Raw genomic sequence first — 144,179 nt, 5'->3', positions numbered from 1 at the left:
ACAGGCCTGTGTCCATATGCCAGCACCCTTTGCTTAGGCCCACAAACCCATGGCAGCAAAAACTCAGAGATAGTTGGTGAATCTCATCATATTTATCCATTCAACATCTACTTACTAAGAAGGCAGAGAAGTGGTCTTTGCCTGCAATAAAATCAGTCTTGTGGGAAGGCCAGTGAGCAGCAAACAGTTACAAAGCTCTCAATGCCTGTAACACCACACAGCATGCTCTTGACCCATCATGTTTTACCTTCAAAGATGGGAAGATCTTTGTCCCAATTTTTCATCTGATTCCATAGCATCTCGTGCAGCAGTGGGGCTTTAAAGCACACTGAATAGATGAAGGGAGTAGCTGGGAATGTGGCTCAGTGGTAGAGCACTTGACTTGTGTGTGTGTGAAGTCCCGGGTTCAGTTTCTAGCGTCACAATGAAAAATCAAAGCATTGCCGTGAAATAATAGAAGCTCGCCAAATAGATGGGTGAATATGAACAAGGCTAAAGCACAGTGTCTTCCTTAGGGTTTCTATCGCGTGATAAAAGCAATCTGGGGAGAAAAGAGTTTTCTTCAGCTTACAGCTTGTACTCCATCATCCAGGGAAGTCAGAGCAAGACTCAAGGCAAGAACTGGAGGCAGGAACTGATGCAGAGGCCGTGGTAGAGTGCTGCTTACTGGCTGGCTTGCTCTTCCTGGCTTTCTCAGTTTGCTTTCAGATACACTTCCAGGACCATTTGCCCAGGGACAGCACCTCCCACAGTGGGCTGGGCCCTTCCACAGCAATCATCGACCAAGAAAATGCCCCACAGCTTTGCCTATGTGCCTTTGTTTGTTTGTTTGTTTTGTGTTTAGAGACAGAGTTTCTCTGTATAGCTCTGGCTTTCCTGCAACTCACTCTGTAGCCCAGGCTGGCCTCAAACTCAGAGATCCCCCTGCCTCTGCCTCCCAAATGCCGGGATTAAAGGCCTGCGCCACCACTGTCAAACAGCTACCCTCCAATCTTATGAAGCCTTTTCTTAATTGACCCGAGATTGTATCAAGTTGAAAACAACTAGAGCAAACCAACAGAGCAGGACAGAATATACTCGTGTAGGCTTACTTGTAGACGGCTCCCTACTTTGCCGGCTTAGGGGTGGAACTTCATTCAGGCCGGCAGGAAACAATCTTGGGGATGATGACGCCTGAACTTGGCCTCACTGAGAAGCACACAGAAGTGGAGAGCGAGCATTCACCAAGAGACATGGTAGCCATCCCATCCCACCCCATCCCAGCAACTAGAAGCTGCAAGTTGCCGTGTTGCTATGGTGCTTGCTGAGAACACGAGAGTGATGTGGATGGACATGACCCAGACTATCCTGAAAGATTGTCGCTCCTCCCGGAGAAGGGTTTGGTCTGTTTTCTCGACACTTTACCCCTCACACTTCAATCCCAGCTTCTTCCCCTCAGTCACTTCAGCTTGCCTATGGTTTCAGACGGCACAGCCCACCTGTCAGCTCCACAGTGTACACCCTTGGACTGCTCTCTCTGTCCACATTTCCTGCCTCAAATGTCCAGGAGCTCAGATCCGGCAAAGGCTGTGTTGGTAGATGGATAATTGGCCTGAGGTTTGCTTGGGGCGGTTAGTGAGATGGGCACACTGGAGTGATGCCCTCAGTCAGACCTGCAGAGGGAACAGAGAAGCGAGACCTGCGCATTCCTGCCTGCAGCTCCATGCTCCTGCCATACGGCCTAAGCTTTCACTTCATGGAGAGACAAACAAATGAACAAGGGAGATGATGTGTGGAATTACTAACGCAGAAGCAAGCACCCTCAGAAGACAGCAGCTCTAATGCAAAACTAGAGGGTTCCAGACCCAACTTAGTGCCTCTCTGAGCCATAGCTGTGCCTGGCACACTGTTGTGTTCCTGTACCCCAGACCTGACGTTTCAAGGGAGGAACTGTCAAAACCCACATGAGGAAAATCTGAGAGTCAGCATTCCACTCAGAATCTCCTCACAGGGAGAATGTCCCATGCCAGCAACAGAAGCTTGATCCAGGAGGCTGCTGGAACAGGAGAGGTCCTCACTCCACTCACTAATTCATCTCGGGGTTGGCGAGAGTGGCTGGAATGTCAAACTTTGGTCAAACAGATGCTTCTCCTCCCATCGTCAATTATGCCAAACAATAAAAGTTCATAATAATATTGACTCCATTGCTTTTGCTTAAAAACATGCGGAGAAAAGACTCTGGACTTAGACCTGAGAGCCTGAGCTCCAGCTTGAGTTTGACCTTAGACAAGTTTTTTGGCTTCTAGGGCCTTCACTTAAAAAAAAAGATGAGCGTGTCCACACACGCCTTGCTTCATTTGGGTGTGAAGAAGACACAGTGAGCAAAACTTATGTGAGTGAGACTCCGAGGAAGCATGACAGCCACCAAGGCGTCAGCAAGTGAATGATGGTACAGGAAAAGTCACCGTTTGTAAGGGTGAAGTGTTGGAACTTCCTTATCCCACCACTGAAACTGGCCTGGGTGGAGAATTCTGCTGTTACTTCTCAAACACTGATTTCTGCCTGGAGTCCGATCAGAGGCTTGTCGTGGGCTCAGGACAGGAGCTTTAACATCATGGGCTCGGTTTTGATTTTTAGCCCAACCTGCTGAAGCTCACTACTTCAGTCCAACTCTTCATTAAAAGAGGAAGTCAGATGCAAACTTCTCAACAAAGTCAAGTAATCACTCAGCAGAGGAAACCCGAGGCATCCCACAAGGTGTTTTGCTGTCTCGGGACAGGTATGACCTGGGAGAGAAGAAAGGGCCAGGATCTCACGCCTGTTCAGGAGGTGGCCAGCAGAGATGTCCAGTGGGAAGGGGCAGTCTAGGACATCTGGCTGTATAAACATGTCTGTCCCTTTATCACAATAAACAAAGCCAAACGGCGATATCTGCTTGTTTTGTCCCGTATCATCAAATTATCTGGCCTTCGTGGTCTAGTTAAGGCACTCACAAGCATTCACGGTGTGCTTGGAAACACCATTAACCATGGCTGCATTAGGGCTAAAGAGATGGCCCAGCAGGTAAGAGTGCTTTCCGCAGTTGCAGAGAAGCCAGGCTTAACTCCTAGCACCCGCACAGGCAGCTCACAATGGCCAGTAACTCCAGCACCAGGGGATCCAACGCCCTCTTCTGGACCCCATGGGCACTGCATTCATGTGCACATACCCATCCACAGACACACATACACATACTTTTTTAGATGATAGAAAATGTAATTTAAATTAACAACAACCACAAAAAGGGCTACACCAAATGTCACTGTGCAAACCAGTGACAATGTTCTCATACAAAAGATTTTAGGGTACATAACAAAAACTCAAAGAGTATAGAAAGGTACCTAATAGTAAGAGATGTTTCCTTCCTTGTAGACCCATCCCATTCTTCCCTGGAGGGAGCCACGGCTCACGGTTTCTTAGCTGTCTTTCAGAAGTGTGCCTGTGCTTACATGCGCACATGGAGTCTATGTCATTTTTCACAAAACATCTGTATGTACCATGGATGTTCTTTTCAAGTTCCTGTTATAAATCGGTGAACACTTTTGAATGAAATTAATTATAAATGAATAAATAAATGATATACACAGCACATACTGTTAGACCCTAAAATGTATGTTCTATTATATATTACCCAGACACTCTTTCTAATCAGCCCCACATTCTGGCTTTTTGAACCCCACATGATTTTTGAATGACCTTCCTTCACCATGCAAGTAAGAGTGTTGGTGACCATGACTCCCACCTGTTGATGTAACCAACCGTCTTATTAAATAAGAAACACAGAAACAATGTAAAAGAGAAAGCCGAGAGGTCAGAGCTCAGAGCTAAAATCTCACCCTTCCTCCTGCTGTCCCAGCTTCGTGAAAGAGAGCTACTTCCTGTCTGTAAGTCGATTTTCCAGTCATTCTGCCTTTTCATTGGTTGTAAACCCAAACACGTGACTGCCTCGTCACTGTCTGAATGTACAGCCCCCTAGGTCTTAAAGGCATATGTCTCCAATGCTGGCTGTATCCCTGAACACACAGAGATCTATGGGATTAAAGGCGTGTGACACCACTGCCACACTCTTGCTATGGCTCTAATAGCTCTGACCCCCGGACAACTTTATTTATTAACATACAATCAAAATCACATTTCAGTACAATTAGATTACCACCACACCCACCCTCTTCTTCATGCAGAGATTTTGAGTAGAGAGAGAACAAAGTCAAATATTCTGTGACCATCTGTCCATACAGCCTCCAAAATCTCACAAGTTCATTTTGAATAAGCCTGAGTTACAGGATTACATATTGTCTCAGAGTCCATAGAGTTTTTTTTGTTTTGTTTTGTTTTTCAAATAAAGTTCAGGCCAAACATGCCTTAATTAAGCAGACAATAAGATCCCTACATCCAGTTCCTCACATGTCAATGGTGAATCTTCTCAACTTAGAAGAGTCTTCTAAACTTTCAAATCTAAAGTTTTTTGGCAATTGAACTGTCTTAACAAACGCCTTCCGAGTAGCCACAGCCGAGGCCGGTTTGAGCTCTGGCTCCGGCTGAGGAATAGCAGATCCTAAGCCGGCCAGTGTAAAAGTATAAAGTGAGGTTCCCAGTGAAGCAGGAGCTCATGGGGCCTTGAACCTTCAGATTGTAGCTCCCACAGGGCTCACTGAGGCAGAGGCCTCAAATCTGACAAGAGTACAACATGCCTTGGAAGTCTCCCAAGAGCCTCAGCCTTCCTCAGGGCCCTGCAGAGGCAAGCCCCACTGAGACTGACGTCACAGAGATCGTCATCTCTGTACTACCAGTGAGTGCCTCCCCACTGGATGGTTCCCTGTACTGTCCCGACATGACATCTCCCTGACCAAGCAGCTAGCATGTAGATTTGTTAGGAGTTAGGAGTAGGCTTTCACCACCCATTCCAAGGAATCCCCTAAACTGCCCCTCTTCACTACCTCATGTTACACAAACACCCTCGGGGTGAAGGGAACTGGTATCTGAAACATCCTTTCCTCGCCCAGCTGACACCTGTGGAAATGCTCACTATGAACATTGTCACCTTTTCATAGCAGGACAGCATGATGGGGGGAACCCCATGAAGGGATCAGACACAAAGCAATTTCTATCTCAGCTTAGATCCCAGCTTCCATCAAGAATCACCTTCTCCATCCAAGGTACACACCGTAGCATACACCGAGCACTCAAGACACTAAGGCAGAGGCTCCCAAGCCCAAAGCCAGCCTGAGCTACATAGTCAGACCCTTTCTCAACAGCAACAACAACAAGACCTTGGCTTCTCTGAACCTCACTTTCATAATCTGTAAACATGGATGACATCTAATGTACAGGACAGTTCTAAGGATTAAGCATAGTATGATACCATCCAAACAATGGAACACACGTCAGATTAGTTCCTGTATATCTGCTTTTTCTTTAAATTTATTTTTATTTTATGTACATTGGTGTTTTGCCATGGGTGTCGGGTCCCCTGGAACTAGAGTTATAGACAGTTGTGAGCTGCTGTGTGGGTGCTGGGACTTGAACTCGGGTCCTCTGGAAGACCGAAGTTAACAACCTCTCTCATCACTCTTACAATGTATGTACATTGAGTAGAGAGAGGACGTGTTGTCCGCACTATAATAGAGAGCAGGTATAAGACACAGCAGCAGTTATCATGGTTTTAGGGATTTTCTGTCTGTGCAGTGGAGCCGGCTAAAACTGCAAGGACAGGGTAAGCACACATTAAATGGGGTGACAGCTGTTATGTCATGTCTTGAACTTTTAAGTCATAAGGAGCCCTAAAGTGACCACTAAAAACCCCTGCCTTTGCCTGACCATCAATCAGCAGGCATTTTCTGAGGTATGAGGTCAAAGGTGAGACTCGCCCTGGCTTCCCTGTAACTAGAGACATGTACTTACCTACAAGGATAGTTGAGCACCCGAGGAGGTCTGAGATTCCTGACAAGAAATGGCCCAGGCCTTTCTCTGATAGCAAAGAATGTATTACGGAATGTGACTTTGTTAGTCTGAGCTGAGTTGGACACCAAGGTTGGGTTATTTATGGCTTTGCTCCTGTCCCTTTCCAAAGAGGGAAAAACACTATTCAGGGACCTCCCAAAGGCACCTAACACAGGAGCATAAGAGATGCAAGCAAATGATAAGGCTATCAGGTGTCTGATATTTTAGATCAGATATGCGCGTGAGGTAGGCGTAGCCGGTGCCCGCTCTCGGCACCTCGTGTGCTATTGTTAATTGTTGCATTTGATGTTGCTTCATGGCATCAATTCAAGTTCAGAACACTATATTAATGCCTTAGACTGATGACTGTGGGAACAGGAAGTCTTCAAGAAGGAGGTGAGAAGTCTGATTCTTCAGAGCTTCAAAGAAGAGAGAGGAGCGAGAGGGAAAGCAGAGAGGTGAGATCTGATCCAACTACCAACAGATGTTCCACCGTGGCTCCTGGCTGCCAGAGAGCCGACAGGGCTGAGGTTCTGAAGTGGCTACAGACCTACCTAAATGTGACAGAGGAGATATTTGTTATAGCCCCAAACCATTGCCAGAGGCCCGCTCCAAGGCCCCAGACTGGGTCTACCCCACTGAGCCCGCCACCTCTTCAGGCCTGGAAGATGACTCTAACGGTCACATCCATCTGGCAGAAATGAAAAGGCAGTGAGCTGTCGGGCCAGCTGCTATTAGAGGCCGTTTGTGATCTCTTGGCACCTGCAGCACCGGCTGAAAGTGCCTGGCACTCGGGCCTGGCACTTCAGAGAAGCTCTGTCAGCAGAGCCCAGGAAATGGCACCTCAGAAAACAATGTGGAGAAAGCTAATGTCACGTTGGCGAAGCTCACCTGAGGCCACCTCCATCTGTCACTACCACTCTTTATGGCTTTCCATTTTCTCTCTCTCTTTAGAAGTCAGTCTTTGGTAGCCTTTCTATGCCCGCACTGGGAAAGTACTGTGGATGACATTCTCCACTTCCAGTCTGACAGTGGGCAAGGCATCTGCGCCAAGTCCTGTAAGAATCTTCAGCTAAGGCTGGGATAGAGGATGGTGGCTTGACATTAAGGAAGTCGTGTAAGAATTCTCAGCTAAGGCTGGATAGAGAATGGCGGCTTGACATTAAGGAAGTCGTGTAAGAATTCCCCTCTAAGGCTAGCATAGAGGATGGTGATTTGACATTAAGAAAGTCCTGTAAGAATCCTCAGCTAAGGCTAGGTAGAGGACGGAGGCTTGGCATTAAGGAGATAGAACCTACTTGGTTGTCTCAAATGAGCACTGAGCTCTGCACAGATCGTGTGGTGTCCATCATGGGGCAGAAGGAGTCATCTTACATCTACTCCTGAAGCCCAGGGAAAGCCAAAGATATCTGTGTGATACTGGGGCTTTCCCGCCACCATCTTGGGCCTTAGCTAAGATACCTTAGTTGCAAGCAATAGGAAGCAAGTACATTAAGGAAAAAATATGTACTGAAAGCATACAGGCTAGCTCAAAATATCAAAAGAAAGACTTAATACTTTAGCCTGAGGAAGAGTTGAAATAGGTTTTGTAACAGATGTCTAGCACAATTGATGCCATGTTAGAGACACAGAGGCAACATTCTGACCTAAGAGCCTAACATGTAGACCCTAACACACCTGCCAAGATGAAACACAAAGACATAGTCCATCACAGTCCATGGTTCTGAAAACATCCCTAAATGTACTGACCTTGCCTTGACTTCTGTAGCTTCCCATATTGCTAACTGTTAATGCTAATTAAAGTATGTCAGCCAGGGTATGGTTTTTGTACATAGAAAGCCAAAGTAAGTAAGGCTCACAGCTACATGGTTTGGGTATGTTCCCCGTGTAACCCACTGACTGGTGAATAAAGAGTCTGAGTGTTCTCTGAAGGAGTTACCTAGCAACAGTGTGGGGTCAAGAAGACCCCAAGTCAACAAGTAGAGACTAATTTCTTTAAATTCTAGATAATTTTCCATCCCAATATCAAGCCACTCAGGATTCCTGGAGACTCTAACTGCCTGTATTTACATCAAGTGAGTTAAGAAAAGTTGATTGGGTTGGCTTCGTTTGATTGGCAGGCACATACTGAATTTACAGAGAATGGGGTGGGGAAGACATTTGCAAAAGAGCAATCAAAAGGGCTGGACAATTCAGTGGTTAAAAAATGGCAAATGTTCACCACTCCAAGCAAGAGAATCCTTTCTCATCTGGCCGTGTTTGCTCTGACTTGCCAACAACCAGATTTTACCATGAACAAAATGATGTATTTCAAAAAATGTCAAAGACAGGTGAGGAGCCCGCCATCTGCAGGTAGCGTGAACTCTGAGAGGGAGTCCTGGAGCTGTTTTCTGTTTCCCTGAAAACTTAATAAAGGAACGACAGCATTCACCCAAGTCAAAAGCTTGGAAGTCACCCCCAAACCTCCACTGCTGTCCTTCTTCCCTCTCCCCAATCAAGTCGGGAACAGGTTTTCTTCAGTATTACCTCTCGGGCAGCTTTCGATGACTATCAAGGCCCCAGCTTTTCACCTGCCTGGACCACAGCTGCCCAGCAAGTCTCCCCACTTACAGGGTTCTCCTTCTGGGGCTTCCCACCCTGCTGCCAAAGGATCTGTTAGGAACCTAAGTCTGATCCTTTGCAAGGGCTTTTTTCCTGTAATGTAGGAAACCCTTGCACACAGGCAGGGGCCCTGGGATCTGTCTGAGGCTCGCTGTTCTAGCCTTCTTCCAAGTCTGTCCATCCTTCACAGTCTTCACCTGCAGTTTCCTAACCACACAGATGCGGTGAAAACGCAGAAGTAACCCTTCCCACTGCTTAGTCAGTGCTGGCTAATGATTCAGTTCTCCTCCGTACCTCTTCCCCAAACGTCAGACATTAACAGTCCAACCTCCCTTCTACACGTTGATATCCAGTTACGCCAGCACCATTTCTTGAAGATGCTTTCTTTTTTTCCATTGTACACTTTTGGCTTCTTTGTCAAAAATTATATGGTCATAGGTGTGCGGATTAATGTCAGGGTCTTTAATTCGATTCAATGGTCCACATGTTGGTTTTTATGCCAATGCCAAGCTGTTTTTATTACTGTAGCTCTACAGTAGAGCTTGAAGTCAGGGATCGTGATGCCTCCAGAGTTTGTTTCATTGTACAGGATTCTTTTGGCTATCCTGGGTTTTTTGTTTTTCCATATGAAGTTGAGTATTATTCTTTCCAGGTCTGTGAAGAATTGTGTTTGTATTTTGATGGGAATTGCATTGAATCTGTAGATTGATTGCTTTTGGTATATGGAGATAATAAAGATAGAATGAGGTCATTCCAGTGAGGCTCGATATATACTATACAGCTAGTGTCCTGTATGAAGACACCAGAACTTACCACCTGCCGTACAAAGTCACAGAGAGGTGACTATCTACCAACCAGGAAGACTGCCCTTCCTAATACTGTCCTTTTGGGGCTGCAGATATAGTTCAGTTGGTAGTGAATGATTCATGCATGTGAGGCCATGGGTTCAATCCACAGCAGTCCAAAACCAAAACAAATAACGAAAACCTGCCTTTTTATTTTCTACTCTGCTGGCACTTGGAAGTCAGTGGATACAGACAAGCAGCGGGGAGCTGGTGAGCTACAAGCACCCTGTAAGGCCTTCCTGGACCTCGTGGCTACACTCTCCACGTCCCTCACTGTCACTCTGGCTGGTCCCCGGCAGCTGAAGCACTCACGGTCACCCTCCAGTTTAGGATAATGTCCTATTCCAAGGAACCAGCCGCAGGATAAGGAACTTGAATTGCACAAGACAGACATTTTCCTTGCAGCCCGATAGATGGTCAGGTCCCTTTCTTTTTCTTGACTTGTTCAGAGTAGAAACTGCATATATGCTACACATCATGCTCTGGGTGTGAAATATCCTACTTCCTACAATGAAGGACAGAACTTCACAGCAGAGAAGAAAAGGAAAAAACCAGGGGATCTCCAAGGACTCAAGTTGGCCTCTCGGACACTATTAAACACGTATGAGCATAAAGGCAGGGAGCCCACAGTTTGCACTGCCAACAGAACAGGACCACAATTTTCAGTAACGCTGTGCCCAGAAAGTGATGCTAGCAGAATCAGACAGAGCCTGTGCAGTATACACAGGTTGGGAGTCTTCTAGCAGACTTTGCCATCTTTCATGGTCTGCAGCCCTTCTTGTAGCAGTCTGCTGAAAAGAGAGGAGACAATTGGTGTCCAGACATCAGTGTTCTCTTGTGTCGAACATGGCAGCCAAGTAGTTCCTACTCTGCAATTGAATCAAAGAATTTAAGGGGAAAAAAAATGTTCTTAAATGTCAAGACCCACAATGCTCTAGGGCCACATCTAATTAAGTTACAGCCTCTGATGTCAACAGCTTCCAGGCTGGTACAGGACTTTCACAAACACATTCCAGAACAGTCAGCATGATCTGGTGTTGACACAGGCTCATAACTGTCGGAGGCAGTAGTTCTCAATTTATGGATGTCATAAAGCTTTGGCAACGTGATCTCCACAACGCACTGTGTTTCTGACAGTAAGCAGGAGGTGAGAGGCTGGGGAACACTGGCCACGGGTGTGATCTCATGAGGGAAATCTCGTAATGGTTTCTATGATTGTGAAGCCAAGATGGAGCAAAAGAGCGCCTGTTCTGTGTGTACATGCGTGAGTGTGTATGTGGAGCAAGTGCCTTGGTACTGGTGTGAGTCTCTCCAGATGAGTTTCTCACAGCTTCCAAAGCAGGGGCATCCAGGTCACTGATATCCATGAAACCAGTAAACATTTACTCCCTACCGACAGGAAACCAAACACAGTGCTATAACCAAGAGACTAGGGGACTGCAGAGTTATAGTCCAGCTGCTGACGATGGAGGAGGAGCTGGGGAAATGGCTCTGTAAGTAAAGTGTTTGCTGGGCAAGCACAAAGACATGAGTTTGAATCCTTAGCACCCACATAAAAAGCCAGGTACAGTGGCATGGACCCGTCATCCCAGCACTGTGACCATAGAGCTGGGTGGATCCCTAGGGTCTCGGCCAGCTCGTCTAGACAAATCAGTGAACTCTAGGTTCAGTGAGAGACCTTACCTCAAAAACTGAGGGAGAGCATGACTAAAGAAGGAGCCAGACTTTGACCTCTGTCTTACACACACATCCATGTGCACTCACATATGTGTGCACACACCGCACGTACACAACCCTCCAAAAGAGGATGATGAGGGAGTAATATTAATGTACTTAGAGTCACATCCACATATTCTTTATTAGGTAATGCCTACCCTTAAAAAAAATATAGTTACCTAAATACTGTAGCTGAATCGGAATGGCTGAAACCTGTAACAGCGACAACGTCGGAACAACAGGGACTGCCACCTGACATGGCTGGGAACGCACAGTGGGGCGGACACTTCCGAAGGCACGTTGACCGTTTCTTACCTACTTATGAAACTAAAACTAAAAATAAGGACCGATGACTACATGCTGGAACAGCAGAACGTTTCAGTCGTATCCGAAGAAGTTGGAAACATGTCCACACACAGGCCTGTCCTCGGATGTCTGTAGACGCTTTATTCATAATTGCTAAAACATGGAAACAATAAACATGACCTTCACTGGGTGAGTGGATGAGCTCTGCCACATCCAGGCAACAGGCATCCATGGAACTGACACGAAAAGACATTAAAGAACTTTAAATTATATTGCTAAGTTAAAAAAAAAAAAGCTAACCAAAAGGGACCATATCCCCTATGCTTTTAGTTATATGGAATTCTGGGGAAAAGAAAAAGATCTGAAGCAGAAAAAAAAAAAAAAAAGCAAAAGTTGCCAGGGGCTTAGGGAAAGGGAAGTGGTTCTTTTTCTGGGTTTTTTTTTTCTCTCTCTCTCTCTTTTCAGTGCTAGGGACTCAAAACAGCACCACCAAAGAGAACCAAACTTTCAACTCATGAGCCTAGGGGGACATTTAATTGCTGTCTTGTTCTTCACAACAGGTGAGAACACAATGATTCATTTACCCTCCATTCTTGATGGGCATTTATACGGCTTCCTGTTCTTTTTTTTTTTTTTTTTTCTTTTTCTTTTTTTTTTTTGGTTTTTCGAGACAGGGTTTCTCTGTGTAGCTTTGTGCCTTTTCCTGGAACTCACTTGGTAGCCCAGGCTGGCCTCGAACTCACAGAGATCCGCCTGGCTCTGCCTCCCGAGTGCTGGGATTAAAGGCATGCGCCACCACCGCCCGGCGGCTTCCTGTTCTTTGCTACCTTAACCACGCTGCTGTGCACATCCTTGGAAGGATGGATTTCCCGAATTTTCTAATGAGCATGGAATGTCCAGTAAAGGAAAGGTAACTTTTCCAGACTCCAGGAAATAAAGCAGGCTTCCCAGTGTATTTGAAATGGGCTGGATATGAGACGAGAGAGGGAAGGCAGTCAGGACATCTGACCTAAGTAGAGAAAAGGCATGAGGTGGGAAAGGGAGAGAAAGTGTGGAGTGGATGAAACAGAGAGGCTGGCCATATGATTCACATGCTGATTTGGGCAGGATTGAGGAGAGCTTTGACTGTCCGGCAAGGGGATGTAGCTCAGCCTCTGGGTAGGCTGACTCGTTTATCTTGAAGGCCATCCGTCCAGGCCTCTGCACTCAATGGGTAACTGGAACCCAACTCTCCTGCTAATATTCTGATGAGGAAAGAATGCATTTGATGTCAAAGTGGGAGATCCACAAAGAAAATTCACAGGCTAAGAGTAAGTCAGCAAGAGTACATAGGGAAGAGTACGGTGTGGACTTGGATACATATGAACAGTCAAAACAAAGGAACATCAAAATTCTGTGGTTCTGTGCTAAGAAATGGGTTTCTAAACACTTTAGAGTGCTCCCTTGGATTTACCTGCATTCCTGTCTGTAGTTTCCAACAACTGATTTCCTACAAAGGCCAGCTTCTTCAAGGGGAGGAAAACACCACCTGACCAGGAGGCTCATAGGATTCCTTCTCAGACAGCTTTACCTCTTCAGCATTCAGGACCATATCGTCTGACCATTCACTTGGTCTAGACTAAGTGAATGGTCAGTTGTAGTTTATATTAAGAGTTTGGATTTACTGTGTTTGCGGACCATTTTTAGCTTTGAATGGAAATGGTAGGGTCAAAAGACACCCAGCTGTCCAGTAGTTCTCAACCTTCCTAATGCTGAGGCCCTTTAATATAGTTCCTCCCCTAAAGGGGTCACGACCCACATGTTGAGAACTACTACAATTGTCCAAAGTGTCATTTTGTTTTTCGAGAAAGGGTTTCTCTGTGTAGCTTTGGCTCCTTTCCTGGAACTCACTCGGTAGCCCAGGCTGGCCTGGAACTCACAGAGATCTGCCTGCTTCTGCCTCCCATGTGCTGGGATTAAAGGCATGTGCCATCACTGCCTGACCTAATGTGTCATTTTAAACACCATGGAGGAGCCGAGGGTGGCAGCTTTGTTTATCACCGTGCACTCTCTCTCTCTCTCTCTGGTAGGCTGGCAAATGGGATCACTTGCTCCAGCAAGCACAAGGGGGCAAGTCCAGCACTGAGCTTGGTCTTTCGTGGTAGTTGAGGAGACAAGACGAGGTTAGGAATGAGGAAGTCTCTGTTGTTTGTCTTCCCTCTTTGTGATAATTTGAGGGTGAGGAATATCTGGAATGAAAGCAGTTTGAAGAAAAAAAAAAGTCCATCAAATGATGCTCATTGATTCAACTCCTCTGGCTGTTGGCCAAGTCCAAAGTCATGCGGTAAGTGTCTTCTTCCTCTGGAGTGAGATATTCATTAGTGTTAGACCCCAAGACCTACCATGACATGGGAGCAGCTGCATTTAATACCAACCCTGAGGGTCAGTGTCCTGTTTCTGTGATGCTGGAATTAACTGTCAACTTGATGCCTCGCCGACCTACATGTATGTCTGTACACCACACTCATGCCTAGTGCCAAGAAGGCGTCAGATCCCCTGGAACTGGAGTTTCAGACAGTTGTGAGCCACCACATGGGTGCTTGGGAACTGAACCCAGGTTCTCTGACAACCATTGCTCTTAACTGCTAAGTCATCTCTTCTGCCCCAGGAAGACCCATCTTAATTGTGAGTGTGACCATTCCCTTTCAGGGGATCCTGAACTGTATGACTAGAGAATGAACACACAGTACTGGGAGGCATGCATTAGGTTCTCGCTCTCTGCTCTCGACCGTGGGTGTTATGTGGCCAGTCCTCTCCAACCCCTGTTGTGACTTCCCTGCCATGATGAACTGGAACCTGGAATTTCAGCCCGATAAGCCCTTTCTCCTTTAAGTTGCCTTAGTCACAGTATTTATCACAGCATCAGAAAAGGAATCGAGACAGTTCACGGGAATTAAGGAGCTGAAATTCATATCTGCCTAATAGCATTGCCAGGAGGGGACTCTGTTTTTTCAGAGATGCTCATCTTTCCTCAGCAGCAAGCTCATAGCATTTGGTATCTTCACAATACATTTCTAGACCAGTCCCTCCTTTCTGCCTGCCTAACCTTTAGCATGTGCCCACAGGTCCAGGAGGATAATTTCATCATTCTTAAGTGCCCACTATAAGGTTTGTGTACGGCAGAAGACATCTTTCTGGGAACCTTAATCAAAGACCTCATTGTAATGTGAGCTCTCCATCAGATCCAACATCAGCTTACCTTCCTATCCTCGGCTGCAGCCATGGAGCTTGTCTTGCTCTCTTAGGTCGGGAGTTTTTCAAATGAGAATCTCTTGGATGGAAACATCCACTCATCTTAGTTTAGGCTGCTGCAACAAAATACCACAGACTGGGCGCCTAAAACAATGAAATCTGTCATAGTCTGGAAGCTAGAAGTCCTGGATTAGGATGCTAGAACAATTTCTAGGGGAGGATTCTCTTCCTAGCTTACCTGTCACTCCGGTGTCCTTGTGTGTCTCAGAGAGAGGGATAGAGATCATTAGGGTTCCCAGTTTTATCATGAGGGTCTCATCCTCATCACCCCACTTTGTCCTAATCACCTTCCAAAGCTGCCATGCTGCCGAATGCTAGCACCATCACCCTGGAGGTAAGGTCTTCAACAGGAATTAGAGAGACGCATGTTCAGTCCATGCTCCCACAAGCTGGACTTAAAAGCTACCTGTACTGAGGGTCTTCCTAAAAACCATGGGCATGCTCTCTCACAGCATCCCACGTTAACATGTGGTATAACCACTGTGTACACCTGTGTGTCTTGCTGTGCCGGGATGGGACTCCTTAAACAAGAACCGCACAGTATTCACAGACAGATCCCTACCTTATGATGTAGCAAAAACAGCACACACATAGTAAACATTAAATGCCCTCTGTCTAACTGGTCGAGATAGCGCTAGATATCTTAACAACGGTAATGACAAAGTTAACAGAGGAGTTGATTTGTAGCGTACACCTCACAGCCCAGTGCACTTCCTCATCCAACAACCTTCCACGGGGTGACTCAGCACTGAGGTCCCTTCAGCCCACACTGTTCCTGAGCATCTTTGAATCCTTCTGTTCTAGTCACAGGATGGCATTGCTTCTACCTGGAAAATGACAGCCTTCTCTTCCAACCACATGTAATTGGTTAGAACTGTCCCCCGGTAAGTGAGAGGACAGAGGGAGCACACTGACATCCATGGCAGCTGATTCCGGGCAACTGCTCCGCCCTCACTAGGGAAGGCATGCAAATCTAAGACATGGTCCAGTGGAAAGAAGAGAGGCATGTTGAGGCCAGAGGGGAGCCATATTAAATGACCCCAAACCAGCCAGCCAGTTAACCAACCCTCCTTTCTTCCTTTCTCCCCAGCCCGGGACTTCGGGGAGCTAGAGTAAAGAAATAACTGGTCTCAAATCTCAGTTCTTTAGTGAGGCCTTGGGGTCGGAATTTGGGGGGCTTTGGATCTTGCTTTGGTTTGTTGAATGTGGAAGTCACTCCTTTCTCTCTAGACTTCAGTCTGTCGTCTGATGTGACCTCTGATGCAGCCCAGCAGCATTTGGGGCTGAAGATGCCACCAGAGAGTGTGGAGGTTGTTCTAAGAGTGGCACAGTTCAGGTTTCTGAGATAGACTCAACAAGCAGCCGAGAAGTGAGTCGGAATCCATCAGCTGGGTGTCTTAACCACACCTGCTGTCTGTCAGAAAGCATCCTTCAGTGACAGCTCAGTCACTGTATGAGATCAGACTGTTGATTCAGTTCTGTTCTTTCTCTGTAAACTGTTCCTAGCATGTCTCTCATGCCACTTATGGTGTCCTAAATCTCAAATTTTGAAGCAACCAAGTAGAAAATGGAATTGAATAGCATGCTGACTTCATTAGGATCCCTTCGGGAAATACACAAATCTGAATGATAGACATTTACTAGCCTCTCTTCCAAAGTGACTGAGGAACTGAAAATGTGTATTGACTTAGAGACTGTTCAAAAATTATAATGGCTTTCCAAAAATTACATGGCTAAATGTCCCTACGTCCCCAAAGCACAGATAAGCAAGAATGTGTCATGAAACTCTTAGAAGTGTTTATTCTCAATTAGAATATGGCCTTTTATGACAAATTAGTTCAGTATATGAAAATGTTATATAGAGAGGCTTCTAAAGGAACAAAAGCTACTATTCCTACCTGTCAGATCCAAAAGGAACTCAGGACAAACGACTGACCGTGGTGTCCATTAGCATACCAAGATGCAGGCTGGTCTCCAGGCTCACTCAGTACCCATGGCTCCTCTTAGCTTGTCTCACCCTGCCCAACTACCCTAACCTTCTCCAGCTCATGGCTCCCCTCCCCCAGCTTCTCATTCCTACATAATCCTGCCATTTCTCTGGCTCGCTCGCTGCTCGCTCACTGGCTTACTCCACCTTCTTGATCCCCTTTCTCAGTCTTCATTCGCCCCCTCCCCCTCTCTCTCCTCTCTCTCATCTTCCTTTCTTGGTACTCCTCTGTCACTCCCCCCTCCCCACTCCTCTCATGGCCTAGTTCAGAATACTGATCATGTTCAGTCTACTTCTTTCTCTCTCTGCTCTGGACTCTTCCAGATGCCTCTGGCTGTTCTCTCCCTCATATCTATATTAAAAACCTTCTCCTCAACCATACCTTGGAACGGTCATGCCCTCACTTTATACACTATCCAGGATAAGATGCAAACTTTTTATGGCTTTTCTTTAGCATGACTATTCTCATATACAGCTCCCCTACCAACATTATTCCTCCTTGGCACCAGGGGATATTGGTATTTAGGAGAAAGTAAAGAAAGGTGCCTTCTGTACACTTTAGGTACAAGACCTAAAGAGTGGTTGTGTCCTGAGTACTGAGATGTGAGAGAGATCAAGAACTCAGAATCTGATTGTGAAACACTGGGGTAACGTAAGGCTGCCACATGAAGTATAAGAGGCCTGGTTAAATTTGAGTTCTGGATAGACAATGAATGATGTTTCATATAAACATGTCTCAAATACACAAATTCTGCTAATACTGGATCTGCTGTTTGATTTGTAAAATTTTACACCTTTAGGATGGAGGAGAGCTAGAATATCTTAGCAGTGAAAACATTTAAGTTCAGTTGGGTGGTGGTGGCCCACGCCTTTAATCCTGGCACCCAGGAGGCAGGTGGATCTCTATGAGTTTGAGGCTAGTCTGGTCTACAGAGTGAATTCCAGGACATCCAGGGCTACACAGTGAAACCCTGTCTTTAAAAAAAACCCACAGATTTAAATATCATAAAGAGTATTACTTGGATATAGTAAAATTATAGGTTTAATAAGACTAAGTTTTCTGAGGTGCCGTATTTAGAATCAGGCTCAAAGATTGCTACAATTCAAGCCAATGACATGGCAGTTTGCCCTATGAGCCAATCTGAACATTCCCCTCCAACATAAAAGCTAGCTACAAGACCTTCAGAGAGTTCCCAACACCAAATTCTCATTGTCTAAAAACCTAGCTGTTCCTGGGATTGGAATGACGGTGGCTAAGCGGTTAGGAGCACTTTCTGCTCTTTCAGAGGACCTGGGTTCAATTCTCAGTACCCACACAGCAGCTCACAGCCATCTGTTACTTGAGTTCCAGGGCACCAGCTACATACTTGGTGCAGGCAAGACTTGAAAACATGCAGACAAAACATCCACACATATTTAATAAAATAAAAAAAATTAGATTAGAAAAAAAACTAGCTATTTTACTGCGTTGCTAAAGGAATTTGCCAGCCAGATCTCTAAGCTTTCAGAACAATCCATCACTAGGCAGGTATGTGAGTAGCTCCCTGTCCTCACTCTCCACCAGCAGAGTCAGAAGACTAAAACACAGTTTAGGGACACTTACCCAAAAGGGCCACAGTTCTCAACTAAACCAGCCAAATTAACCAAGTTGAAGCCTTTACCTAGCTGTCTACGGCGTGGCATTCACAACCACGCTTTTCAACTGTTTTTAAGAGGGATCTAAGTCCTCCACAGCGGCAGGGTGAAACAATAGGAAATGCATGTCAATTCAAAAAGAAGTTATTACAAATGTGCTTAATAAAATACATGTAATATAAGTCTGCTTAATAAAGCTCTAGCTTAAAGTGAGACATGGGGAACCTGCTTCGTTTTTATTAAAGCTGAATTTATTGCTTTGGCTTATTGGCTTATGTTCTCAGAACTTAATTCAGTCTCCAGACAATTTACCCCCAAAAAAGCAGGTGGGTCCACTGTGTGTTGCACTGTACCAGTTTAATGAGTTGTGAGGCAGGTATCTGCTAACCTTGGCTTGAATCAGCACCCTTCTTCAAAACCAAACAAAAATTGCAACTAAAAAAAAAAATTCAAATGACTCCTAACTTCATCAGCATTAGTTTTCCATAAATATAAACTGATTTTTTTTTTTACTCTAACCCTGAAATGAACCTCATTTTCAGATTGCCCACCCCACTTTCTCCTGATAGGCCACCCTTTCTGTGGTATCTCTTCATCTGTTTGTGATGGAGGCTTGTCTTAATTGCTTTTCCCATTACTGTGGCAAAATACTCCAACAAAGGCAACATGGGGAGGGATTTCTTTTGTGTCATAATTCAAGGGTACAGTCCAACGTGGTGGGAGAGGCAAGGCATCAGGAACTGGAAACAACCGGCCACTCACTATGCTCAGCTAGCTTCCTCTTTGGTATGTGAGTCCAAGGAGTGGCGATACGTTTAGGGTGAGTCTTCCTGGTCAATGAACTCAATATAAGTCCCTCATAGGCAATGAATGACCTTAGGCGCACCTAATCTCTAAGGCTTGTCTCTTAGGTTACAGATCCTGTCAAATCGGCCACAAACACCACCACAGGGCTGCATTGCTCCTTGGGGGGCATTTTACTTCCCTGCTTGGAGAACTGGAGGTGTAACATTAAGGAAAAGTCAGACCCAGCATCATTGGTGGGATGCTCAGGGTAAAAGTCAACCAGGATTCCAGAGAAAGCAAGGACAAATTTGCCATCCTGAAGAAAAGGAAGTCTGAAGTGAACAGGAGAAAGAAATAACAACTAGAAAATGTTTGCAAAAGATGCTCTTGTATCAGAGATGATGCTTCAGCACAGATATGGTTAAAATGCTAAAAACATTGTTCCCATTACTAAGTTACTGGTTTTACAAAACAAAGAAGCAACCATTTGCGAGCAGTTATAAAGGTGATTGCCAAATACAATGCACACAGGATTAACCGTGTGTTTTGGCAGTCAGAAACATTAATACTTCAAGAACTAAATATCATTCCCCCCTCTACCTACAGCCTGCCTGAAATTCTTCTACATGAAATTCAGCGAAATTCACCTTGAGCCCCAAGCCATTTCCTGGAAGCCTAATTCCTTTCAATAAGGTACTAAATCATTTTATTGCAAACACCACATGCTTTCTCATTGCTGGGAGTGCTATTACACACTCACCTTTTCAAAATTCCATTGTAAACAAAATGATCCTTTGTGATATTTCTTAATATCCCACCTAGTTTATTGCTTTCTAGAATTTCTGTCGTTACAGGACCTCCTTTCACCATCCCGGCTCCCTAGAAAAACTAATCTATTCCCCAGCTGCCTATCGGAGGCCAAAAAGAAGCGAGCCTGTCACAGCCGTGCTGACAGTCAAGCCAGCTTCATGGGACACTTGTGCACCCACAGCATTTTGAAAATGACCTGGCTCCCAATCTGTCTAAACCAAATGCCTGTCTCTTCTCAATCCTGGCCACTAGAGCATCTTCCCATCAAATAAGGAGGAGGACACAGAAGCCACCCACACACACACACATTTCAATTACCATGCTCACAGACAGGCACCAAGACAAAGATAACCTTCCTCATGCTGCAACCTTTAATACAGTTCCTCATGTTGGGCTGACCCCCAATCGTAAAACTATTTTTGTTTCTATTTCATAACAGTAATTTTGCTACTGCTATGAATCATAATGTAAATATTTGATATGCAGGATATCTGATATGCAACCCCAAAAGGTTGAAAGCCACTGCTCTAGATGGTTCCTGTAGGCAGCCAAGAAAACTAGAGGAGAGCAGAGAGTCTTTTCATTTCTTTTCTGTGTATTTTAAGAAGTCCTTTGATCGTGAATGTTTCCAGTGTAAACAAAGTTCGGCAAGCAGAAAAACTAAAGATGTGAAGGGCAATTTCTTGCCCCCATCCCTGTTCTTCTGTCTTACCTTTATTTAACAGCAGCTTAGCCTGAGTAATAGTTCAATGTGTAAGGATTTTAAAACCTGGAGTCTTCTGGATATTGTTCTCGGAGAGCAGGAGTCAACCACTCCAGCATGAGGGAGACCTCCTAGTCCCTGGCTGTATGATACAGCATCCCTCGGTCTCTCAGTCCGGCACTGAAGACTGTAAAGGGCTCCAGCTTGGGGCTGGGTTGGTAAAAGTCTTGGCTTAGTTATAATTGCTTTTCCCAGTAGCCTCCTCTGTTGGTCCAGAGCTACATTTAATCCTTCTGGTGTGAGGTATGGCCTCTCTCTTCCTCGGTACTCATGCAAAATTTTCTTGTCCAGTTCTATCAAGCAGAATATCTGAGAAATGGTCCTCTTTCTAGTGTAACATTTAAATGTCTACTGCAGTATTTAAATGTCTACTTTTTCTAGATGTAACAGGTGTCTGGAACCTATGTTACATCCCAGTAATTACTTCCTAAGCACCTTCTCATTGCTGTAACTCAAGCCAGAAAGTTCAGATTTCTACTACTCAAACCATACTGGGTTTTTTTAATCAGATACAATTTTAAAAAGCAATTTTGTTGTGGAATATTCCTTTACATTGTGTGAAGATGTGTTACTGTGATTTGTTTTATAAAGAACTGAATGGCCAATAGCTAGGCAGGAAGAGGTTAAGAGGTACTTCTAGGGACAGAGAGGTCTCAGGGAAGAAGAAAGGTGTAGTTGACAGCCAGACTCAAAGGAAGCAGGACCTGTAGAAGGAGAGGTAAAAGCCACAGGCCACATGGCAGCACATAGATTAATAAAAATATGGGTTAATTTAAGTTATAAGAGCTAGTGGGACAAGCCTAAGCTAAGTCCAAGCTTTCATAATTAATAATAAGTCTCCATGTCATTATTTGGGAGCTAGCTGGTGGGACAGAGAGAGGAGACGCATTACACAAGTTACTAACATTCCCTAAAATATGGGTCCATACATGATAAGTAGTTTAACTACTAGTCACCATTTCCCCCTGAGCTTAGCTTTTAAGATAACATGGCTCACCCCCTTTCTAATTATCTATATGGGTTTGGACAGGTGGGTTATTTATAACTGTTCTGAGCCACAGAATCTTCCTTCATCTGCAATACAGATTTCAGGGAAGTTATGATTAGTTTGTGAGAAGCCTAAGTGTCATGAAAAACGGTTGGTGTTGGCTGCAAAACATGACTACAGAAAAGATGAATGGGCAGCTATTCCACTAAAGAGATGAACAATACCCTTAATCACAAAACAAAGACATGCCTTCATTTGGTCTGTTTGTCTTGGGTGGTAGCCAGGCCAGTAGAGATCATGAAAGCCTGTAAGGAGTAACACCTTCCCAGGTGCCTAGCAGAGCTACTACAAATGACAACTGCCTATAAATTACGGCTTTATTATTGAAAAACCATACAAATTGTCACTACCTCATTTGGATAGAGCAGTTTTATATTCTTCTACCTTATTTACTTCTCTAATATTTAACTAAACTTTCTATTTATAGCTCCCACATATTAGGATTAGTCAAAGCTTTGGATATGGCTTTCAATAGTGGTTCAATATAATTTTATAAGTCCGTAGTCTTTCGCTGCCCTATTATACTAGTATAAAATTGAATTTATACAGAATAACCTCCCAAAAATGATAACACAGAACATAGAGACCCATTCAAAATAGATGGGAAAAGAAAAAGAAGAAGAAGAATTTCTGCCTGGAAATCTTCAAATTAAAAGTCTGGAAAGGAGTTGGCAATGCGTTCCTATTTTTTTTTTTTTTTAATACAAATTTTAACCAGCTCAATCATACCTGAAAACGCCACTACAAGCTTGAGAAGGAGAGACTGATTATGTCTCTGACAAACACACCATAGTGTTTGGTAGAGTTTAGACTCCAAATTCTAAACTTCAGAGGATTAGAAAAGTAAACCACAGGAGAGGGGAAAGGTTAGTTTTGTGGTTTTTCCTTGGAGAAGGAAAAGACCAAAGCCACGTTTCATCTATTCAAGCACCAATTTAGGTTCATAACAGTTGTCATCTAAGAAAAGGGGGTTGAGGAAATCCTAACTCCAAAGCAGAACCAGTTACAATTCAGACCCATGAACCACTGGAAACGAAGTAAACGCGGACCGCCGGCTCATGCTTGATGACGTTCTCAGAAAGAGGGCTTCGGAGCAGCTGGCGGGAATACACAAGAATTCCTGAACTCCAGTGATGACGCGACTTTCCCATCGCGTCCCTATCGCTAAGCAACTCGAAACGCAACAGCAAACTCTCGGCACCGCAAGGGCCCTTCACCCGCAAACTTTACTTCATTTCATCTCCAGAAGGAAGCAGACAATACAACAGAAACAGGCACAGGTGCCCTATCCTACAGAAAAGGCAGGGATGCCCAATCCCTGAAAGACATCAAACAGAAGAAACTACATCTCCCAGGATGCAGCGCGATCAAGGAACCGGTGCATGCTGGGGCGTGGAGTGGCCCTGTCTGAAACGCCTAGGGAGGTTTCCTGTCCAGGCCCAACTGACTCTCCACACTCTAGAGTGTTTCAAAACTAAGCAAAAAGTTGATAAAACCTCGCCGGTGCGTCACTATTATTCATAACCAGATATTTCCGTTGCAAAGTAGTTTCTGAACAGCTTCCGTTTCCGGTTGGCCCATTGCCTTGGAAACGAGGATGCACAACACTCTGGGTGACTATGGCGGGGCTGAGCAGCTCGCAGATCCCCGACGGTGAGTTCACGGCGGTGGTGTACCGGCTCATCCGCGACTCCCGCTACTCAGAGGCGGTGCAGCTGCTGGGTGCCGAGCTGCAGAAGAGTCCCCGCAGCCGCGCCGGGCTGTCGCTGCTGGCCTACTGCTACTACCGCCTGCAGGAGTTCGAGCTCGCTGCAGAGTGCTATGAGCAACTGAGCCAGATGCACCCGGAACTCGAGCAGTACCGCCTCTACCAGGCCCAGGCGCTGTACAAGGCCTGTATGTATCCAGAGGCCACGCGGGTCGCCTTCCTCCTGGACAACCCCACCTATCAGACGCGTGTCCTTCGTCTCCAGGCTGCTATCAAGTACAGCGAGGGCGACCTGCCAGGAGCCAGGAGCCTGGTGGAGCAGCTGCTGAGTGGAGAAGGTGTGGAGGATAGAGGAGGGGAGAATGATTATGATGGCCAGATCAACCTGGGTTGTCTGCTCTACAAAGAGGGACACTATGAAGCTGCCTGTTCCAAGTTCTTAGCGGCCCTGCAGGCGTCTGGCTACCAGCCTGACCTCTCCTACAACTTGGCTTTGGCGTATTACAGCAGTCGGCAGTATGCCCCAGCTCTGAAGCATATCGCTGACATCATTGAGAGAGGCATCCGTCAGCACCCAGAGCTAGGTGTGGGCATGACCACTGAAGGCATTGATGTTCGAAGTGTGGGCAACACCATAGTCCTTCATCAGACTGCTCTGGTTGAAGCCTTCAACCTCAAGGCAGCCATAGAGTACCAACTGAGAAACTATGAGGCAGCTCAGGAAGCCCTCACTGACATGCCACCCAGAGCAGAGGAAGAGTTGGACCCTGTGACTCTGCACAACCAGGCTCTGATGAACATGGATGCCAGGCCCACAGAGGGCTTTGAGAAGCTCCAGTTTCTGCTCCAGCAGAACCCCTTTCCCCCAGAGACCTTTGGCAACCTGCTGTTGCTCTACTGTAAATATGAGTATTTTGACCTGGCAGCTGATGTCCTGGCAGAAAATGCCCATTTGACTTACAAGTTCCTCACACCCTATCTCTATGACTTCTTGGATGCCATGATCACTTGCCAGACAGCTCCTGAAGAGGCTTTCATAAAGCTTGATGGGCTGGCTGGCATGCTGACTGAGCAGCTCAGGAGACTCACCATACAAGTACAGGATGCAAGGCATAACAGAGATGATGAATCTGCCAAAAAGGCTGTGAATGAATATGATGAAACTCTTGAGAAGTATATCCCGGTACTGATGGCCCAGGCAAAAATCTACTGGAACTTTGAAAATTATCCAATGGTGGAGAAGATCTTCCGCAAATCTGTGGAATTCTGTAATGACCATGATGTGTGGAAGCTGAATGTGGCCCATGTTCTCTTCATGCAGGAAAACAAATACAAAGAGGCCATTGGTTTCTATGAGCCCATTGTCAAGAAGAATTATGATAACATCCTGAATGTCAGCGCTATTGTGTTAGCCAACCTGTGTGTCTCCTACATTATGACAAGTCAAAATGAGGAAGCTGAGGAGCTGATGAGAAAGATTGAAAAGGAAGAAGAACAACTCTCCTATGATGACCCAGATAAGAAAATCTACCACCTTTGCATTGTGAATTTGGTGATAGGAACACTCTATTGTGCCAAGGGAAACTATGACTTTGGCATCTCTCGGGTTATCAAAAGCCTGGAGCCTTACCATAAAAAGCTGGGAACTGATACGTGGTATTATGCCAAAAGATGCTTCCTGTCCTTGCTAGAAAACATGTCAAAACATACCATCATGCTGAGGGACACTGTTATTCAAGAATGTGTCCAGTTTCTAGAGCACTGTGAACTTTATGGCAGAAATATCCCTGCTGTTATAGAACAGCCCTTGGAGGAAGAGAGAATGCACATTGGGAAGAATACAGTCACGTATGAGTCAAGAAAATTAAGGGCTCTGATTTATGAGATCATAGGATGGAATGTGTAATTATGATTGGCAATGACTTTTATCATGATGACTTTATATGTAAATTTTCAATTTCACCTGTATCTAGCTTTGGCTATTTGTATTTGCTATTTGTGAGACTTTGTGTATTGTGGTGTAATAAAAGCACTATTAGTTATAACCCAACATTTTAGATTACCCAGCAAATGAGATTTTATAAGAACTGAGAAAGATGTTGTGTCTATCATGTTTCCTCCATCTTTTTGATTTGATGTATCTTGGGCAGCATTTGTACTTACATTATCAGGGGACCAGACACTAAGTTCAAAACTTAGGAGTAGGTAATGTCTTTTGTGTAATCACTCCAGGGATTGTGTTTTCTCTGTACAATTCCCATGTTTCTTATAGAGATTTTAGCATATTTGTCAGAGTTTTCTAATACAGTATTTTGTCCAGATTAAATTCCTTAGGTAATAAATGGTTTCACTAGTGTGCAAAATTCATTAGATTCACTTAACAAACTACAACATTAATGAATACTACAAAATAAATATTATAAAAGAAAAATTCTTTGGTGTTTATTTCCATGAGTTAATGATTTGAATTTATGAACAGGTTATACTATTGATGTTTTTTTTCAAATACTTTATTTTCATTCATCTCTCACAATAACTAGGATCAGAGGTAACCAGCGAACTCAGTTAATTTTTTTACTTTCTCATATAATACATCAGTTTCCCCTCCCTCTCTTCCTCCCAGTTCCCAACTCCCACCTCCCCTCTCCCCCATATCCACTCCTCCATTTCCCTTCAGAAAAGAACAGGCCTCCCAGGGCTATCAACCGAACATGGCATAATAAGTTACAGTAAGACTAGGCACATTCCTTCATATCAAGGCTGGATGACCCAATAGGTGGAAAAGCATCCCAAGAGCAGGCCCGAAGAATCAGATAGTGCCTCCCCCCCCACACACACACCAGTCACAAAACACCATGGTAACAACTATAACATATGTGCAGAGGACCTAGCACAGACCCATGCAGGCTCCCTGATTGTCTCTTCGGTCTCTGTGAGCCCCTATGATGCCTGCTTAGTTGATTCTGTAGGCTGTGGAGAACTCCATTATTAATTACTGCCTTTGGCTGCACAATTTTGGGTATGCTGTGGTTTCCTTGTTTTAGTGACTGGGGTACAGAAAACTTTTCTTCATTATCATTACCCTGTCCAAAATAACCCCTCTGTTCCCACAACTGATGAAAAAGTCAGTTCTGGAATGGAAGCTCATAGGTTCCTTGTTTGCTTCAACTCATGACTCCTACTAGTTTTTCTGGCTTCCCACTGAGATCCCTGCTCATTCTAATCAACTTATTTTCTGAATCCTACAAAAAAAAAAATAATTGTCAGCCTTTCGTCCCTGTCTCTCCATAAATGTAGCCCCAATTTCATCTGGTTTAGAAAAAGCAACAGTGTCAGGCTGAACCATAGATAATTGCTGATTTTGAATTTAACTACAAATTCAGCAGTTTCTTAGGTTTAACCTAATCACTTTGTTGGCAGACAGCCCCTGCCATAATGTGAAGATAATTTTTCCCCTTTAGGGATATTTTAGCCATGTAGGTACAGCATGCAGATTCATCATGCCTCAGCGAACTCCTGGGTGCTCAAATTCCACTAGAAAAGACAAGCTGGTTTACTGTGCAGTCCATGGTTTGGGATTAAGGCAATTGCAGTAGTGAGCTGAGCTGCCATCATTTGGCAGTGTTAGCTCGATCCCACATTGGAGGAGAATCAGTGTTTAGTGGCCTCCAGAATGGCATCCCACAGCACATTCTGTGTCTCAGAAATGTTCTTTGATAACTTTTGTATTTAATGTTTTTTGATAACTTCTGCTGGTGGAACGGTAGCTCTGGGCACCTCTTAATGTCCATAGCCCCTTAAAAACTAGAAAGTATATGAACTGAAATTGTATTTTCCAAAATCAACATTAATTTTTTCCATATTTCCCCTTAAACACCTTTTCTTTAAAAAAAATGTATCAAATAAGTAATATTAACCACTAAAAAGTAAACATTTTCCAGATTCCCATTTGCCTTTATTTAACCACAGCTTGTTTACGCAGGTGCTGTTTGTGGTTTGTGTGTATGTGTGCCTTCATTTTTAGAACATAAAAAAGCTTTTCAGAGACGCTTTTAGCCTCTGGCAGCTGTGCAGTTAGGATTTCCTGGTAGTATGGCTGTCAGGAAATTCTTAGGAGCCAGGAGGCCTGGAAAAGCTTGGGGAGAGTGGCATTCTTAATATCTCTGGAGTATTTGCTATATTTTATTTTTAGCATATATATTTAAAGAATTTTTACAAGTGTGTATGTGTCATGGTGCTTATGTGGTGCTAAGAAACTTGCTGTTTCTTAATTCTAAAATGACTTTACAATGCCAGCCACTTCCCTCGAGTTTTGTTATTTGATTGACAATGCACAGAGCATTGTCCCATGATCCTTGGGCATACACAACAGAAATAAAAGCAGAACTTCATGGGACAGTACCTCAGCCTTCCAGGACCCTGCAATGATTCTTATTATAGCCCTGGATCTCCAAATACACATAAAGAGATTGAGCATGCTACCAGAATTTCAAGGCACAAGCTCCGACTATGGGTGCCACAACAATCTAGGCTCAGTCACATTATTATTTGCTAATAAACCCAAGAGTGGTGAAATGCAGAAAAAATGTAATTGGCATGGCCAAGCTAGAATACCAAGTAAAGGAATGTGTGACCCCAAGTTCATCCTCATGGCAATAACAAGATGAGATTTTAATGATGAGGCTTGGAGTGTTAACAGACAGAGCAGGTGATGTTTCAGGCCAGTGGGTCTTGCTCTCTGTTCTGATTCTACAAAGGGTTTGAAGAGGATTCTTGTAAGATGATTGCTCCTCCAAGGTGCAACTCCACCAGCATCGTGGTCAGTCTCATCAAAGGTGATGTGACCTTCGAAACTTGCTGTTGTTGCAAGCTGTTGATCAGGGATAGTTTCAGAACCTTGTCAAAAAGGTGTTTGTCTTGAAATCCAACATAACTTTAGATGAGTAACCAAGAAGAAAAAAGAGATTAAAAAAAAAAGAGAGATAGGGTCAGGGGTGGGGGTAAGCATGGTAGAACACACCTTTAACCCCAGCACTCGGAAAGCAGAGGCATGCGAATCTCTGTGAGTTTAAGGCCGCCCAGGCTAACATAGTTTCTCAGTCCTCCTCCTACCCCCAGCACACCCAGGGCTACACACCTGTCAAAGGATTTGGAGTCTTCAAGACCTCACTTTGAATGTGGTCTCTGCTAGAGCATGGATGGTGCACTAATACCATCTGGGAAGGCTGTGTGTACATGGGCAAACTCACACCCATTCCCGAGGCAGACCATGAGAAACCAGGAGCCCTGGTGAAAACAGAGTTGGTTCATCTGTAGTGACCCGGCTGCTGCACGGGAGAAGACATTCAGGGTGACACAGCTGGCTTAAAGACACCTTCACCGAACTGTCATGATAGGTGTGACCCCACCACAGGGGGCCTTGCTTATGAGGGGCGTGGGCTGGATGCTCTCTTAGGGTTACCACTGCTCTAATAAACACAACCGAAAAAGCAATTTGGGGAGGAAAGGGTTTAGTTTACAGTTCCACATCACAGTCCTTCACTGAGGGAGGTTAGGACAGGAACCTGGAAGCAGGAGCTGATGCAGAGGCCATCTATCACAGAGTGCTGCTTACTGGTTTGCTTCCTTCCCATGGCTCGCTCAGCCTGCTCTCTTATGGAATCCAGAACCATCAGCCTAGGGGTGGAAACATCCACAGTAAACGGAACCCTCCCACATCAGTCATCAACTTAATAAAAAAAAAAAAAAAATGTGCCATTTTGATTTGACCGCAGGCCAATCTGGTTGGGGGCACTTTCTCATTTAAGTTCCCTCTTCCCAGATAACTCTGGCTTCTGTCTGGACGGCCTGTGGCCATTGATGTTTTTAGTCTCAGGTGTTCAGGTCTAACTACAAGACCCACCCCCCAGAGTAGCAGCAATGTGCCTGATAGAGGTTGCTTTTTCTGAGTGAGTATTGTCCATGTCTCTCTAAGGATTTTTCTTTTTTAGCATGTGTATATAGATTGTGTACATGTTCATATGTCTAGGTATACTTGTGGGTGTGCAGGTTACATGCATGGAACTCCAAGACAGATGTTGGGTCTTCCTCAACTGCTTTCCACCGTATTTGTTCCCCTTTATGTGTAAAGGTATTTTATCTTCATGTATGTCTGTGTACCACATGCATGTAAGTGTCCATGGGGGCCAGAAGAAGGCATCAGGTTCCTGGAACTGGAGTTCAAGATAGTTGTGAGCCCCATGTACTGAGAATCAAACCTGGGTCCTTTGGAAGAGCAACCAGTGCTGGTAACCACTGAACTATTTCTGAGAGAGGAGGCTATTGGCATGTTTAAATGAGATCACGAGGAAATAAAGAAGCTCTGGAAACAATTATTGGTTTTAGAAATGTTTTATTTGTTCCCAGCACATCTTTTAAAAATTACACATGGGCATTTTTGTTCTAAAACAACACAGTCTACGAAAAACCAATAAAAGGAAATTTTGAACATCCACTAAAAGCATGGTATATGGACTATACAATGAGCCCTTGTGAAAATGAATGGCATGGCTCAGTTTGAACTTGACAAGCTCTACTAGAACCTCTGATATGTTACCTCCCACTACATCTCCTCTTTTAGATTATAAATGTAAAGGGAAGAATTGTTTCCTATGCATTAGTTACAGTGGTATAATGGCTTACATATACATTTTACCCACATGTAATTCCCAAAAGATTACTACAGTACTGGCAGAAACATGTCCTGCCATGGAGGAAGACTCAGATAAGATATTATTCAAGTCAAGTTGTATCAGACCAAAATATTTCACAGGCTTAGCAAAAAAAGGACAAAGCTGTATAGAACACACCTACTTCTCACAGGATTTCTTATTGCCCAGGAACCAAATAATCATTATTCCCAAGGCACCATCACACACAGGAAAGACAGACACTGCCTAAGGACTAGAAAGCCTGCCTCCAGGCTCTACTCCTCAGGGAGCTGTGCAAACAAAGCCGAAAGCATACAGTGGGAGTCTCAAGGCTTGCCAAGTGTTTGCACTTGCCAAGTCACATCTTAGGGCTACTAGGGCTGGGACAGTGGGAATGAAAAGCAGACACACATCCCACCGGCTGACTAAATGTTTGAGTCCAGGTTCAGCACATAACCAACTGATTGTATAGATAACCCAACCAACACTGCACAGGGTTTCTACATACAACCACCAAATTCTGATGTGTTCTTGGAGAGGAAGAACCTTGAATTGCTAAACCATTTCTGCCTTTAGAGACATGCCTGCTCTCATTTTAAATTGTTTCATGGAAGGAAAGAGAAAAATCCCAAGAAGGCACTGTGAGCTTTAAGGGGCCAGTGTTTAAGTCATCATTCAATAAATACCCATTTGGAGGAACTACAGTGACAGGCATTTCAGGACCTCTGTGAACAGTCAAGGGGATAAAACCATTTCACAGGATGTGTGCTGTGCTGCTGAGAAACAACACTAACGGTCAGCTGTCTTCCAAATGACATGTGTAGACAAGCAAGCTGTGTTCAAGATGTCTTTTTCCTGTTTCCCTGCTCTCAGGATGTAAATCCCTAGTATCTAGAAAAGAAAAATCCATCAAACAATGTATTACTTATTCCTTGTTTAAAAATAAAATATCCTTTGGGAACAACAAAAAACGTCTTTTCATGTTCACAGAACTAGATGTAATTCTGTGAAGGTTCTTTGGCTCGAGTGTGGTATCAGTGATCTTTACTCCCTCTATTAAGGAATTGATGGTACTTATTTACAGAGTGTGAGAATGTTCACTGTGACCTTCCAATTTTGAAAGGGAATTCTTCAGAATTACAACGACTCAATACCACCTAAAAATTTAATCTTGATTTTAAAATAACCGAAGACCGACGCAACCAAGTTATGATATAAAGCCAACAGGATTTAGTCATAGTCAGGTTGTCTTGATTATGCTACATTAGCAGACTTATAAAAATTATCTTCTATCTTCAAATCCATGGAAACACAAAGTGAAAAAGTGAAGTTGAAAACATATGCAAACAGAAGAAAAAACAGCTTCACACCTCCTTTTGATTTAAAAAAACCATAGGCCGTGTCCATTTTATTAATAATGTTTCTATAATCTCTTGACATTATACAAGCAGTTTTTACAGTTAAGCTTCACACTGAAGACGAACACTATTTGGTTTAAGGAACAGAAAGCTAGGTTACATCCTTCATGTCAGACACATACTTCAACAGTTGAAGAAAACCTGTAGACTGTCTGGATTTCCCTCTCGTTGTATAAGTGATTTTCTTTTTTCAGTGAAGAGAAAGAATGAAACGAATCTGCAGGCAGATGGCTCCCACTGGAACATAAAGCCCTGCGCCGAGCCGAGCCTCCACAGCGCACGAAGGCCAAGGCGGAACTCCGACTCTGCAGCCCTGGCCTGCTTCTGCTGTGCTCCCTGTCACAAGCGGAGCTCGGGGAAAATCAAAATCACTGAAGGTAAGTGAGGGGAACGCCCTCAAAATTACTAAAGCTATTCATCGCTGTGTCTCAGCACTCCCTGAACTGGAGACACACCTTCCACAGGCAGCATCTGTGGCTGCCCCGCATAGTGACATCACTGTGTTCTGACAGTGACACCAAACCCAGCTCCATCTGGAGCAACACACTTCCTACGTTAGGACTTGGGAGCTCTGATCGGCTACAGTTAGAAGAAGCTGCTGGTAGGAAAGAATACAACAAAGGAAAAATCTCTGGGATCAACATGCAGAAAAGCTTTTTCAAATATGCAAACTAGGACTCGGTTACAGTATTCTGGAGGGGGAAAAGGGAGGGTTCTTGCACATGTTTATATCTGATATACACACTGATGGAAGCTTGTCTTTTATTGAGCTTTTGTTTTCCCAAAATAAACTAAGAATACAAATATGAAAACTAAAAGGCTTCCAGATTCATAAATAATCTGTAATATGTAAGCATTTCGAGTACCAACCTCCCATTCCTAAAAAAAGCAGGGTTTAATCCTGTATTCTTTGATGAAATGCTGGACACAAGAAACATGTGGCCTTCACAATCCAGCTAAGAGGCTCAAGGAACATAGCATGAGATTCAATTCACTTATGCACCACTATACATCACATTAAGGCAACAGTTTCTCCAAGGACAATAAAGCCTGTCCACTTGAGTCCTTAGTATTTCAATCTCACTAGCAGCAAGTTCCCATTCCCACTAAAACCCCAGCCTACATGTGACGTCATCAGATTTAAGCAAAGTTTTACACATATGACCAACCTAAGAAGTATGAGTCAATGTTAGGTGCTTCTGAATATCAAACAAGTTACAGCTTTTAAAAAAACTAATCTATGAGTTAAGATGCTTCAGATAACAATATTCTCCAGGTTTAGCTTCATGAAGCCAAGTGCAGACACTTCTGAAAGAGGCAAGGTTTAAGTGCTTTGTGCATATTCATGACCTCATGTTCCTCCACAGACAGCCTACACTGAGGCTCCTCCCAGAAGTGGGTGGGGAGGCTTCCTGATTGACAGCCCTAGTGAAACAGTACTAATGAATGCTTTTGTGTTTCAAAATGATTTCTGTTGAAATTACTTCAAATACAAAGTGTAGTAACCATTATGGAAACAAGGTTGGTGAGGCCTTCATACAGAGGAGGAGAGAAACAAAGACACGAACTGCTAATCTCCATAAAGCTCCTATCGGATAGTGGGCTGACAACTTCAGGTGACAGCCACACTCACAGTACAGACTGTCCAGGCTGTGGAATCTGAACTCCTTGGGGAAAAGGTTTCAACAATCACATGCAAGGAATTGGATCTGCTAATAAAACCGTTTATTAAAAATAATTACTTGGAAACATGTATACACTTCCAGTGAGCTGTTGGAATCTTACTAAATGTTACATTTCAATCACCAACTAGAGAATCACCCTCATGACGAGATGCATTTTATAAAGAATCTTATAATTCAGAGGCGATTTCATCAAGTGTCCAGCTATTTCAAACCATCAAAATATTTAATCAAAGATATGGAAATTTTATAATGGAAAATAAATCATCAATAAAGAGGCAGCTTCCAAAAAATAAATATTGAGTTTTTGTTAAACTAATACTTAATATTGATTTTTTCCTACAGATTTAAATTTGTTAATTTGAGGCCAATTTTAATAGTTAAAAATTATCATTTTGAAGTTTTAAAAATATCATTTTGTCAATTTTAAATTTTCACTGTTCTGTTTAAGGCTACTTCAGATATAAAAGGTATCAAACTACCCCAACATATTTGGAGCCGTTGCTACATAGACAGACAGTGTGTCCTTTTAAAGGATCGTCTGCATTTTGACTTACATTATCTGATTAAATATTTAAAAAAATTATCAAAAGTTAGGTATTGCATTAAGAAAAGAACCCATCTCACAATGTGAATCAGGAACCTCAACAGTGATTTAAAGCAATTGTTCCACTTATTTCAATATCCAGTTTTGAATGTAAAAATGTCTGCTAAATGTGATTAATAGTTTCCTTTTTATTTAAGAAATAGGATATTTCAAACTTGTGATTATGGCATATGCAGTAATACATTTTTAAAATTTAGGTTAAACCAGTAATTCAAAAAGGCATTAAACCATTATTAAGAACTGAATTGAAACTATTTTTCCATGAAAATTTATCAGGCTATTTGTGGCTAATTAGAAAAAAAGATTGTTGTCATTGAAATTATAGAGACTTTCAAATCCAAGGGTCCACTGACGACCGTTCTTTAGCCAAATAACTCTTTCCCTGGAGACAGCAGGTCAGGAGCCTTCCTTTTGTTCACGCTGCAGCTGCTTGTGCAGCTGGGCAACAGGCTCTGACAGCAGAAACGTGAGGACTGGAGCGGGGACAATGGCCTTCGCTTCATGGAAAACCTGCCCGTCATGTGGAGTAAGGCAGCCGTTCTTACAAAGCATGTTATAGATGATGGAGGACACAACAACAGGTTACCCTCAGCGACACAAACACCACTCACACCCCACTAGAAACAGACACGGAGGACAAAACTGTGTCTGCTCACAAAGTAACGTGTATGTTGGCAACTGAAGTTTGTAACTGTGTATTCACTTCAAGCAAAGCTGAGGCTGAGCACCTTATACAGATGAAGGCATGCTAGTAACAGACTGCTGGCTGTCCTCAGTGTCCTCCCTCAACAGCCTACTCCCGGGAAAGGACGCCTTCACGACACACACAAATCTCTCTCCCCAGCAGAATTTGCTAGATATCTGCCTTAGAGAAATGTTGTTAAGAAAGGACACGACAGAGGAGAGGCTAGATGAGCAGCAGATGACACCACCTGCCTCAGCTCACCTAGAGGAGCATGGAAAACAGCTGGCAGCATCTTCTTCAGATAACGGGCAGCCTCGTGCCGCCTGACTGAAATCCGAAATGACAACCAGTTAGCTGGCTATAAGCTGGTATACCTACAACGAGAGAGACCTAGGAACACCATCTGTCAATCCACAGATGAACAAACAAAGCACAGAATGAAAACCAACTTATTTGAAACCAACAAACAAACGTAGCTGAAATACAGTCCATGACGTATTTGATTACTGGAATAACCATAGCTGATGACTTTTAAAAGGTACCATTTTCATAATGATATCCATGGAGTTACAAAAGGTTTCTGTTTCCAAAGATGTTACTGGGGTCCACATACTCCTTGACAGACTTCAGCATCCCAAAGCCGACGTCAGAGATGCTCTCTTTCAGCCACTGCTTTCGTAACTTGCCCACTGGAAAACAAAATCAAAAAGGCTTCAGTACACACCTTGAATGCTGGAAACCAATCAATCTTGTGACCATGAGTGAGCAAACACTGTGTGATAAATGCTTTTATTCACAAATGAGAAATGTTTTGCTTTAGTTGATTTATTGAGCCCACCAGACTATCAAGCTCATTAAGCCCAGTGCCTTCCCAGGGGAAGTCTGTGCTCCCCAGTGTCTCCTTTCTCTGTAAACTATGAAATGGAAATGGAAGGAGGAGGCGTGGACTGAGACCACAGCCTACTTTACAAATAACAGATGAAAAAGACCAAGCTTATCCAGAAGCCTACCCCTTGTCATAAGTCCCACAAGACAAAAGTTGGAAAATGAAGCTTGCTAAAGAAAAATATCATAGAAAAACGAATCTGTTGGGTAGACCTGACAAAAATGACAGACTATACAGTTCTTTAAAATATTTTAAGGAGTATAGTTAAGAGAAATGAGAAAATCTGACTCAAAGGATTCTGGGGGAAAGATCTAGTTATGAATCTTTCCAATCAAAAATTCTTTTCCAGGTGCTTTAAATAAATCCATGTACCCCAAATAACAGTTACATTCTTGTCATTGTTCTGCCAGATCCAAACTTTTTTTTGGGAGGGGGGGGGCACACGCAAAAGCAGGTACCTAATTTGTTTTAAATTTAATTTCCTCTTATGAACTGTCCATTTTATTTTTACCCTTATTTTAAGCCTTACAAATTTAAAGGAAAAAGGTATTACAATAGTTAGCAGAGGCACTAAATAAAACAAAAACAAAACAAAACAAAACAAAAAAATTGCTTTTCTACCTAAAACTTTTGTGAGGGACAGATAAAAAGAATTCTGACTCTCAACTTGCTTTGGCACTGAAAACAAATCAGTGTATTTTTACAAGACAAAATGGGTGTTTTAATTTACATTCGGGCTATTTGCAGTGAACACTTCTCAAACATGCATTATTGTACTAACTGAATTCAAATGGCCACTTCACACAAACGTTCACTAATGATGCCGTCATCTACAGAAATGAGAAGCCTTTCACTGAAGTGTTAGGCCCGTCACTCTAAAGCGCACTCCCATTTATCAGGCTGCAGCAGTCCATCACAGCATGTGCCCTGTGGAACCTTAAACACCACATCAGCTCAGCTCAGGGCAGCTTTCAGGTCCAGTTTTCTGGAAAGTGTCAAATCACCATCCAAATAACCAACAGCACAATACTTCAGAAAGCAAGGTATTCGTGGCTGGCGTAAGGAACAACAAAGCACTGTGGGGTTACAATACGAGAAGTGAAGTCTAGGGGAGCAAATCTGAAGTTCAAAAGTGGAAGGTTCTGTTCAGAGAGCTCGCTCTCCCTCCCCAGGCCTGGACTCCTGGAACAGCCTCCACCTGAAGCTCTCTAACAGGACCATTGTCACCTTGGCACAGTGCTGCAAACCTGAGCCTCTCATCTGCAAATGGATTCGCCATTCAATGATAACACCCGTAACAAGTTAAAAGTCCGTGTTTCCAGACTTGCTCCATGAGGCTGATAAACAAACAAACAAACAAGCAGGCAGGCAGGCAGGCAGCAGCAGCTCCTCTGAGTTGGGAAGGTGCTACTCATGCTGCTGCAGCAGCTCAGGGGAGGGATGAGGAGCAGTCAGCGGCAGTCTCCGCGGTTATCTGTAATATAGCGTCAGTGAATGTGTCCTGTGGTTATGGATGTAATTGTCCTGAAAAGACGGCAAACAACTGCTCCAACAAGATGGAGCACATTAGCAGCCCAGCAGGACGCCCAACAGCTAGCTTGTCGGCCTGGTTCTACACCTCCAGTAATAATGCAATTCCACAAGGAACTGAACCATTGTCTGAGAAGCCACCCAACAGCCACTGCATCCTTAATGAAGTCACTCACCAAGCACTGGAAAACAGAAGGTGCTTGGAGTGCATCATTAGTTCTGTCAGAAGGATAATTTACACATCTATCTTGTCAAATTTTCTATGGTTTATACTTTGACAATAATCAATCTAACATACATTTGATTAGTGAACTAGCAAGCAGCGGGGGAGAAGAAGGCATAGCTGTGGCCCCTCATAAACATGTCTGATGAGAGAGTTTAACCCGTTGGTGGCACTGGTCTGTGAACTGCTTCTGCTACTGAGAACAGAAATGACGAGGCAAGGGGTAGGAAATCATGGCTACCCAAGTAAGGGACCAGAGATCTTTGGTTTTGCTTAGCAAATTAAGCTGACTATACTGTAGAGTAAGTGTGCAAGGGGAAGCCCAGTTTAAAGATAAGCATCTCCTGAGACTAAGAATCAGATTGTAACTGGACACAGCTCTGAGACTCTGGGAATGCTGTAGGGCTGCCTGAGATGCATCAAGAAATTAAAACAGCACAGGCCTCCACCCAGAGAGGGAAGTGGTTTCCAAGTACAAGACCTTCTTTGCAGAGCTGGACCACAATGTCCTTCAGAAAATCCTTAACTTGCTATATATTCATCAATTAGAGGTCACACTCATCTGTACACATGGGACACATGTGCTAGACACTTATATGGTAGCACCTTAAACATTTACACAGCTCATTATCTGAAAAGAAAAAGTTCTCTTTATGTAGCATGTTGTATCGTATCACAAGGGAAGAAGGAATGAAGCTACCAATATTTGCTGCAATATTTGCTACTATGACAACGTCTACACACCTACTATGCAGCAGTCACTCCAGAGAAGCACAGGACATGATAAACTTGTGCTTTCATACCACGATCATTGCATGTGTGCTGCCAATGGCTGTTTGAGAATCCAAGGGCAAGGGGCATCTTTTTCTGCTTCAACTGAAAATGGATTTCACATTTTAAGTCTGATTTCCAATTGTGTCTGTGTGGGTATTTAGTGAATAAACAGGATTTTTAATGTGTTCTTCTAGGACAGAGAATAGGTTCCAGGGGTGGTTTTTGAAATCACTTACTTAACATAACTCTGGGATTCAGGGAATACTCTTTTGTAGTATGATATATAGTGTTAAAAAGGAACAGAGGTCAGAGAGATGGCTCAGTGGGTGGCTTGCTCTACAAAAGCACGAGGACCTGCATTTGGATCTTCAGGACCTGCACTGTCTGTAAGTGCAGTGCTGGGTGCAGGCGAAGACGGGCAGGTCCCTGGGGCTTGCTGGCTTCAAGTCGAGCATGGAAGGCAAGTCCTTGTTATGTGAGAGTCCCTGTCTCAAAAACTAAAGTATAGAGTGGGTGAGAATAGTCCTCAATGTGAACCTCTGGTCTACACACACACACACACACACACACACACACACACACACACACACACACACAGGTAAAGGCAAAGTTACTGGTGTCATATGTAAAAAAATGTGGACGTGATGGCTAGTCTGACCCACAAACATTATCTGGAACTACTCTATGTGGTTTAAGAAACTGAAGACTTAGCAGAAACTACTAAATAATTCTACCTTAAAGGACTAAATCTGGGCCAGCTGAACACAGAGGTATCTTTTATCTAGATGTATTTAACTTGTTAGTCACAGTTTGATTATAAGGGCAGAAAGACCTTAATAGACGTATAAGGAAGAACAAAATGGGAAGATTAGCACAGTGGTAAAGAGCTGGCCTAGCATGCTACAAAGGTCTAGGTTCAACCCAAACAAGTACTTGGTGGAAGGGAGGAAGAGACAGAGGATGAAGCTGACCAGAAAGAGGAGAAAAGAACCAACTATAAAACAGACCTTTTATTTAGGAGCTTACTGAAGAACAAAGTAGAATTAGCAAAAGCCTGAAGTAACAGTCATTATTACAACAACCACGTCTTGAGAACTAAGTTGTAGGACATGTCCAGCATGCACAGGCCTGACTTTTATCTCCATCATTACAAAACCAGCAACAACAAATAACTATCAAACACCACATTTAACACACCAAGTACCCATTCAGCTTGAACCTGTAAGTCAGATTTTAAAAAGAAAATTGGGCCGGGCGGTGGTGGCGCACGCCTTTAATCCCAGCACTCGGGAGGCAGAGCCAGGCGGATCTCTGTGAGTTCGAGGCTAGCCTGGGCTACCAAGTGAGTTCCAGGAAAGGCGCAAAGCTACACAGAGAAACCCTGTCTCGAAAAACCCAAAAAAAAAAAATTAAAAAAAAAAAAAGAAAAAGAAAAAAGAAAATTGGGCCGGGCGGTGGTGGCGCACGCCTTTAATCCCAGCACTCGGGAGGCAGAGCCAGGCGGATCTCTGTGAGTTCGAGGCTAGCCTGGGCTACCAAGTGAGTTCCAGGAAAGGTGCAAAGCTACACAGAGAAACCCTGTCTCGAAAAACAAAAACAAAAACAAAAAAATAAATAAATAAATAAATAAATAAATAAATAAAAAGAAACTCCTTTTTATAGGAGTGCTGCTTTAAATTTTTTGCTCCCTTCCTCTCTCCCTCCTACCTTCCTTCCTTGCATTAATGTATGCTATACGTGCTTCTGTGTGAATGTGGAGGCCAAAAGAGGATGCTGGGTATCTTCCTCTATTCCTTTGAATCTGATGCTCACATGTTCTCAGCTACAGTGGCAGCTAACAAGTCCTAGTGGTCCTGTCTCTATCCCACCCAGAACTTGGGTTATAGGAGTATACCAGACACCCAGTTTGTTATATCGGTGCTGGGATCTGAACTCTGGTCCTTGTGATGTGCAGAAAGCACTCTTGATCACTGAGCCATCTCTCTCTAGTCCCCATAAGCTTCTTATTTTTCCATTAATTAGCATGAGGAAACTACTACTAGATTATGTATAGAACTAATGCTGGATGGACATCCAATGTCTTGTCAGATCAAGTTTGGGCACTCTGGGATCTGCCAGGTACTAATGAGAACAGAGAACAATGGACTATCTGACTCTGAGTACTAAGTAGAGCTAACAAGGCTTCTTAAAGGGGGACTCAACTTAGAAAGGACTCTGACTTACATATCTGCTTGTGCCATAAAGCACATTGTGGTTGGTTGGTTCTGGCAAAACTGTATGCTCCATAAATGCCAGCCAACAGACCTCTACCATGTGGTAACGTTCAGCCTTCAAGAGAATCTGAGTTAGGACTATGACTCTTCATGACTTCGTAAGAGAAACTGAATGCTCAGAGGCCATAACACTATATATATATATATATATATATATATATCTGTGTCATCTGCTAATGAAACTTCTGACATTAAGACAAACTGATGAATACCACAGACTTTACAAAAGCAATTAAAATCCAGTGCTGTGTGGGTTTCCTCTTATTGCTGACATTTAGAATGCCTGTTTTCTTTCTGTCTTGTTGGTTTTCTGTGATGGGTCTTGACCTTGGGATTGTCCTGCCTCGGCTGCCTGAGTGCCGGTGTTACAATCATGTCCGCCATCCACCATGCTTGGCAGCAAGGCCAGTTTGGGATTTTTTTGTTTTGTTTTGTTTTGTTTTAAATGCTAAAGGTTTGTCTACACAGTTTATCTAATAGCTCTGAATGTTTAAATAGCTCATTTGAGACTAGAAACTGAAAAGAAATTTTAATAGAGTAAATAGTTCACAAGAACCAGATTCAATCTGTCTTCAGGGCCATCAATCAGTTTGATACACTTGAAATTTAAACCAGAGTAGAACTGAGTGTTTATACAACAGAAACCAAAGCAAGTGAAAAGGTTAAATAAAATGAGACAGATAAAAGTAGAATAGAAAATTTTATCTTTCTTGAAGACTAAGAGCAATATTTCATTGTTCTTTGTAATCCTGTTATATAACACACTATCTACCACATAGTAAGACAGTCAATAAATTTAGTTGAAGTAAAGAACTGAACTATAGCTATTTCTAAGACATTTTAAATATGGCATAGGGATTCAAAAATCTAGTAAAGCAATGTAGTTTCTTTATTTCCTCGATTGTATTCACCCTGTGTTCCCTTTATCTTGGCATTATATCTTGGAAATACCCAGAGCTATTCTGTAGTAGACAGAAGGCATGACACAGAACTCCAAGTTCTCATTTCTTCAAAATCTAAAGAACTCTCTAGACCTCACTGGTGATTCTCCACTACAGTGACTGGTATTTAGCAATGCCTACAGACATTTCTGGCTGTCCTAATGGGGCAATTGTCATTGGCATTGTGCTGGGTAGTTTTATGTCAACTTGACACAAGCTACAGTCATTTGAGAAGAGATAACCACAATTAAGAAAATGCCCCTATAAGATTGGGCTGCAGGCAAGCCTGTGGAGCATTTTCTTAATTAATTGATGGGGAAGGGCCTAGCCCATTTTGGGTGGTATCATCACTGGTTGAGCAAGCCAAGGGGAGCAAGTAAGCAAGCAGCACCCCTCTATGGCCTCTACATGAGTTCCTGGCTCCAGGCTCAAGCCCCATTTGAATTCCTGTCCTGACTTCCTTCAGTGATGGACTACAATGTGAAAGTGTAATCCAAAGAAAGCATAAGGTCCTTTCCTCTCCAATTGCTTTTGGTCATGGTGTTTCACCGCAGCAATAGCAATGCCTATCCATAAGACAGGCATCTACTGGGTGGGTGTAAGTCATGGATGCTGGTAAACATCCCAAAACTCATAGAGCAGCAACCCGCCAACAAAAAATTATCTGGCCAAAAATGTAAATAATGCCAAGACTAAGGGAACCATGGGTCTCTATGCTTCCGAGTGTTCACCACCCAGGAGTCCAAACAACCGACAGAAAGGTGTGATTTCACTGCCATAAGCAACAGAAGGTGTGTTCACTGCCATGACCGACAGACAGGTGTGCTTTCACTGCCATAACTGACAGGAGGTGTGATTTCACTGCCATAACTGACAGGAAGGTGTGATTTCACTGCCAGAACTACCAACTGAATCAGCAATAGCCAGGAGCACAGTCCTGCAGGAAATATTGTAAATATAGACTGTTCATCACAGTGGCCATTAGTTTATATGGAGACACCGAGCATTTGAAATGTGGTTAGTGTAACCAAGGAAGTTAATTTTTTTATTTTATTTAATTTTAATTACAGAAATTTAAATAGAATAACAGCAGAAATAAAGTGTACCTAACAGATTTTTTTTTTTTTTTGGTCTGTCTTTTCAAGATAAGGCTTCTCTGTGTAGCCCTGGCTGTCCTGGAACTCAGTCTGTAGACCAAACTTGGCCTCAACCTCACAGAGATCTACCTGCCTCTGCCTCCTAAGTGCTGGAATTAAAGGTGTGTGCCACCACTGCTCAGCTCTGATATTAAGTTTTTAACAGATACCATACTTGAAAATATCAATTAGAATTAATTTTGGTAACCACATGAAACATATTATAAACTGTTAGGTACCTATAAGAATATGATAATGTAATCTGAGAATCCTCACACTAACAACATCTTACTTTTATAAGGGTCTACATGAAAATTGCCAGGAAGGAAAAATTCTCTTTAATGTTCCCCCCATCCAAAAAACCCCCAAACCCGTGGCTGTTACTCAAGCCACCCTCCCTCAGGACGGAAGTTACTACAAGTCCAGCACATGGAGGACCTAACAGATACATGCTGTCACGGCCTTTTGAAGCTGAGCCTAGGTGAGGGGTGGTGAGCAGTGCATTCTCAATGGTTTTCCCTGTGAGCCAAAGTTTGCTGCACCTGCGATAGGAATGAAAAGCTGTAATGTTCTGATACATTATGAATTACATTGTTTTTAACTATCTGTTACTAGAATCTGTTTACATTGCTTCAGCAGAAAAATACTTTATGTAATGCACAAGTTCTGGGAGAAAAAGCCAGCCATAAAGAAACTGAAAATATTACTCAAAAAGGAAAACAAACTTTTTGCTCTCATGGTGGTCTGATGTAAAGTCACTGTTGGCCACACTACTTAGCTTCTGGCTATCAGAGGACATGGCTTTGACACTGGTACAGTCAAGATGCTGGGCAGCTTTGTCTCAGAAGCATCCATGTATTACCTGTCTCTAGCCTCTTCCCTAGCCCCGATTCCTAGAAACCACCAATCGTTTCTCAAGCGGTTTGTCACGTCAAAGCTGTTACAGAATCATAAAGGTAAGAGGCCATTGGAGACTGGCTTTGTTACACTCAGCACAGTCCCACAGAGATGAAGTCAAGTACAGTCAATAGTTTATTCCTTTTTGTTACCGAGTAGCATATTCCAGAACATGGATTAACAGGATTTATTTAGCCACACAGAGGCTAAAAGATATCCAGGCTGTTCCACCTTCATCTTTTTACAGTTGAGACCAGTTAACCAAGTTTTCTTTTTATGGACAATGCTTTTGGATCCAGTCCAAGAATTCTTTGCCTGGCTCTAGACCTGAAGACTTTCTCCTATGCTATTTTCTAATAGTTTTAGAGTTTATCATTATCTATTTAGGGTTAATTTCTGTATAAAGTAGATTTAAGTCAATGTTCTTTTGTATGTACAGTTGCATGCATGTGTGCTTACAGATGTACAGCTGTTCTAACATCATTTCCACTGAAGTGTTCCTGTCAAAATAATTTGGGCCCACGTATGTGGCCCAAGTTCTGTGTTCTCTATTCTCTTCCATAGATCTAACACTACAGTCTTGGTTATTGAAGCTATATAATAAGGCTGATAATCAGAAAATCTTTTTTTTTCTTTTTTTCAAAATTATTTATCTAGTTCTTTTGTTTTATCATATAAAAATTAGGATATCTTTCCTAGATCCGTAAAAAACTCTGCTAAAAGCTAGGCAGTGATGGTGCACACCTTTAATCCCAGTAGGCAGGAGGCAGAGGCAGGCAGATTTCTATGAATTTGAGAGCAGCATGGTCTACAAAGTGAGTTCCAGGAGAGCCAGGGCTACACAGAGAAACTCTGTCTCAAAAAACAAAAAACAAAACACAAACAAACAAAAAACCCTCACTAAAATTCTAATAGAAAATGTGTTAAAAAGACAGTTTGGGGGCTGCGTCTGGTAGCAGGAGAAGATGGCGGTTTCCACAGACAAACTATGAAAACAGAATATATAGCCTGAAAGTAGAATGTGGATCTAAATACCCAGAAGCTCCTCCATCAGTTAATTTGTAACAAAAATTAATATGAATGGAATCAATAATTCTAGTGGAATGGTGGATGCACGAAGCATACCAGTTTTAGCAAAATGGCAAAATTCCTATAGCATTAAAGTTGTACTCCAAGAGCTAAGACAGCTAATGATGTCCAAAGAAAATATGAAGCTTCCACAACCACTGGAAGGACAGACGTACAACAACTGATTTTAGTGGCTCTCAAACTTGTCTTAAATCAACAACCTTCTACTCATGTTAATGTCTTGATTAAATATCACCATGCAAAATACCCACACATTAAGTAAAAGAATTCCAGCTGGTAAACATGACCTGGACAGTTGTAAGAATATATTTAATATATGTACACTTATTATGTTTTCAGGTAACAAGAGAAGTGCAGCACAATTTTTCTTTCTCTTCTTAAAGCACTGTCATTTAAACATGAGCCTGAAGTATTCAAAGTGAATTCAGGTTTTCAAGACAAAAGCATGACAAAGGAGTGTCAGATGGCAGTGAAACCTTTGTCTCAAGAAGGAGAACAGAACTGGCATGCTTTATCATCGTCCTTAGACCACAGCGAACTGTTTAAAGTAGCAGGTATAATGAGTAGTCACAATTGTGCTCGCTCTTGAAGCGGTGCGGGTGTGGGTGCTGCCTGCTATAGCATCAAAAATAGCTTCAGGATTGTTTTGATACCTGTATTTATAATAAAAAGATGTTTGGGGGTTATTGATGAATCTCTGTTAAAAGCTGTTCCCGTTTGTTACATGTAACAGACATGATAAATATTTGTTTACAGTCTCTGTTTAATAAAACATGCTTAGAAGTTTTAAGTGAAGTCAACAAAAAAGAAAAAAAAAAGACAGTTTGGAGAGAACTGACATTTCTACCATGTAGTCGTTCCCATCAATACAGGAACAGGAATCTGACTTCCATTTACTTATATATGACTTCTTTGGTTTCTTCCGCTAGCATTCTTTAACTTTTAGAATAAAAACAAACAAAAAACCTATGTATATTTTCTTAGATTGAAGCCTATTTTACTAGATTCACATTTATTTCAATTTTTAGTAGTTGTGAATGTTGTTGTGTTAACATTTGTTGTTAATTTTTATATGGAATTTTGTATTCTGTGTTCTTGCCTACTCTGTCTTTGAATATTCTCTGGGATTTTCAAGACAGAGGATCATGTAATGGCCGAAAAGGAACAGTTTATTTTCCTTTCTTCCCTTTTTCCTTCCTCCCTCCCTCCCTCCCTTCTTACCTCCCTCTCTCCCTCCCTCCTACTTTCTTCTCTACCTTCTATTTCACACTACAGGTTCTGAACAGATGCTCTTCTCGACCACTTTTACTTCAAGCATTTCTGATAAGACCACTTTCTGCTCTGACCACGAGGGAGAAGAAATTTGGTAACAGCTTTGATTTGCTTAGACACCAATATTTCAACTAACATTGGTAAACTCACTCAGGGTATTTGCTTACTGCCAAAGGACTTGAAGAACAATTTCAGAAAATGGGTGACTTAAAATCCTAAGCCCAAGTTCAAGTTAAGTATGTGGCTGACACAAACTGTGCTGTTTAACCAGCACATCAGCTGCAGATGCAAGAACTATAGACGGTAAGCAGACTCCCTATTTCCTTCAGCCTCAAGTCCCAGACTACATCTGTCTTCTCTGATACACAAAACCAGAGTTAAAATAGCTCCATTTATCACAGCATGATTGTAGGCAGACAAACCAGCCTGTCTGTTTCCAGATAGTGAAAGCAACTGTTATTAATCACAATTACAGGCCAAACCCTCCAAGAGAAATTGCATCAATATTCTCTACTACTGGAACTAAAACAAAACAAAAACAACAAAAACCAAACAAACAACTAAACCAACTGTCATGACACTGCCTGAAAGTCAACAAAGAAATATGCTACTGAGGCCAGCTTCAATGTTCAGTTCAGGAGCAAATGAGGAAAACCCTTTATACATATTAAAAAATAGTGGTCTCTCAAAAGCTTTACTAGAAAGCCTAGCAGCACAATTAAACATGTTATTTAAATTTTGGATTAAAAACACCTCTGCTTTATAAAACTATAATAGCAATGGGCATTTGAAAATTTCAAATTAAATGATTGACTTCAGAGAAGCTACCACAAAAACAGACATTTTACTACAGCCAATTTAACTGCCAGTAATGTGAAAGAAACTTATTTTTCTTTGATGCATATTTTAAGAGACCTATAGAGTAAGACCTCTAAGCTATACATGAAAATTTTAGTCAGACCCCCTTAAATGTACACCTCTTTTCCAAATAAACTGCAACCCACTCTTCAGTGGTTGGTGCAAAAGATGAAGAAAATAAAGCAGAGTTCTACCTGGTACTCTCCTATTACTTGAAAAGTACACACTATAATGTTTCAGCATCTACATGCAAGGTGCGTTAGATGCTATACATGCATCACAGCTATATCCTATAAAGAACCTATGAGGTGGTGAACTCTTGGATTGCAGTTGAGGACAACTGCAGCTCAGAGAACCTGCTTCCCTATGATCAGTAAATTTGGAGTTAGAAGTTCAATATGTATTTGATTTCAAAGACTATATTCCTTTCCTATTTATAGCACCCTAAACTTGTGTGTGTGTGTGTGTGTGTGTGTATCACTCAATGCAGTCATAATTTTGACCACATATTAGAATATGTGCATGTGTCTACATGCACATGTGTGGTGCTTGGGAATGAACCTAGGACCTTCTGCATCTGAGGTAAATGCTCACCATCCAAATATATTCCAAACATCCTTCTAATCTTCATCTTGAGACAGGATCTCAATATAAATTGCCAAGAAAGACCTGAACTACCTCAACAACCCAAGAATGACATGTGCTTATGATCTTCCTTGAATATAGGATCATATTAATCATAAAAAAGACTCAGTTTATTTTACAATACTTCTGTGAAAATGTGTTAGCAGAGTCACTTACTCAGCAAAATGCAATAACATGCCTACTCTGCATATTACTGAGTGCTCCTCCTATGTGCAGTTCACATTTTGTCTTAAAGCAGACAGTGCCCTCCTGTAATCCTTGTCCTTCAGGAAGAACTCCGTGGAGCAGTCACTTGTGTTCTGGGGACTGGAGAACAGAATATGATCACAGAACTGTCACTGAACAAATGGGAAACAGTAAAAACTATACAAGTGAGCAGGGAACATCTCTAGGAAAGTGACATCTTTACTGGAGACCTAAATGACCAGGTAAAGGGAGCCATGCAAACAACTATGAGGGGATCAGCAGAAAACGAGGGAAGAGCATGAGCCATGAGGGAAAAGAGGTGAGGTCTAGGAAATGGCAGGAAAAATGGATCAGAGATAAGGACAGAGAGAGGGATGGATGGACACACCACTGCATCCTTGAAGGCCTGAGAAGGGGTCTGGGTTTTGTTCTGAATGTGAAGAGACAACCTGATTTAAAGAAATGACTCCCAGGCAGTAAGAAAAGGGAGGAGGGGATCTGGTGAGTGAAGAGGATGGTACAGTGCACCAGCAGGAGACAGACGGAACTAAGGGAGGACCAGGAGAGGTGACATCTTTTGGTAACTGGAGTTATCAGCATACATCTTCAGGATGGTTTTACCTTGAGGGGCCAAGGCTGTCACTAAGGAAGTGAGTGAATAGGGGCGTGAAAGGATGCACTCTCTACTCCCGCAGCTTACCAAGACCACACACTCACTTGAAAGTGTACATGAGGTGGACGGTGCACCTCTACAAGCCTAGGTTCCTTTTCTAAGCACTACAGGAAATCAGGTAGTTTGGAGTTTGTTTCCATGCAGTCATTGTTTCTGATCACATAAAAAATAAGTATGACAAATGGAACAGAAATTTGAAAATGTGTCTTTCAATGCAGCAGCCTCTAAATTTAGTATGGAATCAAACCTTGCCACATTCTACTTCAAGCCAATAAATGGAATTTTTCAATGTGTGAAGTCTTTAAACAAACAAAGATCTTTAATCCTAAAATATACACAAATTGTACAAGTGGTTTTACTATAAGTGATAATGTAATGAGAATGGCCCACACAGACTCAGACATTTGAACACTCGGTCCTCAGCTGGTGGAATGTTCAGGAAAGAGTAAGAGGCATGGCCTTGTCGGAGGAGGTGTGTTTCTGGTGGTGGGCGGTGAGGTTTCAAAGGTCCACGCCGTTCCCAACATCTCTGTCTCCTGGGTGTGTTTCAGAATGTAAGCTCTCGGCTGCTGCCAAGCCTGCCTGCTGCTGCCATGCTCCCTGCTCTGGTGGTCCGACCCTCTCACACTGTGAGCCCCAGGTAAACTCTCTCTTCTCTATGTTGCCCTGATCACGGTGCTATCAACAGTAATCGAAATAATAACTAAGACACTGTAACATGAACTGCCCTGTACTGTTTCAGTACCTGATACTGAAATGTTAGATGCCCACAATTAGGAAATGACTTACGGGGAAGATCTACTAAGAATAATACCTATAATGAAGAAATTAAAACTGTGATTCCCTTCTGGGGCACTTGTTTAAAGGTAATTATCTTAGATAATGTGGAAATTAAAGAAAAGGAGGATTTATATAGTCTTAAAAGAAGACTAATACACAGTGTTTCTTTTCAAAGGCAGTCAATTTCAATCTGCTTAGATTTGAAATCATTTCAAATAATTTAGGCTTCTTGGTGTAAGGCCAGGGACAGGGAGGAGCGAAGCCTTACACCAGTGACAGCAGCTTAGTCTTGGATTCCACTGGACACAAGGATAAAGCTGCTCAGCAGCAAGTTGAAGAGGACAAGGGAGATTAAGTCCCACAACCCCTGAAACTTAACACTTTCCTTCACCTTCTGCCCCTCTCAGAATCAGGCATTTGTTGTGTCTGTGGCTGTCTGGACAGGGCAGTCTGAAGTGCGGGAGACTACACTAACAGCAGTGAGCGTGGCACGACCGTACCAGTTTTGATCAGCAGTTTCTGAATGTAACACTGATTCTCCTGGGCCAACCATGTAACCGCCTTGAGGAGAAGGAAAATCTGAAATTCTCTAGCCTAGTTGGCCAGTAATATTTATATGCAGAAAACACATTACACAAGATTAAAGGCATTAAGTATACTTTGTATCAAAAAACAATATCTAAGGGCTAGAGAGGTAGCTCAGCTGTAAGGTCTGGGGCTCAGTCTCTATCACAAACAAAACCCACAGGGAGTAGTTACATACTTTACTTTGAGACCAAGGATTGATAAATCAATATATTACAGGGTAAGGTTTACACTTTCCCAACTATTGCTTATTGATTTACTTGTGGTACTGGGTAATCTATATAATAAACACACATAATATATTAATATACTATACACACACACAACTTTTATACCTTTCACAAATAAAACCAAGTTTCAAGTCTATATGCAGCAGAGTCTAGTCACTTTTTCTGCAGTGAGTGCTATAAAGGTCAGCACAGCTGTGCTCCAGAGACAGTAGCCCTCAGCATCTGAGAAGCAACTGCAGCGTGTCTCCCTTTGGGTACCTTGTGGAGGCCCACAAAGGTTTCCTGGGGAGATATGAGCTTGCTTTACCCAGCAGAGCTGCATTAGAGGATTGCTTGACCATGTGCATGGTTACCAGGTGACTGGAAGGGTCTATACTTGGCTGAGCTAGGGGGAGGTCTTTTGCTCCACCCTTTGGCACTCCTATAAACAGACCTTTAGAAGAGACAGGAGGGGCTGGTGGATAAGGACCCAGGCCCTCCCGAGGCTATCCTGTGTTTCTATCTGTCTCTCTCCCTTCTATCCTTCTATCTCAATCTTGTATCCCTCACTCCTCAAGAGTATCCTGGGGTAAAATGTGAGAGCCGGTCTCCTAACTGGCCTCCACAGTACCTCACACGCAGCCACGCCCACGAAGGCCTGTATATCCTCACAGTTGCAAAAGAAAGAGCCACTGACCACAGAAAGGCTACCAACATGGCTCTCCTCTGCACTGCTTCAGTCACTTGCTCACCTTCAATCTTGGCAAAATTTTTCACACTACAAAACGTGAGTGAACCAAGACCATCATTCCACAATCAAGGAAACAGCCCATTTAATAATCAGTTCTCTAAATGACAGTCAGCTTCGGGCACCCTCTCTACAGCAGCCATCCTCACACTGTTCCCTCTTTCAGATTTACCATAACACACATCTTACAGTCCCTGATTTAAAGAAGGTGTAAGGCCCAGAGGCATACCTCAGCTTTCAATTCCACCCGAAACATTGCCAGTGCCCATTTTCTCCTTTCTTCAGTTGTCATTCTAACATCCACTAGCATCCCTGAGAGACCCTGCCTCAGGGAATGAGGTACCCATCAAGGAAGATTCCCACCCAGCCTCAGGCATCCACATCCATGAGCACACATGTGCACTCACACACATGTAAGCAAACACACATACTCACACATGTGTGCACACACACACAAGCAAACACACACACAAAAGAGAGAGGAAAAAACTTCTAAAGGAAAGAGTATATTCAGGGAAAAAAGACAAAGGATGAATTTATCCATTCTAATGTTCATTAGACAACCTATTCAACTAATTTTGAGGGTTAAGAAAAAAAAGATATTAAAGATGAAACTGATGTAGCAGTGTCTGAATTATCTTGCATCTCATTAATTTGCATCATCGATCTTTTCCAGCCCTGCCTGTAAGAATGTTTTGTTGAAACAGGCACTCTATACAGTACACCCCTTCTCCATCAAAATTCTTCCAATATCTCTCTATACACACAGAGGCAGGGTACATCAGGTATTTCTTGGTCCTAGTATAGAGCAACATACAGAAAAAAATCATTTTCTTCCTGTACCCCAACTTTTCAGCAAGCAAATGCAAATGATTTGAACACAAACGGACTGCATTTTAGATAATATAGTTCTAAGGGAAGTCAAAAAGGACAAGAGGCACATGGAGAGTCCAGGACAGGCTAGAAGTTTAATTTTTAGGTGATTATTTATCCTCATGCAACTCCCTAATTTTTTAAAAAAATCTCTATACTTCTATTTTTTCTAAGCATAAAATTATAGAAATATATCATAACTAATTTCTGTTATAGAGAACCTGTGCATAATCTCAAAAACTACACTCTTAATAACAGAATGTTGTTTAACTTGTACAAGACTGTATCTTACAACTGCATTCTACTACTTTTCCTAAGCTTATTAAAATTCCTGTCAATTAATTTGCTGAGTTTGAGCAGGAACAAATACCTTTCAATATGTACAACTGTTGATCATCTGTACTCCAATAGTGGCTGGAAAAGATTATACAGGTTTTGTTTTTCTTTCCTTTCTTTAAAGCTTTGGCTGTTATGGTCAAATACCTCCCAGGTAAGATAATCTGCTCTCTAGTAACATGAGGTCTCTGAGAATTAGGAAAGTTGATAGGCTCCATACCAAGGCAGGCTTATCAAACCAAACACTCTGTTGGCTATAACACAACCTACCTACCTTGATCACAGTTATTCTAAGAGCATAAAAATGTTTCCGGAATCTCAAGTACTCTCAAATTACTCATGTGATGACTCTCCCCGGGATTTTACAAACCAAATATATTTAAAAGCAGGAATATTAGAAATTCTATACCACCCCCTTTAAAAATACCTCCATGGTGATGTGACAGGCTCCCTCCATTGGCAAGGATTTCATCTCTAGCAGCCGCCTGTAAATGGAAACAACACAAAATGTTGCTGCTACTTGAATTTCATTTTGGAATGGCTAACATTTACTGACTTCTCCCCAGATGCCCAGAAAGGTACCAAGCAATTTGCTTGAACTCTTTCATTTATTTCTACTACACAGCCAGAAGCACTCTTATGGACAACATCTCTTAGTTCAATCACATAGGATAAATTATTTGTAGTTCTACACACATATCTAAGAGGAAACGGAGGACCAGAGGGAAGGAGGAAGAAAGGGAGGAAGAAAAAAAGAACCCCAAGTTTCCATTTTGTCCCCTTGTTTAACCTCCTCACATGCTAAGTCCTAACTATTCTTATGGCATGCACCTGGGTTGAAAGATAAACATATAACAAAATACAGACAGCATGTACAGTGAAGGGTGATGGAACCTGAGGCTGCCTCGGATCTTTCTGTTTCCTTTCTTCCCTACTTAAGCCCTGGCCTGCTTCTAACTTTTTTTTTTCTTTTAATTGAAAAAAATTTTAAGTTAGTATACAAAATGATGGGTTTCATTATGGCTTTTCATGCATATATTTAATTACATTTTCTATTCTTAATGATTTGCTAATATTTAACAGCCACAAGGTGAATACCTCCTGTGCCTTGAGCTTCTCAGACATACTCATGTCTATAAACTTATCAATGGTGGCTGAGGTGGGAGACTGCCCAGGTGGAACATATGGACCACACCTATTGCAAAGGACTTTGCGGACACCATCAGGACCTGGGAGTCGGTGTTTCTCATAGTCATAAATATGCTAGCCCCTGCTCAAGAGCTTAACATTTCTGATACATCACTTCAAATAAAACAGCTCCATGAGATCAGGAATTAAGCGAGCAACAGAGCTGAGAAAACAGAAATAATTTCAATGTGTAGACTCCAAGGACGCTTTGTTTGTTTTGTGCTGAGAGGAAGCTATGCAGCCCTGGCTGGCCTGGAACTCACTGTGCAAACCAGGCTGCCCCTCCCCCAAGCCTGCTGCAGCCCTCCTGCCTCCACCTCCCCTAAGCTTGAAATACAGGTGTGTACTGCCATGCCCGGCTAAGCCGAAGAGAATCAGATACACTCAAACCTCTGGGCAGGTGAGATTCCTCAGTGCATAAGGGTATTTGCTGCCCAGCCCGACCACCGGAGTCTTATCCCCGAGACCTGTATGGTGGAGAGAAACAGCCAACTCCCCCAGGTTATCCTCTAACCTCCATTTGTGTGGCATTGTATACATGTACCTGTGTGTACACACACACACACACACACACACACACACACACACACACACACACACACACAAAGAATATACTTCAACTTCTGAAGATGATAGATATCATTGGCAGGCACATAATTAACTTAAACTAGGGCACCTATGTGTCTAAAAGATACATCTACTATGGATTCTTCTAGTTTAGTGGAGGAAATCTATGTTGCTTCTTAAGAAGGAATACAGCAGTCAACACCCAAGTCTATAAAAACCAGCAGCTTAATGTTACTTAAGAAATGTAATTGAAACTGCTAGCAAATGAATCCCCAGGACCTTATACACAGTCGTATTATATAAAAATTCACAAGCATGGGAACATATTACGACGATGTAGACCAAGAACATGAGGGCTGCTGACCTCAACAATAACTACCACCTGGAAATGCATGAACTGTCAAAGGGACATCAAAGACCCCCTACAGTCATGAAGGTTCCTGTTGTTACTTAATTGGCTATAACTCACTGAAAGTAACAACCAAAGAGACACAGGCTTCAGGAATACCCAACATTAATTTCAGACTGACAATTTGGTAAGTAAGTCAGTGGACTTAACATACCTTTCATTTCAATGGGCTAGCAGCCAGGCAAACCATGTGTGACTAAGATGACTCAAACTGAAATCCTTAAATTGGCACAAAAGTTTATTTAAATTAATAAAGGAATATAAAAGCTTTATGCGAAATTACCTCAGTTTGCTCAAACACAGTCAGTGGGTCACTAATCCCCCTGTAGTTAAAGGCAAAATAGAAGTAGATACATGCACCTGCATCGTACGTCTGCGTCACCCTAAAAGACAAACGGACAAAGTCCCCACAGGGCTTTAAGTTCAGTGAAAAAAGACTTAACATCCAGAAACGTCAAAGACAAGATCACTGTGCAATCCACCCAAGCCACAACCTCGTCCTCTATCCAACCTCCCGCTCCCAGGGAAAAGGGCCCATGGCTCTCCTTGCAGCTGTTGCCAAAACAGGTGAACTATGAATGCAGTGGGAAACACGGGATTTTGCTTTCATCTAAATGTGAGGTTAGTCAAGATTATAAATACATGGCTCAACTCAGCTATTCTGTTTTACGTCTAAAACTAAAGGGAAATAAAGCAAAACTGTTTATAAAATTCAGTACTTAGTGAAAAAAAAACCACCATTCTCAGTGAGTTTATTTAAGTTATCTACAAGTAACAGAACCTTATTTTAAGTAGCATTTAAACATTTAAAATGTAGTCAGTAAGTATTGGCATAAACTGCTTTAACATGCACAGTCAAAAATAACCTAACAAAAACCTGACTTAGAAGGTCCTCTTCTTGACAATGTAAGTAACTTAACTTTTCCTCTGTTCCACTTAACTTCTGTACAATTAGTTCTTCAGGTAGGTAATAGAGAACAGTATTTGAAGCACAGTATCACTATTGCTCAAGTCTATACACGTGGATACATTTTGGATTACCACAGTAAACAGACATACTACACAAAGTATCTACCACCCATGAAGGCAACATTAGCAACAAGGAATTTGTTCCTTCATTGGTTCGTTACTGTTTAGAGCAGAAATGTGAACTACATGAGAACATGCAATTACCAAGTACTTAAATTAATTTTCATTATTTAAAAAAACTACACTGATGATAAAACACAAACAAGCTATCACCTCTGCAAAATACATAAATGCTCTGAAAACAATACCATGTGCTGTCATTTGATTGGGTTCTTGTGGATCAAGAAATTCTAGGCAGAAAAAAGTAAATCATTGAAGTGGAGAAAAAAATAGTTTAAATGTGCTAGAAAACTCACAAGCTCTCTACAGTCAATACAGGACACTTTGTAGAATACAAGAACAGGAGTGAGGACTGTTGACAATTTGATGCTCCCTCCCTCCGTGTAACGACATTTAAAAGGGCACATATCTTGGAACCCATTAGTATAATTCTACTATCTTTGTTGTCCTAGACAGAGACACTGGATGAATATGGAGATAGATAAGTAATATCAACAGCTTTATGCAGCTTAAAAACCAGAAGAGTAGGTCAATCAATAGTAGTAAATACTGGCTTTGACATTTTAATAATCATACTATGTAAGGAGGTAAGATATTGACAGTGGGAAAGGTGAGTGAGGTGGTACATGAAAATGTGACGGCCACTGCTAACTGTCAACTTGACGGAGTCTACAGGAGTCCAGGAGCTGGGCCTGCATGTAAGCCTGTGGGGTGACTGTGGCTATGTCAGCTGAGACAGGAAGACTGATCTTAATTCAGACAGGACCATTCCCTCCCTGGGCAGAGGTCCTGGACCAAGTGGAAAGTTGGAACTGAGCAGCAGCATGCATTTATCCTGTTTCCTAATTGTGTGTGTCACATGACCAGATGGCGGCCCCTGCCGCCTTGACTTACTCCCCATGAAGGACTGTATCTCAAATTGTGAGCGAAAACAAAAATCTCCATTCTTAAGTTGCTTTTATCAGAGTATTTTATCATAGCATAAAGAAAAAACTAACATAACTATACTATTTTACAACTTTTTATAAGTCTAGATTATTATCCATCCAAAGTTAAAAAAATTTTAAAGCAAATACAAATGATTTTCTAATTGACCTGAAATGAACAAAACATCCATCTTACTCAGATGTTAAAACAAACAATAGCCAGGCGGTGGTGGCGCAGGCCTTTAATCCCAGCACTTGGGAGGCAGAGGCAGGCGGATCTCTGTGAGTTCAAAGCCAGCCTGGTCTACAGAGTGAGTTCTAGGACAGTCAGGGCTACACAGAGAAACCCTGTGTATATGGTGGGGGGACACTTCTCAAACTGACTTGATAGAATATGGTGATGAATTACAAATCTTCCAAACTTCTCAAAGTTAACAGAAAGAAGCACAGTTCAGAAGTGGGAGAAATGTTCAAACACCAAGTAGGATCAGACTTAAATACAGCTTCTTCACAAAGCTCACAATAATTAGAAAGGACTTGAAAAACAAATAAAATGATGAGCTCAAATGCAGTGGCATGACCTTAAAATACTATCTATGACTTCATGTGTATGTTATATGTGTAGATACAAAAGATATTGAGAATGTTAGGTTCTTAAATCATCTATGTAATAAATATCTAGGTTTTCAATATGCAATTAGGAAGCATGTAAAGGGAGTTCGGACAATCACAATCAAATCTCCAAATGCAAGCTATAGAGATATGACAAAGGACTCAATCTAACAGAAGCAGCAAATACGTTTTACTACACAGTTCAAACAGAATCTAATCTAAAACTGTAATGGTCTTTTAGGCCAAATGTTAGGTGCCTCAGAACGGAAGAAATGAACTGTTTAACAATGCTATGTCAATTTGCCAGCTGTGTTTTTCGTCTAGTGTTAATTCACACTCATAAAAAAGATCCCTTGAACATTTACATTTTAAGTTCCAGATTTACAAGTTTAAGAAAATTGGAGAACTATTTTAACTACGAGGTGCTGTGATCAGGAATAACCAAGTTAAAAAAAAAAAAAAAACTGAAGGATAAGTAAAGTGTGCTTATAGGAATTAAGAGTATACACTACTCATGAGAGAACCATTAACATCACTACACAGACTATGTAGCCAAACTTCAATAGAACATTGCCACTGTGCTGGCTAGTTTTATGTCAACGTGACTCTAGTCATTTGGTAAGAGCAAACCTCAAACTGTCCCCACAAATTGGCCTATCATCCATTTTCTTGACTGCGGACTGCGTGGGAGGTCAAGCCCACTGTGGGTGGTATCACCCCTGGGCTGGTGGTGGACCTAGGTGCTAGAAGAAAGCAGGCTAAGCCAGCCAGTGAGCAGCACTCCTGCATCAGTTCCTGACCTGACTTCCCCCAGGGATAAAGTGTGACCTGAGAGTTATCAGCTAAAATAAACCCTTTCCTCCCCAAGCCGCTTTTGTTTGTCACAGCAATGGAAAGCCTAACTAAGACAGCCACCTTTCAACAAACTCAGGATCAATATATTACATGTTTGGCATCTGTATATAAGAACACTACTCAAGTCTACAGCAAATATGATGGGCCTAACTGATCTAATCAAACTTGACCTAACTCAATGTTTCAACAGAATGTGAAAAGACTAAACTATTGCTAAAGAGCAGAACAGTGCCTCCATTCTTCAGATACATTCTGTCTTATACCAAATCTTTTAAAGTTGTCTAAACGTTGTCATGGTGACAAGACAGCAGGCAGGCCAATTCCTGGGGTGGAACAAAAACCTCAGGTATACTCCCCAGGTTGAGATCAAATAAGACAAATCAGAGAAACAAGCATTGCAAGCAGAAATACAGACAACCCTGAACTTCATGAGAGAGGTGTGTAAAAACATCTCATTGTGCGGTAAAATGCTGTGCACTGGGATATATCTAGCTATCAACCATCATAGCTTAGCAGACCTCCGCCATGCTCAGTGTAACCGAAGCAGCTAACAGTTGGGAAAACTCATCAAGATGCAAGCCTGTTCCATGGTACAAGCTCAGCCGTCCTGTGTAACTACTACATGCTGTACTGTGACAGAAGATTGGTGTGCCTCAGTACCATCACAAGGTCAAAGCACTGGAAGCAGGAGACAGGCTACACAGGAAGCACCTGGTGCTGAAGTACACTTGTTCCTCAGGTCCGCCACACTGCTTCCAAGTTACCTACATTTTATTCATTTTCCATTCTAAGTAGTTTGTATCTCTAGTACTGAAGGTATGTTCTTGAGGGGTCGTTCCCCCCAGAGACACAGATGCACAAACACAGCAAGAATGGGAGGCAGTTACACAATGCAAAATGGCGACTGGGGAACCCTTCTTTATGGCTCTCTCCTCCGATCTATTCTGAACACCATTTATTCTCCATTTGAAATCACCTTATACCTTTCTGGAGAGTCAAATGTTCACCTGTGTCTTGACACATTTAACCTAGTGTTTACATATAAATTGAACACTGTAAGACTAAATGCAAAAGAGCCGGGCGGTGGTGGCGCACGCCTTTAATCCCAGCACTCGGGAGGCAGAGTCAGGCGGATCTCTGTGAGTTCGAGGCCAGCCTGGACTACCAAGTGAGTCCCAGGAAAGGCGCAAAGCTACACAGAGAAACCCTGTCTCAAAAAACAAAAAACAACAACAACAAAAAAGACTAAATGCAAAGGGCCCCTTCTCCGAAAAGCTTCCTTTGAGGCTGTTATTTAATAAAAAGGTTAAGATCAGTTAACCAATCACTGTCCAATACGAAAGACACTGATTACAGGTGGCTTTTTTTAAACTTAACTTTTTTTAATTTCACACATTTCAATTACTTGCTAATCAGTGTGGCTGTGGCTACCAAACTTCATAACAAAAACACAGAATATTTCTATTACCAAAGAAACGTCTACTGGAAAGCAACAGGTTAATTATCACTTGAGTCTCTGACTCCTTTTGTTCTTTATTGAGTTCCCATGCATTTAATCAAAATGGACACACACACAGGAAGACAAGGGTACGGACTGCTTCTGTAGTTCATAGTTCTGGGCCTCCACCTCTAGTTTGTAGCTCCAGGGAGCAAGAGAGGCTTCCTTTGTCCAGGAGCTCGCACACTTGCTCTTCATGGCCATGAGGTCCTGAGAGGGCAGAAAGCTCACTCATGAGCCAGTGTCCTTGCTTCAGGGCTAAGGACGGAGACACAGTCATGACAGGGTGGTGAGATGTCCAGAGAAGCTGGCCACATGAAACAGGCCAAACCTACTTCTCAGCTGGAGAACTGTATTTCACAACTGTTTAAAAACAATACTTTGGGAGCAAGACGGGCCCGTGGGTAAAGGTATGCACTATGCAAGCCTGACTACTTGGGTTCAATACCCACACCCCAGAGTGGAGAGAGAGAACGGACTGTACAAAGTCCTCTGACTTCCACGTGCACACATCCACATACAGCACACACACACACACCTACCTATCCAACAGTAAAGGTGACAGCAGTACTTTCCAAAATGAGCCTCTAAACAACGATGGAAACTCACCTGCATGTGGAAAGAGGTGCAAACTGAACACCCTTTTCTTTGCATTCCCTTCTTATCCTCTCTTTTACATTTCTGCACAGATCTATAACCCTAGAAAAGACAGTTGAATGCAATATGAAATTTCTTATGTTATTTCTTTCATCAGTTCATATATTTACATATTTATTTAACTGGCCTCCTCAGTTAAAAGAATAAAAAGTGAACATTAGCAGGTAACAAGGAAATTTGTAATGCTAAAGTGTTAACTTATACTAATTCATTTTCCAGTGACAAAGGTCTAAAGGTTTGAGTCCACCTCAGAATGTAAACTGAAATCTTCCCTTTCATACCATGTGATATTGGGAGTCAGGGCCTTGGCCTTTGGAAGGTAATCAGGTCATGAGGGAGAAGTCCTAATGGATGGAGTTGTCATGTCATAGAGAGATGAGAAAGCTTACTTTCAGCCACATGAGGACACAGGAGACGGTGGTCTTCCATGAACCAAGAGGGCATTTACCAGCAACCCCAGACACCCAAAGCCCTCGATACCACACTTCAAGGTGAGGGGAAAAGGTCTCAGTTTAAAACATGGAAGCCAGCCAGTCTACAGCAGTCTATGTGGCAATCCACACTGAGCCATCAGTAAGGGGTGGTACGATGGTCTGAAGTCATCACTGAGAGAGCTGACATGAGCTGCCTGCCAAACTACTGCTCCAAAGGATCGATGGTGACCAGCGGGCAATTCTCGTTAAGATTTGGTCCCCTTGTTAAAATGCACTTTAAAAACTGTTAAAAAGAAGGGGTGTGGTGGTCGTGAATTTAATGCAAATAGCAGAGGCTGTGGCAAAAAGATCACAAAGTCTCTGACTGAGCTCCACAGCAGGTTCGAGAACAGCCAGAACCATACAGGTTGTTTGAGGGGAAAAAGTGCACTTTTTGGGGGACAGAATAACAGAGTGATCCTACAGAGTAGGTTCGTCTCCAACAATTCTTAGAATCTGACTACCAGTACACCAAAAGTCAAAGTCCACAGTAGATTAAGACAATGTAGAAAAGACAGGTGCTTTCTAGAGGAAAAAATAAGGTATGAGGAGAATAAGATGTTAAATATGTAATGCCTAAATAGTGGGTTCAGAAAGGTCTGCTGTAGTCTACACTTCATTAGTGATTGAGAAGAGTTCATATGTTTTATAAAGGAAAGGTGAGCAATGGGTGGTGGTGGCGCACGCCTTTAATCCCAGCACTTGGGAGGCAGAGCCAGGCGGATCTCTGTGAGTTCAAGGCCAGCCTGGTCTACAGAGCGAGATCCAGGACAGGCACCAAAACTATACCGAGAAACCCTGTCTTCAAAAACCAAAAAAAAAAAAAAAAAAAAAAAAAAGTGAAATATAGGCATGTTCAAAGAAAATAAAATACACTGACGATTTTCTTAAGAATGTATTAAAAGTTAACTCAAAAGTCCATGTTTATAAAATTACTTCACAATTTTTACTATTGATTCCCTGCACTGTGTGAGTGTGCATGGATATAAATATGTGTGTTTCCAGTAGAGAAACCCAAATAAATACTTCCACACATCCTATCCAGGACATTTTCTATCATGTGATTTAGTACCAAAATTTTGCTTAAATATAAAAATAGAAATTATGCTTAATATCTTAAACTGGATTTCTTTCAGAAATTATTTAAATACAAGTGATCTTGTTAAATCTACACACACACACACACACACACACACACACACACACACACACACACACACACACACCAAAGCTAAATGATATTGGGGTGGGAGAAGAAGGCTTTCAAAAGAACATTAAGCATAATAAATCACCTAAGCCAAGTCACACTACAAAGTAGCATCTTGTGTTTGTTCACTAAGGGTCTTCAAAATGTTAACTTCAATATACTTGTTTGTTGGTTTCCAAGCAAATTGTGACCTTACTCCGGAAAAGGGGTGGGGTGAAGGTTGAAAGCAATGGTATTCAGATCGTGATACTAATTTAAACCTTCCTTATCTCAACGTTTCTTATAAAAATTTAAACTTTCCATATTCACACACAGATAAATTACATATCCACATACATGCATCAATTATAAAGTATATCAGAGTAAGTCCTTTTATTATGTTTTACCTGTCCCAAGGAGCAGAAGTCTCAAAAGATTCTCCTACTATATAGTATTCCAAACCCAAATCCTGTAAAGATACACAAAAATCATGAAATTCAACAGATGCACTAATTGATAAACCACTAGAACTTCTGCAAGTTGTAGCAGTGCACTTCTGGTCTAACCTAACCTGTGTTTGTCTCATAAGAACACTGGGAATGAGTGCGGTCACCCAGACTCAGAAGACAAACATGGATACTAGATGTAAAGCAAAGAATAACCAGACTACAACCCATAGCTCCAGAGAAGCTAGCTAACAAGGAGGACCCAAAGAGGGATGCGTGGATCACCCTGGGAAGGGGAAATAGATGAGATCTCCATGAGTAAACTGGAGATGAGGGGTGGGCAATGGAGGGTAAGGGATAGGGGATGAGAGCATAAGGGATTGGGATGGTTGAACTGGAATGGGATAGAGTGGGAAAGCAATGAAAGAGATACCATGATAGAGGGAGACATCATGGGGATAGAGAGAAACTGGGTGCTAGGGAAGTTCTCAGGAATCCAGTGTGGACTACTAGCAACAGTGGAGAGGGTGCCTGAACTGAACTGGCTTGCCCCAGAGATCAGATGAGTGAATACCCTAACTGTCATCACAGAGCTTCTCTCCAATGACTGATGGAAGCAGATGCAGAGATCCACAGCCAGACACCAGTCAGAGCTCCAGGAGTCCATCGGGGAGAGAGAAGAGGGATTCTATGAGCAAGGGCATCAGGATCATGATGGGGAAACCTGCAGGGACGACCAAACCAAACTAGAGGGAATTCATGAAAGTTGGATGAATGGCTGTGGAGCCTGCATGGGACTGGGCTGGGCTCTCTGCAAGGGGAGACAGTTGTGTAGCTTGATCTGCTTGGGGGGCCCCCTGGCGGTGGGATCAGAGTCCATCCCCCCCACTACCTATGATGGGACACCTTGTGCAGCCTTAAGGCAGGAGGAGGGGTTTGGACTGGATGTGCCTCCTCATGGGAGGCCTTGCCTTCTTGGGGGCGCAGGGGGGGGGGGAGTGAGGGGTGGGTTGGGAGGAGGAGGCTCAGGTAGCAGGAGGAGGGAAGAGGGGGATCTTTGATTGGTGTGTAAAATGAATGGGAAATTTTCTTAATAAAAAAAATTTTTTTTTTCAAAACACAAAAAGAACACTGGGAAGTTCCCAAGAGTGGCATGACTTCTCTGAGGACAGGAACCTTGTGTGTGTGCTGTTCTCCAAAGCCTGAGGATGGGGCCTTGTCTGTGCTGCTCTCCACAGCCTCAGCAGCAGATAAAGCATCTGACACAGAGAAGGAACTCAAATATTTCTCCAGTTACTGAAGCCTCTCTCCAGGAAGAGTTTATGAACATGTGGAAGAGATTAGAGAACAGATGTCTAGTGGACACAATAGTGAATCAGTCAATCTCAAATTGAGCATCACGGTGAAAGGAACAAGAGGTAGGACAGTGTGTGCTGGGGGCACCTTTTTTCACATCGACTTTTATTTAGAAACACGTTTGAAAATATAGCTAGGTATGGTGATGCACACCTTTAATCCCAGCACTCACTGCAGAGGTAGGTGAATCTGAGTTCAAGGCCAGCCTGGTCGACAGAGCAAGGTCTCAAACAGCCAGGATTACACAGAGAAACCTTGTCTCGAAAAACCAAACCAACTGACCAAACAAACAAAAAGAAAGAAAGAAAGAAAAGTAAAAATAATCACTTCAATTCCACTAAGTGTTGGGAGGACACGCCTCCAAATCTCCTGAACTAAAATGTGTGTTGGGTGGTGTGTATCCCTTGTCTAGGAATCATTCCTGTGACGGTGGCAGTGTGCACTAGAGAAAGGTTTTCAAGATTACAGCAAATAGGAATGGCAAGGCACCACAGGACCTACAAGGTAGAAGATGAGAGCTGACTCCTGCAGCCTGTCCTTCAGACATGCTGTGACATATGCACCTACACACATGTACATATTCAAACACAAAATAAATAAATGTAAGGGGGAAATGTAAAGATAAAGCAAATAAATCCAGGGAGAAAGATCCCTAAAACTTGCTTTTGTACTGCCTCAAAATTAACTGGAACCTTAAAAACAGAATATTTCGCCCAAAGTACATCATGCTGTACTTATTATTATTACAGCTGCATTAATTTTCTAGAATTCTGAATTCAGTGTTGTGGGAAAAACACCTATCAATATATATCCCTTCATATACTCAGAGAACACATCTAATTATATAACTATTTCCTCCAGGAAGATCCTGGGATAGTGACAGTCTACACAGGTGATCCTGTAATCTACTCCTTGTGTGATCTATCTGCACACCTCCTGGTCAGGGTTCCTAACACAGGAATAAACAGTCAGTCTCCTTTCTCAGTAAGAATCCCTGGGGGTAGGATAACTGACTATTCACTACAATATGAAACAGACCTTAACTAGGACTGAATTATCCTGAAATGATAATACTGTATGCCTTTTGAGAACAATAAAAAAATTTATGTATGTTTTTATAAATGTTTCCCTCAAAACAATTTCCAACTGGAAAATTAAAAAAATTATCACTTGACAAAGTCAAATTTTCAGTAAGGCAGCCAATACATCTTTTTAGATAAGATCATTAAAATTACTAACAGTTAAACTTTAAAATAAATAAGTAAATAAAAGTAACTTCAGCCAGAAAACAATCAGAGTCTGTAAGAGTGAAAATAGGAAAACAAAACTAAATGAACAAATTAAAAACTGAAAACTCAAAAGGCTGGCTTTCTAGCAGTAACTTACAGACGTGAAGAACATATGAGCAATGAAGCCCTCCGAAGCAGAGCGCAGGTAAGAGAGTCTGTCGTGTTCACACACAGTCTCTGCCTTTTTATAGTTATCATCACTTCTGATCCCGTGACTACTTGGAATCAAGTACCAATTTTTAAAGAAAGGATAAAGATTATAAATCTTTAAGATGAATTATAAATCAAGTGAAGACTGTTGTTACATAGGACAGCTTGACTCCAATTCAAGTAATGTTAAGAAAGCCACACTCAGGTTTAGCCAGAGGCTGGCTCCATTTTTGAAAAGGCAGAAAGATATTAAATGATCCATAAGTTCCTCAAAAACACATACAAAAGTTTTAAAGGGGCTTCTAAAAAGTCAAAGTAAATCCAGGCTTTCAAGTAAAACAATGTGCTAAGTTACAGTAATTTAATACTTAGGAAAATAAAGCAATTTTATTCATTCTAAGCAAGAAAAACTATTATTTACAACCTAAGTCAATGTGGTGGTGTGAATGAGACTGAGTCAATGTGGTGGTGTGAATGAGACTGAGTCAATGTGGTGGTGTGAATGAGAATGGTCCCATAGGTTTATAGATTTGATGCTTGGTCCCCAGGTCATAGGACTATTTGGGAAGTAGAGGATTGGTCTTGTTGGAGGAGGTGAGGCTCTACCTCCTACTTGTGGATCAAGAGGGAAGCTCTCAGCGGCTGCTCCAGTGCCTGCCTGCCTGCCTGCTGCCACATTCCCTGCCATGATGACCATGGACTGTAATCCTCTGCAACTGAGAGCCCCACATTCAACGTTTCTTTTATGAGATGCCGTCCTTGATCATGGTGTTTTATCATGGCAATAGAAAAGTAATTAATGTCAGAAATACAACTTACACGCATGTATGCAATGACATAAGTCAGCAAATAACCCCTCTGTCCGTTATCTTCTCCAGCTGCCAGACCACTGTAAAGAAAGAACAAGCTGTTGGTATATTTCAACTGAAGAAATAAATATAAAAAAGCCAAATTAATAACATCTCAATATAACTGCTCAACAGATTAACAAGTTATACTCATTTTTATCTTAATTTCACAAATCATTAATATATTAGAGTTATTAAGACAATGAGCTTGAATAACAAATCTGAAAACACTTGTTTGTTTCTTTTAGTTTTTTTGAGACAGGATTCCTCATGTAACAGAACCCTAGCTGTCCTGGAATTCACTTAAGACTAGGGCAAAATGAAGGATATCATTTTATAAACACAATGGTAACGATCCAGTAAGATACAACTCAGGTCAAATCACTCAAAGCAGGAAGTTAGTTCTGGGTTGGATGTGAGGTTGAGACAGGGAGCCAAATAAAGTTCAGAACCACCAAACTTAAGAGGATGCAGATGGGCTCCTGGCTTAAGTAGACACAAAACAAAGTCAGGTTCTGCAGCTAAACAAGAAGAAACACTACAGAGCTAAGAACTGACAGTTCTCACAGGAGCTGGTGGTAGAAAGGATAGAATGTGAAGCTGGAGGATGCTGCAAGATACCCCAGCTGGGAACACTGAGATAGAGTGTCAAGTGCATATGGTGGGTACAAGCCTATCTGCTTCACTGGGTGAGATGAAGTCTACTTTTCCTGTCCCAAGACAAGCCATTTTCCTTTCAATCCTTTGCTACTCTCTGGTGATAAGGGATCCATTCCACACTGGGATGCAGTGGGCAAACCCCATAGAAACATGCTTTTTGAAAAAACTCGGAAGGGGCTGGAGAAAGGGCTCAGCAGGAAAGAGAGCCTGCTGCCCTCGGAGAGGACCAAGTTTGATTGCTAGCACCCACACTGGATGGCTGATAACCATCTGTAACTCTAGCTCCAGACAAACTGACACATGTGTACATACACACTGGACAGACACACAGATAAATAAAAATTAAAAAATAATAAAATAAAAAATCTGAAGCAAAGAACAACAATAAAAAAAAAAAACCTGTAACTCAACATTCGTCCTATATTCATGAACCCTGAAAGAATAAAGGACAATTTGGACTTACTTTTCATACTCCTAAGTCTTCTTGCATATTTAGCATATTTAGCTTTTGGAAACACTTTTGTTTTTGTTTTCAGAACTGTCAATTTAGCCAAAATGAAATTAAGGTACACTATATACACAATCACAAAACTCAGAAATGAAATGTTTCTAAGACTGTCAATTTTGCAGCCAATATATATATATATATATATATATATATATATATATATATAGAGAGAGAGAGAGAGAGAGAGAGAGAGACTCAAATTGCTTTATTTCTAAGTAGAACATCCATTGTCTACTTCTTGTTATTCTCACAATTTTCAAACATCAATCCACAAGGTTCTTAAACATATTTAAAGAAGGAATAGGTAGCTTAATGGAGAGGAGAGCCAGACTCTGATTTCATATAAAAGGACCATCTGGCCAAACTAATCACTCTCATGCTGAATTATACCAAACAACTTAAGAATGCTGTAAAAATGATGATAAGGTATTGCCTTAAGTTCTATGGAAAATGTCAAAGCATCTGTCATGACTACTGGAAGGTGATGTTTATTCAGCTCTTAAAGAAGTAAAAGTACTTTACTAGCAAACATGGATAACCCATCCAAGAATGATTACTTAGCATTTGGCCATTATGTCCACTGGGTCACGGGTGTTGAAGCATGTTCAACAGGGCTGGAGTCGGGGTAAAGGGGGGCAAAATGAGTATAATAACACACACAAACATTTCACATGATGGGATCACTCCACGAAAAATGGTCCATTTTAGTTAATGAGGCAATAAGAACACAGGACAACAAAGAAAGGAAATAAGGGGCAGACTAACAAGGCCCTAATTAAAAACAAGCCCCACCACACACAGACTTCGCAGGAGGAGATGCGGGGCAGCCTTCCTCCCTCCCTGACGCACAAGAGAAGTGACTGAGGGCTCAGAGCTGTGGGTGGCGTTCAAACAAGAAACAGCCCAGTCTTCAGCAACTGGAACAAAAACTCCTATCCACTGAAAACAGGGAAGTCAGAAAGCCAAAAGACACTGTATTTCTAGGATAAAAAAATTAATTAAAAGTAAAATAAAATAAAAATAGCCCCAACTCATTTCCCTAGTAATCTGGATTGTTCAAAACACAGATTTGTGTATTTAATGAGGGAAGTCCGACAAAAGTACTAGAAGAACTTAATTTTAAGCAAGGAGCAAATCCAGCAAAAAGAAAACAAGTCTCTAATCCTAGTCAAGGCCTTTCCTCTTTGCTTTAAACTGATCTCATTTTCATTTTAATGGATATATAATATATATAATATGTAATACATATAATACATATGTATTGAAAGTAAGCAAAATTACTACAGTTATCCAACACTATCTCAAGAAGGTTGGACTGCAGATCTCAGAGATGATTTACTTTTATTTTTATGTTGTGAGCCACCATGCAGTTGCTGGGAATTGAACTCAGGTCCTCACTGAGTCAACTCTCCAGCCCATTTAAGTTGTAAATGAAGGTTCTTGTGAGAAAACAAAACTAGCATTAGTAACATGACATTTGGTAGATCAGATAAAATGACTGATAAAGCCCTACAGGTTAAAATACAATTTCTCAAATAAAATAGTAACTCAGGAGAATAGAGCAGGAAAAAAAAAAAATCAGACGAAAAAAAATCCTACTGAGTGTCATTAACTCATTGAACAAGTTTTTTAATCAAACCTCTACATGGAGTGTGGCCTAAGAAATGAAGTAACACCTAAGAAGAGACAGGGTAAACTGAGTGTGAGGTGGAAAGACCGGTCATTCATCATCATTAGCCTCCTGCATTACCACGGCAAATGTGGCACATTACTAGCTACTATTCATCTTCTAGCTTCACCCTGAACTGCAATGAAAAGCGTTATTTCCACAAAGCTGTGGGGGCGCATGTGCTGGGGAGCGGGAGAGAAGGCAGAACTAAGCAAAATTAACCACATATCCAGTAACTCAGACATTATGGCAAAATGTCCTCTGTATTTCCATCTAAGTACTTCTGAAATTTTAGAAACCCCAATTTAATATTTAAACCTATAAGGATCAATTCCCAGGGTTTTTTGCTAAGATCAAGTGAAAATATGTAAATAAAAATTTTTTAAAGCTTCAGTTTCTAATATTTCAAGCTAGAGCAGATACAGAAAAAAAATTTTACTTAAATCTCCTTTCTGATTAATATGCTTTTTTAAAGAGATGGGAAAAAAGTCCTTTAAGCAAATTATATTTGTATTCCATATAACTTAGAAACTAGAAAACAAAAGAACACAATATTTCTTTTGGAGAAGAAAATATGTACAATTCAAAAGCTCACAAAGGAAAGAGAGATTTGAAATCCACTTAGATATTCAGGTATCTAACTAACTTAGAACTTCAGTAGTTTAAAAAAAAAAAGGAAGATAGAGAAAAGATTGTGTCATCTTCTATTAAGGAAATTAAAATTCTGCTTGTAATTTCAGAATAGACCAAAAATAAAAGAGGGACTTATTTTCAGTGCTCAAAGACAATACCAACATAAAGAAAGCACTTAGTCTATAATGGGACAGCTTCTCCTCTACGAAGAAGTATTCAATACGAGCCTCAAACAATCAGAAACAAGGAGCTAGGTGAGCACGTGCACAAGGTGGGCACGTACAGCATTTACCTCCAGCGTAAGTGAGCTTCTCAAGACAACAAGAAAAGAAGGGAGGTACGTGTTAACAGAGTTCAGGATAAGCTTGACGTCAAGTATGCCGTGAGCCCCGGACAGATGGGCAAGCCTAGGACGGAAGACTGGGGGCTTCCGCACCTGAGAAGCGGGGGACACAGCCCTGACAAATGGCAGGCCCACTGGAGCTCTCTCTCCCCCGTCAGTCTTCCAATCCATCAAGCAGACAGAAACCACCCATCATTATTCAGTTGGTTATAGATGCAAAGTGTTTTCTGTTTCTTCATATCAACATAAAACAGTAAGTGACAGGGGGTGGAGTACAGATAATTTATCAAACACTACAGACTAAATGTAATTTCCTTTTTCAAATACACTAGCAGCATGCTTTATACATGAACTAGTAACTTGACAATTTTGTTTCATTCTTACACAACAAATAACACATCAAACTTGTCATTCATGCAAAAATCTAGTAAAAGCAAAATATTTAACATTATATGTTAAACACACACACATTGTATGTATGTGTAAAATTAGGTCAAGCAACAGATCACTCTTTCTACAAATTTTGGGGATAAAAACAGTATTTTAAGCTTCCTTTCATAAATCACAATGAATTTAATAGACTATCTAAATCAGAACTGCTGATATACAGTCTGTATAATGCCAGCCCAACTTCAGCATGCTTCCTCTTTGTTATAAACTCAAAGCCATACCCAAATTTTGCAGCAATGTCATATACTTGTTTTTCATGCTGAAGAACCTTCTCACGGTCCCCCTCGAACAGTAACGTGGCTACGCTTAGTTGATTTGGATCAAATCCTTTAAACTACAAAATATAAAATAAAATTTTATTATTACAGGGAAGCCTTAGCCTATAAAATAGTAAACTGAAATACATTTTGCTCTTTTCCTTCTGATTCGGCCTCAATTACAGCAGCCTGTTAAACAGTGAGCTTTGAAACTTTACATGTCAAATAACAAACACCTGATGCATGTACTGACCTTTCCAGGAGTACAGCTCAGAGGTGAGTGCTTGCCTGGCCTGCATGAGGTCCTGGGCTTGATGCCCAGCACTTTGAGAACAAGCACAAGGAACTTAGGAATACGAAATACATCGTATTTCAAAGTATACTATAGTATATAATCACCTACTGATAGAGTAATACAACAGGTAACCTGAGAGAATTTTAACTGTAATTTAAAAAAACACACAAATTACAAAATAATAAAGTATCTGTTTGGAGCTAACAACATCTCCACAAATCAACCATGACACATTACATAACATTAACAAAAAAGATCCTTTGAGCATAAAGAACAAAGACTAATTTTAAAAAGAAATATATAAATTCACTAGGGGAAAAAGTTAACAGATGCGAAAATTATTTCAAATTTGCCAATATTTGTCCAAATTAATACACTAGCATATTCCAATTATAATAAAAATCTCTGATCATTTGAAAAGGACAAGCCTCTAAAATTTTTCTAGAATAATGAACATCTGATGGTGATAACAGAAAATTCTAAATAGTAAGAGGTAAAACTAGATCACATCCTCTGAACTTTTCAAAAACAGACAGAAACTATTACAAAGAATGAGCAGTGTCCACTCTCAGGCAGTACTGTCCATATAAGATGCCTTAGGCATCCATGTAAAAAGACGCAGACATTTGTCACAGTCGCTAGTACTGACACAGGGGTCAGCACAGGGGAGGAGGTGAAGAGCGTCTAGATCGAATCAAACAAACACAACAACCAAAAACCCTTTAACTGTCAATTACAACAGGGAAGGGATAGGACACAGCTTAATGGAAGACCAAAGCTTAGGGAGTGAGACCCTGAGTTTACTCCCAGCACTACAAAAAAACTGGACAACACAAGAAAATGATGGGGGTCGGGGAGGGAAATGTCCCTAAATATACTAGAAGAGAAAGGGTTTTCACAGCTTTGAAGTGATTAAATAGTCATAAGAACAGACATAAATTTAAATCCATGGCACCAAAAAGAAAAACCCTATTAAAAAGGGAGGCACTTGACTGGAAAAAGGTATTCACAAAATCCATGCCAAAGGGCACCTCCTCATTCCATTCCTCAAGAGGGTGTGTGCTGAAGGACAGTGAAACAAGTATCCCTCCCCAGCACAACCACATTTAACCACACCCAGAAGAGACAGGGACAGACACTGGTTCAATCTCTCGAGAGTTTCAGGAAACATTACCTAATTAAGCAAAATAATGACAAAGCCTTATGGCTACAACAACAAAATGACACATTATTGCCTAGTGGTACACACTCTGATACACATTGTTGCCATGGTGATACATGGTAGTACTACCTTCTTTCAAAGTTCTCAGGAATCAAAGGTTAAATGAATAAATGAACTTCATTTCACTTCTGAATATAACTGTAAAAAAAATTTTTTTTTTCAAACTATAGGAAATGTCACCAGCATGAGTGTTCAATGCAGGATTGTTTTTAGACTTTAGAACCAGAGACAAAGGCTTTTGAAACTGACTGCACAGTTCAGTTGTTAACACACCTGCTCCAACATAACAACACAACACCCCATGGGAAAACAGCCTTGAGAGGTGTGTATAAGGAAAAGGCAAGAAGAAAACTCATGTCCTGTACATGTACAATTTTAGATTTTTTTTTAGTCTTACCTTTGTAATATAAAACTTTTTTAATCCATCCAAAAATGATGTAAAAATAGAGGAGACCTGAGGTTTAAGAGCATGACCTAGGAAGAGAAAAAAGGTTTACAGTTTAAATTAATAGCAAATTATGTGTTTTTGAGATCAAAAGATGGCTTTAATTTAGTATTCTAAGGAAAGCAAGTTTTTACAGTTGTAATTTATATAGATGCTTATATTAAGATCTTTCACTTCTACATTCTTTCAACGGTGACATTGTTTTACTTATAAAAGTCACTGTTTTTTAGGCCAAATTAGTACATGTAACTAATACTATACATAATTTCAGTTATCTTTCAATGGTACAGTTTACACACAGTAAAACCACCTCATTAATTTTTATTTTATTAAGCACACCCAGTGATGGCTGGTTTTGCTTTCATTTTTTTAATTATGTAGAAACCACACAGAACTACAACCAAATATGGAGCCCCTGTGAAGTTTAAGGTTGTTTCTTAATTAATTCTTAACTCATCCAGAATTCTTAGCATAAAACTAGCAATTGCTCCCTTAATCACACTCAGGGAGTTAAAATTGCCAAAAGAACACATCTTCAGAGTCTGTTAACTAACACTGCTGCCTGCAGACTACACTTAATTGAGTGAGACCCTCCACTGTTTTCTCATTGTTCTCAAAGAGGAGCGACTTCTCAGTGCTGGGATGGTTATAGTTAAGTCCCACATCTGGCCTTAGTGCTGTGAGCACAATTCAAAAAATATGCCATCCTGTTTATGCAGAAATTTCAAAAAGAGTCTTCAAGTACTTTGTAAACCTAAAACTGTCTTCAAATAAAGGTTGTTTTTTTTTTTTCTAGTCTTTTAGGGTTGAGGACTCTGAAGTATAAGATCTTCCTTCTAAAGAAATGCAAACGGCAAAGTAGCTGCTCCTAAGACAATCAAATAAAACAAAAAAAAAGTGAATTAATAAAAAAAAAAAAAAAAGATTGTGGATCCTGACTAGAAGGACAGCACAGTGACAATCATCATTCTCTGAAAACTCTGGAGGCTAACTGAGCACATTCTGAAATTGCCACTCCTTACTCACCAAACTGAAACTGCTGGTTATCCATGAGGCGGATAGATGCTGGAGCACATCTCTGTTTGAAAGGAAGATGAGGACCAGTTAAACACAGAGTCACACAGCAGGAGCTGACTACTACTGTGTAAGACTTCAACACTTAGCTCCTAAAGATACATGGAAAGAAAAGAACCTCAACTTTTTATGTAACTTAATGAAGACAAAACATTAGTGGTTTATAAAAACATTTGGAGAATCTACATATAAAATCAATACATTCACACTCAAACCTTTAATCTTAGCAATACAATATATTTGCTGTCTGGAAATAACCTGTGAGAATAACTTAAAAGAAATTCCAGTCCTCAAATGGACTATTTTACAACAAAGTGGAACTTTTTAACACTAAATGTGTATTTTAAGAATTGCACATTTTGTAATATTTTACTAGGTTCTTGCACAGTCTTTTTTTCTTTATCCCTCCCCCCACCCTTGCAATGCTGAGAATCAAGGCTGTGGCCATACACCTGCTGGGTAAATGCTCTACCACTCAGACACATCACTAACTTCTTGTACACTTAAAATGAGGAAAGCACTGGTGGAAATTTTTATATGCCAAAAAACTTCTAAAACATATCTGCAATATCTTCAACGACAATTTTAAGAGCCATTTCTTCTTCTGAATTCTTCCTCAAAATTATTTTAAATAGAAAAGCCCACAAACACCCAGTCAGAGTTCTAAGTTCTTTCAGGGTTACAGTAATGCAAACAACAATGAAATTTTGATGGTTAAGAATATATATCTAAGAGCTCGGGAGACGGCTCATCAGTTAAGAGCACTGGCTGCTCTTCCAGAGGACCCGGGTTCAATTCCCAGCATCCACATGGCAGCTCACAACTGTCTGAAAAGCCAGTTTCAGGGAATGTGACACCCTCACACAGACATACATACAGGCAAAACACTGATGCACATCAAAAAATAAAAATAAAAAAATAAAAAGAGGGTGTTTAAAAAAAGAATATACTGCCGGGCGATGGTGGTGCATGCCTTTAATCCCAGCACTCGGGAGGCAGAGCCAGGCGGATCTTTGTGGTTCGAGGCCAGCCTGGTCTACAGAGTGAGAGCCAGGAAAGGCTCAAAGCTACACAGAGAAACCCTGTCTCGAAAAATCAAAAATAAAAATAAGCCTGCCCCAGTGTTGTCTATATAGGAACAAACTAAGAGTTTCAGGAAGAAAGGGAAAACAAGGCAGAACACAAAGTGAAGGCAGCAGGTGTCTGGCTGTAAATCTGAAACCTAAAATTCTCTGAATATTCAAATGTTTTTCAGCAACAACTTACCAACACCAAGTTTCAGATCTAGAAGCATTTGGATTTGCAGACTGCAGATGCCTAACTAGGAAAGTGTATGGAAACGTGTAGGAGCTGAGTACCAGCACTAATTCCAAGACTGTGGACAAGACATCAGCCTGCACTCATATAACTTTGTGGTGATAAAAACTAGAAGAGGGTCTGAAGCCCAAACAGGGTTATTGTTTCCTACACAGGAGTTTCAGGCAGCTAAAGTTCTACCATGGGCTGTTTTTAGAGCAGATATTTTGAAAAATGCTGTAAACATTTGTTTGAGACAGAACATTGCTACGTGGCCCAGATGCCTCCAAACTCACAGTACTCCTACTGCCTTGGCCACAAAAGATGCCATCAACCTTGTAACCATTTGTCTTCACAGTGCCATTCATCAATAAAAATCGATAATGTCCCAAAACTCCTTAACAGCTTAAAATGTGCAGTGAGACATTTTTGCTATTACTTGCTTTTAGTTAAACAAGTATTTAATTCTTATAAAAGCATAAAACACAATTCATTTTACCCAATAAAAGGATAGATAGGATTCTTATTTTTGTAAGCAATTTATTTATTCATCTAAATACTGAAAATAAGATAATTCAATTGATTTTCAGAGTCACTGGCAGGTCTGAAGAGACAGGGGCAGGGGATCTTATACACATGGGGACAACAGCCCACGACCTCACACTGGACAGGACACTGTGCTTTTAAAACTGCCCTGTTTGTATTTCACATAATCAACAGCACTGTCACAGGAGCAAGACCTGCACTAACTCCTTTTCAGACAGACACAAGAATGGATGAGGCTAAAATATTTGTCCAAGGTCAGATGGCTACTAAATAGCAAAGAGGAAACCAAGATGTCCTGACTGCTGATGAGCAGTTTCAAGTATACCACACAGCCTTGCGCACACACATGCCCAGGCACACATACAAAATCAATAAACACACACAGTGCTTAGCTTCATATTCAAATCAAAGATTACATCAAAACTACCATACCTGCCATTTTGTGATCTCACTAAAAGCATAACAGTTTTTTAAAAATTACAAGGAGATAATTTCAAATTTTGGTGTAAAGGTATTATAATTTGGTCAGGGATTCCTAAAAGCATTGCCAGTTTCCAAAATACTAAAGGAGGCTTCATATTTATAAGTCCAGATACCTTTATAAAATGAGTGCAGTGACTTCTAATAAAACATATGAAACCTGATTAGGTCAAATTTCCTTTCTTCATAAAATAAGGCATACATGAGATAATAACTATAGCATACATGTTTGTATGTTCTGGCATAAGCACATCATAAAATACTAAAGAATTCAGAGCTCTTTTTCAGGGGGGTGTTAAATTCCTGAGGAGAACTGTAAATTCTACCTGCTGCCACCCACCGGATTTCACTTTAACTGCTTCAAGAGCGAGCGTGCGCGGAGGCAATGGGAGCCAAGACACCACTCTCAGTAAATGCTTGCTGTCAGGGGGAAGCTGGACTGTCTTCTGGTGCGGAAGTGTATCCAGAAACTGAAAGTTAATTCTGGCTCCGCTCTAAGAATCTGTATTTGACTCTATCCCCTTAAGCTGGAAGTGGCTCCACTGTTCTCTACTCATTCTATCCACATTTTATTTTTTGAGACAAGGGTCTCACACTACAGCCATATTGGTTTGGAACTCACTATGTAGACCAGGCTGGCCTTGAACTTACAGAGATCCAAATGCTGTAATGAGATCCAAGTGTTGGGATTAGAGGTGTGCTTAAACACTGTCACAGAGCATGGTAGCACCAACGTTTAAGATGCAGAGGTCGGGCAGCGCTGCCCATCAAGAACAACTGAAGACAAAGTCCATGCCTGATACTCTCACCTGCATGCTGGTTACGGAAAACCCTGGTCAGGAGGTGAGATCTACAGTAAAACCCAAAATGGTCCAAGGTGTTCTGGAAGCTGTAGAATGGGATGTCTTTTTTTTCTCTCAAATGGTTTAATTAATGGAATGTACAATTTTCTTAAATAGGTGAATAAAAATATTAGAAAAAAAGAAACTGCTGTAATTCGTTAGAAATAATAATCATATTGTGATTATAAAGAATGCTGTTCTCTTATTTTTTGGGGGATGACTGCTAAAGTATTTAGGAGTCAAGTGTTATGGTGTCTGCAACTTAATTTCCAATAGTACACAATCATATACATAAGGAACAAACAGAAACACTGTTCCTATGAAGTTAATATGCAGGTGATTGCTACACTATTTATCCCAATGTTCTGTGTATAAATTTAAAAAAAAACAAACAAACAGGGAAAACAGGCAAGAAAGCTTCGGAGCACTTGCTAAATCATGCAGCTACCAATATTCACCTAAACTGAACAGGATTTTAACTTGGTGGTTGAGTTACATGAGCAAATATTACCCCAGAACAAATAAAGTTTTTAACACTGAATCTTAGAAATTATCAAATTCAAGTCAACAGATTTAAAGTTTTATATTTTTTTCAAAGTCAATAGTTTTTCAGTTGTTGTCTTAAGTAAATTCACAGAAGCAAAAAATTCAAATAAAAAACAGTATCTAGGTTAGTATGCTGGCTTTTAGCAACTCGTAATTTGAAAATGATTACAGATCATTCTAAATATACAAAAAAAATTACTTAGAACATGAAAGATTTAAAAGTTACCACAACAACTGATCAAAGAAAAATTCATATAATCAAAACATCAAAATCATGTCCCTGGTCTTAAAGTATGTATAGCTCAGATCAGGTTGTCTCCACTGTTTTCAAAACTAAATGGGGAGGTTACGCTAAACAATGAACTCAATCCTCTTTCAAGGATAAGAATATACTAAACTCTAAGAACTGGAGATGAAATTCACACCATACCTTCCCAGTAAGCAACACCATAGCAGATAGAGAGGCAAAGACCCTAGCTGCAGTGACCCCTGCTGATAGGTGTCAAGAGAACCTGGGAGTGCTGTTTCCACAGACTAATGGTGGGTTTACTGAGAAATCCAAGGGATTTTAGCACAAACAAAAATTGCTTACTCCAACTGAAGTTAATGAAATAATTAAGTGCACTTACTAGAATTTCTCTAACATAAAACAGTATAAAAACTTACTGTGCACTAATTAAAAACTAGCAATTGTTTTATCTTGATGAATAAATATGGAAGCACACATAACTCAAAATGCTAGTACAGATTTGACCAAGTCAAAATTCTAACTATTTCTTTAAGGGTTTTATAACCAGGAATCTACTTGAATCTATACCGAGAAGTAAATTTCAGTATTACTCTCTGTACTAACTTAAAAAGTAACAGGTATCTCAATCCAACTAGTTTATAAATTTAAAAAAGGCAATCCCTGTAAGACACACTTGAAAAGATTTCTGAAAAATGTTTTTCTTAAACTAAACCATAGCTATTGCCAGAGAAAACCAGAACATGTGCTTGAGATGAGGCACGTGAGTAGAGATGTCTCTCACTGGACTAGCTTTTACAAGAGTTCAGTGTGGATGCACCTTCTAAATCCCTCTAAGACTGCTACTAGTTTAACTTCTTAAAGACAAGTTAGAAGAGTGTATCACTGAATGCCACACTAGTGAGCCATCTCTGAACTGAAAGTTCTTCAAAGGGCAAGCCAAACTTCCTGCCCAAATTCCTGAGCCTAAGTCTTGTATAATATTAGCGGGACCAGCCTTAATATTACACATCCCAGGGGCTCAGGAGAGAGACCTACTAGTGGTGAGGACTAGTTTTGGGAAACAGAATCTCAGCACACCGAGCTCTATAGTCCACTTGCTTTAATTCCTGGCATAACATCCTGTCTACACAGCTTCAGTTCTGTTCTCGTGCCTAGCTCCTTTCTTGTCTGATTTCTCTCTGTTTATCTACTGCTCCCTCTAAGTTCTATCTTAATTCTCCCCTCTTAATTCATCTAGGTCCTTTTAACCTTGTTCTCACCCAGCTAGGACTTCCCCATCTGACTCTTCCTCATCTTCCATTTCGTCCACATGTACTTACTCTCTGGTCAAAATCCTCCTTATCCCTCTCTGTTCTCGGTCTCTAAGTTCTATCTTAATTCTCCCCTCTTAATTCTGCCTCATCTAGGTCCTTTTCACCTTGTTCTTACCCAGCTAGGACTTCCCCATCTGACTCTTCCTCATCTTCCATCTCATCCACATGGACTCTCTGGTCAAAATCCTCCTTATCCTCTGTTCTCCGTCTCTAAGTTCTCCATGTTCCCCCTAAGTCTCCCAGGAATCCAGTTATAAACCCAAGCAATAGCAAGCCCCTGGTCAAGCAAGGTCCCCAGGCTTGAATTCTACAGGGTCATAAAGGCAGGTAAGAATTTTCCTCAGGCAGTGACCACCAGGTTTTCTATTACAACCCAGTATGGGAGTGGTAAAAGAGGAGGTCAACAGTGCTAATGACTGGTTAGTATATGAAAAAGAGGTTCTGTGTGCTCAGTCTACATTCCTAGAAGTGGTTAGGTAAGAAGTTAGGGGTCTATTAGTAAGGGTGTATAAGAAAGGAGGGTCTCACCCTAAATTGCACAAGAAATAAAGCTATCCGCCTGACCTAGGAGACAGGTGTTGTTCTGTATGGCCTTAGATGCTTAATAGGCATTTTAGATAAATACACTGTTAGGAGTACTTGGAAGCATGCAAGAAAATCATTTTAGGTACCAGCTTATATATACAAAAGCTAAAATATCACCAAGACTCCTTAAGCCATGGCTTGACCTTTGGAGAAGTCCTTGACTTTTCCAAGTAGTAGCTTTTGTGATAGTAGCTGAATTCCATTATGTTTTCCTGCAGCTTGCAGCACCTAAAGACTATCAGAAACAATCTAGCCGGGCAGTGGTGGCGCACACCCTTAATCCCAGCACTTGGGAGGCAGAGGCAGACAGATCTCTGTGAGTTTGAAGCCAGCCTGGGCTGTTAACACAAACTCTTGTCTCCAAAAACCAAAAAGAAAAGGAAAGGAAAGGGGAACAGAAGGAAGGAGAGGAGAGAAGAGGAAAAGAAATGATAGTCTAGATGCTTCATCAGAAACAAATGCTTCAATTGTAAACCCTATGTGCAATGCTATGTAAAAATTAAACTCAGTGAAGTTAGGATAAGTTGTGTCTTTAATAATTCCAAGAGACTGAGAGCTTGTCTATTTAATTTGCACACTACCCATTTCATTATGCAGTATAATGTTAAGAGCACAGTTCTCCTACACAAAAGCCAATGATAAATTAATAAAAAGCTCAAAGGGGGCATGAAAGGTATGAGTTGAATGAAAATTCCTAGAAATATAAATTTTAAATATAGCCAGAGTTGACATTACAGGTGAAATCATGTATGTAAGACTAATGGTAATACTCATTGGTCATATTGGAAATGACATGCATATAACTAGGAGTCTATTGTAAACAAGAAATTTCTTCTTAAAAGACAAGTATTTCTGGATTTTTTAAGCATGAAATACATATTGGGTAAATATTTCCCTTTGCTTGTAAGAGCCACAAGTTTGTATGAGCATCCTAATCATAATTTTACTTTTATTTTCAGTTTAATAAAGGTACAATAACAACTTCTAAGAACTTCTAGCAGAGAGTATGCCATACAATGATCCTCATTTCACTGGATCACAAGTGTAAAGAACCCAATTAACCAAATCACTGACCAAAGTTATTCACTTTAGAGAAAAAAGTGACACATATAAAAATGGTAACTTTTAATGACAATTCCATTTCATAAGTAGCAAGTGTACCCAAGAATTATTGCTGAATATACAAAGGGCTTTTTTGTAAAGTACATGTTAAAACAAATTATTTTCAGCTTATCTGAACTCCTTCAGAATTTGCAGAATCACAAACTACTTCTTCTCTATTCTGATCTAAACTTAGCATAAGGAAATACCTATCGATGCAAAATTATTTAAACCAGTGAAAACAAAAATGAGAGAAAGCAGAAAAGAACACCATCTGAGAGAGGTGAAGGCAAGGCAAAGCCTGCCTGTCAGCTTACAATTCTAAACATCTGTTTCTGACACTGAGAAAGGCAGTTCCCGCCCAAGCACTGACTAATGTATTCAAGTCAGCTGCCTTCTAATGGAAAGAAATGCCCCTCTCTCAACATGAAGGACAGAATCCTAAATTCTTATTGAAAACAATGAAAAGAAACAGAGGCTACGCTCCTGAGCTTGTTTCCAGCCCTGCAGAACATCAGTGTTGTTTCTGGACTAACAAGAAAACAGTAAAATGCTGTATCTGACATGGACAGTACATCCTGACCTCTCAACTGTCGTGGGAAATCTATTTTCTAAGAAAGTCTTAAAGAATCACTTATCCATCTACTGAGCAAACGTGGAGACTGCACTGGCCAACCACCCACAAACTCTTCTTTTCTAGCCCCTCAGAGGGCAAGGAAAGAGGACAAGTCTTCACACAGACAAGATCACAGGAGACATGGGGGAGCACCCCACTGGCAGTTGAAGCTGCTTAATTATCACCCTCAGTAAGAACAGTAACAAAACCTACAGCACCAATTTTGCTACTGTGAACATCCACACATGCTCCTTTCCAGAAAACACTCATCCACCATACAGCTTGCAATTTTGAAAGCAACTTGGGTAAAAACTATTGCAAAAATGAAAGTGTGAAATGACAGTAAAGAATTATAAGCAGCCAACTCATTATTCAATCAAGAACTTGACACAATCATAAAGCATGCACTATATATTCTAGTCTAATATCCTCTGCTATCAACTGAAATTCCAAATCTGAAACTAAGCAAAACATGATTTTCTGAGCTTTTTTCTGTCTGAAATACTATTGCAAAAGGAGGTCAGGCCAGGCGGTGGTGGCGCACGCCTTTAATCCCAGCACTCAGGAGGCAGAGGCAAGCGGATCCCTGTGAGTTCAAGGCCAGCCGGGGCTACAAAGTGAGTTCCAGGAAAGGTTCCAAAGCTACACAGAAAAACCCTGTCTCAAAAAACCAAAAAACAGAACAGAATACAGTACCTACTGTTGGCATGAGGTTTCTATTCAGTAAAGTGATAAGGGGGTCAATATCTCTTAAGTCATTAAAAAAATTATTTGTACCTACACCCAAGCAATGCTTGTACATTTGCATTATAAGGCATGAAATTTGTGGGTCTCCAAATAATGTGATATTACCAAATTGCATTTGGTATAAATTGCATTTGAATAAAATCTTAGCCATGTTTCACAATAAGGAACAATGCTTGAGAATAAACTATTACCCACCTAGATTTTTAAATCAGATTCAAATAAGGCACGCTTTCTATTCTAGTCTACATGATTTGTCTGTAAACGCTATTTATTACTAAGTACACAAAACTCCAGTCTAAAAAGGTACTTTCTCGCTGATTTGCTCTGTAACCACATGGTGGCACCATCAATCATTATTATCTCTATTCCAAATGTATGCTCAGTACAGTGAATTGCACTACAGTCATCAGCTGAGTATCTAAGGTTCTTAAAACTGTTTACTCAAGGGCAAGTCTTGCTGCTTTATGCAAGGAAGAAAGAGGAGTCTACCCCTGCTCTTCAACAGCACAAGTAGACCTTCTGTGTCGTTTTCTAATAGGAGTACGCCAAACTATAAAAAACTGCACTAGCCTGTATCAATTATTCATATTCAAACTGAATGGCTCCATCCACTGTAGTAACATTATAAACAGGACTTCTGTAGATTTACACATCAGTTCTCAGTGATGAAACCAAAGGCATTTTCAAGTGAGTATGTGCAATGTGAGAAAATGGATGGCCATTCAGGAAAGCATAAAGTATTTATACCTGAATTACAATACTTGTTGATGAATCCAATCACTTGAGGAGAGACTAGGAAGCATAGCATTAGCCAACATAGCTGAACATGACCCTTCTGAGATCTACTGTCAAGAAAATATACAGATCCAAAATGCTCTTTCAACATTTTTTGATTATTTCAATCTGATTTGAGCTGACAGAAGATGCAATGAAGAAGCACAACCAATTCCAAGCTGCTAAATCTGTTGGGGGGAAGCAAGCATGCCCAGAGGCATTCTTGTCTGCCATCATTATGACATAAGCTAACCATGTCCAAGGGTTCTCAGCCACCATTTTAACCTTCGCGAATAGTGCTTAATCATTAAGCTAAGCATGTCCCTAAACCTACCCATCTTCCGTTCTTGAACAACCTTAAACCACCCATGCTCAAAAATGTGCCCACCTCTGAAGTGCGTTCCTCTATGCACATGCAGAGGTCTCTTACATAAAATTTGCATGCTTCCTTTGCTGGAGGAGCCAGCACTTTAGAAAGAAGCTCTCTATTCTCTCTTCCTGCTGCGGGTAATTGAACACTCTCCACTCTTTTAACCCAAGAAAAATTTACTTTGGCAGTGATGGATTTTTTTTTTGCTACAAAAACACAGGCAATATTGATTAACTATAAATACAAATATTCAAAACATGACCTAGAGAAGCTAGGGACTACATCTTTAATAAAGCTGGGCTACATTTTAAAAGCTTTGAAAGTTTTTTTCTTTTAGTAAAATTAACATGTATTTTGAAATTTTTGGTTTTTTGTTTGTTTGTTTGTTTGTTTTGTTTTGTTTTGTTTTTTGGTTTTTCGAGACAGGGTTTCTCTGTGTAGCTTTGCGCCTTTCCTGGAACTCACTTGGTAGCCCAGGCTGGCCTCGAACTCACAGAGATCTGCCTGCCTCTGCCTCCCGAGTGCTGGGATTAAAGGCGTGAGCCACCACCGCCCGGCTGTTTTGTTTTTTAATCAGTGAACTTCTAACTACTTTCTTTAAATTAAAAAAAAAAAAAAAAGCTAGCTCTCCTCATTCTTCTAGTTACTAACTCAAAAGCAAAGCCATCCGGTTCTGTACAGCCTTCTTAATTAGTGCATCTACCTTATGGCTGTGTATCCTTGATCTTTAAGTGGCAGAAGACTTACCAACATCCTCAGAACACACTTGAACTTCACTTCCCCATTCTCAGTTATCATTTTAGCACAACACATATTTACTCCTAAAAAAGTCCCATGATAATTCTCTTTAAATATTATTGTCATGTCTTCGTTTTAGAAAGCATGACATAATACTCTACATTCTAGTTGTCTAACCATGACTTGAAGCAAAGTTTAGGTGAATTTTAAGTTCCTGTATAAGAACGTCAACATTCACCTCTGCTTTGGCACCAAGGTGACCTGTCACACATCCAAACATGCTCATGCCAGGACCACACTTCTTGTGGTCAACCACCACAAGAAAAACTATGCCAAGTCTAGCAAGCTATAACAGTTACTAACAATCTGCTAACAATTATAAAGTTATCCTTACTTATTGCTAAACTTGGTGATCATACCTCTTGAAAATGGAAACCACCAGACAGAATGAGTATCTCAGAATGCAAATTAAGAGTGTTCTTTATACACAAGAAATGAGGTGTGTGTGTATGTGTGTCTAATATTTTCCTCATTTTAAGTTCTTTAAAATGTTAGCAGTTGCTGGGAATACAGACTGGTGATAGATTGACTGCCCAGCATGCTCAAAGCAGGGCTTTCATCCTCAGTTCCACACTCTTCAAAACAGAGAGGCCAGGCCTGAAAGGTAAAGCAAGAGGAGGAAGAGCTCAAGGCCTGCCTGAGCTACAGTGAGCACAGGCTTCCTCTGCAGTTCAGTGACAGCCCATCCTAAAATACAAAGTGTTTTTTTTAAGGGCCAGGGCTTCAGCTCAATGGTGGCGAGCACTTGCCTACCATGCACAGACACTGGGTGTGATCAACCCCTAGTGTCACAACAGTGGTTGTCTTGGAATGGTGGGGAGGTGAAACAGTTAGCCACTCGGCCTTTCACGCTTATAGTCCAACATGAATATGGATAACTGGCTAGATATTCTCCTTGCCTTTATCCCTCCAGTTTTCTCTGAATACTAAGAAGTTGATCTATACAGGTCATACCAAAAAGTCCCCTTCCAGGACCAGATATACAGTGTCCCAGCTTTTAATGCCAGCACTCAAGAGGCCAAGACAGGTGGATTTCTATGAGTTTGAGGCCAGTCTGGTCTACAGGGCAAGTTCCAGGCTTGCCAAAGCTACACAGTGAGACTCTGTAACAACAACAAAAAATAAATAAATAAATAAAAAATAAAAATACAACAAAAGATTCTACTTGCATACCTAATGGGGAATATTACAGAACTCAATGTGTTTAGAGAAAGCAAGAAGAGGTGAACTATATTGCCTTAACCTCCTTACTGATGAGAAAGGTTAAAAAAAAAAGAATGCTCATAAACTACTGCAGTCCAAACAATGAATAAAATAAGGTATTCCCACACTAACGTGGAATGAAATAAAAAATCTGGCATGAGGTAATCTTTTTTTTTTTTTTTAAGGAAAAATGATATTTCTCTTTTTAGGAAGGCAGAAGACAGGAATTGTGGGTTTTTTAAGATTACAAAGAAGTATACTACATTAACTATATTACTTAAACAATAGTTAAAATAATATAAAACCAAGTAGCACCTAGAAGCACATATTATGTATTAAAAATGTTTATTTACATTTTAAACTTCTAAATTCAGTCATTACCTCTAATTTTTTCTTTATCTTTCTTTTGGGGGGCAGGTAAGTTAAGACAGGGTCTATCTACATAGCCATGGCTGTCCTGGGACTCACTATGTAGACCAGGTCACAAGCTCACAGAGATCTGCCTGCCTCTGCCTCCTGAATGCTGTGATCAAAGGCAAGTTCCACCACAACTGGCCACCTCTAATTTCAATAAATGTTTTATTTAAGATAAGTTAACTATCATTTCAATTCATCACAAGATATATTATTCTAAAATAATTTACAAAATATAGCATTCAACACAAAGCAGAATCATCAAAGCCAAGAATCTAAGCACCTATCTTACAGAGGCCCCAAATCACAAGGGCCTCTTCAAACAAGAGATAGGTGTGAGAGCAATGTAATTACTGAACAAAATAAGTGTACTTAAAGGGGCAATTTCCATGTAAAATGTGGTAAAAAAAAAATACAAACATAACACAATATAAAGCATTCATGAAATATCACAATTACACAGCAGAATTTTAAAGTATAATTGCATACATATCTTCTACTTTTTTTTATTACCTGCTTTGCAATTTCTCTTAAACAGGCTACTCCTTGTTCAAAATTAGGGAAAGCTACCGAGCCATACTTTTGGTATTCAGGGGTTGGTCTGATTTTTATTGTAGCTTCTGTTATTACACCAAGAGTTCCTGAAAAAGAAGGGGAACAATCCAATATATCACATGACAATTTTCTAAAACCATATTTAAATCTATTTAATCAACTGATTCTATTGTTTCATTCTATTATCCATGTTAAATCTATTTGATTTTTCTATTTTGGGAATAATGGCTAATCAAGTCTTTTTGAATGAACAATTAAGCAAATTTTATAATTTCAAAAATGATTTTAAACTAAGTTTTTCTTTTTTATGTACAAATATTTTAAAATATTTAAAGCTTTCTCCAAGAAAGTCAGTTTTAAATGGTTTTAAAGCATTATAACTTATTAAAAGAAAAGAATAGAGAAACATTACATCTCATACACATTGACAAAGATATATTCTGATGATTCTATGTTTACTATGAAAAAATTTACTGGAGCAAAAAGAAACTAACTTTCTTAAAACTTTAAGATGATAGAAGAATTCTGAGGAACTATGGCTTTGCCTTGTCTCCTCAGATTTAATACATAAAAAAATAAAGGCATTACTGAAAAGCTCTTGAAAGAAAGAAACAAAAGTATTCAGAGACAAAATAATTATTGTAAGTATAAACCATGAGAAAACCACCAATAAGACATTCTTTACAGCTTGGGACAGAGAGAAATTAATCTGAAAGAAAAACAGTAAGTTAAATATAAGCACTTATACCAAAATATTTAAAGAAATATGACTAAATATATATTAACAAAACCAATGTTTTCAAACCTGTGGTTTCAGATGTAAATGGTGAAATTAATAACACCACTAGCAAATTTTTCAATCATCATTTTAAAAAGTATAAAGAGGGATGTGAATGAAACTGAAAACCTCAGTTATGACACTGGAAATAAAAGTCCAGGAAATGGTCGGCATCCCTAGAATGACTTACCAAGATGTAACACAGGATTAAAGACTCATCTGAGTCCACAGAGTATAAACCAGATTAATTAGATTATGAAATATTCATTATATATATACACACACACACACACACACACACACACACACATTGCTTCTTTATTTAAAATATGAGTCTCTAATAACTTGCATGGTCACAAAATCTCTGTAAGTTTGCCCAATTACCATTTTAATATAAAACAAATACAATATTTAAAATATAACTAAATTGACTAAATGTTTTTGTTTCCTTATCTTTGGGATATAATTTCAATGATAAAATTCACCCATTTAAAATTTTAGAAGCCCTCAAAACAGCACAATGGCTATTGCCATTCTCTTGGTTACCCACCATTTCTAGATGGTAAGACATCTGCTGAAGACACAATACCCTTTGTTCAAGCAAATACAGAAATCATGCTGGAATTAACCTGGAAGCCTTCTCCCTGCTATCTACCTTTTGTAGTACTGGACCCTAAATTGTACAGTACCAACCTGCCAGGCAAGGTGTATCCATGGGCACAATCGAGGCACAATCGTTAGGGAGGCAAACAGCTATTTTCTGCTTGGATCTGAAGCCTGGTCCGTGGGACTCATGCCTAGTACTGTAACACTGGTCAAAATGGGTGGGGAGGGCATAGACCTGTATGTGTGTAGAGACGTTGACAGGGGCCACTGTTGTTGTTTTCCTAAAGTGACACTGTCAAACTACCTTCTAAACAGTTATGTTTATACCCACGGGTAGTGCAGCTCTCAAGATCAGAGAAGCTTCTTTCTGCAGTAGGCTTCAGTCTGTGCAAAACTGGTTAAAATGCTGAGAATAAAAGACTGTTGAGTACTCAACTCTAAATGGGACATCGTGGTCAACCCCACAGGTTCAGGAACATTGCAGAAGAGAAAGGGAATGAATGTAAGAGCCAGAGGATGGAGCAGAGTGTTGTACAATGCTGTCATCTGGACATGGTGGGGCTGCTGTATTCGTGAACTTGGAGCAGCTATGGTTACCTGCACAAGAGCAAGGCAGGTCACTAATTCCAGCATAGAAGGTGCAGGTGCTCATAAGGTTCTATCCCTAGCTGAGGAGCTATTGATAGTTGATGGCTGCTACAGGAGGGGAGAGTCATTTCTCTTCAGAGATGTGGCCCCTGATAGGTTGTCCATGCTCATGGAGGCAGTACTCACTTGACTCAATGAGTTATTAAATGAAGAGGCAGAGGAAATGAAGGTGAGAATTAGGGAGGCACAGGAAAAGCATGAGGCTGGGGGTGGATATGATCAAGATATACTGTATATACATTTGAAATTCTCAAAGAAGAAATAAAAGGTATTTTAAAGGAAAGAAAATGCAAAAGTTGATAGCTTTTAGTATTCACAGATATGCACAGTCATTACTATAAACTAAATTTAGACCATTTTACTCTCCCCTCAAAGTGTACCAATTAAACAGCCATGCTCCATTTCCATACCCACACCCTAGCCAACTATTCATAGATGTATTCCGCCTTTATTCCTATGCATATTCTGGACATTTCACATAAAAGGAATCTCACAGTATGTGGTCTTGTAGATTGTTTTCATTTGCTATGGTTTAAAGGTTCATGATTTTACGTTGATTATGATTATAATCAATGAACTACTGAAAACTCTGGGAGATAAAGCTTATAATATCTGCAATGAAAAGTTCACTTCAAGAAGCTGCCCAGCAACATGTGATATGGCGAAAACTAGAATCCTAACTTGAAGACAAACTGACAGAGATTTTGATGCATTGTGCAATAAAAAGAATAAGAGAAAACAAATAAGTAAGTCTCAGAGAAAGATGAAAAACCATTAATTGCATTACTAGATAAATAATGAAAGTCCTATGAGGGCAGAGAGCAGAGCATGGAGCAGAAAAACTATTCAAAAAATAGCTGAAAATTTCCTAACAGAATCCCATACATCAAATGAGTTCAATAGATTCCAAGCAAGATCAACACAAAAATATCAATAAACAGATCATGAGAAAATGCTCAAAGACAAGTAAAAAGTTTTGAAAACAACATGAAAAAATAAGCTACAAGGGAAATCTTATGAAATGTACAACTGACTTATCAGCAGAAGTGATAGAAGTTTCCTGATGGTGGGGGTGCACGTCTTTAATCCCAGCAATCGGGAGGCAGAGTCAGGCAGATCTCTGTGAGTTCGAGGCCAGCCTGGTCTACAGAGTGAGTTCCAGGACAGGCTCCAAAACTACACAGAGAAACCCTGTCTCAAAAAAAAAAAAAAAAAAAACCAGAAAGAAAGAAAGAAATGATGGAAGTAGGCTGGAGAGATGCTCAGAGGTTAAAAGCATTGACTGATCTTCCAGAGATCCTGAGTTCAATTCCCATCAACCACATGGTGGCTCACAACCATCTATAATGAGATTTGTTGCCCTCTTCTGGCATGTAGGCATACATGCAGACAGAACACTCTATACATAATAAATAAATAAATCTTTAAAAAAAAAAATGATGAAAACTAGAAAATAGTGGAATAACATATCCAAAAAGAACAAGAAAAAAAGCAAGCCTGTAAGCCATAAATCTTGTATCTCACATTCAAAATATGAAAACAAACACATTCTCAGATAAACAAAAACTGACAATTTGTTGCTAAAAGACCAGGCTTTGAATAAATTCCAAAAGTTCTTCCAGTTGAAAGATGATGACCTCAAATACCTGAAATTCAAGTTAATACCAGTAAACAAAACAAACAGAAATCAAAAGAGCACACATACCAGTTAAAGAAGTTATATAATATAAGAGAAAAAAGAAAAAAAATCCATAAAGCAGCATACTATGAGACTCCTTTTATATTAAATGCCTAGAATACACAAATCAATATAGGCAGAAAATATAAATTAGTTGGGTAGAGTGTAGCTATGATCATAAAGGCCTACACAAATACAAAAGATAATGTAGATGCTTACTTCTCTATCCTTACACACCATTGAAATCAATGCTCTAAAACAATACCAGTATAATATATACTGTGTTTGAACCTACAGCAGCACAAAGTTGAGTAGAAACAGTGGTCTGTGCAGGTGGATATGACCACATACAGTAACTTGAGTCATAGGAATAAACACAGGAGAACCAGAAAGGATAAGTAACAAAAGCTCTAGTTGTATACTTGCTCTCCTTTCTTCTAGCAGCTTCATTACAAGTCATACAATTACATCAAGTAATAACGATGCTATTGTGTTTATAACAGCTATATAGTTATAACTATAATACCATAAGAGAAAGTTTAAAAGAATAGCGCTATAAAGGAATACTACCTCTGTATGTTATAATGTATTAGTATCAAGTTGATTCTGCTTAAATAAGGCGTAGATTTTAAGTGATAGAGCAACCACTAAGAAACGACTAAAATAGGTATGTTGGAAAAAAGAGAGGGAAAAAAAAAGGAAATTAAAATCAGAGAAAAAGTACTTGCTAAATTCAAAGGCAAGTGGGGGGGGGAGGATTGAGTAGATCCGACTGTGGCAATGACATAATACACTAAGTATCCAAAAGATAAGACTTTCTAAATGATTGAAATATACTGTTACTGCCAGAGACAAACTTTAAATTCAGAAATACACCTAGACTCAAGTATGGCAAAGGTATATCATGCAAACACAGTGCTAATACCAGACAAAACAGGCTTCAATCAGAATGTTACTACACAGAGAGGAATATTTTGTAACGATAAATCATTGGGAAGACAATTATAAAAAGATAGCACTAAAAACGGGACATGAAAATATATGAAGGAAAACTGATAAAAATAAAATGGTAATGAGTAATTGGAGATCTCAATAGCCCACTTTCAATATGACTTAAGAACTGAGCAAAGAGAAGACTGAACAACACTGTAAGTAAATTTAACCTAATAGGCTAGAACATACAATTCAACAATAGCAGAACATAAATTCATTCCAGTTACACACAGAACATTCTCTAGGACAGACCACAGACTAGGCCATAAAACAAACTTGAACAGATTTCCAAAGACTGAAATAATATAAAATATGTTCCTCTTATGGCTGGATACAAACTAACCCCCATGGGCTCATGTATTTGAACACCTGGTCTCTACCTGTGGAGGTGCTGTTTTAGGAGGGTGTGGAACCTCACTGGAAGACACATGTCACAGGGGACTAGCAGTGAGAGAGAATAACCCTACCTTCTACTTCTTGGTCTGTGGAGATAGTATCAAGAAGCCTCCCGCCCTGGCATCAGGACCACAAGCCACTCCCATCATCATACTTGCCCCGTGACCAATAGAGACCATTCCTCCCTCAAGTGGCTTTGTGCCTGGCATTTAGTCAACCACTAGAGAAGCAACTACGACTGCAACCTGGCATCAGGAACGGGGCCTTTGCTATAATATACTTGACCACGTCTCTCGTAGGCCTTTGGACCTGGTTTGTGAGAAGAATCTGGTAGTTGAGAGAAATCCTGTCATAAACAGAGATGAATAGATGATTCTGGTAGGGGTTTGGAAAATCATAATGCTGACAAAAATGTGGACAGTAAAGGCTGGGCTCAGGAGATTTCAAAAAGAACTAACTTCTACCAGCCTTTCTCTTAAGATACACTCCTCAAGTATTACTCAGCAGTAAAAAGCAATGACATTATGAACTCTGCAGGCAAATGGATGGAACTAGAAAAAAACCATCCTGAGTGAGGTAATCCAGATACAGAAAGACAAACACAGTATGTACTCACTCATAAGTGGATACTCTAGATGTTTACAAAGGATAACCAGGCTCAATTCACAGCCCCAGAAAAGCTACATAACAGAGAGGACCTTAAGAGGGACATACATGGATTGGTCTAGGAAGGGGAAAGAGATAAGATCTCCTGGGTTAGTGTGTGTGTGTGTGTGTGTGTGTGTGTGTGTGTGTGTGTGTGTGTGTGTGTGTGTGTTGGGGGAGGCAGTGACGGAGGATGAGAACATGAGGGAACTGAGATGGTCGAGTTGTGGGAGGCACAGAGTGGGAGAGAAAGAAAAGAGGTATCTTGAAAGAGGGAGCCATTATGGGCTTAGGGAGAAACCTGCTGCTAGGGGAATTCCCAGGAATCCACAGGATGACCCCAGCTAAGACTCCAAGTGGAGAGGGTGCCTGAACTGATCTTCTGTAATCAGACTGATGACTGCCCTAATTGTCATCATAAAACCTTCATCTATGGAAGCAGATGGAAGCAGATGCAGAGACCAAGCACTGGGTCAAGTTGCAGGACTCCAGTCCAAGAGAGGGAGGAAGGAACATATGGGGGTGGAGGGAACCACGGTGGGGAAACCCACAGACACAGCCAACCCCAGTTAGTGGGAGCTCACGGACTGACGGCTGGGGGACCTGCACAGGACCAAACTAGGCCCTCTGAATGTGGGTGACAGTTGTGTGGCTTGGGCAGCATGTGGGGCCTCTGGTAGTGGGACCAGGATTCATTTACCCTAGCGCATGAACTGGCTTTTTGGAGCCCACTCCCTATGGTGGGATGCCTTGCTCAGCCTTGATGCAGGGGAAGGGGCTTGGTCCTGCCTCAACTTGATAATGCCAGACTTTGTGGACTCCCCGTGGGAAGCCTTACCCTCTCTGAGGGGTGGGGGTGGGGAGGCGTTGAGGGGAGGTGGTGGGAGAGCAGAGGAAGGGGAAACTGTGGTTGGTATGAAAAATTTTAAAAAAAGTAAAAGTCAAAAAAAAATTGTCATCATTGTCTCCTTCCTAGATTCTGGCTTCCAGAGACTCCAAGTTAAACAAGTTAAATAAATATGATGTGAGGCTGAAGGTTGAATCTAACTTCATTCTTTTAGATGGAATTGCAAGGAACTGAGAATGGTCAAAAATATTTTTTAAAAAAGTACTCACACATCTTAATTTTAATATATTTAATTAAAATATATATAAATATGTGGGGGGCAGGTATACAACTGAAGATGATGATTCTCTCTCTCCCAGAATCTATCACCAGCCATTAGTTTAGAAGCCAGGGATAGAGCTCCGCCCCCCCCCCATGGCCCGCCCCTGCCAATCATGGCCAGACTGTCCAAGCCCAGTGCTGCTGAGGTCACTATGCCGTGCCTGACACGGCATTTCACAGCCCTTCCTTCTCCCTATCTTCTGACTCCATTCTCTTGACTACATGTGCTCTTTCACAATTTCATAAATGTATATAACGCATGCCGATTATTCTCACCTCTCTACTCTCTTACCTGATTTTTAAAAAGCGGTTCTTAGAGAAATGAAGGTTTAAAAAGAAAACCCAAGGGACTGATGGTTTCACTGTTGAAAACTGCCAAACACTTCAGTGAGTCCGCCAATTCTTCACAAATTCTCAACAAGGAACTCACTTTTGGAAGTAACTACTACATGATTCTAAGACCATCAAACAAAATAAACTAAATATTAAGTAACATGGGGTCTAACTTCATCACAGAAAAAAATGAAAACAATCACTATTATAATGCAGGATGACTTCACCATAGAAATTATCATTGTAGAATACATTTGGAGTTGTTGGTCACAGAGGTCCCGAAGGCCTCCAAAATAACACAGTTCTTGACAGCCCTGCTGGCTGCCCGCTGGGACTAGAGGATAAGACTGTACCGCAGAAGACATCGCATACCTTGGTTGCCAGACACAGAGCAAGCACGCTGGAACTCTGAACGTGCGGTAGGGGAGGCATCAGCAGTCTGATGCAGCTTTAACTATAAAAACCCTTTAACTATAAAAACAACCTATCAGAAAGAGGTGACCACCTGTCAATGGTGCTATGACTGTCATAAAGTCATCTGATTCTGAATCTGTCTTCTCTCTTTTCTCCCTGTGCAGGGTCTGTAACTTCAATATTAGAAGGCTACAATCAATCAATCAATAAAATGAAAAAATAAAACAAAAAGCACTGCAACCTTCAAATTACCTCTAAGCAAAGATAAAAATAAAAAATTCCCTTCGGCTCCTATAGTTCTCAATCGCTACAGGTCTGTAAGTGTGAAAAGGAGTGAAGGGATGCTTAAACAATCTATCACACAAGAAAGAATTAAGGGCAGCAGACACAGTGGCTAACACTTCTAATACCAGCATGGGAAACTGAGTCAGGAGGATCACAAGTTTAAGACCAGTCAGAACCACATAGTAAGTGCCAGGACAGCCTAGGCTAAAGAGTAAGACCCTGTCCCTTCCCCCATTCCCACCAAACCAGCTTAGAAGAAAAAAATCAAGGGGATGGAGGAGGGAGAAGAGAGAAAAGAAGAACAATTATGGACTAAGGAAAGTACATACAAAATGATGCCCAAAAGACCTTCATACAACAATAATGTCAAAATACTATCCATACAGGACCATAGCACTAGCTAAAAAGAAGTCTGAAAAAACGCTAGGAACAAAGCCAGGCATGGTGGTACATGTCTTAAGTCCCAGAACTTAGGAGACAGAGACAGGTGGATCTCTGTGAGTTTGAGGCCAGACTGGTCTGCAGGGTGAGTTCCAGGACAGAGTTACATAATAAAGAGACTTTGTCTCAAAAAAAAAAAAAAAATAAGAAGAATATGGTAAGAATCAAGAACAGCAGTGCTGAAGAAACAAGGGGAGTGTACACACACACACACACACACACACACACACACACACACACACACACACAACCACCACCACCCCCAGCTACCACCACTATCATCACAAATAACCAACCTATCATATTTGATATGATCTCTACCATGTCATTAAGAAACATAGTAAAATAACTATCAAAGATCAGAACTTGTGCCTGAATACTTTAAATTATAATTGTTCTTTTGAAGGGAGCAGGCAAAAGCACCTTGTCCTAAGAACTGCTATTTTTATTTCAGACCCTATTTTACCTGTAGGATGAAACCAAGTTCAGGTTCCCAAACTTTAAGGGAGCTTGGAACCTTCAAATAGCTGACCAATCTCCTCATCAGACAAAAGAAACAGTCTGTTATGGCCCTGAGTTCTCTAAAACATCATGACTGTTCCTAAGAACAGAAAGAACAAGGCCAGGCGGTGGTGGCGCACGCCTTTAATCCCAGCACTCAAGGCAGAGGCAGGTGATCTCTGTGAGTTCAAGGTCAGCCTGGTCTACAGAGTTCCAAGACAGCCAAGCTACACAGAGAAACCCTGTCTCGAAAAAAATAAAACAAAACAAAACGAGCTTTATAAAGTATGAATTAAAAAACAGTAAATCTTAAAAACTTATTATTCTTTAAAAATATAAAGCATACCTTTCTTTCAAAGACATGATATCACAGTACCACAGATTTTCCCAAAATGAAGTCATTAACCTACATATTTTCCTAACAACTTTACAATTACACCAACCTTCAGATCCCATGATGAAGTGATGGATATCAGGGCCTGTTGACATACGAGGTCCTTGGGAGCTTTTCTCTATTACACCTCTAGGTGTTACCATTTTCATATGAACCACCTGTTTAATACAATACACAGTATAAACTCCAGGCATCTGTTAAATCTGTGTCTGTACTTGTACATATTTTTTTAATAAAACACTACACATTAAATAGGGGACTAAGTGATAAGTTGTGATACTCTTTAGAATTCTCACATCTTTTAGTGATTTCTACACTATAAGTATAATAATTTCCAACATTTTTCCAACAGTTAGACAAGATAGTAGTATCACGACTTACTCTATTTTTGAGTCGAAACTTTTATTAAAGAATTATTAACACTTTGAAATTTTTTATGAGTTCTACTGTAGCCACAAAGACTAAAATACTAGCCTTACTAGAGTTCTCATAAAAGCAATGTAAATTATGAGTTTCAAAAGGACACAATATGTTACAAAGAAATTTAAAAATAAAATATGCTATATAATAACTTAGGTAGTAGGTGTGTAAAATGTACGCAGAATCTTTTCCCCTTTAAAAATCTTTAGAAAAAAGATTAAATTAAATATATACACTTTAGTCGTCTATCAAATACTTGCTGGACTTATAAAGTTCTTAATAATCTAATGGCAACCCAAAATTATCTTTTCTACAACTGGATTTAGTTTTAATACGAAAAGAAAACTGTAGTTTTTACATTTCTTAGACAGATTAACAAGCATTTTTACAGAGTGTAAAATACTGGATACTGACCAATAAGAGCTAATGTCTCTCATGAAATGAACCTAATATTTCTATCAACAGAAGCATTAATAAAAATCCTGAGACCTTAAGCTTGAAAAACAAAACAGCTGCCGTCTGTAACCCCAGAAACTGAAATGGAAATAAGAAAATTGCAAGTTCTAGGCCAGCCTGGACTAAATAGTAAGACCATGTAGGAAAATGTCAAGTTAAATAAATAAGATATTATCGAACACTGAAAATTAAAAAAAAAAAAAAAAACAACTCACATTTATAAACAACCTGCTATACATGAGACCTGTGAAAATTTCATTTTATGTCTTTTAACCATATAATAATCCTAATACAATTATTGTATTTTACAAAAAAGAACACTGAAGCTGGGGAAAATAAACCAATTTGCCCCCAGAAAAGCTACAAATGCAACAAATGGCACCCAACACTTAATGCGGCACCCGTTACAGCACTCTCATGCTCCCAGAAGCCTGGCACACGTTAAATAAGACAACCTATAGAACTGCTCATAGAACGTTCCAACAAGGTTCTTAACTGCAGACAGAAAAAAGAACTCCTTCAGAAAAGTCCACGTAAAATCTCCTAAAGCAAGAATAACAACAATATCACCTAAAAAAAGACGATGACTAAACTCGATTGATAGACTTGTAAAATATTTGCATATTTTATAAGTTAGATACTATGAAACAACTACAAATCTTATATCTTAAATACTAGTCACTTTAAAAAGACATCCTTAGCCGGGCGGTGGTGGCGCACGCCTTTAATCCCAGCACTCGGGAGGCAGAGCCAGGCAGATCTCTGTGAGTTCGAGGCCAGCCTGGACTACCAAGTGAGTCCCAGGAAAGGCGCAAAGCTACATAGAGAAACCCTGTCTCGAAAAACCACCAAAAAAAAAAAAAAAAAAAAAAAAAAGACATCCTTAAACATGATCACAGTTTTATCTTTTAATGCTTCTACTATACACAATCAGTATTACTGTAATCAAAAGGAGTGCATTTTGGAGAGATTTACCATTCAATCCTTAATATTTATTTATCCGTTTATTTAGGCTTTTAGAGACAGGCTTCTCTGTGTAACAGAGCCCTGGCTGTCCTGGAACTCAGTCTGTAGACCAGGCTGGCCTCGAACTCACAGGGACCCACCTGCCTCTGCCTCCTGAATTCTGAGATTAAAGGGAAAAGCCACCACACCCAGCCCAATCCTTAATTTTTAAAGGCTTGTATTGTATTTTCTAAATACTGATCATTAGACAGGAACTAGAAATACATTTACCAGGTCCTCAATATTGCCATAGATATTCTTCTTCATGCCTGATGCTCGGGTGGATATCCATCCTCCCACAGTGCTGAATTCCAGGGAGTCTGGTTCATGACCTGTACAATAACCACTTTCTTTAAGCTGAAAAGCAAAATGTAAAATTTTACTAGCAAAAATGGTCCCATTTCACACAGCATTCAACACATTTACTCCTCCAATTGGTTTCTAGCATTTTGACCCATTTTGACCCATTAAACCTGTAAAGAAAACTTTTTTTTTTTTTTGCCTACTGAAAAACCTTCATAAAACTGAAAAAGTATGGGGCAAAACCCACTACTCTTCACATGATTTTGTTTTTAAAGCCAGCTGACCCTTCCTTGTGCCCCAAGCCCTTGAAGAGACACTTTAAATACTTATGGAGATCAGATTACACTTCAATACCTGCCAACTTCACCTAACACTTTCAATAAATAAAGCACTTCATCTTTCTTTCTCCCCTACCCTAACATAATATGCAGCAGGCCTCCAGGAAATCTGAGCAAATTGCCTGTACTTAATTCTCTCAAGGAGTCGTGTGTTTTAATGTACAGCCATCTGGCTAGGCTTCCCAAATGCAATGCCATCATTTACTTGTGATGTGGACCAAGCATTCCTGTACATTAAACAGTCACTTGTTTCTCATTTTTCTATATTAGCTTGGCTTCACCATCTGTACAGCACCTGAGGTTGAATGGATGCCCTTTACTGCAACAACACCAAAGCCATTCCACTAAAATGACTTTCAAGTCTCAGCCATCTCCTGTCAAACGGCACAGACACCACCATCTGTACAGTCACTGCTGCCCGCACATCAATCTGTGTTGACCATTTGATAGTCATCCAGTGCAGCAACTGCTTTATTTCTCAAGTAAGTCATGCAGAGATGTAGAGTATGTCCGCGATGTTTGTGCCCATGGATCAAATGTAAGGATAGCATGAAAGTTGTAAACAAACATCTACAGTGCGGACAAGTCTGGAAATCTTCAGCTGCAAAAGGAATAAAATTCAGTCTACCTGAGTGAAGTAAATAATATTTGATGGAAATTAATAGAGTGAAGTTCTAAATGTGTTACATTATTAACATCCTTCATTCTAGTAAAAACCCTAAGAGGTAATACTATCACTATTTCACAGAGTCTGAAGCCTGTCCAAGGTCACACAGCTAAGATCTGTATCTGAAGTCTAAAGGAAGAGCTGGAAGCTATGTGAAATCACAAGAAAACAAGATTCTATAAAATCATTAGTGATGTTATCTCTGGAAAGAAAAAACTTAAGCCACATATCCCCAGACTACTAGATAAAAAAGTAACCAGAGACTTATTAAATCCCTAAGGAAACTCCAAAATCCGTAACTGGCATGTCAGTGATGTACCTTAACATTTAAGCATATTAAAAACCAATGTTGGCTGGTCAGCTGTGGCGCACGCCTTTAATCCCAGCACTCGGGAGGCAGAGCCAGGCGGATCTCTGTGAGTTTGAGGCCAGCCTGGACTACAGAGTGAGATCCAGGACAGGCACCAAAACTACACAGAGAAACCCTGTCTCGAAAAACCAAAAAAGAAAACAAAAACCAATGTAATGATCAGGACACTTTAAGTTGGCCGTCTCAGCTGAGGGATAAACTAAGGGGAGATGGCTGCAGGCACAACCCTGACAGCCACTGCAGCCCAGCAGGTTCTGTGGCACCAGGACAGAAACAAACTAGCAGGGACAATCTCAGAAGCACCTACTGGAGAGAAATGTCATTTACATTTCAAGGAGATGTGTTCCTTGAATTTTAATTTTAACCTTTAAAAAAGAAGAAAAATGTAGAAAGGTTAAAATACTATATCAAATGCTATCATAAAGGCTATAAAACTGGAGGCCTAAAAGGCCATTCTTTGTTAGTAAAGAAAGTGGCTGTCGATAATGTCTCCCATTCAAGCTAATGGAGGACTAATCCAGGGCCTTCTGGGTGTTTTTCACTGAATATTATCAAAGTTCATTAGAAACTGTAACAATTAATAAGTCCTTTGTCTTCACTCTATAAAGCCTTGACTTATCTGAAGATCTCTGACAACACCTCAACAAATCTGCTCCATTTTAAGTAAGTTAATTACTTTTTAGCTCCTGGAGACAAGCTGCCTAAGCTGGGCAGGTATTGCTATTTGCTAACTGTTGAACTTTTCCAAATATAATTTCACTAAAAACCACTCATAAGTGAAACTTTTCAATACTTCAAAAATCTTTTAGTATTGTAATAAATTTTTCAAGAACTAGTCACAAGTAGACCAGATTTAATCATTTCAAAAAAAGGGGTGGGGGGGAAACAAACAATTAAATTACAATTATTAACCATACATTTTCTGTGTCATATTAAAGGTTCAGGGACAAACTATAATCTAGTTTGAACAAAGTGATTGGTGTGTCACCAACAAATCACAATTCCTAATTTTTGTTTATAAAAAGCTGGGTTACAATCATCTTGACCATATTTGGGGAAGTTTAAAGAATTAATTTTAAATTTTGGGGGGCATCATTTATTTTATGTGTATGTGTGCTTTGTCTGCATGTACAGTCTGTGCACCACATACATGCACTGCCCTTGGAGGCCAGAAAAGGGTGATGGATGCCCTGGCACTGGAGTTGCCAAGGGTTGTAAGTTGCCATGTAGGTGCTGGGAACTGAACCCAGATCTTCGGGAATGGCAGTTGGTGCTCTTAAACTCTGAGCCATCTCTCTAGCCCCCGTGAATCAATTCATTTTAATAATTACCTGCTTAGAACCCATAAACAGCAAATCTTAAAATTCATTCAAATACTGAGAAAGAACATGAAGACTAAGGGTCCCTAAAGCAACAGCTACCCTTCACGCTCCTGCACACACTTCTTCCTCAGGGTTGGTCTCTTCACCTGACCTCCTTTCTGCTAACTCTGACTCATCCTTGAGCCTCATTTTATTTTATTAATTTTTAAAGTTATCATACCAAGTAATGAATTTCATTATGGCAATTTTATACATAATTTGTTCTCACTCATTGCCTTCTATTTAAGTCTCATTTTAAATGTCAAACCTATAATGATACATAATTGTCCAAGCTCTTCCTACCTGGTCTCATTTGATAACACGACTTAGTCTTACTTATCCTGAATCATTCATTGTCTACATTGTCTATTCTCCAATCTTCTTCTTCTTCTTTTTTTTTTTTTTTTTTTTGGTTTTTCGAGGCAGGGTTTCTTTCTGTGTAGTTTTGTGCCTTTCCTGGATCTAGCTCTGTAGACCAGGCTGGCCTCGAACTCAGAAAGATCCGCCTGCCTCTGCCTCCCGAGTGCTGGGATTAAAGGCGTGCACCACCACCGCCCGGCCCCAATCTTCTATCCCCAACGTAAGTCCCCTGAGGGTAGGGATAGTGTCTCCTTCACTACTATATTCTCAGTTCTAGCTCAACCTGCAACAAAAACTAAGCAGATTCACTGATTGGCCAATGTATTGTGAAAGGCACTTCCTTCAGAGAATAGAGCTGTTTAAAGAGAGAACATACCTGTCTTTCCAACTCTTGTCCTGTTATCCCAGCCTCTACGTGAGCTGTCAGATTGTTCTCATCAACCCAGAGAATCCGGTTCTGTTACAAAGGAAGAGAGGTCTCATTCCTTTGAGCCATTAACATTTATTAGGAAATACCTAACTTCCAAATTCAAAGCTTCAGTACAAGGTAGTAATCAGGAAGTAAGGAAAGCAAGCCCCCCCTTATCCTTACTCTATGCCATGATGTTGTAACAGGAGCAGTACGTGATGCAGGTGCTGGAATAGAAACACACACTCCATCTTTGTGCAGACATTAAACTAAATGTGATAGCTCAGCTTAGACAAGTAACTGTCTAGTCTTAGGGAGTCCTCAATTGTAAAGTGTAGACAGTAGTGGTGTATATTAACAGGGTTGCTAAAGAAATAAATAGGATAGTCCACATAAAAAACAGTATACAGGAAACATCTATTTGCATTGCTGCTAACATAACAATCATATCTACAAATCAGAAAATGAGAGAGGAAAAAAAAAACACCTGCTAAGATATTTAAATATAATGCACAGCATCTCTGCGCTTAAACAAAACACATTATTCCATCTCATGCTCCGAAAAAGGAACTGAGCCAGGATGGTGGTGTACACCTGTATTTCCAGAGGTACACAGGAGGATCAGGAGTTCAAGGTCATCTGCAACTACCCAGAAATCCAAGAACATTCTAAAGCCTATTCCAGAATAGGCTGTCATTTCTTCCTCTCCAGAATGAAAAGAAAGACTGGTGGGGAGTGCTACAATGCAATCATGAGGCAGTCACTATCAAGTTCAGTCCTGCCTCTCCCAATACTATACAACGTTAAAAAGCCTAACAAAGTCATAGATGTGCTAACTGCTGATTTGACCATTACCACAGTAAACATGTATCAAAATAATCCCAATGCATGTACAATTGTGTGTTGGTTTTTAAGTAAATAAAATGAATTTTATAGAGCACACTGCCATCTCTCTATAAAATAAGCTTTCTATGGAGGACAGGGAGGCAAGGAAGGAGGGGAGGAGGAGACAAGAGGAAAGGAGGAAGAAATCTAACTAGACTATATCCAGGGCCGAGAAGAAAAGTTAGGTGACACCAAGGAAGAGCAGCAGATGAATTCAAACTGTGTCATGCCATACTATAAACAGCCTAGTTTCTTCCAAAGTCAGTAATGATGGGAAAAGGGAAAGTACACCTTCAGATAAAAAGAGAAACAACCAAAGTTAACAAGGCCCTTTTCTAGAGTCCCATTAGAACTAACCAACTATCATAAAGATACCTTCAAAAATAGGTGTGGACTATTGATTTTGACTTGACAAGAGTGATTAAAAAATACAATAGTTACATGAAAAAATAACCTTTTTTAAAAAAGAGACAAAACAGATACAAAGTAGCATATCAAGATTTGTTTTTAAAAGTCCTAGAAAATCAAAGAGAGCAAATGAAACAAAACCTTAGTAACTATTCACTCTAGGCATAGGCATATTGTTGCCTTTACCTTGCTGTTCAAAGAAGATTCAAATTAAAAAGTTCACACAAAGTCGCTATGACTACAGATGTCTGAAGGTAAAATTCAAGCCAGATTAAAGCCTTAACTCTGCAAGCTTTCGGACCTTATAAAAACCAGCTCTTCCACTCCTCACCAGCAAATGCGCACGAGCATTGGGTTAAGTCTGGGAGGCAAGTAGGTATGCATTACTGAAATTACTTATAACTAATAATAATTTCTTTACAATAACAGACATCAAGTTATCTACTGTCTTAAGCTTCAAAATCTTGCTTCTCAAATGATCAATTTACATGCTAATTTGGCAGTACAGTATCAAGATCTGTACCTTAGAACTAGGGAACTTAGCTTCTGATTACCTGATTATGAAGCTAAAATACAGAATTAAGAAAATGATGTTTTAAATAGAAAACAACCCAAATATATCTTAGAATATCACATACCATTTGTGAAGTGTCCAGAGAAATTATTGTTCTTGTCTCATCTGCAGGACACATCAAGCCATATGACACACTTGTTCCTCCTGTCAAAACAGGAAACAAAAAATATGTTTAAACAGTTTGCTTCCGCTGCATTTCTGGAAGAAATCCCTAGTACAGAGAACACAAATGGGCCTGCAAGCACTGACTCCTACTTCTACTTTGCAAAAGCTAACACACTGAAACAAACTCACCTTTACTTTATGCTGAATGCCAAATGCAGACTACTATGGAACTGAAAGCAATGGGCTTTGGCTCCATCCCTGGGCATGACACACTCATGGAAAGCCCTAGCAATTTGTAGAACTCCAAAAACATAATTAGCAAAGATCTAAGCTAATGATCACCGAGGAGAGGTAGCTTAAAAGAAAAAAGACAAGTCCTGAACACAATCCTAGAAGCACAACCAACTGCTTACTACCATAATTACATGACTGCCTTTCTGTTAAAGAACAGTCTTACACAAAAAGCTGTAATAAAATACAAAGCTAAATGCCCAGATCATGATATTTAAAAACAAATCTTCATATTCTTCGGTGAGAAGTGATGGTAAATAAGATAAATAATATGCAGAATTATTTTAAAAATGTACTCCTATTTCCCTCTTAACATAATTTGTCAAAGGAGAAATGCTTTCTTAACAAAGAATAATACAACATTTTAAGTTTTAACTACATCTGTATCACCCCATATAAAATACCATTTTAGTTGCTATTTCCATACAGTCTGTGTGGAGAAGAAACCTCTGGAATTCAATTTCCAGAAGAAGTAATCTGTACACATCAGTTTAATTTCACCAGGCAAGATTGTCAGTCGCAAATATAGCACCTGAAGTTGGTAACAAGCACTTGCTTATAACATCATTTGCAATAAAAGAAAAAGTCATAGTAAGTAACACTGTGGTACCTTTGTTCACTAACTAAAAGGACAGTATCAGCTGGGGAGGAAGTCTGGACTCCTAGGGTTGCTGAGGTCTAATTTCCATTCACCAATGCCAATACAGCGAGAGTGAAGGTAATTTCCTCTGGCTTATTTATTAAAATCATGCAGTCAACAATAACAACAAAAACTCCAAGATCAATTTATTTAAAGATAAAAAAAGTAATGCTAACTTTCTGTAATCCGAGGCACTGACCATCGGTGCACTGGTGAACTTTTAATTCTTAATGTTCCATAATCACTCTGTTGCTCCAAAGCTGACACTGGGCACATTTATGTTTTGCCTTATAAAAATAAAATAATTCACACAGACACACAGGTTTAAAAAAATTACTAAACATTTTCTTATTTAGAATTACAACAGCTCAGGCAGTTTAGGGAGACCTACTTACAACACAAAAGATCACTAAGAGCCAATTGTTTACAATAACTGCATTATAATCACAATGTTTGTTTTCAAGGGAATATAATTAAATATATAAATATTTTAAACAGAACAAATTTAAACATATTAAAATTGAAAAACACAATACGTACCACCAATTGGTATGATACAAAGGTTGTATTTGCATGCTAGGTTCACAATCTTAACTACTTCATCATGACATGCTGTTGAAAAAGGGAAAATGTATTAACTATAGGCACATGAATAAAATCTTCATATTCTTACAAACTAAGGGTCCACAAAGCTCTTGAGCATGTGAACTTTTTCCTTATTTACTCATACCATGTTAAATGGCTATATTAAATGACAGGTTCTTTTCAAAAATATTTTTAACAATTTTAGACTTTAAAAAATTGCATTAAGCCGGGCGGTGTTGGCACATGCCTTTAATCCCAGCACTCAGAGGCAGAGCCAGGTGGATCTCTGTGAGTTTGAAGCCAGCCTGGTCCACAGAGCGAGATTCAGGACAGGCACTAAAACTACACAGAGAAACCCTGTCTCGAAAAACAAAACAAAACAAAAATTGCATTAAAAAAGTCTTTCATGTCATACTCTCAAACATTAACATCTCATACAAAGAAAATCTAATTATCAAAATCAATCAACATTGACAAAAAACAACCTATAGCCCTTCCTCCAGAACCCCACCAACATTCCTTTTCGGATCAGGGTCAAGGCTGGAATCACACACTGTTCTAGTTGTGATGCCTTGTTAGTCTTCTCTAAATAGACACAGTTCCTTATCTGTCTTTGACTTTCAAGACAATGGCACTTGTGGGAAACTTTAGGCAGTTATTTTAAGGAAATCTCTGAGTCTGCATGCTTCCCTAAGATTGAATAGAGACTCCACAGTTGGTGGGCGTCTCACAGGAGTAAAGCTATGCCTTTCTCAGCACGGTATAACAAGATGTGTCTCGTTTCCGGTAATCCTAATGGGATCATTTGGTTAGGTAGGTACTGTCAGCTAATCCTAGCGGAAGGATGTTTTATTTCCTGTTGAAGTCAGTAACTATATACACTAAGACTATGCAAACAGTGTATTTCTCATACTTTCACCCACTAACTTTAGCACTATTGTTTCTTTATTCATAAACAAATACTAAAATCTTACCAAAATAGAGCAGCACATGAATTCCTTCCCTTTGTATATAACTAAGGCTATCTAAATAACAAAAAACTAACTGTGGATGACTATATGCCAAGCAAGATGGTACTACTCCAGCGTCCTTGGCACTGGGGCAGGAGTGAGGTTTTAAGGAGGGAGCAACATGGCAGGGATTTCTTAAGATCAGTTGCAGGACACTGGATCACATGGAAGACAAAGTTTGAGGAAAGGAAAAGGAAAAATTATAATATTAACTGCTAATATCCTGAAAGAGAAAGAAGGATGTTAGGAAAAACAGACAAACTGACATATACTTGTGTAAGCAAAGGTCTTGTTTTACAAATGTTACAAATACCTATCTCAGTTTGCATAAAGCTAGAAATACTTAGACTTTGTATAATAGTTTCTTTGTGGGTTGGAAACCCAGGGCCTTAAAATGCTAACCACATACTCTACCATGAAACTGTAGGGCCACTTCAATTTTTAATCAAAATCTATTTTTAGACTTTCAGATTAAGCTTATACAGTTTACTATTAGTAGTTTAAAAGATAATATATGAGAGTTAGGAATGGCACTTGCTTTGCAAACATAAAGACCTAAGACCAATTCTCTAGTACCTACATAAAAAGCCAGGCATGGATGCATTTGCCTCTAACTCCAGCACTGGGCAGGTGGGAGGCAAAGGTAGGTGGATCCTGAGAGCTCAGTAACCAGCCAGCCTAGCAGACATGGGGAGTTTCTGGTCCAGGGAGAAATCTTCTCTCAGGGCAGTAAGAGAGAGACAGAACAATACCCAACGGTCCTGCCCTGGCTTCTGCACACATGTGCACAGGTATACACACATACATTCACAATTCTGCACCATACCATATACAGAGAGGAGATGGAGGGGACAGAAAGAGAGACAGAGAGTGAGGAACAGAATAAGAATAATGAAAGAATACCAGAAGGTGTCTGTTGAAAAAAATTAAAGCCAGGCATGGTGGTGCATGCCTTTAACCCCAGCATTCACCTGGGAGGCAGAGAGAGGCAGGCAGATCTCTAAATTGAGGCCAGCCTGGTCTACAGAGTGAGTTCCAGGAAAGCCAGGGCTACACAGTGAAACTGTCTCAAAAAAGTGGGGGAAAATCTTAAGGCAGTGTGTCTTCTCTGGGTGTCACTTAGTGAAGAGCCTTCCTGGCCTGTGTTACCACAAACAGCACTCCCCTGTCTCCCACCCACCCTTTATATGGGATCTGCTTTTACAGTTCTCTGAACCAGTCAGCACTATCCAGTATATTATCCACTTACTTTCTTCCTTCACTATATCCCACCGCACTTGAAAACAGGGATTTTTCTTCTCAACTTTTTTTTATCCTCGGTACCTAGCTGAGGTATGTAGCAAACTGAAAATATTGCATAGATACTTAGTAAGTGGAAAATTTGCTTTGGGACTTCGTTTTTTGATACAGGCTGATCTTAAGCTCACAATATAGTCAAAGATGAACTGGAATTCCTGATCCCCTTGCCTCAAAACTCCCAAGTGCTGGGTTTACAAGGATACATGATATCTAGCTTATGTAAGGTTATAATTATTTTTAATTTTCAATTTTATTTCATGTGTATGAGTGTTTTGCCTGTGTGTATGTCTGTATATCATGTGTATGCAGTGCCCGCAGAAGGCAGAAAAGGTGTTGGATCTCCTGCAACTGGAGTTAACAGATGGTATAAGCTGCCATGTGGATGCTGGGAATAGAGTCTGGGTCCTCTGGAAGAGCAGTCAGTGTTTTTAACCATTGAAGCATCTCTCCAGCCCCAATTTAAAAAAAATTAATATTGTTGTTGTTGGTGGTGGTGGTGGTGGTGGTGTGGTGTGTGTGTGTGTGTGTGTGTGTGTGTGTGTGTGTGTGTGTGTGTGTGTGTGTGTGTGTGAGATGCGGAGTACATGTGTAGAGGTTAGAGGACAACTCTGTGGAGTTGGTTTTCTTCTTCCTCCTTTATGTAGGTTCCAGGATCAAATTCAGGAGATTAAACAGAGGTTGTCATGTTTATAAGGCAAGCACCATTACCTGCTGAGCCTTCTCACTAGCCTCCAAAGTTAATTTTTGGGTTTTATATGCATACACCAGTGGAAACCTGGGTTACAGAAGTACATGGAAACAAAAGACATCTGCACTATTTGACATTCACAATGGTAAAAAGCCCTGCCTGATGGGCCCTTGCCTGATCGCAAATCAGGAAAGTTCCATACAGTATAATTAAGATTCAGATTAAACAGATTTAAAGACAACATCAGTAAATTTCATATGCACATGTGTGGAACTCCAGACAACAACAGGAAACAACCATCTCCACATCTTGGAAAAGCCTTAAGACTGCCACCACGCCTTACAATGCATTGCTGCACACTGCAACGTTCTCTCAAAACTTGTCCTCATTCAAAGGAAAACTAGGTTTCATTATCGGTAAGAAAGTCACATAATTAAAGAAATTCTTCAGAGAACTGATAACGTGTTTGGAAACAAACTATACTAAAATGATATAAAGAGTTAAAACAACTTACTTGGCCAAACAACTATATCAGGAATCCGCTCCAACATCCCTTCCCTGAGCAAAAATATCTCATGAAGACAATGACCTGTTTTGTGATTTAAAAAGAAAAATGCAAACCAATTTAATTTACAGGAAGCTTCTACATAAAGACAGAAAGCCAATGTGAGCAGTCCCAGCGTGAGCAGCCCTAGTGTGAGGAGCCCCAGTGTAACCAGCACAAATGTGAGCAGCCCGAGTGTGAGGAGCACCAACATGAGCAGTCACAAATGTAAGCAGCCCTAGTGTGAATAGCACCAACATGAGCAGTCCATGTGAACAGCACCAGCATGAGCAATGCCAGTGTGAGCAGCACCAGTGTGAATAGCCCCAGTCTAAGCAACCTACCGTGAGCTCTGAACACTCGATCATCTGCTTCCTGTGAGTAGGAAATACTAGTTTCTTTAAGTTCCTGAAGGAAATCTTCATTGACAATAGAAGGAGGTGCTTCACTAGGATTTAAGGATGCCTAAAAAATAAAATTGGTTTCTTTGACTTTTTTCTAAATAATAAATTTTTATCCCCTCTGCTTGGAGAATGATTGTAAGATGTAGATTTTTTTTAACATTCAACATATGATAAATATACAGGAAAGTATCAATAGAGTCCAACTTGGTAACAGTAGCAAAGGACAAATCATTGGTGAATTATCTCATCTCATCTGTGTAACAGGGAGACTATGCTTTCTCTTTGTTTCTGTGGTTCCCTTTGTAATTGACAATGAAGACTGCAATCAACAACAGAGAAGACAAGGAAGCCTCAAACCTTCGGTTTAGACTAAAGATACTAGGTGTGTTTTATATCGAAAATTTTCACCTGTAGATAAAATTTTCTATCTCTTATTCTTTAATGGCCATTTTTAAATGTTGCACAGAAACTCTTATACTCAGTAATAAAACTATTATTATTGGGCAGTTTAAAAAATGCATCACTTGGGGGTGGAGAGAAGGCTCAGCAATTAAGAGCACTTGACTGCTTTTTCCGAAGTCCTGAGTTCAGTTCCCAGCAGCCACATGGTGGCTCACAACCATCTGTGATGGGATCAGATTCCTTCTTCTGATGTGCATGAAGGCACTCATATACATAAAATACATGAATAAAAAGGCATGACTTAATTATAAACTTGGTACTCAATTTCAGCTAGTATCTTGAAGCCCAATCTTCAACTGTAAAGTTAAAACCACACAGTGTATATCATTCAACTTTCATGAGCCTTGGTTTCCACACATGTTAATAAGATTAACAACCAAATGTGCACAACTACTATATGGAAAGCAGATCAAGTAAACGAATTTTTGTGAAAAGCACCTAAGAGCATATCAAACATATAAAATTGAATATAAAGAAAGTTAATATAGTATTTGGGATACAGATATATAAGAAAATATAAACAAAAAAGTCTGGTATTTCTATACTTTCTTAGTCTGTTAAGGTACTATATTCATTCAGATAAGTATTTTTACTCAAAAAGCCAAGCACTGATCTAAATACCATGGAAACAGCAATTAGAGTTAATGGGGATGAGGTGGGGTGGTCTTGCCTTCATAAAAGTTATCCTATAGTTACTAAAAGGAAATAACCAAGAGAATTCCAACAAACAGCTGGCCGGCATCTTAGATTACTAAAAAAAGAGCTGCAGTTACAAACTGTTGTACGCCATCATGTGGGCTCTGGAAACTAAACCTAGGTTCTCTGCAAAAGTAGCTCCTGACTATTGAGCCATTGCTCCAGCTCCTAGAAGCGATTAACTGCTGAATACAGTCCATAAGACAGTACATATTTATGGACCAGAATATCCAACTGCAGAGACGAGATGACTGCTTTGTGTATAGTAAAGTAACAGTAAGAATAACGACAATATGAAGAAATGCCAAATATTTCATTGGTTTCAAATGCATAAAGTTTATGGTTGTGTTTTTTTATTTTCTTTTTTTTTTTCTTTTTTTTTTTTTTTGAAGATTTCTTGCTTGGTCTAGTTTTATTCTTTTCTTAAGTCAGGACCCATTATGTAGCTCAGGTTGATCTCAAACTTATAATCCTCTTGCCTTTACCACCCAAATGTTGAGATTTCAGGTGTGGGCCACTGACACCAGATCAGTTTAAAAAATTTTAATAGCACATTCTGAAAAGTGGAATTATAAAAACTAAAAATCTTGATTCTTATTCAAATTTTCACATTTTAGTAATTCTTCAAGTATTCTCTATCTGTTCTAACACTAAAAATTATATGGAATAATATTAAAATATATTTTCACCTTAAAATAACACACATTTATCCTAGATTAATATCTGCCTATTATTTTAAAATCTGCCTCTTCTATAAAACCAACAGCTCTCATATAACAAATTAGCTTCATTCACTGCCACACTGTACAAAGTAGATCAGTCTTTATACTCACCTCAATTTAGAATCACCAAGGCACAGAAAGAAGCAAGTCTGCCCAGTAAATCTGGCAAATTCTGAGGTTGGGATCTAGACCTCTAACACTAGAAAACTGATCTTAACAAGACCAGTAAACAGACTTCACAACAAACTGTACCAAACAATGTAACAAGTTATGATAATATAATTGAGTAGTCATAAAAAGTACAACTGAACATTTATAACTATTGTTTTGCTTACTTTAGAGGTAGTTTTATGCTCCAGACTTACTCCAAGGGTGTTTTGGATCCAGTCTTTCAAAGTTGGTAAAGCCAAGCCACTAAGAGGGTACCTAAGGTACAAAGTAGATAAAGAATGCTAGAGAGAGGTATCTTTATCTAAAGTGAAGTTTATATTCTGTTTCTAGGAATGATGAAGCAGTTCCTAAAAGTTTCACTAACAAAACTGCTTGTATACTACATATTTAATTCCAGAGTACCCAGATCCTATTTCCATATTTGGGGATTTATTCTTGTGTGAGCTTTGGAGAGGGGAGAACTGCCTACCCCTAAAATGAATATGCCAAGTACCCACCTTCCCCATGCCCACCTTCAAGAGCTTATAGAATACACCTTTATTCTTCCTTTCTCTCACGTTTTTGGATCAGAACTCAACGACACAGGAATTGAAGCCTTCGGGGACCAATGCTGGTTACAGTGGCAGTGATGCAGTCTTCCAGTCTCTAAAACTAGCAGATGAATTCTCTACTTCTATCACTACCTAGATCAGCGGTTCTCAACTTGCGGGCTGCAACCGCTTTGGGAGCCAAACCACCTTTCACAGGGTCGTCTATCAGACATCCTGCACATCAGATATTTATATTGTGATTCATAACAGCAACAAAATTACAGTTACGAAGTTGCAATCAAGATTATTTTATGGTTGGGGGTCACCACAACACAAGGAACTGTATTAAAGGGTTGCAGCATTAGGAAGGTTGAGAACCGCTGTTCTAGATAAAGTCTCTAATAGTGACACTACATCCTCTTTGCTCTTAATTAATGCTGTCCTAATAACCTTAAAGGTGTTACTTTTCATTATAACCCAAACACAGATGTAAATTACCAGACTTAAATAGAAAGTCATTTCCAATAACTCAAAAGCATGGAGGACAAGGGGTGGCATGGGATGGATAACTCTTTGGATCCTGATTCAGAAAACTATCTATAGAAATCATTTGTAAGACAACAGGGGCAATGAGACTATGGACTAAGAAATTAGATATTATAACAAGCTTTGTTACTTTAGAAGTGTGATATTAATTAAAATTTATGAATGATTATATTAGGGCTTATTTTGAGATATAAAAGAATCGGTATCATGATGCCATCAGAATTTAAAATATATGATATAAAGGAATTATAGCAAAGTGCTGGTAACTTTTTGCTTAGAGGAGGGGACATCATATTATTCCCTTTTTTATGTTTAAAAAATATAGGAAGAGCCGGGCGGTGGTGGTGCACGCCTTTAATCCCAGCACTCAGGAGGCAGAGCCAGGTGGATTTCTGTGAGTTCGAGGCCAGCCTGGGCTACCAAGTGAGTCCCAGGAAAGGCACAAAGCTACACAGAGAAACCCTGTCTCGAAAAACAAAAACAAAAACAATATAAATATATATATATGAAGAGAAAAAGAAGGAATAAAATGAACTTAAAAAGCAGAGTTACCTTTTCCCAGTCAGCTCAACCTGGCCCTTCTTATTGAAGAGGAACTTGGAATCATTATAGCCCCATCCATTCCATTTCAAAACTTCTTGTCTAGTGAGAAGAAAAACACACACACATATATATATACACATACAGGACCTATGCTGGCACTAGAGACGCTCAGCAGTTAAAAGTGCGTACTGCTCTTACAGAGGATTTGAGTTTAGCAACCAGGACCCACCTGTGCTGGCTCACAACCAGCTGGAGAACCCAACACCTTTAGATTCCATGTGCACATCACATACCCACACACACCACTCTTGTGCACTCTCTCTCATATACATATATATATACATACACATATATGTGTATCTCTCTGCTATGTACATGACATCATACTATCAGCAATCACCACCATTTCCACACTTTAATACTAAGAAAATGTGTAAAACCACTAAGACAAACCCCAAGATCAACTCACTTATACAGACTTTCATATGCCAACCTCTGAACATCTCAGCCCTTTTTCTTACTCTAGTACTTTTCCCAAAACAGGCATCCATGTGCTCACCATTGCTGGAGTAGAGTAAAAGTCACTAGAAAAAAAATATCATATTCCCCCTTGTTTCAGTTTTTTCACGTTGAATTTACCTCTTAAAACTAGTATTAATATTCTCTCTCTCTCTCTCTCTCTCTCTCTCACACACACACACACACACACACACACACACACATACACAAACTAAAAATAATTTTAGCTCTTTAAAAAAAAACATTTGCTAAACATTTCAAAACCAAACAATGTATCAATGGCTTTTCATTTTCACAACCACTTAAACAACCATACACTCACTACTGTTGAAATAAAAATAAGAACATATTAAAATGCCTACATATTAACAATTCCAAATGTAAAATCACTGTATTAAGCAGAGGATGCTATACAGTGAGCTAAGATCAATAAATTTAATTGATTCAAAGACAGATGAAAAGAATTGTGCTTATAAGACAAATATTTCACCTTGTACACTAAGTTTAAAGTATGGGATAGAGCCCGCCATGCTCAAAATCCTGGATCTTGTCTCTAATAGTGTAAGTAGATGAATCATAAGATGGCCTAAATAACTCTGCAGTTAAAACAAGAACTCACTTGAACAGGAAGCTGACTTTTACATGTGTTAGAAAATTTTTAATTTTTAATTTTCTGCTATAATGAATAAGACCAATATATAAGGTAGTTCAACTACTAGCAGAAACATTAATAAAGCAGATTTAAAATACAAGTGCTACATTTTAGGCCATAAATCAAGTCTTAACATATTAAAATAATCTTTTATATCTTATTAGCTTATAGTGATAGCAAGAGAAACTATAGACACTATACAAACACATGGAGATTGAACAATGCATTTGTTTTCATTTTCACAACCACTTAAACGACCATACACCCACGAGAGAAATCAAGGAGGAAACTTTAAAATTCCTAGAGTCAAATGAAAACAAAAACAAACAAACTTTATCACAGCCCCCGGGATGGAGCAAAGATGGTTCCAAGAGCAGCAGATGTCTGTGTTTACATCTAAACCGCAGAATACTGAGATTTAATGAGCTCCTCAGGAAAGAAACAGCAGGCCAGCCTGAAAGCGGTAGATGCGGAAAATAATAAAGACCAGGGACGAAATTAATAAACAGAAACTAAAGAAGAGTGTGAAGAACCACAGAACCCAAGTATTGGTACTTTGAAACTATAAAAAGACATAGAAAAATCAGTACTAGATTTATAAACCATCTACATTCTTCAGCCTCAATGTAAATACCAATCTTGACCTACAGATAACCACTAATGATTATATCAGCTTTCAGTATTTCTTTTTTCATTCCAAATTATGAATCTTCATAATTTCAAAAACCACTTTCATCAAAATCAGTAATGTGCATTATACAGGAAATACACTGATCTGGGCATGTGCAGAGCCATACTTAAGTATGGTGTTAGTTTTAGTGTTACAAGGGTGCATGGTGTGATCTTAGCTACTGAAATAAATTAATGGCAAATGTTTCAGCTATACAGCTTGAAATGAAAATAACTAAATGAAAACTGTTTTCTATTCAAAAAGGCTATATGCCAAATTAATTCAAAATAAGCTTGCCACTGTACCCAGCTAGAGAACCCATCTCTTTTTAAAGTATAATAAAAGCAATAATTCAGAATTAACAAAGATATTCTCACTAGAAAGTACTCTTCAAATTTTCCATAATTCTCAAGGAAGAAGAAAACAAAAACTGAGAAGTAAATTTTTATGGCAATTATTGTCCAAGGCCAAAGGCTTTTCAAACAATTGCAGCATGAATATAGTACAATGAATCAGATACAAGTAACCAAGTATGTACAAAAGTCTCTATACATAGAGTTGAGACAAAGAAACCAAGAATTTTCTCTTTGAAATCATGGTTTCCTAGAACTAGGGAAGTAGAGGCAAAAGGATCACAAGTTCAAGGCTAGCCTAGGCTACATAGTGAGCCTCTATCTCAAAAGGCAGAGTATTGGGGGAAATTATAAAGGCCACTCCACGTAGTTAAAAGGAAGATTTATTTAGTGGATGACTTACAAATGAAGGAATGGATAGGTCGCGGGGGTCTGGGGAAGGCGTATTGCAATCCAGCGGTGTTCTCTGGAGCTCTGCACAATCAATCTCCACCATCCAGGGTCCAAGCGCAGAGAGCGCGCCCAGAGCGAGCGCTCGCCCATCCAGCTCTCGGGTTTCCAGCACCTCCCCTCGCCCCGCCTCATAGGCGTGACAGTTGCCAGAGTCTCAATGGGGGTTGGAACTTCCAGATCCAAGCTGGAATGGCTACCCACTACATCTCCCCCTTTTTGTCTAAATAAGAAGGTTGTAAACTAATACAAGACTATATACAAAGGAATGGTTATCAAATATTGTCCAAAAATAATGAGGGATAATGACCTAGATAAGATGTAACTACAACCAATGCAAACAATATCAAGCAAGAAACAAGTGCTGTGGATATTGCTCTATATATAAATAAAACACTGATGGCCAATGACCAGGCAGGAAGTAGGTTGCCAGGCAGGAAGTAGGTGGGACAAGGAGAGAGGAGAATTCTGGGAAGCGGAAGGCTGAGGAGAGACACTGCAGCCACCGCCAGGAGAAGCAGCATGTGAAGACTCTGCTAAGCCACCAGCCACGTGGCAAGGTATAGATTTATAGAAATGGGTTAATTTAAGATAAAAGAACAGTTAGCAAGAAGCCTGCCATGGCCATACAGTTTATAAGTGATATAAGCGTCTGAGTGATTATTTTATAAGTAGATTGTGGGACTGCGGGGCTTGGGGAACCTGGAGAGAAGCTCTCCAGCAACAGCAGAGATAATAAAATCATGGTTTGCTATCAATAAAATACAGTCTCTATTAAAAAAAAATTAAAAAAAAAAAACCTGCTCAAAACATCTCAAAAGCATCAACCCAAAGATAAGATCTATAAATGGGTCAATTAATTCTTTTTTCTATTCATTCCTTTTTCTGTTTTGAAACAGAGTCTCTACATAGGCCTTGCTGTCCTGGAACTTGCTATGTAGACCAAGTTGGCCTCAAACTCACAAAGATCTATCTGCCTATGCTGAGATTAAAGGTGGTGGGCTTCACCTGGCTTAATATTTCTCCTATTCCCACAACATTCCTACATCATGTAGAGGACAGTTTAGAATAGGCTTCTAGGAATGCCTTTACAGAAAAACTTCACAGCTCAGGGCTGGAGAGATGCTCAGTATGTAAGAAGACTTGATGCACCCTGGGAGGGGGGGCATGTAGACCTGAGTTGAGAGCCCAGTGACCACACAAAAAGCCAGCTGGGCCACCCTCCTGTAGCCCCAGCACTGGGGGGAGGAGGGGAAGGAGGAGGGGGAGGAGGAGGAGGAGGAGGAGGAGGAGGAGGAGGAGGAGGAGGAGGAGGAGGAGGGAAGCAGAAAAAGGAAGACAGCTGGGGTTTTCACAGAAGTTTCACACCAGTCTAGCTCCAGGTTTAGTGAGAGTCCCTTTCTCAAAGAAATAAGGTAGAAACTATAGTACTATTCAACAAGGAGATTTGAATGCTGCAGAATATTTGACCTTCCATTTAAAAGTAGAAACTATCCTAAAGAATCTGCAAGCTTTCGAATGTAAGCTAATGATACTTCCTTTCTCTTTATCCCAATCAGGAAATTCTTTTTGCAAAAGTTTGGACCAGGAATGTTCCCCAAAAGCCCTTGTGTTAAAGGCTTGGTTCCCCAGGCAAGGTATTATAAGATGACAAAGCCTTTAGTAGGTGACGGCTAGTAGGAAGTCTAGAGTCATTAGGGACATGTCCTAAAAGGGAACGGTGCATCCCCGGTCTCTTTCTTATAGCCCAGGCATAGAATGACTAGTTTGCTCGGCCACATGCTGCTTAGTGTGATGTGCTGCCTTGCCACTGGCCCAAAACAACAGATATCAGTCACAGAAAGATGCCTCCAAACTGTGAGCCTAAACAGCTTTTATAAAGTTATTGATCCTAATAATCCTCTGTGTAGAAGACTGCCACGTATCTTGATACATATCACAGGTTTAACATTTGCAAATGAGAGTAAAGCTCCCACATGTTACAAAATTTGATCCTTAAAAACTGTCCTGTCCCACCTTTTCCAGCTAAAGAAGTTTTCCTGAGAGAGGCCATGATCACATGGCTGAGTTATGAGTATCCACGTCTGTCTCCCAGTCTTGTGACAATATCTGAAACCCACTAAATTACACCCTCAGGTAGCCGAAATCATTAAAGAGCCCTCTTTTCACCACTTTAATACTTCCTCAAGGCACTATTCTATGTTCTTACTGTGGTCATTCTGCACTGGGCCTGAAGGAAACATTTAAGAATCAAGGACAGGGGCTGTATCAATAAGCCAGGTGCCTGATACCCTCCCCATCACACAGTACACTCCACCATTTGGAATAATAATCCCAGGGCACCAAAAAAACTACAATAAAGAATTCTAAAAATCCTCTGCTTTCCCAAATATTCTAATAAAAGAAAATCATTCACAACAAAACCAGAGGTAAATGAGTATCATCTCTCAATTCCTGGAGCTAACTACACCCAATCTGACGTCTTCAAAACCCAACACTTCCTATTGCCAAAAAAAAGAGGGTTGGCTTGATTTTACTCTATTAAAAAAAAAAAGTTTTACAAACTTGCAGAGCCAAGTAGTACAAATATGAAAAAGAAAAATTATTTGTTGCAACAAAATAGAATATAAAAATATAAACTAGCATCATATATACACAAGGTGGCAGTATTCTCCTAGGAGATGTGTAGCTTGCAAACTCCATTTTCCCACTCCCCAGGCCTGTTACTCGGTCTATTAAGTGAAATGTTTAGACTAGTACTGTTATTACTAATCCATAGGGAGTTCCTTTATTTAGTTTTAAATAGGCAGGCTCACTTCTGAGTCTGTACCTGGAGACTAATCATCACATCCCCACTCTTCTTCAATAGTAAGTTACAAGCTTCTGAGTCTAAGTGCATGGCTTCTACCATTACTTTTTCTAAGCATGGTATTCTCATGCAAACATCAGGAAAAGGAACAAGTTAGTTCACCTACTTTTACTCTGGGTTAACAACTTTTTAAGATCAGTTAGCTAATAACTTTTAAAGCTGTTCTGATAAAATTCTAATGAAAAATGTCTTACTTCTTATTTGGTCAGATGAAGGTGAGCTTTGGCCTGTCTGTCCAGTTTAAAGTGAGAAACAGCTTTTGGAAGAGTGAGAAGAACGCCAGTAACGACTCAGTGCTGGCCAGGGAGCCTCAGTGCTAGCCACTTTCAAACCTATCGAACATGCATGCAGTGTGCACAGATTCTAACCCTCCTCAAGACTTTCTAATAGAGACCTTGATTCTCTGCATTGTGATTAACTGCTTCAAGGCTGGTACAACCCAAGAGAGAGCTTGTGAAATATCATGCTTGCACTTCCCCTTGCCCTCGCCTGTATATGCCTTAAGAGGAAAATAAAATTTTGGAGCTTGATCAGAAAAAAAAAGAAAAGAAATGACGAGACTTAGGCATTCAGGAGGCAGAGGCAGGCGGATCTCTGTGAGTTCGAGGCCAGCCTGGTCTACAGTGAGTTCCAGGACAGCCAGGGATACACAGAGAAACCCTGTCTTGAAAAGCCAAAACCAAACCAAAAGTGATGAGAAAGACAGCAAATACTCACTCACTCACTCACTCTCTCTCTCTCTCTCTCTCTCTCTCTCTCTCTCTCTCTCTCTCTCTCTCTCTTCCCCTCCCCCTCCCCCTCCCTCTCTGTCCTTGAAAAGATACACTCTGGAAAATTCCCATAAATCAAGGTCAGTGGGATGGGGGATAGGGGCTGTAACTGAGGGAAATCCTACAAATGAAATTCTATTCCCATCAACTTCTTTATTTATTAAAAAAAAAAAAAAAAATGGGAGTTCTCGCTGGGCGGTAGTGGCGCACGCCTTTAATCCCAGCAATCAGGAGGCAGAGGCAGGCAGATGCTGTGAGTTTGAGGCCAGCCTGGTCTACAGAGCGAGATCCAGGAAAGGCGCAAAGCTACACAGAGAAACCCTGCCTGGGGGAAAAAAAAGTTCTCACTAGAAATCTCAAGATTGATAGGGGAGGAAGGTGTAATCCTATATTCTAAGTTTAACTTAAAAAAAATGTAGGTCTTTGGAAATAAATTTAAAGTCATCTTCATATCTAACCTGCCAATCCTACAAAATTATTTAAAAACTCAGTAAGAAAGCTTTCACAAATGTGTACAATATACACCGCCTGACTCTAACAGTAAACAAATGCCCTTTCAAATAGGGAATTAATACAAATAGTGTGGTTGGAGTTATTTCAGAGAAAACCTTAATAGTCTATTACTCCTGGTTGTGAGATGTAATTTCTGGCTTAGAAAATCACCTGAACATCATTAGGTTTTGTCTCCTGTTGCCTGATATAAAATTCACCGCCCTACCTTTATCTGATTAGGCTTGTATTTCCCAGAGAGAAGGAAGCATGGGAAACAGCCTCACGGTGCACTAATTTCACTTTCTGTGCAGGACCATGGACACTTCTATCTCTGCATACTCCTGAGAGAACCTCTACTTGCAAAACCCTGAGTCTAACTCATCACAGAAATGGAACTATAGAAAGCATCCAATCAATGACCTGGGGACACTGTGAGGTGCAGGACAGACAAAGCCAACACAACTGAACCCTCCCCAGTACCTGCAGTTTATTCAAGTTACTGGTGGGAAGAGTGCAGACATGGTCACCTGCACTGTGAAGATATAGGGAGTCAGCCTCAGAAGACTGTCTTCTTCTACCCCCGATCCTTCTGCCTTGGTCTCCCAAGCTCTGGGATTACAGACATGTGCTGCCATGTCCAGCAGTTAAGAGCACTTGCTCTTCCAGAGGACCCAGGTTTGATTCCCTGCACCTATACGGAGGCTCACAACCACTGGTTAACTTCAGTTTCAAGGACTTCAATGCCCTCCTCCAGTCTCTATAGGCATTGCATGCACGTTATACAGTCATACATGAAGGCCAAACATCCATTCACATAAAATAAAATAAATCTTTTTTAAAGGTTTTTAAAGACATCCAAATTTAGCTGGAGAGTTTCTCTGCAGGTCCCGCCAAACCCCAGCCGTCCGACAGCCCACTTATAAAATAAACACACAGACACTTATATTTTTTTTTTTTTTTTTTTGGTTTTTTTCGAGACAGGGTTTCTCTGTGTAGCTTTGCGCCTTCCCTGGAGCTCACTTGGTAGCCCAGGCCGGCCTCGAACTCACAGAGATCCGCCTGGCTCTGCCTCCCGAGTGCTGGGATTAAAGGCGTGCGCCACCAACGCCCGGCTACACAGACACTTATATTATTTAAACTGTTTGGCCTAATGGCTCAGGCTTCTAGCTATTTAGTTCTTACATCTTAATTAATCCATTTCTCTAAATCTATACCTTGCCACATGGCTCGTGACTTACCGGCGTCTTCACATGCTGCCTGTCATGGCAGCGGCTGGCAGTGTCTCCCTCCGCCTTCCTGTTCTCTCAATTCTCCTCTCTGTTAGTCCCACCTATACTTCCTGCCTGGCCACTGGCCAATCAGTGTTTTATTTATTTATTATTTTATTTATTTATTTATTTATTTATTATTTTATTTATTTATTGACCAATCAGAGCAACACATTTGACATACAGACCATCCCACAGCACACAAAGAGGAACACAAGTGTTCCTAGTAAGCAACTCTGCAGAAAAATCCTGTGCTAACTATACACAAGTTATGTCAATCAGAAATCCAGCCGGGCGGTGGTGGCGCACGCCTTTAATCCCAGCACTCAGGAGGCAGAGCCAGGCAGATCTCTGTGAGTTCAAGGCCAGCCTGGGCTACCAAGTGAGTCCCAGGAAAGGTGCAAAGCTACACAGAGAAGCCCTGTCTCAAAAAAAATAAAAGAAAAAAAAGGAAAAAAAAAAAAAAAGAAAGAAATCCATCAGTAACTCCTGAGCATATGCTTCAGACAAAGTTATGCCCTGTTCCATAAGGGAACATGTTTGCTCCATTTCCTGGAGCACTGTTACTAGAGAATGGAGAAAGAAAGTGTAAATGCATTCTGTGAGATATTACACAATAATCAGAATCACTTAAGTAGACTGGCGCACAGATTTTAGAATAGTGACTTTTTTCTCTAGGCAAAATCCAGATTTAAATGAGAGATGAAAGGAGACTATTTGGCAAGAGGAAGAGAGGGCACTGGAGGGTAAGAGGAATACAAAAGTAATATACAATGATACATGTGTGAAAATCTTATGAGGAAATCATTATTTTATATACTAACTAAAAAATTAATTTAAAACAAGAAAAATGAATCAGAAAAAAAAAAACAGAAACACAGTGTTGAATACAAAGAAAAGGAGAAATAAGACCCAGAATATAACAGCATTTCAGAGAAGAAAAAAAACACAAAGTAACTGTATATTTTACAGAACACATTTACAAAACCAGCCATGGGTACCCATGGAGAGAGAGACAGAATACACTCAGGAGTCACACAGAAGAAAATGAGGAGGGAGCCTCGTAGCAAACACCATGAACCCAGTAGTACAATCCCCACAACTCCCTGAACCCGAGGCAATGTGTTGCTCAGCCCTGGAACTCCAGTGTCATCTTTCATATGCTTAAAGGAATTCCATGATATTTTGTTACCAGAAAAGGAAAATGGAGTTCCTAACATCTTTTTCAAGACAGAAAAAGTCAGTTACGATCACAGCTTCAAACATACAACAAACCAAGTAGTACATATTTAACTCTCCATAGCCAAAATCTTTTATAAATTTGCAGGGTAGGATCAAGGGTTGAAAACAGTGTCTAAAATTTAAAAAAAAAAGGGGGGGGGAGCTATAGGGAACATTCTTGTACACAAAGAAACAAGGAAGGGGGTCTAAGAAGAGAAAACTGGAGTAAGTGAGGCAACACCAGCCTTTCAAACTGACAGAATCATCTGGTGATCACCACTCACACTAGGCCCTTATCTCAACACTGTTCTTAACTACCACCCCAAATTCTGCCAATTAGAATTATATTGGTGTTTGAGTGTCTCTGGAAATGTAAATACGAGTATTAGTCATGCATACCTTGGTCTAGAGCAAACACCCACCCACCCCTATACAAGCTTGGCACCTACCTTGGGAAGATCTAAAAGTGGTCAGGTAGCTTACTCCATCCTGAAAACAACCCAAACCAGCATCAGGGAAGTGTCAGCTAAGGAGGCAGACGCTCTAGATTTTCCTTGTGTTCCCTCAACTGTCCTTAGACCCATGGCTCCTGTCCCCTTCACTGTCTGGTGTAATCTACCCATGGGGTGATTGTGGAAGGCACCAACTGGAAAATGGAATTGACTTCCACTGCTCCCCCTCTTGTTCGAGCAACTGGAAGAGGAAGTGGATCTGAAGTTTCCTGAACTGATGACTCAGTAAGTGAGCAAAGGCCTTCAGGAAGAACCTTGCAGTTCTGTAGAAACTGAAAGCTGAACAAAACAAAGAAAGTCGTCTTCAACCCTCAGCAAGGCAGGCAGTCACTACAGATATCAAGTCCTAGTTGTCCTTCAAAGCTGTCCTTCAGGGCTAGACCATCCATCCAAGCAAAGGCCTACAAAGGACAAAACTGAATACTATATTTTCTCGACATAGTCAGTATTCTTGTTTAGAAAGTTGTTTCCTTTTTTACCTGCAGTATTATTAATAATCAGCAGCAGTTCCTTCCACTTTGTAACAGGTAGCTGAGATTGTTACCTTTGCTTCCAGGAACCCAAAGTGGGGGAAATGAGCCTCACAAAGTTTAGAACAGGGACTTAGGAGATGGCTCAGCTGAAAAGAGTACTTGCTGTGAAGGCAAGAGAGAGGACCTGAATTCACATTCCCAGCATCCACATAAAAGCCAGGAATGATGGTATGCCTGTGACCCGACACTGAGGGGTAGAAACAGGTGGACAGGAAACCCTGCCTCAAGGCGGTAAAATGGACAGCAACAGAGAAAGGCACCCAACATCTTCTTCATGGGGACACACACACACAGTTTAGAGGACTCAATCACATCAGCTGTATAAACATTGCTCACTTCAACTGCACCATCATTAGGATGCCCCTGTAAACCTAACCTATGACTAGAATTTCTGGCAGTGGGAGCTCAGAATCCACATTTTGCAGAAACACTCCAAGGATATTCCAGTAGAGCCATCCACACACAACAAGCACTACTCTGCATGAGCAGAGGTCAAGAGCGGAAATGGCAGAGACGACCACCAAGCAGAAGTAGAAAAGCCTAAGGGTGTTTTTTTTTTTTTTTTTTTTTGGTTTTCCGAGACAAGGTTTCTCTGTAGCTTTGCGCCTTTCCTGGAACTCACTTGGTAGCCCAGGCTGGCCTCGAACTCACAGAGATCCGCCTGCCTCTGCCTCCCAAGTGCTGGGATTAAAGGCGTAGCCTAAGGGTTTTTGCTTCTGTGTAACTAAAGCAAAGCTGTGCAGGAAAGCTACAGGCAACAGCCAAAAGCAAGCAGCATCAACGGAAACTACCAGGGTGAACAGTATTTTCTACATTTCATGCTGCTCTCTACATTCTGTGCAACTCTACATTCTGCTTTTAAATTGCTCACACTTGCCCCTGTGGACACCCTGCACATGGTACACAGATATACATGCAGGCAAAACACACATACACATAAACATACAACAACATCTTTAAAGACTGCTCACTGGGCTGGAGGGATGGCTCACTGGTTAAGAGCACTGGCTGTTCTTCCAAAGGTCCTGAGTTCAATTCCCAGCAACCACATGGTGGCTCACAACCATTCGTAATGAAATCTGGTGCCTTCTTCTGGCCTGCTGTATATCTAATAATACCGTGTCCACTGTATATATAGTAATAAATAAATCTTTAAAAAAAAAAAAAAAAAAAAAAGCCTGCTCACTCTCCAGTTATTCCCAGACACAAAAACATTATCACTACTCCTGGGACATCATGCCCTTTCATAGCTGCTTATCTTTGTACCGCTCTATGTCCCTTCTCTGAAATGCCCTTCACTCCCTCGAGAACTACTAATCCAGGAGGCCAGTCCAGGTATCTCTTCTGAAATGTCTCTCCTATCTTTCCCAAGGGTTTATGACTCCCTCTGTACATAATGATTGTAACATTTATTACATCCTTGACACCGTCTCTATCTAGCTCCTCTAGGCTGCCAATCACCTGTGTGATGTTAAAAGGTGGCACAGCACCAGAATGCAGCACTCAGTTTCCCTGAGCAACTACTGGTCTCATAACGGAATGGGAATCATTTAAAAGAGATATTTTAAAAAAAAAAAAAAAATGAAAACCCAGCTACACAGAGACAACTGACAAAACCTTAGGCTTGACCCCAGCATTGGAAAAGTCAAAATTTTATCTGAGTTCAAGTGTCAGAGAAGACAAGCCTCTTGTCAATCACAGCTAAGAAATGTATCTGAGATGTCAGACTGAGTAAAGGGTGGGGGTGGAGCTCAATGCTGTTAGGAGACATGTTGGGTTTAAGATTCAAATAATGAAAAATGTGAAGAGAAACAGTAGCATTCTGGGAATGAAAACTAATGACCAAATGAACATAGCTCGTGTATGCAGAGTTGGAGAAGTCAGCAAGACATTCATTCACTTAGAATCAGCTTTAACTTTAGAATGTTAAAATGAGTCTCGGAGGAAATGTCACCTGGAAAGTCCCCACCTGACTGGTGCAAGCTAATGCAGTCTCAGTAGATAGAGTTAGGACAGACGTAGAAGAAAGAATTGAGGACTGGGGTATGGTTCAGTGCTGTGGCACTTGTCTAACCTGCACAGTGTCCTGGTTTCAATTCCCTGTATACATAGACAAAATCATAAAAACCAATAATAATAAATTCATCTTTTCTGCTCTCATCTAACTCAAATCAATACTTAAAACCGAATCAATCCTAATCAATCAATACATGTAACTAAACACTAGATTCCTTTTTATTAAGAAGCTACCAATTATATTAAACCCATGATGGGCATGGCAAATTAGGTGGTATTTTAATAGCCCTAAAACTGGATTCCAGTAGAATTCATGCCACTAGAAGAAATGCACATTCTGAGCAGGCACTGTAAAGTCTGTGAATTAGGTAGTTCATATTGCTTTATTCCAAGGGCTTAAAATATTATAAACACTGCCCCACTAGATGGTGTGAAGCTTCTACCTAAATAATTATATAGAGCTGAGAGTTCCAGTGAAGTGGCTGGCAAGAATAGGACTGGTATCCTGATCAAAACCCCTGATTAGTAACTTCAGGCATGTTACAAGAGCAATATATCACATTTACTCACACAGCAGTGTTTACAGTGAATGACAAGATGGTATCTACAGGTCCAAATCTCAGCTACGACGCAGAATATTCATCAGTAGTAACTGAGTTATTAGAAAGGTAAGTTTTCCTTAATAAGTAAGCACAATCAACTACTAAAAAACCAACATGAACTACACAAATGCTTGAGAATCAAAGAAAGATGTTGATGGTCTCATTTTAGGAAAGCTATGCAAGACCTGATCTTTTATATGCTCATGAAACTTAAGACTATGGCCAATAATAATGACTTGCTTGTAACTCAAAATTAAAATGTATAATTGGGAAATAGGTTTAGACTTGTAATTTTAGCTGAAATCTTGTAAGTTCATAAATAGTACTTACATTGCAAGTATTTTTAAAGTTACTGTTTAAAAATTAAACTCAGGAGTTAATAAGATGGCTCATAGAGTTAAAGATGCTTGTCATACAAGTCTGTGACCTGAGTTCAATCCCTGTAAACTCAGGAGAGAACTCCACAAAGTTGTTCTCAGGCTTACACACACACACACACACACACACACACACACACACACACACACACACACACACTACTTTTTAAATTTCTATGTAATCACTTTAGGAGAATGATTTAGTGCCTGGTTAGAAGTTATTCTCTCACATAACGGGCATGGTTAAGGAGATTGCACATACTGTTGAATATACAACATGGCAAACACCACTGAAAACCAAACTCACGAAATATGAGACTAATCAGTTTAGCCTCTTCTTTTTCAATAATATATACAAAACATTCACTGCTAGAAACTTCCTATTAAAACTACTAAAATGGGGGGGCGGGGAAACAAGGGAATCCGTGGCTGATATGTAGAATTAAATTATATTGTAAAATAAAATAAAATATAAAAAAGTAAAAAAAAAACTACTAAAATGAAAAATATTAATTTTTATTAATTAATTTAATTAATTACTCAAATGCTCATTAATAACAAAGTGGACAAGCTATAATATAAGCACATGCAATGGAATACTTTTCAACAATAAGGGTGAACAAAATGAACAATTACAGGCTGGGGAGCACCCCATCAGTGAAGTGTTTGTCAGGCAAACATGAGGACCTGAGCTTGGATCTTGGGCACCCACATGAAAAACTAGACACAGTGGCTGGCATTCGTCTGTGATCCCAACACCACAAAGAGGAGCCCAGAAGATCCCTGGGGCTTGCTGACCCAATCTAGCTGAACCACAAGAAGCACTGCCTGAAAAAAAAAGTAGCCAAAAGGCCTGAAGAAGATACCTAATGCTGAACTCTGGCCTCCACATCTTTGTACAACCATACACACATGCACATGTGCATGTAAGACACACACACACACACACACAAGTGGACACCAGGTTGGGGAGATGGTTCAGTGGATAAAAGTGCTTGCCGTACAAGTGTAAGGATCCCAGAATCCATGTAAAAGTTGGTTAAGCATGACTGTCGCCTGCAATCACAGCACTTAGGGCACAGACAGGGGAACCCAAAACCCAACTGAGTAACTAGACTGCATGAACTGGCAAGCTCCAGGGTCAGCGACAGGTCACCTCAATAAATAAAGTAGGGACTGGGATATGGCTCAGCAGCTAAGAGCACTTGATGCTCTTGTGGAAGACCTAGATTCAGTTCCCAGCACCCACACTGGGTGGCTCACAACCATCTGTAACTCTAGTTCTAAGGGGTCCAATGTCCTTCTCTGGCCACGGGTACCTGCACATCCATGGTGCACATAAATTCAGGCACATACACCTACAAATAAAATTTAAAAATATGTAAATTCACCCTTTTAAAAAGGAAATGTAGGGCTAGAAAGATGGCTCAGCAGTTAAGAGTCTATACTTCACTTGTGGAGCACCCAAGTTTGATTCCAAGTACCCATGTGAACAGATGGTTCACAACTGCCTATAACACCAGTTCCAGGAGTCAGGTACCCTTTTCTGTCCTACCCAGGCACTACACCCATGAGCACAAACCCCCACTCAGTCACACATATATACATATAATTAAAATTTTTAAAATAAATAAAGTAGGGAGCAATCAAGAAAGACACCGAATATCAATGTCATGCTGCCTCTGTATGTGCATACACAAGCATAAACATACATGAATACACACACATACATGTGTATATTTAAAACACTTCAAATAAGTTTTTGTTCCATATACCATTCCCACTTTATCTGTGCACCACCAAACAATATGTATTACATTTGGAGAAAAACAAACACATCAAAGAGTAAAGAAAGGATGAATCAGGTATGGAATGTATATGATACGTAGCCAGAGTACAGAGTGGTATCAAGGAAAGAGAAACGGGCTTAAAAGGACTGACTCGGTCAGATTCTCTGAAGTCATAAGCTATCCTGTCAAAATTCTGTGTGACATATTTCAGTAGCAATGGTGATAGCACATGGCAATGAAAAATGAAGAATGTTGTTCGGGTTCTGTGCAGTTTCAGCCTGTTTCTCTCATTTCTTCAAAAACAGTTTGGCCATACTTTCTGGTGGCCATGTGCTGTGGGATAATGCCCTTGTACACTGTAAAGATTTGTCACTTGAATTGGCTTAATAAAACACTGTTTGGCCAGTAGCCAGGCAGGAGGTGTAGGCAGGGCAAGCAAACTAAGAATGCTGGGAAGAGGAAGGATGAAGTCAGGAGTTGCCAACCGGACAATGAAGAAGCAAGATGAGAATGTCAAACTGAGAAAAGGTACCAAGCCACATGGCTAAACATAGTTAAAAATTGTGGGTTAATTTAAGTGTAAGAGCTAGTCAGTAATAAGCCTGAGCTAATGGCCAAACAGTTATAATTAATATAAGCTTCTGTGTGGTAATTTGCGAAGTGGCTGTGGGTATTTGGTAGTTGTTGACAGAACAGAAACTTCCACTTACAGTCATGTTAACAGAAGGAACAGGTAGCAACTGAAGTTCAAGGTGTCAGTCCACCAAGAGGAAAACTCTCTGATGGGTCAAACTCTTAAGCAAGGCTACGAGACTACAGGCCCCAGAATATCTTTTGCTTCTGTTGTACCTTTACATGTTTGCTGCTACAGTCTTTCTCTGGCATCTGACATGGTGTGAGTGGAAGTGAGGAAACCCTCACTGCCTGTAGTGTAGTGTGTTTATCTCATGAAAACATCACAATCTACTGGGCATTTTATCTGTGGATTATCAAGATGATTCTTCCCTAAGATGTACTGTTTAATTCATAATAATAATAATAATAATAATAATAATAGTCTATACAGAATTTTGATGAATAAAAATGAATACAAGGAAATGCTACACAGTCAAGGCCTTTGAGTTCCCCCTAAGGAGTTGCTTCAGATTACAGCTCAAGTTAATGAGCCAGACTGACTCAAATTCCTTTACTCTAAGTGCTGAGAAATGCAGTCACAGGTCTGAGTGTGCATCACTAGCTGAAATAAAGCTTAAAAATAACTTCAGGTTAGACCAGATGCCTTGCTAATAGTTTTTAAGATAAACTATTGCCAGAAAAATAATCTAAAGTCCACAAGGACACATAGCTAAGCTATCTGATCCATTAGCTAGGGTCATAAAAACAAAACAGCCTGATTAGTGCTAGCCTGGCGAAAGATTAATTCTTTGCACCCATTCCTGACTTTAATTTGTGAAAATCAATTCTGACTAGTCAGGGCTACAGAAAATAATTTGACTCTGTAGCCCCAAAACAAGGGCTACATGTTTTCTTTGATAGTCAGGAATTATACACAGGGCAAAAAGTACATTTTGAGATTTAAAGTGTCATGGTGCCATAACATCTTGGGAAGTGCCGACTGAGCTATAGCTAAAAGATATACAGTATCTCAGAAATGTCAACCTGAGCCTGAACTAGAGATCTAAGACATTCCAAGGTATCTCCTTGCCCCAAGACTCGGCACTCTCTGGGCATCTTTGGGATTCAAAGTGAACCCAGAACTTACAACTTCTGACTGCAGTGTTAGTTCAAAATTTTTACATAGTCATGAGTTAGTTTAAATTGCCTTTCCCCTGCCTGGGGAGAATGAAGGTCAAAAGGTCGAAGCGCCTAATACACTCAAAAGTATAGATTACAAATACACAAGTTTCTTATTTTCTTGGGCTCTTCAGCAGTTTAATGTGGTGATATTTTATTTGTATGTTAATAAATAAAGTTTACTTGGAGATCACAGGAAATAGCAAGCAGTAAACACAAAAGCCAGGCAGTGGTAGCACATGCCCTTAATCTGATCACTTGGCAGGCAGGATCTCTGTGTGTTCAAGGCCATACTAGGGAACAGAGCCAAGTGTGGTGACACACGCCTTTAATCCCAGTACCAACCACAGAGACCTGGAGGTCTGTACAGACACAAAGTGAAAAGGAAGTGAGGTAGCTGGGCTAAGAGTCAATGAGAGGGCAGGACAGCAAGGCAATAAAGCCTGGGTAGACAGGAAGTCGTGACATTTTGGAAGCTGCAGAGCTGGCGAGGTAAGTCGGTTGGTGGCTCTCACTATTTTCATCTCTAAGGCTTTCACCCCTATATTTGGCTCCATGTATTTTATTTACTAAGAACGCTTAGAAATTCGGCTACAGTTTAGGTTTGTGATTCCTTTAAAATTCCTTACAATAATACCACAAGATAAATAATAAAATAATTCTTTCTTTATAACCACAATTTGCAGCCTGCCAACAAAAAGGTTGGCTGAGGAAATATGTTCCTTGCTTTCTCTTGACAAGTTACTTAGATATATTGCATGTGAGTTTGTCGGGATGACTGTTTTTTTTGTTTTTTTTTTTTTTTTTGGTTTTTCGAGACAGGGTTTCTCTGTGTAGCTTTGCGCCTTTCCTGGAGCTCACTTGGTAGCCCAGGCTGGCCTCGAACTCACAGAGATCCGCCTGGCTCTGCCTCCCGAGTGCTGGGATTAAAGGCGTGCGCCACCACCGCCCGGCGGGATGACTGTTTTTAATCATGTTAGGGAGATAAGAAACATGTCTTTACCTATAATCATTCACTTGAGAAATGGAATGTAACCCCTTTGTGACTTCTGTATTGCCTGAAAGAGTTTGTTTAGGGTATATAAGCTGTAAAAAGATATGAGAGAATGGAGCAACAAAGGAAAATAACATGAAAGGAGAATAAAGAAAGGAACCATCAAGAGAGTGTGTAAATGTCTCCTTCCCTAAGCCCTCAGATAGAAAAGTCTTAGCTATGCCAACACCGTGGATTCCTTTTGAGCCCTGGGCTGCCTTGGGGCTGGTTCCTCACAGGTAGCGATACAAACTACCATTCCACAGTTCCAGTTTCTAACACTAGAAGACTTCAGCACGAGTATGGAGATCTATCTCCAAGTCTCATTCTCACTCTTTCTCAAGACAAAGATGAATGGGATACTCAATGAATTCTTAGAGAAAGTACCAAGCACCTGTGTTAATCTTTTCTCTCTTTAAAATACTCTCTCATGTTAACTCTCTGGAGCTATCTCCCTCCCCACCACCACCACCAGAGGAAGCCTACAGTCCAACACTACCTATTACATGATCTATCTAATTCAAGGTAAATATGAGGTAATCCAGATCTAAAGCCATGTTGTATCTGTAGTAGCTGACATTCCACTTTTCTTTTTAAAATTTTTGTTTTATGTGTATGTGTTTTGCCTGCATTTATTATGTATACTACATGCATGCTGGGTCCCCTCAGAAGCCAGAAGAGGATTTCAAATCCTCTTGAACTGGAGTTGTGATAGTTACAGATAGTTGTGAACCACCATGAAGGTTCTGGGGACCAAACTCAGGTCCTCTGTGAGAACAGCAAGTGCTCTTAACTATTGAGCCACTTCTCCAACCATCATTTTTATTTGTTTGTGTCTTGCTGTACCACCACTCAGCTGATTCTGAACTCAGACATTGGGAAAGACATGATGAAGTATTAAATGAAACTACAAAAAATAAAAGAGAAGAGGGAGAGCAATTACTGTGCTGCCAAAGGGTTGATTCCACTCAAGATCCTCTGATTTAGTTTAGGGTGGAAATTAACATACTAATCTCCTGAGCAGTAGAAATCTTTCAATGATGAGAAATAAAAGAATAATACCTGCTTTTAAAGACATATAAGGTATCTCGTGCCACTACAACTGCATTCTATTTCTCTGTAGCCTAAAAGTAGATCACTGAATTTCCTCCCAGATATTCTTACTAAGTGAACTTGGGGTAGATGGCTCCACAGTAAGCTCTGGACATGAGGAACATTGGAGAAGGTTTGGTTTATGTCAATGCACAAACCAGAGATTAAGACATCAAGGTTTCTTACTCATAACAGTCTAAATCATGCAGAAAGTCCTCCACGACCCCTTCTCTTTTCCTCTAATCTTAGTTCTCCCACATTTCTCCTTGTTCTCTTTTATTTACAATACTGTCTCTTCCAACATGGGGAACAACAAAATTCACTCATTAACTTGCAAACAGCCAGCCTATCTTTTTAAACCAGACTTTATATTTTCCTAAATTTTGAACTTCATTTTGATGGGATATTTCTAATTTATCACTAAGTACAACATAAACTAACACCTTAGGTACAGAAAACAGTATTCAATTATTATCATAAACAGCTTGAAGCTCAGCACACTAAGGAGAGCAACCTGACAACTTTACCCCAGGGAATAAGTACCATGGTGTAGCAACAAGGAAATAGTACAGGGGAAAAAATATGGGTTGAGATGAGGCCAGAGTTGAAATACCATTTCGTTCATTTCACAACTGCCTATCATTAGTCAAAATTAACTGAGCTTCTACTTTCTCATCTGTAACCAACATATAAAATGAGGTAATGTACATGTACTTTAGAATGGTGCCTTGGAAGTTAACTTACTCAAATGAAAATTCCTATTTCCATCATCACTAGAATTCCTAGTTTAGAACTCATATCATGCTATTTCACGTGGTATAACTAACAAAATAAGCTTCACTTTTTCCAAATAATGTTGTCATTAAGTCACCTGTCCAAGTAATTTTGCTGCAAAAATGAAGCTGCAGGATGCCTTCCTAAAAATCATTTGCAAGAAATTAACCCAGCTTCTCAAGAACATGCACCAAGTTGTGACATATGCTAAATAATACCTCCAAGGCTGGTCTTCAGAACTATTCACCTCTTCTTCTCCTGAGACAGGATTTCTCATTGTCCTAGAACTCAAATATGCTGTCTGGCCAGCAGGCTACTGGAAGCTACCTGTTTCCATCTCCCTCAAAATGGAATTATACACACATCACAACATCTAACTTTTTTTTACTTGGATGCTGTGGCTCAAAAGCATGTTCTCATGCTTGTGGGACAAACATTTTACCAACTGAGCTGCCTCCCTTGCTCTTAAATAATATATTTTTTTAAAAAATGATACATGTAGGTTGGGACTGTAGCTCAAGAATGAAGCCCTTGCCTTGCTTTCAAGATGCTATGTCCTCAGCTATGTTCATATCAGCATTGTTTGTAACAGCCAGAACCTGACAACAACCTAGATGCCCTTCAACTGAAGAATGGATAAATAAAATGTGGTACATATACACAATGGAATACTACTCAGCAGAGAAAAACAATGACATCATGAGGTTTGCAGGCAAATGGATGGATCTAGAAAAAAATCATCCTGAGTGAGGTAACCCAGACTCAGAAAGACAAACATGGTATGCACTCACTCATAGGAGGATACTAGATGTAAAACAAAGATGACTAGACTGCTACTCACAACTCCAGGGAGGCTACCTAGAAAACAAGACCCCAAGAAAGACACAGGGATCGCCCAATGACAGAGAAATGGATGAGATCTACATGAACAACATGGACGTGAGTTGGGGTAATGAAGGGCAAGGGTCAAGGGAAAGAGAGCTTAGGGGACCGAGAGATCCCAGCTGGATCAAGAACAGAGAGGGAGAACAAGGAATAGGAGACCATGGTAAATGAAGACCACATGAGAAAAGGAAGAAACAAAGTGCTAGAGAGGCCCACAGAAATCCACAAAGATACCCCCACAATAGACTACTGACAATGGTCGAGAGACAGCCCGGACTGACCTACTCTGGTGATAGGATGGCCAAATACCCTAACTGTCGTGCTAGAAACCCCATCCAATGACTGAGGGAACCAGACGCAGAGATCCACCGCCAGGCACCAGGTGTAGCTCCAGGAGTCCAATTGGCGAGAAAGAAGAGGGTTTGTATGAGTGAGAATTGTTGAGACCAAGGTTGGATAAAGCACAGGGACAAATAGCCAAACGAATGGAAACACATGAACTATGAACCAATAGCTGAGGAGCCCCCAACTGGATCAGGCCCTCTGGATAAGTGAGACAGTTGATTAGCTTGATCTGTTTGGGAGGCATCCAGGTAGTGGGACCGGGTCCTGTCCTCAGTGCATGAACTGGCAGTTTGGAACCTGGGGCTTATACAGGGACACTTGGCTCAGCCTGGGAGGAGGGGACTGGACCTGCCTGAACTGAGTCTACCAGGTTGAACTCAATCCTCGGGGGAGTCTTTGCCCTGGAGGAGATGGGAATACGGGATGGGCTGGCAGGAAGGCGGGAGGGGGGGAGAACAAGGGAATCTGTGGCTGATATATAAAATTAAATTAAATTATAAAATTAAAAAAAAGATGCTATGTCCTCACTGCAATTCATTCTCAGTGCTAGCAACTAGTGACCAAACCCAATCCAATCAGTCACTGCTCAGCTTATTATTATCTTGCAGGCTCCTCCATTCACCAGCCCCTCAGCTGTATTATGTCTATCATAATATGTCTATCACCACCTCACAGGCTATTATTACTTGTCCACTGTCTCTACTCCAGCTAGAAGCTAAGTTCCATAAGGGCAGAGCTTTGTGTGCTGCTGTATGCTACTTTCATGAATGAATGGACTGATTATCTACAAGCCAGAGCCTGCAGGGCCTGCCGTCGCCTCTCTTTTTTCACTTTACTCCCATCTGTACCAACACTCAACTGTCCCCCAAAGACAACACGGACTTCCATGGCCCCCTGCTCTGCCATAACAAACTTTCCTCATCATCCGGTAACCCACCAAAGTATCAACAATGTTTTTCAAACTTTCTTCAGGAAGCTTCTAACCCCAGAGAATATGCCTCTTTCTTTCCTTTGTGCTAAGTTTATACCTTTGTCTACACTAGTGCTAATTAAATTACTGGAACTTATCTCTCTCCCTAGATTGTGAGTTCTTAAAGACCAGGGCTTTATCACCAACCTAGCACAGCCCTTGTCATAAAGTAATTTATCTGCAAATATTCACTGAATTAGCACATACATTACTCTTCTGCAAGAGGAATAAAAGCATGGTATATTAAGAAGTCACTACTCCAAACTTATGATAAGCAGCTACAGATAAAACAATGACAAGCAATACCACCACCCAGAGTAAGGAAAGAGGAGTAATATGCAAATCACTGAAGATTTCAAAATAACGCAGCACACCTTGCTGGATATATACCTTGGTTCCTCCTGGCTCCAAAATTTGCTTTCCCTTTAGGCTAGGTTCTCATTGCCACAGATGTGAAGACCCAGCTAAGCAGCAGGAAGTGGAAAGTCAACCTGGGTTTCCCATTGAGCAATAGTCAAGTAGAATGATCACGCTCTGAGAAAGCTTCTGATGTTTCGTCAAATACATGGTTTTATGTTTCCCTTAATACAAGGTAATGTGCTATGCACTGAGTCAAATACAAGCATTTCAATTAAACTTCAGAGTAGTTCTGCAAGTATAGCTGTTACCACGAGCCAGTTAACCCTGAGCTCCCTGACAGCTACATCCTATGCCATAAGTGGGCTGCAGTTGCACCTAGGCTACCGACAACTTCAGTCTTTGACAGTCATACAAGGACTATGCCATCCAGAGCAGTTACCCTCAGCCTTAAGACATTTTATCCAGTATCTCAGAGCATTGTGATTTCTTCTCTAAATGCCTAACAAAACTTGCCCTGCCTATAATAGTGTACGCGTATATATAAATGTTTTATCACACAGATGCATGCAAATGAGAAAATATCTATGTGTATGAAGCCACTGGGGAAAAATGAAGAACCTTAAACCCTGTAAGAACTAATATAACATCAGTGAAACCAGGAGTTACATGTGACCCTCGATTTTACCCTCCTACCACCTAGTAAGCAAATTCTGGAAAATGTGCTTCCTCATATTTTGTAAATGGTTTGCCTCAGTTCAGAGTCCCAGCATTACTGATTAATATACGAGATTCATAACCACTGTTTTCAGACACAAGGACAGCTACAGCTATTTGTTGAGAGCTTGTGTAATAGGCAGTACACTAAGAATTTCATCTTTTAGATGCATTTTTCTGTTCCCAAAGCAAAAATGCAAGGCAGGGGTTAGTTCTTCTTTGGTTTTTTAACATTTCTTAATGATTTATTTTTTATTATTTTATATGCATTTGTGTTTTACCTGCACATATATGACTGTGTAAGGATGTCAGATCCCCTGGAACTAGAGTTACAGACAGTTGTGAACTGCCATGTGGGTGCTGGGAATTGAACCCAGACCCTCTGGAAGAGCAGCCAGTGCTCCTAACTGCTGAGCCATCTCTTCAGCCCCTTTGGTTTTGTTTTCTGAGTCAGGGTCTCTCTTTGTAGCCCTGGCTGGCCTGAAACTTACTATGTCGACCAGGCTGATCTTGAACTCACAGAGATCCACCAGCTCTGCCTCCCAAATGCTGGGACTAAAGGTGTTCACCACCACCTCCAGCTGTACATCTTCTTAAAATGAAGGAACAGAAGCTCTGAGAGAGACTGACAATTTACAAGGCCTAATGGGATTCAAACTGCCAAACAAATCTTCAATTCCATTCCAGTGTGCCCTTTCTGAAAAGCCAATCTAATGCTTAGCCCCACATGCCCTGAGACAACGTTCCCCTCTCGAACCTTCATCCCTTCTCATTCTCACCCTTTCTGCCACATTTAACTCCAGAAGTTCCCTAGTCTCTCCCTGTCTAGACCATTCCGTTTGTCTACCATAAACACTGTCCCCTTTGGTAGGCTATTTTCAACACAAACTTCAAGATTTATACACACAAACCAAAAACAAAATAAACAAACAAAAACTGGCTCAGGAAAGTCTTTATCCTAAGAAATACATACGCATGTTTGTATTTCTTATACAAGACCATGTTTCAATTATCAGCTAAATTTCTTATACTATATTACTTTAGTGACTTACAGTGAATAGTGCATTTCAGAATCTCTGCATTGCTTGTATTGTGCCGTAAGGACTTACACGGGGTGAATTAATGAAGCCGTCGATTTGATTTGTTTCTGATGTCTAACCTGTCACACAGGCACCTGCTACCTGCAGCAGACTTCTTAATCTTTTTTTTTTTTTTTTTATTTCTTCATCTGTAAAATGGAAGAGTACAGCATCTACCTAATAGCTTAGGGAGAAGTAATGGATTTAGCACCATCTCTAGTACTTTGAAAGTACACAAGAAAAACAGTAAAATCTTTTTTCATTCTCTAAGTTCTTCCAGACAGATGAATCTCAGTAAACACCACCTTGCAACATCTTTCATCAGGGACGGCGATTTCTTGTAAAGGTCTTAAGATTTTAGGAACATCCCTCATCCAGACCCTTGTCTTCTGGTTTCTTGAAGAGATCAGTAGCTAGAATATCAAACTCTACTAATGTTTGCAGGCTATTGCACCTTACTCATTCACCAGTTTCCTCCCTCAAGTCAGAACCCATGCCCATCAGGAAGTGGTAAGCCTCCCCGACAGAAACGACTCAGCACCCTTTCCCGGAGTATCACTGGTCCCCCACCCCACTCCATCCCGCACCCAGGCTTTTGAGGACTAGCAGAAATTTGACTATCCAGTCCAAATTTAAACCTCCTCTTCATAGATTAAGAAAGCCCCTGCTACTCGATCAAAAGATCTTCAAAGACAGAGAATGAGTTTCTACCATCAAAAACCAAGAATAAGGATCCCTTTAAACCCTTCTCCATCCGAGGTCATGGAATGCGTTATCTTCTAAAGGACCAAAATCAGCCAACCCATCCCGCCCCTTCCAGACAGAGTCCCGCGTCCGCTCCACTCTCGTTCTGCCAGCTGATGTCCTCGCAGGGACCGGGGTGTCTTCCGCCCACCGTGTCAACAACTCCTTTGCCCACTCCCGTGCCCTCCTCTCCCCCAGCCCAGGCCGCGGGTGGCCTGCCGCCGCCGGCTCCTTCCCTGGCCCCGCTACTCACCGCTTCTTGGGGATGGTGCCCGACTCCGGCGCGGCGGGAGTGGCGGCGGGCGACGCCCCGGCCGCCGACGCGGCTCTCCGCGCTTTGCACTCATTGGTACTCGGAGCCTCCTGGGGCCGGCCCAGCAAATGGCCCGACAGAACCCGCAGCCGCCGGCGCGCGCGGCCCGCGTCCCGGTCCCGCTCGCTCGCGCCCGCCTCGCCCGCCGCCGCCGCCGCCGCCTCCGCCATGGCTTCCGCCTTGTGCCGCCGCCCGAGGCCGCTGGGCGCGGGTGAAAGGTCACTCAGAGCGGCGCCCCGCGCGACCATTCGCTGCGGCGCATCCCGGCAGCCACTGCGGCGACTGGCGGCAGGGGCCTTGCGCCGGGAGCTTCACGGGCTCTGTCCCCGCCCACCGCGGGCTCGCCACGCCCTCTCCCCGCCCTCGCCCCGCCTCGGCCCCGCCCGCCGCCGTGCCACGCCACGCCTCGGCAAGGCGCACCTGCAGAGCAGGTGAGTTCCAGCGGACCCGGGGATTGGCCCCAAGGGGCAGGATGGGAGCCAAACCACACAGCGCTCCCGCAGAGGACAAACCTGTGGGTGTGGCGTCCTGGGGGAAGCCCGAGCACCTGAAGGATTGTTTCCTGGGGCTGATGCCTAGGAGCTTGAACAGTGGGCCACCCGGGTGGTGCTGCCAACCTGGCAATGGAGCCAGGCCTGCTTTTCCTGGTAGACTACTTCCGGCTGCTAGGGCAAAACTGATCCTCTAACCTATAGAGCCAGTGTCGCTATCACAGTCTCATCTCTCATCACCTACTACGTGCCTAGCACTGCGGTCAGCACTCACGTTGGAGGCCAGAGGACAATTTCCAGTCGTCTCCTTCCACCCTATGAGTCCTGGGCATCAAACTTGGGGCGTCAAGCTTGGTGGCAAGTGCCGTTGCCCACAGAGCCATCTTGCCCACCCTGAGGTGTGTTTTGACACAGCCCTCAAGCTAATGGTTTTTATCATTGAAAGGTGTTATCTGCAAAAATAACATTGAGTTTGTTTTTGTGTTGGCCAACTACTCCTAGAGATGGGGCCTAACCTGAAGTGTGGTTAATGTATCCAGTGAGACCCCACTGGATGAAACTAATTTTTCCTTTGCAAGTGGGTACCAATTTCAAATAGCTTCTTGGTGAGGGGTGGGAGCCAGTGTCCACTTCTTCCTCTCAGCTCCAGGACCCGATCTAGCTTGAACCTCTGCAAGTCCTGTGTGTGCTGCCACGGTCTCTGTGAGTTCATATGTGAATCGTCCTGTTGTATGAGGAAGACAGTTTCTTTGGAGTCATCCATCATCTCTGGCTCTTACTATCTTTCCTCCCCTTCTGTATAGATCCCTGAGCCCTGAAGGGAGGGGGTTGATAAAAAACATTCTATTTGGGTAGCTTGGCATCTTTTCATACTTGATTTTCAGATGATTTACAAGCTATAAAGGCCTAGTAACACCTATTTTGTGGAACTACTTATAGTCCCTGTTGAATTTCCTTTGCCCTTCTTCTGACTTTTAAATTCACGGACCCTGTTTTGGTGTACACCCTCATACCACAGCAAACCTGCTCCTGCTGGGCGTGTTTAGGATTCAGTGGATGATCAAAAAAGTAAATATACATTCCGAACATTTAATAACAGAAGAAAGAGATCCTTCACTTCATTGTCTGTTAGAGAAGTAGTGCCTTACTTTAAAAAAAAAAAAATTAAAACCTCATTTTACCTTCCAGTAGCATGCACATAATCATGATGACCTTATTGTCTTGCACAATCTGAAGAAAGACGCATTCATATCTATTAACCTGATAAAAGTCCCCAGAGTAGGTGGAGGTGACTGAGTTCTAGAATTAATGAGCTCAGAGTTCTTCCTTAACGCTGTCCCCTCCACTCATCCGGGCATTGCTTCTGTTTCCTAATTTTTTAATTCCTTTATCTTTACCAAGCAAACTCCGATGTCACTGGTGACATTCCCCCTGAGAAAAACAACAACGTTGGTTTAGACATGCCGGTTACTGAGTCACGATGTCCTATAGCCTCTACTGTAGATTACCCTTGGCTCTTGCAAGGGCTATTGATTCACCTGTGCTTCCTTGAATGAAACAGACACTGATCTCATCTGCCTCCTGCCGTTCCTTTTCCACGGTGGCGTGACTGCCGTCCTGTTCAACCAACCTCACAGGTACTACTGCCTTTTTGCCTTTATACCAGTGGTATCTCACCAGTACTTTCCCCTGTGGGTGCATTATTTCCCTAAGAGTGTCTGGTTTTCATTCACCATATGCTGCCTTCGTTTAGTTTTTATTTACATGTTTCTCTTCCTCCAGAAAGGTCAAAAACTCCATGAAGACAGAACTCATGTTGTAGCCAAGACTTACACTCAATTTGTAAGGGGCTCAAAAATTTGAATCTGGGGAGAGGGACTAGAGACAAAAATGAAGATGCCTAGCTAATAATTAGTGTTTGGTTGCCTCCTAGCATGGTACTGAGGTGGTCAGTGGAGACCATCTTGTCTTCAACCTGGCTCTTTTCCACTTCAAGGATGGTATTCACAGATGTCAAAGAGTACAAACAGGAGGTACTTTTTTTTAATTTTATTACTATTTTTTTTTACCAATTTGTGATTAAACTTTAAACAAGATAGAACAACTTGAATATTACTCCCACAGAATACAGATAAAAGAGGTTTTGAACTCTTGTTTGCAGTAGGTTGCTCTCTGGGAGCCATGAAAGCTCTGAGAAATGTTTTGTGATTGTTTGGAGTTTTTGTTAGATTGTTGTCTGTCTATTTGCTTGCTTGTTTGTTTTAACATAGAGGTCTTACTATGTAGCCCTGGCTGGCCTACAGCTCACTATGAGATGAGAATGTCCTCCAGTTCACAAATCCACCTGCCTCTGCCTCTATCCAGTGCTGGAATTCAAGGCGCACACCACCTCTCCTGGCAACCTTGGGGAGTGTTACAGCTTTTGGAGACTGGAAGCAGCTGCTGCTGGAGTGAATTCCTGTCTGCGACTGAAGTAGAAGTTCAGTGTCTCAGAGACTGAGGATGAATGAGACCACACACACACACACACACACACACACACACACACACACACACACACCTCCCTGCAGCCATTGGTTGTGCTGACTGGAAAGTGCTCCCTGTCCAGGGCAGAAGTCTCAGGTGCAGGGGACCAGCATCTCCAGTGAGTCTTAAAGGTAACCTTTCTTCTCTGCCGGATGTACTGACTGGGAACTGGATCCCGAAGTCTTCATTCAGGCCTCCACTCCTGAGGCTCAGCTGGAGGCGGGAGCCAGCCCTGGAACTCTCCCTTTCTCTTCTTTCTCTGTAGGCTCCTGAGGGGGTTCTACTGCCTTCTATGGGCTTTAGCATGAATTTCTAGGGGGCTACTGCACCCTACTTGGCTGAATTTGGGTATGCAAATGAGCTGAAGAGAGGAAACCAATCAGGGAAGAGTTGTGAAGCCCGATGGAAAGATAGAAGAACCCTGAGCCAACCAAAAGGTTCTAAAAGTTCCCAGTCAAATCTGCAGGCCCCTCTCTGCTTCTGCAGCGAGGAACTGATAAGAAAATTACTGTCTGCTCCCAGTTATGTGGCCACTTCCCTCATCTGGAGAATTCTGCTCAGATAGGGTTTCTGTTTCTGTTGGGCCTATCAGCAGCTCCACTGCCCTCAAGGTGTGAGCCTGCCAGCTGTCTGAACACCTGGGACAAACAACACTATCCCTAACAGTTCTTCCCCGATGGTGGAAGTGCTCTATCGCTGTTTTGTCCAATCACTGATGACTAAATTGCTGTTATGAACTCTTAAAATATGACTAGCATAACTGAAAAAAAAATAACTGAGGATTTATAGGGTGTGTTTAGGTGGGGTTTTGTGTTTGGTTGTTTTGTTTTGTTGAAACAGGTTCGCATGTAGCACAGACTGACCTCAAACTTGCTATGTAGTCAAGGATGACCTTCAATTCTCTGTCCCCTGTGGGAGACCGGCTCCCACTTTTTCCCAGAGTACTCCTGAGGAGAGAGGGATAAGAAAGGTTAGATAGAAATATAGTGGGGAGAAAAACAGACAGAAACACAGGATACCTTCGGGAGAGCCTGGATCAATATCCACCAGCTTTTTCTGTCTCGTCTAAAGGGCTTTTTATAATGCCAAGGGGCGGAGCAAAAAAAGACACACACCCCCTCCAAGCACAGCCAAGTGAAGACCCTTCCAATCTCCTGGTAACCACACACGTGGTCAAGCCATCCTCTAATACAGCCCTGTTGGGTAAAGCAAGCTCAGATCTTACTAGGAAACCTCTGTGGGCCTCCATGGTCCTCTACCTCCTAAAACCTGGGATTGTAGTCAGGTACCACCAATGTCCTGCTTTGGGTTTTTACATTTCAATGAACATAAACTTAAATAGTCACGTTGCGCCTCGTGGTAACTACATGGGATAGCACAGTCACAGAAAGTTAATGTGATTGTGCCAAGAAATATGGCACATATTTCCTACCTTCCTCTTGCTACAGTCAACTGTGGAGAAGTGTGTAAGGAAAAACATTTGTGTTTTTGCTTACTAACCTAGTGCTGTACGTGTATTTTAACCCCCCAAATGCTGTACGTGGTTAGATGTAGACGAATCAACACAACTTCTGGCACACTGTAGGTTAGACAGACTTTTGTAAGCCACCTTGCTTCAAACCATTAGAAGTTCCTTTTGTATGATGTGTATTTGAAAGATGTCTTGAGAATGGTAAGAATCAGGGTTGTGGTAAGAATTGCAGCTCCACTGAAGCCCACCACCTTTCTCAGAAACCATTTCCTTACCCTAAAAAAAAAATTACTGCATCTTAGTGTGTGTGTGTCTGTGTGCGTGTGTGTCTGTGTGTGTGTGTGTGTGTGTGTGTGTGTGTGTGTACTCCTGCAGCAATCAGAGGACACCTTGTGAGTGTTGATTTTCCCCCTCTACCACCTGGGTCTTCATGTTTGACAGAAAGCACCTTCTCTGTGAAGTCATCCTCTCAGCAGCCCAGAACCATTTCCTTTTTAAACAAAGGCTCTGTGAAAGAGCTAAGACGTTTCAAAAGTTACTTGACCACTGGGGGCAGGGGGGGGGGGCAGGACCTGCATAGTGGCTGCAAGGAAGTTCAGAAGATAATCAGTGTCGATGTTATATCTCCATCTTGAAGGTTACTTCAGCTATCCAGTGCACCTCTGGAATCCCTGAAACATTTACAAAAAAAAAAAAAAAAACATGTGTTTATTGTTGCTACTGAAACTACTGTGCTCTTCCTAGGGGAAGCCATTAGCATTTTCACTCCCACTAGAAGTGATGAAAAGGGACAAGAGGACCAGTAAATTCCTGAGAACACTTCAGGGGCACTTCTGCTTGACATTTTAGCAATCTGGGGCTTGCAGTTTCTCGGAACCTTCCCAGATGTTACTAGAGTAATGCTGAAAAACCACAAGCACGTTTGTTTACAGCCCTGTAAAATGTTTTACTAGGATAGTCTATAAGCTGCAGTGTGCTCGGGTTCATTGTCCAGTGGGCCGTTTTGTGCTGACTGGGGAGAGTTCTGCCTAACACTACCAGCATGCTTTAAGTGAAAATAAAGGTAGTTCAGGTTGAAGTCCGAAGCCCTCAATTTGCCAACTCTTGCCAAATTTATAAATTTAACATCAGTAGAGTAACATCATAGATAAAGAAATCATCTTTATCCTAGATGATTAAAACCTTGATGTAAACTAGAATTATGGGCCAGTAGAAAAACCACTTGACACGGATTTGAGTGTGTATACTCTAATGAAAACATACAGGTAGCCAAGCAGTTATGGAACCTTTTATGTACCTAATTCTCTACAGAGGGCTGTGACATACAAAGTATTTGAGCGGGTAGCTCTCCTGCATGGCACAATCAGGTTGGTTAAGAGTCAGGATCAATGTGGAGAATAAAAACACTGGTATTATTGGACACAGGTGACCTTAATGATGAGTTTCCTACTACCTCCCCTCACAAGAGCAGGTTCCAAGCATAGTGCCCTGAAATTTGTGGCATGCTTCAAGGAATGGGTGTTTCAAATGAAGCCTGGTCTGCTAAGATGCTTCTGATATCTACAAAAAACAAAGCCTCACATTTAGAAGAGCCATCTTAGTGAACCCACTCCTTTGGTTGATGATGATTGGAACCCAGTAGAGAGAAACCTACATGCGCAGAAACAATGGTGGACCTCTGGAAATAGAGCTCCTGTCCCTGTGTGCATGGCCTTTCTTCTAGTTAAAGGCACAGAAACATCCTAGGAAGATTAACTTCTAAGACATAGACCAAATTATTTTCTGTACCTATTTTCATTGCTGGTCTTCAGGAATGCCCAGTCACTCTAAACAAAGAGAGAGGAGAGTTTGCGCCTTTTATATTGTGAAATACGATACAGAGGATGAAAGCATACGTTATCACAAACCAGGCTCCACCGAGCACTGTTGCATGGGTCAAGAAACATTGCTAGCCTCTCCGAAAGTCTTCCTGTGAACTCTGTTACTTCACCCACCTACTTGGCAAGACAGCCACTGTCCTGACTTTTGTGATAAGCATTCCCTCGCTGTTCTTTGTAGATGTAACCAACCGTCTTATTAAATAAGGAACACAGAACCAATGTAAAAGAGAAAACCAAGAGATCAGAGCTCAGAGCTAAAATCTCACCCTTCGTCCTGCGGTGGTCTTAGCTTCCCGAAAGAAAGCTATTTCCCTGTGTGTAAGTCGTTTCATAGTCATTCTGCCTTCTCATTGGTTGTAAACCCAAACACGTGACTGCCTCGTCACTGTCTGAATGTACAGCCCCCCAGGTCTTAAAGGCATATGTCTCCAATGCTGGCTGTATCCCTGAACACACAGAGCTCTATGGGATTAAAGGCATGCACCACCACCGCCACACTCTGTCTATGGCTCTAATAGCTCTGACCCCCGGGCAACTTTATTTATTAACATACAATCAAAATCACATTTCAGTACAATTAGAATACCACCACATTTCCCCTTTTCTATTTTAATAAAAAGAAAAAAAAAGCAAAAGGTTATAACTAACATAAGAAAAACTATATACAAAAGTACAATAACTATATACAATATATACAAGTAATAAATACCTAAACAGGTATTTGACAAATCAGAGAAAAATAATTCCATTATCTATCCTATTTTGGTAAATCCAAGATGTATCTAATGCACTTTCTATCCTAATTAATTTTCAACTATAACTAACTAATCTTCAACCATAACTAACTAATCTTCAACTCCCTCAGAGACCCAAGAAGGGAATAATATTAGCTAACAAAAATAAAAACAGGAAGTGCATGCAAGAAACTTCCAAAAAATTTGTGAGTTGACAGAAACAGCCAGCTGCCTGGACAGTCACCTGAGGTTTCCGAAGTGTTAGGGCATCATCTTCAGTATAGGCTTAGTGTATCTGACAGACTCATTTGTGAAGTAGGATGTACACAAGGTCAACAGTTCAACCTCACATTGAGTGAGAGCAGTCCATGTACCAGAAACACCTGAATTCCACTAGTGTCCTGTCATGATTCAGGATTTTAAATTCTGGAAATTATTGACAGTTTTTGAATTCAGCTGTCCATTCTTCTTGGCTGTGTATATATGGCTTCATCTCAGCATCTCCTTCTTCTCCACATCCCTCTATTAAATGCCAGTCTACTATCCAGAGGCGTGAGCTTTCAGATGCTGTTCCATTGCACAACAGAAGCCATCGGCCCTCTGCCTGTTAAGCTGCCTTTGAAGAAAAGGGCACTGTACCTTTTCCGGATTGCAAAGGCCACTTCAGGGATGGGGCCATATTGTCCTGGCCTCAGAAGATGCCTTTTAATAAAGCCATAACCACACTTGTTTTGACAAGAATCAGTAGTCCTTTGTTTCGTGTTCTGTCTGTCCATTTTGTCCTGTTGATTCGAGGATACTTTGTTGTCCAGTGGCTA

The 144,179-nt window shown here is 40.9% G+C and overlaps 2 protein-coding genes and 1 pseudogene across 2 annotated transcripts; 2 read left to right on the top strand and 1 right to left on the bottom strand.

The window, feature by feature from the left end:
- The first annotated feature begins 22,860 nt into the window (after positions 1 to 22,860).
- On the top strand, positions 22,861 to 25,885 carry LOC102917817 (intraflagellar transport protein 70B). Its single transcript, XM_006972466.4, has one exon. The coding sequence runs from the start codon at positions 23,366 to 23,368 to the stop codon at positions 25,358 to 25,360; it is 1,995 nt and encodes a 664-aa protein (XP_006972528.3). The 5' UTR covers positions 22,861 to 23,365; the 3' UTR covers positions 25,361 to 25,885.
- Positions 25,886 to 31,517: 5,632 nt separating this feature from the next.
- Positions 31,518 to 136,523, bottom strand: Agps (alkylglycerone phosphate synthase). Its single transcript, XM_006972465.4, has 20 exons — positions 136,200 to 136,523; positions 111,072 to 111,161; positions 109,608 to 109,698; positions 107,333 to 107,453; positions 106,959 to 107,033; positions 103,403 to 103,474; positions 101,891 to 101,970; positions 99,927 to 100,007; positions 96,383 to 96,508; positions 94,320 to 94,428; positions 84,949 to 85,076; positions 72,507 to 72,558; positions 71,433 to 71,509; positions 69,483 to 69,595; positions 64,970 to 65,039; positions 61,317 to 61,378; positions 59,203 to 59,292; positions 53,897 to 53,996; positions 51,877 to 51,934; positions 31,518 to 35,224 (listed from the first exon to the last, which is right to left on the bottom strand). The coding sequence occupies exons 1-20, from the start codon at positions 136,505 to 136,507 to the stop codon at positions 35,103 to 35,105; spliced, it is 2,025 nt and encodes a 674-aa protein (XP_006972527.3). The 5' UTR covers positions 136,508 to 136,523; the 3' UTR covers positions 31,518 to 35,102.
- Positions 41,866 to 44,580, top strand: LOC102903559 (ubiquitin-conjugating enzyme E2 variant 2 pseudogene; annotated as a pseudogene).
- Positions 136,524 to 144,179: the final 7,656 nt, after the last annotated feature.

Source organism: Peromyscus maniculatus, chromosome 4 (genome assembly GCF_049852395.1).
Source record: "Peromyscus maniculatus bairdii isolate BWxNUB_F1_BW_parent chromosome 4, HU_Pman_BW_mat_3.1, whole genome shotgun sequence".
Classification (NCBI taxonomy): domain Eukaryota; kingdom Metazoa; phylum Chordata; class Mammalia; order Rodentia; family Cricetidae; genus Peromyscus; species Peromyscus maniculatus.
The sequence above is the reverse complement of the archived record's forward strand: the minus strand, read 5'-3'. Positions and strand labels throughout refer to the sequence as shown.

Excerpts from the sequence above, each read along its gene's own strand:
- LOC102917817 (XM_006972466.4), top strand. The coding sequence starts at position 23,366 with ATGGCGGGGCTGAGCAGCTCGCAGATCCCCGACGGTGAGTTCACGGCG.
- Agps (XM_006972465.4), bottom strand. The coding sequence starts at position 136,507 with ATGGTCGCGCGGGGCGCCGCTCTGAGTGACCTTTCACCCGCGCCCAGC. Across the intron at positions 103,475-106,958 it reads TGATATAGTTGTTTGGCCAA|CATGTCATGATGAAGTAGTT; the intron begins GTAAGTTGTTTT and ends CTTTTTCAACAG. Across the intron at positions 101,971-103,402 it reads TTGTATCATACCAATTGGTG|GAGGAACAAGTGTGTCATAT; the intron begins GTACGTATTGTG and ends CTGTTTTGACAG.